General features: G+C 45.2%; 2 protein-coding genes across 2 annotated transcripts; one reads left to right on the top strand and one right to left on the bottom strand.

Moving 5' to 3' along the window:
* Positions 1-14,102: 14,102 nt before the first annotated feature.
* On the top strand, positions 14,103-33,738 carry LOC130357558 (ecto-ADP-ribosyltransferase 5-like). The gene is made up of 7 exons (XM_056560257.1): positions 14,103-14,187; positions 25,069-25,141; positions 25,252-25,361; positions 27,787-28,504; positions 28,891-28,923; positions 29,579-29,645; positions 31,174-33,738. The coding sequence occupies exons 2-6, from the start codon at positions 25,081-25,083 to the stop codon at positions 29,638-29,640; spliced, it is 984 nt and encodes a 327-aa protein (XP_056416232.1). The 5' UTR covers positions 14,103-14,187; positions 25,069-25,080; the 3' UTR covers positions 29,641-29,645; positions 31,174-33,738.
* A 25,276-nt stretch (positions 33,739-59,014) lies between these two features.
* Positions 59,015-131,744, bottom strand: LOC130357557 (ecto-ADP-ribosyltransferase 5-like). Its single transcript, XM_056560256.1, has 5 exons — positions 131,544-131,744; positions 112,169-112,252; positions 77,516-78,221; positions 65,942-65,986; positions 59,015-59,309 (listed from the first exon to the last, which is right to left on the bottom strand). The coding sequence occupies exons 1-5, from the start codon at positions 131,736-131,738 to the stop codon at positions 59,236-59,238; spliced, it is 1,104 nt and encodes a 367-aa protein (XP_056416231.1). The 5' UTR covers positions 131,739-131,744; the 3' UTR covers positions 59,015-59,235.
* Positions 131,745-144,179: the final 12,435 nt, after the last annotated feature.

Here is a 144,179-nt window from a genome sequence, read left to right as displayed (position 1 = left end):
TACCGCTATCTAGAGACTTCACCGCTACCTAGAGACTTCACCGCTATCTAGAGACTTCAATGCTATCTAGAGACATACTGCTATCTACAGACTTTACTGCTATCTAGAGACTTCCTCTGTTATCGATAGACTTTACTGCTATCTAGATACTTTACTGCTATCGACAGACTTTACCGCTATCTAGAGACTTCACTGCTATCTAGCGAGTTCACTGCTATCTACAGACTCCACTGCTATCTGGAGACTTCAATACTATCTAGAGACTTCCCTGCTATCTAGAGACTTTACCACTAACTAGAGACTGTACCACTGTCTATAGACTTTACTACTATCTAGAGACTTTAGCGCTATCTAGAGACTTTACTGCTATCTAGAGACTTTACTGCTATCTAGAGACATCAATGCTATCTAGAGACTTCACTGCTATCTAGAGACTTCCCTGCTATCTAGAGACTTTACCACTAACTAGAGACTGTACCACTGTCTATAGACTTTACTACTATCTAGAGACTTTATCACTATCTAGAGACTTTACTGCTATCTAGAGACTTTACTGCTATCTAGAGACATCACCGCTATCTAGAGACTTCACTGCTATCTAGAGACTTCCCTGCTATCTAGAGACTTTACCACTAACTAGAGACTGTACCACTGTCTATAGACTTTACTACTATCTAGAGACTTTACCGCTATCTAGAGACTTCACTGCTATCTAGAGACTTCACTGCTATCTAGAGACTTTACTGCTATCTAGAGACATCACCGCTATCTAGAGACTTCACTGCTATCTGGATACTTCACTGCTATCTAGAGACTTTACCGCTATCTAGAGACGTCACTGCTATCTAGAGACTTTACTGCTAACAAAGCAACTTAAAGGGTGCTGTGACCAATTTCCAAGCATCCACCTAAAAGATAATAGGGGGCATTAATCATTCCAATTGTGGCAAAAACTATCCAAAAGTCAGCCGATCGTGGCAGGTATTGGCTCATCGGGGGAACGGCTTGGGACATGGATAGACCACTATCTGCAGCCTTTAACCAAAATGACTTCTACATACTGTATTTATGGGATAATAAACAAGTAATTAATAAAGAGGAAAAATAATCTTGGGACACAAACTGGGGCTAGGCAACCTGTTACAGGGTGGGTCTTTATTCAGCTATCCCACACAATTTAGGAATCACATGCCTAAGATGGTTTGATAGTGGGGGTCCCTCAGCTGGGGACCCCAGCGATCTCTCCTGCAGCACCACGTGTCATCTGCTGTATGGAGCGAAGTTCACTCCGTGCCTGATGACTCACGATACTGGAACCGAAGGATCGTGACATAACGGCCCCGCCCCCTCGTGACATCATGACCCCGCCCCCTCGTGATGTCAATGTCCTGCCCCCTCAATGCAAATCTATGGAAGGGGGCGTGATCAGACATCTTATCCCCTATCCAAAGGCTTCTAGGGGCAGAGTACCCCTTTAAAGAATTCATTATCCAGTTTCTTTTGATTTAATGGTGTATACAACTTATAGGTTAAAGGGAATCTCTGCTGCTACCTGCAGCACCCGGCATTCAGAATTTTTGTTTCTAGATGCTGGGTGCGGGAAGTGGTGGCCGCGACGTCACACCACCATGCCCCCTCCCATAGACATGAATGGAGGGGGCGTGGCGTGACTTCATGGCAACTGTCGGCTCGCACCCAGCATTTAAAAACAAAAATTCTGAACGCAGGGTGCTGCAGGTAGCAGCAGATAGCCCCTTTACGGTAGCTAGCTTGGGGAGGGGGGGGGACTCTCCCCATCCCTTGCAAATATCTATACGCCATATTGGAAAACTATTTAAATGTTCACTCCCAAGAACCCGATCTTCGAGTACACACAATGGCTGGGTCGTTGACAACCATTGTGTGGAAAGAAGGACAGGACAAGTTTCAGGAATTTTTGACCTACATTAATGAGAATTATATGCAGTTACAATTTTGGTGGGGAGTCCGTTCCACTTCTAGACATAGTGATCAGACACATGCAACACTGTGTAGGAATTATACCCTTCTATAGGACACCCGCGATCTCGGCTGCGGCACCCCAGACATCCATTGCAACTTTGGTAATGCGGAGGCTCATGACGTCACAGTCACACCCCGCTCGTAACGTCACGGCCATGCCCCCTCAGTGCAAGTCTATGGGAGGGGGCGTGACTGCCGTCACGCCCCCTCCCATAGACTTGCACTGAGGGGGCATGGCCGTGACGTCACGAGCCTCCGGTGCTGAACCCGACTCTCTAAACGAACGCCGGGTGCAGCACGGAGATCGCGGAGGTCCCCAGTGGTGGGAACCCCACGATCAGACATCTTATCCCCTATGCTTTATATAGGGGATAAGATGTCTAGGGGCGGAGTACCTCTTTAAATGACTGTAGTTGAGCTGGAGTTGCTTGGAGCTAATCCTGTGTCATCTGCTACCTATCAGGAAGGTTTCTCTCTGATCACCTGCCTATATAAGCTATGAGCAGTGATCAGTTCATTGTCTTTGAAAGGTTATACTGTAGCAGACACCTCCTGCTTACTGTATACCTGCTTATTTATTGATCTTTGGCTTTTCCCTTGACTCTTCTCTTGCTCTGCATTCCTGTACTCCGCTATCTCCTGGGACCAACCTCGGCTAGACTGACATTGATTTGACTGTGTGTGTGTCTTAGTGTATTTCTGTAAGTTTGTGTGTCTCCAGCTGTTCCCCCGACTCCTACTGTTTTAGTATTTTATTATTTTGACAACGCTGCCCCAGCACTTAGCAGAGAAGTTTGTTATCGTGGTTGTCGATCTAGGACCGATAGGTAATAGGTAGGGACAGTGGCTGTGAGTTAGGGCTTCATGGTTCCCTGCCCATACGTGACGTTTTCATAGATGAAAGTTAAAAAAAATGACATAAACGTCTTAGCATGAGACACTATCCAAAGTCTGTTTTGAATGATCAGAAAATGCTTAGAGTGTCGGGTGTAGCACCAGAGGCTTGTGATGTAATGGCCGTGCCCCCTCAATGCAAGTCTATGGGAGAGGATGTGACTGTCGTCATGCCCCCTCCCATAGACTTGCATTGAGGGGGCGCGGCCATTACATCACAAGCCTCCGCCCCACATCGCCAGTCATCCGGATGTGTGAAGTGCCGCAGCCGAGATCGCGGGGGTCCCCAGCGGCAGACCCCACGATCAGACATCTTATCCCCGATCCTTTAGATAGGGGATAAGATGTCTAAGGGTGGAGTACCCCTTTAATATAAACAGGAATTTAATGGTACATGAGAAGTTTGATTCTAACACCATCACAAGGTCCACAAACAATAAAGTGAAATGTATTACTCCGTACAGTTGGCAATTTCACAAAATCAAAAAATGATTGCTCAATAATCTCCTTATCCTAAAAACAGATATGGAATTCACGCAGATTGTTGAACAAGTCATTCAAGTTGTAGCCAAAAGGCACCTACTTTGTTTATTTAAATTTATTATATTTATTTTTTTCCACTTTGTTCACATTTCGTGGCTCCATGTGATTGTGTTAGTTGTGTTTTCTCCATTTATTTCTATGCATTTTACATGTTGTTTTTGAATTTATATTTTTAGTTATATGTTCTATGTGTATGTTACATTTATCCTTGTTCCCCTGCTGATATTTAGTTTTATACATTTTTGCACCTTATATTTACATGTAATAGTATTGTGTTTATGGAGTTTTTTATGTTAAGGTGCTTACATGAATAGGGTGTACAGGGGGTTAATGTGCGGCTTTCCATGAACCTGCAGGATATGACGTCATGTGATCTTTTCTATAATGTTTTAAGTCAGCTGCAGGGCTCAGATTGCCAGATCTATGATTAATGTTGCTTAGACCGAAATGCGTCAGATCCTGTGTGCCCGGTACCTGTTGGTGGTGGATAATGTGTTTATGCTATTTTACAATAAAAGTCAAGTTTTACCAGGACTTTGCAGCTGGACCTTCTTCATTCTGGTCTCTGTACCTGCAACCATGAGTACAAGTCTTCTCAAGTATCTTTAGCCCTTTTTGGTAGAGAAAAGTGAGTCTTCACCGCTATCTAGAGACTTCACCGCTATCTAGAGACTTCACCGCTATCTAGAGACTCCCTCTGTTATCTAGAGACTTTACCGCTATCTAGAGAGTTCACTGCTATCTAGAGACTTCACTGCTATCTAGAGACCACCGCTATCTAGAGACTTCACCGCTATCTAGATACTTCACCGCTATCTAGAGACTTCCTCTGTTATCTAAAGACTTACTCTGCTATCTAGAGACTTCGTCTGCTATCTAGAGACTTCACTGATAACTAAAGACTTCACTGATAACTAGAGACTTTAGTACTATCTAGAGACTTTACTTCTATCTAGAGACTTCACTGACATCTAGAGACTTTAGTACTATCTAGAGACTTCACCGCCATCTACAGACGTCACTACTAACAAAGAATCTTAAAGGGTGCTGTGACCAATTTCCAAACATCCACCCAAAAAGTCTATGGGGGGCATTTATCATTCCAATTGTGGTGAAAACAATCCAAAAGTTGGATTCTTTTTGATCAAGTAAGGCCCTTGCGCACAAATTATCTATCTTTTTTATTTTCGCCACACTTGGGCAGAGCTTGAGGAAGGGGCGTGACTTCATATGAAAGGAGAGGGGCTGCCCCCGTTTGCCTAAATTTCACACAGTTTAGGCTTGTTAGCAAACCGGGAATTGAATATGTCACAAATATCAGTGAAGTCTACCCCAGGATGAAGGACAACCACCTCTTGTGCAAACCCAAAGTATAAAGGCTGCACGGGTCCACAGGGGGATATACAGGTACAGGTCTACAGGGGGATATACAGGTACAGATATACAGGTACAGGTCTACAGGGGGATATACAGGTACGGGTCCACAGGGGGATATACAGGTACAGGTCTACAGGGGGATATACAGGTACAGATATACAGGTACAGGTCTACAGGGGGATATACAGGTACGGGTCCACAGGGGGATATACAGGTACGGGTCCACAGGGGGATATACAGGTACAGGTCTACAGGGGGATATACAGGTACAGATATACAGGTACAGGTCTACAGGGGGATATACAGGTACGGGTCCACAGGGGGATATACAAGTACAGGTCTACAGGGGGATATACAGGTACAGATATACAGGTACAGGTCTACAGGGGGATATACAGGTACGGGTCCACAGGGGGATATACAGGTACAGGTCTACAGGGGCATATACAGTGGGGATCAAAAGTTTGGGCACCCCAGGTAACAATTAGTTTTAATGTGCATAAAGAAGCCAAGGAAAGATAGAAAAATCTCCAAAAGGCATCAAATTACAGATTAGACATTCTTATAATATGTCACCAAAAGTTACATTTTATTTCCATCATTTACACTTTCAAAATAACAGAAAACAAAAAAATGGCGTCTGCAAAAGTTTGGGCACCCTGCAGAATTTATAGCATGCACTGCCCCCTTTACAAAGCTGAGACCTGCCAGTGTCATGGATTGTTCTCAATCATCATCTGGGAAGACCAGGTGATGTCAATCTCAAAGGTTTTAAATGCCCAGACTCATCTGACCTTGCCCCAACAATCAGCACCACGGGTTCTTCTAAGCAGTTGTCTAGAAATCTGAAACTGAAAATAGTTGACACTCACAAAGCTGGAGAAGGCTATAAGAAGATAGCAAAACGTTTTCAGATGTCAATATCCTCTGTTCAGAATGTAATTAAGAAATGGCAGTCATCAGGAACAGTGGAAGTTAAAGCAAGATCTGGAAGACCAAGAAAAATATCAGACGGAGCAGCTCGCAGGGTTGTGAAAACAATTCAAAACCCACGTTTGACTGCACAATCCCTCCAGAAAGATCTGGCAGACACTGGAGTTGTGGTACACTATTCCACTATAAAGAGATACTTGTACAAATATGGTCTTCATGGAAGAGTCATCAGAAGAAAACCTCTTCTACGTCCTCACCACAAAAATCAGCGTTTGAACTTTGCAAATGAACATATAGACAGCCTGATGCATTTTGGAAACAAGTTCTGTGGACCGATGAGGTTAAAATTGAACTTTTTGGCCAGAATGAGCAAAGGTATGTTTCATATCTATCTTATATCTGTGTATCTCATATATATCTACTGTATCTATCTCATATTTATCCATCTATCTGATATCTATCTATCTCATTTCTATCTATCTCATATCTATCTATCTGATCTCTATTTATTTATCTATCTCTTATCTATCTATCTCATCTCTATCTATCTATCTCATATCTATCTCATATCTATATCTATATATCTCATATCTATCTATCTATCTCATATCTATCTATCTCATATCTATCTCATATCTATCTCATATCTATCTCATATCTATCTCATATCTCATATCTATCTATCTCATATCTATCTATCTATCTCATATCTATCTATCTCATATCTATCTCATATCTATCTCATTTCTATCTATCTATCTCATCTCTATCTATCTATTTATCTCATATCTATCTATGTATCTATCTCATATCTATCTCATATCTATCTCAAATCTATCTCATATCTATTTATCTCATATCTATCTCATATCTATTTATCTCATATCTATCTCATATCTATCTATCTCATATCTATCTATCCCATATATATCTATCTCATATCTATCTCATATCTATCTCATATCTATCTCAAATCTATCTCATATCTATCTATCTCATATCTATCTCATATCTATCTATCTATCTATCTATCTCATATCTATCTATCTATCTATCTCATCTCATATCTATCTCATATCTATCTATCTCATCTCTATCTATCTCATCTCTATCTATCTCATCTCTATCTATCTATTTATCTCATATCTATCTATGTATCTATCTCATATCTATCTCATATCTATCTCATATCTATCTCATATCTATCTATCTCATATCTATCTCATATCTATTTATCTCATATCTATCTATCTCATATCTATCTATCTCATATCTATCTCATATCTATCTATCTCATATATATCTCATATCTATCTATCTATCTATCTAAACAAAAAACAAAAAACGTGGTCTCAAATGGCTGGAGGTGCTCTACCCCACATGCGGTTGTGCATTTATACTGGGGGAGCAGATCCTGCCCTTGTAGTCCGTTGCTAGGGGCGATCCCCAGCCTAAAATGCATACAATGGAGGATGCCTGCAGCGGACTACAAGTTCCACAATAGAATCCTACACCAGATAGACGGTGCGGATGTGTAACAATTAGAATACAATACAGGAATATGGGTCACTACTGTGGTAGATGTAACAATACATTGGCTAATCCCTCAACACTGATGTAACATTGAGACATTCGCCAGTATATCCTTATATGAAGGACACACCAGAGCCCGCACACCAACGCCAAGGTTTCTCAAATGGCGCGGGACCTAACGCTAACCTACCTGTGCGTGATAAGCAAAACAGGGGCCAGTGGGCAATTACGGCAGCATTCTATCTATCTCATATCTATCTATCTCATATCTATCTATTATGTCTATCTCATATCTTTATAATGTTACAAGCCATGTTTCGGCCAACTGTAACATTTTTGGTGATGCAATAAAAGCCATTACTTTTCATCACTAACCTGGAGTGCTGCTGTGTATCCGTATGCTGTATCAAGAGGGGCCATTGACCAAAGACTGACCACAGCGTGCACCCATCTCCTGACTACTTTGAGTGCTGCTCCACCTGCTTGCTGTAGATAGATAGAAAGATATGAGATAGGTAGATAGATTGATAGATAGATATGAGATAGATATGATATAGATAGATAGATAGGAGATAGATAGATAGGAGATAGATATGAGATAGATAGATATGAAATAGATAGATAGATATGAGATAGATAGATAGATAGATATGAGATAGATAGATATGAAATAGATAGATAGATAGATAGATAGATATGAGATAGATAGATAGATAGATAGATATGAGATAGATAGATATAAAATAGATAGATAGCAGCAACAGGAGAATACAGCAGCACACTGCTAGCAAAAAGATACTGATAAAACATGAAACGCTATACAGCTATAATGAAAAAATGAAAAAGTGAGGTACTTAGCTCACAATTTGGTGGCCAAATAGCTTGGACCATCCCACCACGATAAGGTGACCTCATTGGGACAGACCCTACACTGTGAATATGCCTCTGGTAATCAGTTTAACAGGTATTGCAAGGTCTGAGACGTCCAGCACCTTCAATAGATAGATAGATAGATAGATAGATAGGATATTCCAAAGAAAGTGCAGTGGCACTCAAATGGTGAAAAAAGGTGAATTATTTATTCATCTTGAATGTGCAATAAAGGCGACATTTCGGCTGACTGACTCAGCCATTATCAAGCCAGGCCAGATTTACGTAAATCATGCATTGCTTGTGTCACATGACCCAGTGGGCGGTCTATAAATACCCACCTGTATCACTATTATTCACTTGAAAAAGCCAGTGTGAGACTGGTGAAACGTTGTCTATGCACATGATGGAATAAAAACCACCTTCTTTGCTACCTGTGGAGTGCTGCATCATATTTGCTTTGTCTGGATTAAGGAACCGGCGGACCCAGGTTCCAGATATGCGGGCACCCCGAATTTCTTCTTTACTCTGGATATTGGTAGTGCCGTTTTTATTTGATTTAGATAGATAGATAGATAGATAGATAGATATGAGATAGATAGATGTGTGATGTCCCAGTACGGGATATAGTCCCGTGCAGTACTTGGGCCCTGTCAGGTTGAGTCCCTCTGTGTCCTAGGGGCCATCCTGCAGTGTCTCCCCCATAGTGTTATACTGTATGTATTAGGTATAAAGGACCTTTGAGTTTGTCACATGATAATGTGTTCACATGATGTGTTTGTTACCCAGAGAGCACCAGCTAACCAGGTGACCTGCAGCTTGACCTATGGCTTTTGTCTCAGCCCCGCTTTATAAGAGAGGCAGCCATTACAATCTCTCTTGTGATTCACTTTCTGCTGAGGTCAAGTCCAGTCCAGACGTCTCAGGGTCAGTGTCCAGCACATCTGGAGGCTTCAAGCCTAAATTACAGCCACAAGTCAGTAAGTCATCTCTGTCTGCTGTCACTACCTACAGTCAAGTCTATTATAGTCAGCGTGGTTGTGCTAAAGTCTGTCAGAGTGACTACAAGTCCCAGCAAGCTGCAAGGTCCCCTGTGTTACTGGTCACCTCTCTGGGATCCTGGCCGAGCTGTAAAGACTACTACCATCTGTCTACCTCAGTAAAGCTACCGTTAACCCTGACCTGGTCTAGGACTATTATTACCCTGCCTAACTAGGACTAGCGGAGCTACTTTAAGGTGGTTACTGGCTTCACAAACATTTAGGGGTTAATAACATCTGCCCCATACACCTCATCGCACCCCATCATGGCTCACCACAAAACGTTGGTGTCACAAACAGGATACGGGTGTGTGCCTTAACCATAAAGTCCTCCCCCCCTCTGAATCTGAATTGTGTCCAGGAAAAATCGCATGCCGATGCAAAAAAGGTTTGCGCCAGAAAATTGTACAGGACTGTCCTTATTGTAAAGAGTTACCAGCAGGCGCTAATAAAGTAGAGGGGGAGGTGAAGGAAAGACTCTTAACGGCCATTGCAGAGTGTGTAAAGTCAAAAAAGTCAGTACCTGAAGGGGTTAAACAGAGTCCGGTGCTTCCCGTGCGCGAGTGGCCGCAGCTCCGCCCCGTCAGTCCCCAGTGGTGACACCTCTTCAGTGTGCGAACAGGAACTAAATGTCCGCCCCGTGTTGCACAGGGGAAGAATTTACCAACCGGACTAAACAAGAAGTTCCCCAGGTGCAGCCATATTGAAGGTACCGGCAGCTGCGTCCAGCTCTGTGCTATACCGACAGCGCAGACTCTGCATAAACCAAAGATCTTCCGCAACAAGTCTCCAGCACCGGTAGCAGCTAGCATTACCCCTTAGTGCCCAAGAAGTCCCTGGGTACTCTCTGCATAGTGGGGGGAGCACCACTCGGAGGGTTCCTGGTAATCAAAATTTAAACCGCTGCAGTCTATTGCCAAGCATCTTAATTGGCCAGCGCACCCAAATCATCTTAAAGGGACGACGCACTCAAATCTTCTTAAAGAGACAGCGCACTCAAGGACCTATAGAAGATGTCCACACCGGGTTCTCCAGATCAACCTGGCCATATAGCCTCTTCATCACCAGCAGCGGAAACAGTGGTCGGGATGCTGACGGTCCTGCTTGCAGTTCATGTCAACAATGTGGGTGTCCAGGCATCAGCACCAGTGTTTTGGGGGAATCCTGTCCTTCTTATCTCACTTCTCCCTGAGTTATTTCAGGGAGATTTAGAGCTTATTTGTCTTTTACTCTCTCCCTCCTAATCAACAGGTCCCGCTGCTCACAGGACAACTACAAGGACCAGTACTTGAGGAAGTCCGCACCTGGCCCGCATCCGAGAAGGCGAAGGTAGAGCAGATCTTCGAGGGGTTGTACCAGGTATTTGAGTCACATTCTACGTCAGAAATAGACCTCCGGTTGTATGAGAGATGGCAAAAGCCAGGTAAGACTCTGAAAGCGTATGCCGTAGCCCTACAGAATGCCCTAGAGACTGTGCTAAAGATAGATGGTATCTCTCCCGATCAGGGTAACAAAGCACTCATGGACAAGTAAATGGGACAAAGCTCAGTTGTTATTGATGGGGCTCACAATAAATGGGACAAAGCTCAGATGTTAGCCGTACAAAACCCTAGTCCGCCCTTTCCTGCTTTTAAGAGACTGGCTATTCAGGTCATAGAGCCCGGGACTGAGTCTGAAGAAAGTTATGCCCCTGTCTCAGAGCCCCTGGGAGTGGCAGCCAGCCCCATACCATCACCACCGGCTCCCACCCCAGTGTCCAATACCCTACCAGCCTCCACAGCCTCAGAGTTTCAGAGTGTCAAACAGGACCTTGAACAATTGACTGGACATTGAAAAGTACAATGTTGGGATTCAAACGGATTTCCCTGTGGTCACAGACCGGCCCTCAGGAAAATAGACATCAGTTCCGAACCCAGAACAATCTAAGTCAGGACTCTCACTTTATGTCGCCTCCTGCCCCTATGTAAAAGTCATCATAGAAGGAGTACCATTGGAGGCTTTAATAGATACGGGATCACAAGTGTCCAACTATATCTAAAGATGTTTTTTACAAGTATTGGAATGCTAATTTGTTGTGTGAGCCTGACCATGTCGATTTTGGGGTAGTAGCAGGTAATGGGAAACCAAAACCCAGACATGGATATTGGGAGCCCACCATCCAGTTGGGGAAACACGTACTCAGGGGACAGGGAGTGATTGTAACTGATGTGTCTGATAAGGGGTCTGCAGAGTTCATATTGGGGATGAATATCATGAGACACTGCTTCACTGACATCGTAGACTCTTTGCATGCCTCTCTCCCCTACATGTCTCCCTCAGGCCAGCAGGCTGCACAGCACCACTTAGAGGTTCTTCAAGCAGAGCAGAAGTTTGCCAATCAGCGAGGAGAAGTTTGCAAAGTCCGGATTTAAGATATCAGGTCAGTGACCTTACAACCCAACACAGAGACAGTCCTGCAAGTCCTGGAGTGAGAAACAATGACTACCAAGCCCTGCCAGAGCCTATACAATTAGAAGATCATTCTCTTGTTCAAGCGGCAAGAAGTCTTGCTACCGTTACCAATGGGAGAGTTCCAAAATCGTGATTATCGGCCGATAATATCGGCCATACCGATCCCTACTAATGTGTACTATAGGATACCTCGCAGCTAATGAAGCTTGCAAATGGTACTAATATCGTCCTATGTTTACTCCACATGCACTAAAAATGAGTGCAAAACAATTTGCTACTGATCTAAATAAAGTGCATGATATCCAGTTTTTCTTATGTGTATCTATTGCAATTGAGTTTTTCTGCCTTACCAATAGGATCTAGTCAGGCATGATGTAGCCATTCATGGCCGTTTATTCAAATAGGTGCCATGGTGGATTCTTTGTGTGTGTTTTGCTCATATTCTCTGATGTTTGATAATTTTCTTGTAGGGGTTGTCCTGAACCAAACGGGAGAAGCAACATTTCACCCCATCACCAACATCATGTAGAATCTACAGTAAAGTCATAGTACACATAAGTCCTTAGTCATAAGTACACATAAAGTGATGTACACATGTTTCATGTACAGTAAGACTGTAGCACTCACAACCACACAGTCCATAAAATGTCGTATGTCTCAAATGTGATGTTTCTTGTGTCCTCGTGCTCAGGATACTTTGCTGGCCCGAAGGTATTCCTGTTACTCACCAAAGCACGCTACATAAAGTCAAAGGTAACAGAATGTCAAATGTTATAAGAAAATGTCTAGCACAAGAATAACTAGTGTTCTGGGGAGAAGTGTGTAATGCCAAGGGACCCCAGTAGCCAAGGCATTGGGCAGAGAGCCTCCGGCAACCCAATCCACCAGTGTCATGTCTAGTATTGTATAAAGTGTTATATGTATAGTCGTCAAATGTAATATGTACAGTCAACTGTCATAATATACATAGTCGGATGTCATAATATGCATAGTCAACTGTCATAGTATACATAGTCATAATCCATAAGTCGTGATATACCATAGTCATAGGTATGTTGTTATTCTCCGTTGAATGCAAAAATCTACCAGAGCATGTATGGACATTTATACAAATACTCTATTGCTTTATCTGTTTTCGTTAAACAACAGCCTGGAAATGGATTACGGTTACAATGCCCCAGGACTGCATTCGGCCCCAAGGCCGGTTCGTGCCTCAAGCCCAACAGGACTTTCACCAAGGGCGACTTCTGTTAAGTAGGGGGGTTTGTGATGTCCCAGTATGGGATATAGTCCCGTACAGTATTTAAGCCCTATCAGGTTGAGTCCCTCTGTGTCCTAGGGGCTCTCCTGCAGCGTCTCCACCATAGTGTTATACTGTATGTATTAGATACAAAAGACCTTTAAGGACCTTTGAGTTGGTCACATGATAAAGTGGTCACATGTTCAATTCCCTTGTTTGTTACCCAGAGAGCCCCAGCTAACCAGGTGACCTGCAGCTTGACCTATGTGCTTCTGGCTCAGTCCCCCTTTATAAGAGGGGCAGCCATTACAATCTCTCTCTTAGATCCTGAGGCACAGTAAAGACCAGACGTCTTAGAGCCAGTGTCCAGCTCATCTGGAGGCCTCAAGCCTAACCTACAGCTGTCCTATAGTCTGTCAAAGTCACTATAAGTCCCAGCAAGCTGCGAGGCCCTTCTGTGTTACTGGCGACCTCTATGGGATCCTGGCCGAGCTGTAAAGACAATTTCCATCTGTCTACCTCAGTAAAGCTAATGTTAACCCTAACCTGGTCTTGGACTTTTATTGCCCTGCCTAACCTTGGGATAGCGGTGTTACCATTCGGGTGGTTACCGGGAAAACCACGCCCTGGTGTCACAAACATTTAGGGGTTAATAACACCTGCCTCTGGGCTACATCATCTGCCCCATACACCTCATTGGACCCCCGTGGCTCACTACAGAGAGATAGATAGATATGAGATATATAGATAGATATGAGATAGATATGAGAGAGATAGATATGAGATAGATATGAGATAGATAGATAGATATGAGATAGATAGATAGCTATGAGATAGATAGATAGATAGATAGATAGATATGAGATAGATAGATATGAGATAGATAGATAGATAGATAGATATGAGATAGATAGATATGAGATAGATAGATAGATAGATAGATATGAGATATATAGATAGATATGAGATATATAGATAGATATGAGATAGATATGAGATATATAGATAGATATGAGATAGATAGATAGATAGATAGATATGAGATAGATAGATATGAGATATATAGATAGATATGAGATAGATATGAGATAGATAGATAGATAGATATGAGATAGATTCTGTATATCCAGCTCATTGCACACGGTGACTTCAGCCTCAGGAGGTTAAAGGGTTAACAAGAAGTTACAGTAACTGTCGCCAAAACTCCGCTTCCTCTGAGCTGTAAAACCGGAAGAGAGAAACTTCTACAAGACGAGACTGGAAAGACTCAAAAGAGACACCTCAGGAGCCGCACACCCAGGGGAGGTGAAGGGGCATCTGACTGTAAGAGGAGGGGGGCATCTGACTGTAAGAGGAGGGGGACATCTGACTGTAAGAGGAGGGGGCATCTGACTGTAAGAGGAGGGGACATCTGACTGTAAGAGGAGGGGGGCATCTGACTGTAAGAGGAGGGGGGCATCTGACTGTAAGAGGAGGGGGGCATCTGACTGTAAGAGGAGGGGGCATCTGACTGTAAGAGGAGGGGCATCTGACTGTAAGAGGAGGGGGCATCTGACTGTAAGAGGAGGGGGGCATCTGACTGTAAGAGGAGGGGCATCTGACTGTAAGAGGAGGGGGCATCTGACTGTAAGAGGAGGGGGGCATCTGACTGTAAGAGGAGGGGCATCTGACTGTAAGAGGAGGGGGCATCTGACTGTAAGAGGAGGGGGGCATCTGACTGTAAGAGGAGGGGACATCTGACTGTAAGAGGAGGGGGCATCTGACTGTAAGAGGAGGGGGCATCTGACTGTAAGAGGAGGGGACATCTGACTGTAAGAGGAGGGGGCATCTGACTGTAAGAGGAGGGGACATCTGACTGTAAGAGAAGGGGGGCATCTGACTGTAAGAGGAGGGGGGCATCTGATTGTAAGAGGAGGGGTCATCTGATTGTAAGAGGAGGGGGAATCTGATTGTAAGAGGAGGGGGGCATCTGACTGTAAGAGGAGGGGCATCTGACTGTAAGAGGAGGGGGGCATCTGACTGTAAGAGGAGGGGGCATCTGATTGTAAGAGGAGGGGGCATCTGACTGTAAAAGGAGGGGGCATCTGACTGTAAGAGGAGGGGGCCATCTGACTGTAAGAGGAGGGGGCATCTGACTGTAAGAGGAGTGGGCATCTGACTGTAAGAGGAGGGGGGCATCTGACTGTAAGAGGAGGGGGGCATCTGATTGTAAGAGGAGGGGGCATCTGACTGTAAGAGGAGGGGGCATCTGACTGTAAGAGGAGGGGGGCATCTGATTGTAAGAGGAGGGGGCATCTGACTGTAAGAGGAGGGGGCATCTGACTGTAAGAGGAGGGGGGCATCTGACTGTAAGAGGAGGGGGCATCTGACTGTAAGAGGAGGGGGCATCTGACTGTAAGAGGAGGGGACATCTGACTGTAAGAGAAGGGGGGCATCTGACTGTAAGAGGAGGGGGGCATCTGATTGTAAGAGGAGGGGGAATCTGACTGTAAGAGGAGGGGGCATCTGACTGTAAGAGGAGGGGGGCATCTGACTGTAAGAGGAGGGGGCATCTGACTGCAAGAGGAGGGGTGCATCTGACTGTAAGAGGAGGGGGGCATCTGATTGTAAGAGGAGGGGGCATCTGACTGTAAGAGGAGGGGGCATCTGACTGTAAGAGGAGGGGGCATCTGACTGTAAGAGGAGGGGGGCATCTGACTGTAAGAGGAGGGGACATCTGACTGTAAGAGGAGGGGGACATCTGACTGTAAGAGGAGGGGGACATCTGACTGTAAGAGGAGGGGTCATCTTACTGTAAGAGGAGGGGGCATCTGACTGTAAGAGGAGGGGGGCATCTGACTGTAAGAGGAGGGGGCATCTGATTGTAAGAGGAGGGGGCATCTGACTGTAAGAGGAGGGGGCATCTGACTGTAAGAGGAGGGGGGCATCTGACTGTAAGAGGAGGGGGCATCTGACTGTAAGAGGAGGGGGCATCTGACTGTAAGAGGAGGGGGGCATCTGACTGTAAGAGGAGGGGGGCATCTGACTATAAGAGGAGGGGGGCATCTGACTGTAAGAGGAGAGGGCATCTGATTGTAAGAGGAGGGGGCATCTGACTGTAAGAGGAGGGGGCATCTGACTGTAAGAGGAGGGGGGCATCTGATTGTAAGAGGAGGGGGCATCTGACTGTAAGAAGAGGGGGCATCTGACTGTAAGAGGAGGGGGCATCTGACTGTAAGAGGAGGGGGCATCTGACTGTAAGAGGAGGGGGGCATCTGATTGTAAGAGGAGGGGGCATCTGACTGTAAGAGAAGGGGGGCATCTGACTGTAAGAGGAGGGGACATCTGACTGTAAAAGGAGGGGGCATCTGACTGTAAGAGGAGGGGCATCTGACTGTAAGAGGAGGGGGCATCTGACTGTAAGAGGAGGGGGACATCTGACTGTAAGAGGAGGGGGGCATCTGACTGTAAGAGGAGGGGGACATCTGACTGTAAGAGGAGGGGCATCTGACTGTAAGAGGAGGGGACATCTGACTGTAAGAGGAGGGGGACATCTGACTGTAAGAGGAGGGGGACATCTGACTGTAAGAGGAGGGGTCATCTGACTGTAAGAGGAGGGGGACATCTGACTGTAAGAGGAGGGGGACATCTGACTGTAAGAGGAGGGGACATCTGACTGTAAGAGGAGGAGGGGGGCATATGACTGTAAGAGGAGGGGGGCATCTGACTGTAAGAGGAGGGGGCATCTGACTGTAAGAGGAGGGGGGCATCTGACTGTAAGAGGAGGGGAACATCTGACTGTAAAAGGAGGGGTACATCTGACTGTAAGAGGAGGGGGGCATCTGACTGTAAGAGGAGGGGGGCATCTGACTATAAGAGGAGGAGGGGGTTTCTGACTGTAAGAGGAGGGGGCATCTGACTGTAAGAGGAGGGGGGCATCTGACTGTAAGAGGAGGGGCATCTGACTGTAAGAGGAGGGGGGCATCTGACTGTAAGAGGAGGGGCATCTGACTGTAAGAGGAGGGGACATCTCACTGTAAGAGGAGGGGTTCATCTGACTGTAAGAGGAGGGGCATCTGACTGTAAGAGGAGGGGGGCATTTGACTGTAAGAGGACGGGGGCATCTGACTGTAAGAGGAGGAGGGGGTTTCTGACTGTAAGAGGAGGGGACATCTGACTGTAAGAGGAGGGGGGACATCTGACTGTAAGAGGAGGGGGGCATCTGACTGTAAGAGGAGGGGGCATCTGACTGTAAGAGGAGGGGGGCATCTGACTGTAAGAGGAGGGGGGGGCATCTGACTGTAAGAGGAGGGGCATCTGACTATAAGAGGAGGGGGGCATCTGACTGTAAGAGGAGGGGGACATCTGATTGTAAGAGGAGGGGACATCTGACTGTAAGAGGAGGGGGCACCTGACTGTAAGAGGAGGGGGGCATCTGACTGTAAGAGGAGGGGGCATCTGACTGTAAGAGGAGGGGGCATCTGACTGTAAGAGGAGGGGGGCACCTGACTGTAAGAGGAGGGGGCATCTGACTGTAAGAGGAGGGGGGCATCTGACTGTTAGAGGAGGGGCATCTGACTGTAAGAGGAGGGGGGCATCTGACTGTAAGAGGAGGGGACATCTGACTGTAAAAGGAGGGGTACATCTGACTGTAAGAGGAAGGGCATCTGACTGTAAGAGGAGGGGGGCATCTGACTGTAAGAGGAGGGGGACATCTGACTGTAAGAGGAGGGGGGCATCTGACTGTAAGAGGAGGAGGGGGTTTCTGACTGTAAGAGGAGGGGACATCTGACTGTAAGAGGAGGGGGCATCTGACTGTAAGAGGAGGGGGGCATCTGACTGTAAGAGGAGGGGACATCTGACTGTAAGAGGAGGGGGCATCTGACTGTAAGAGGAGGGGGGCATCTGACTGTAAGAGGAGGGGGCAAATGACTGTAAGAGGAGGGGCATCTGACTGTAAGAGGAGGGGACATCTGACTGTAAGAGGAGGGGGACATCTGACTGTAAGAGGAGGGGGGCATCTGACTGTAAGAGGAGGGGGCATCTGACTGTAAGAGGAGGGGACATCTGACTGTAAGAGGAGGGGGGCATCTGACTGTAAGAGGAGGGGGCATCTGACTGTAAGAGGAGGGGGACATCTGACTGTAAGAGGAGGGGACATCTGACTGTAAGAGGAGGGGGGCATCTGACTGTAAGAGGAGGGGGGCATCTGACTGTAAGAGGAGGGGACATCTGACTGTAAGAGGAGGGGACATCTGACTGTAAGAGGAGGGGACATCTGACTGTAAGAGGAGGGGGGACATCTGACTGTAAGAGGAGGGGTACATCTGACTGTAAGAGGAGGGGACATCTAACTGTAAGAGGAGGGGGACATCTGACTGTAAGAGGAGGGGGACATCTGACTGTAAGAGGAGGAGGGGGGCATCTGACTGTAAGAGGAGGGGGGCATCTGACTGTAAGAGGAGGGGGCATCTGACTGTAAGAGGAGTGGGCATCTGACTGTAAGAGGAGGGGGGCATCTGACTGTAAGAGGAGGGGGGCATCTGATTGTAAGAGGAGGGGAACATCTGACTGTAAAAGGAGGGGCATCTGACTGTAAGAGGAGGGGAGCATCTGACTGTATGAGGAGGGGGTCATCTGACTGTAAGAGGAGGGGGGCATCTGACTGTAAGAGGAGGGGGGCATCTGACTGTAAGAGGAGGGGAACATCTGACTGTAAGAGGAGGGGAACATCTGACTGTAAAAGGAGGGGCATCTGACTGTAAGAGGAGGGGGGCATCTGACTGTATGAGGAGGGGGTCATCTGACTGTAAGAGGAGGGGGTCATCTGATTGTAAGAGGAGGAGGGGGGCATCTGACTGTAAGAGGAGGGGGGCATCTGACTGTAAGAGGAGGGGGCATCTGACTGTAAGAGGAGGGGAACATCTGACTGTAAGAGGAGGGGAACATCTGACTGTAAAAGGAGGGGCATCTGACTGTAAGAGGAGGGGGGCATCTGACTGTAAGAGGAGGGGGGCATCTGACTGTAAGAGGAGGAGGGGGTTTCTGACTGTAAGAGGAGGGGGCATCTGACTGTAAGAGGAGGGGGGCACCTGACTGTAAGAGGAGGGGGGCACCTGACTGTTAGAGGAGGGGCATCTGACTGTAAGAGGAGGGGGGCATCTGACTGTAAGAGGAGGGGCATCTGACTGTAAGAGGAGGGGACATCTGACTGTAAGAGGAGGGGTACATCTGACTGTAAGAGGAGGGGCATCTGACTGTAAGAGGAGGCGGGCATCTGACTGTAAGAGGAGGGGGGCATCTGACTGTAAGAGGAGGAGGGGGTTTCTGACTGTAAGAGGAGGGGACATCTGACTGTAAGAGGAGGGGGCATCTGACTGTAAGAGGAGGGGACATCTGACTGTAAGAGGAGGGGGCATCTGACTGTAAGAGGAGGGGACATCTGACTGTAAGAGGAGGGGGGCATCTGACTGTAAGAGGAGGGGGACATCTGACTGTAAGAGGAGGGGGCATCTGACTGTAAGAGGAGGGGGGCATCTGACTGTAAGAGGAGGGGGACATCTGACTGTAAGAGGAGGGGGCATCTGACTGTAAGAGGAGGGGGCATCTGACTGTAAGAGGAGGGGGCATCTGACTGTAAGAGGAGGGGGGCATCTGACTGTAAGAGGAGGGGACATCTGACTGTAAGAGGAGGGGGGCATCTGACTGTAAGAGGAGGGGGGCATCTGACTGTAAGAGGAGGGGACATCTGACTGTAAGAGGAGGGGGGCATCTGACTGCAAGAGGAGGGGGGCATCTGACTGTAAGAGGAGGGGGGCATCTGACTGTAAGAGGAGGGGGGCATCTGACTGTAAGAGGAGGGGGCATCTGACTGTAAGAGGAGGGGTGCCAGGGTTGTAATGTAGATTGAATAACACCCCTCATGTATATACACATATCCTGTCATCACATGAAACCACAACAACAAGTACACATAAAGAACACCGCACACCGACATACAACTGCACTGGATAATAAGAGGGATCCTAACTGACCACAACTAACCTGAAGGACATGTACAGAACTAACAACACACCCAACACATCATTAATGCTTCCATATATACAGAGCAGTATTATAGTAGTTATATTCTTGTATATAGGAGCAGTATTATAGTAGTTATATTCTTGTATATAGGAACAGTATTATAGTAGTTATATTCTTGTATATAGGAGCAGTATTATAGTAGTTATATTCATGTATATAGGAGCAGTATTATAGTAGTTATATTCTTGTATATAGGAGGCAGTATTATAGTAGTTATATTCTTGTATATAGGAGCAGTATTATAGTAGTTATATTCTTGTATATAGGAGCAGTATTATAGTAGTTATATTCTTGTATATAGGAGCAGTATTATAGTAGTTATATTCTTGTATATAGGAGCAGTATTATAGTAGATATATTCTTGTATATAGGAGCAGTATTATAGTAGTTATAATCTTGTATATAGGAGCAGTATTATAGTAGATATATTCTTGTATATAGGAGGCAGTATTATAGTAGTTATATTCTTGTATATAGGAGCAGTATTATAGTAGATATATTCTTGTATATAGGAGCAGTATTATAGTAGTTATATTCTTGTATATAGGAGCAGTATTATAGTAGTTATATTCTTGTATAAAGGAGGCAGTATTATAGTAGTTATATTCTTGTATATAGGAGCAGTATTATAGTAGTTATATTCTTGTATATAGGAGCAGTATTATAGTAGATGTTACGCCGAGCGCTCCGGGTCCCCGTTCCTCCCCGGAGCGCTCGCCTCATCCTCGTTGCTGCAGCGCCCCGGTCAGATCCACTGACCGGGTGCGCTGCGGTACCGCCTCCAGCCGGGATGCGATTCACGATGCGGGTGGCGCCCGCTCGCGATGCGCACCCCGGTCCCCGTACCTGACTCGCTCTCCGTCGGTCCTGTCCCGGCGCGCGCGACCCCGCTCCCTAGGGCGCGCGCGCGCCGGGTCTCTGCGATTTAAAGGGCCAGTGCACCAATGTTGGTGCCTGGCCCAATCTTCCCAATTAGCTTAATTAGTTTCCACCTGTGCACTCCCTACTTATACCTCACCTCCCTTGCACTCCCTGGCCGGATCTTGTTGCCCTTGTGCCTAGTGAAAGCATTCCCTTGTTTGTTCCTAGCCCGTGTTCCAGACCTCCTGCCGTTGCCCCTGACTACGAACCTTGCCGCCTGCCCCCGACCTTCTGCTTCTGATACGACCTGGTCACTACCGCCGCAGCAAGACCATCCCGCTTTGCGGCGGGCTCTGGTGAAAACCAGTAGTGACTAAGAACCGGTCCACTAGCACGGTCCACGCCAATCCCTCTCTGGCACAGAGGATCCCCCTCCTGCCAGCCGGCATCGTGACAGTAGATCCGGCCATGGATCCCGCTGAAGATCCTACACTGGTCGCCCAGCTAGCCCTAAAGATCGCCCAACGAGATCACCAGCTGACCTCCGTGACACTGCATCTTCAGTCACAGATACAGCAGCTTCAGTCACAACTTCAGTCACAGCTACAGCTGCAACAACCATCTCCTCCGCCGGCTCCTGCAACTCCTCCGCAGCAACCGGCCGCTCCTAACCCCTGCTTGTCCCTGCCGGACAAATTTGATGGGGACTCTAGACTCTGCCGTGGTCTCCTTTCTGGAAAGGCCATGGATTCCGCTGAAGATCCTACACTGGTCGCCCAGCTAGCCTTAAAGATCGCCCAACGAGATCAACAGCTGGCATACTTGACCTTCGTGACACTGCATCTTCAGTCACAGATACAGCAGCTGCAGCCGCAGATACAGCAACTTCAGTCACAGCTACAGCTGCAACAACCATCACCTCCGCCGGCTCCTGCAACTCCTCCGCAGCAACCGGCCGCTCCTAACCCCTGCTTGTCCCTGCCGGACAAATTTGATGGGGACCGCAATGATCCTGCCACAGCCACAGTCCAGCCCTTCTTCGCTGAGGTCCGTGGTGTCTTCGAGGAGCCTTCCCGAGCTTCTTCTGCCGAGACTGCCCTGCTGAACCTGGCCCAGGGTGTTTCTTCCGTTGGCGAGTACGCCATTCAGTTCCGTGCTCTTGCTTCCGAGTTGTCCTGGAATAACGAGGCCCTCTGCGCGACCTTTAAAAAAGGCCTATCCAGCAACATTAAAGATGTTCTGGCCGCACGAGAGACTCCTGCTGACCTACATGAACTTATTCATCTTGCCACCCGCATTGACATGCGTTCTTCCGGATGGCGTCTGGAGCTCCGCCTGGATATGGACTTTGTTCGCACAAGGCGTTTTTTCTCCCCGGCTCCTCTCTCCTCTGGTCCTCTGCAATCCGTTCCTGTGCTTCCCGCCGCGGAGGCTATGCAAGTTGACCGGTCTCGCTTGACACCTCAAGAGAGGACACAACGCCGCATGGAGAATCTTTGCCTGTACTATGCCGGTACCGAACACTTCCTGAAGGATTGTCCTATCCGTCCTCCCCGCCTGGAAAGACGTACGCTGACTCCGCACAAAGGTGACACAGTCCTTGATGTCAACTCTGCTTCTCCACGCCTTACTGTGCCTGTGCGGATATCTGCCTCTACCTTCTCCTTCTCTACTATGGCCTTCTTGGATTCCGGATCTGCAGGAAAATTTTTTTTGGCCTCTCTTATCAACAGGTTCTACGTCCCTGTGACCAGTCTCGCCAGACCCCTCTACATCTATTGTTTTAACAATGAAAGATTGGACTGTCTCGTGCGTTTCCGCACAGAACCCCTCCTAATTTGCATCGGACCTCATCACGGAAAAATTGAGTTTTTTTTCCTCAGGTTCTTTGGCCCCAAGAAGAGGGGGAGACCTAAGGGGGGGGGTACTGTTACGCCGAGCGCTCCGGGTCCCCGTTCCTCCCCGGAGCGCTCGCCTCATCCTCGTTGCTGCAGCGCCCCGGTCAGATCCACTGACCGGGTGCGCTGCGGTACCGCCTCCAGCCGGGATGCGATTCGCGATGCGGGTGGCGCCCGCTCGCGATGCGCACCCCGGTCCCCGTACCTGACTCGCTCTCCGTCGGTCCTGTCCCGGCGCGCGCGACCCCGCTCCCTAGGGCGCGCGCGCGCCAGGTCTCTGCGATTTAAAGGGCCAGTGCACCAATGTTGGTGCCTGGCCCAATCTTCCCAATTAGCTTAATTAGTTTCCACCTGTGCACTCCCTACTTATACCTCACCTCCCTTGCACTCCCTGGCCGGATCTTGTTGCCCTTGTGCCTAGTGAAAGCGTTCCCTTGTTTGTTCCTAGCCCGTGTTCCAGACCTCCTGCCGTTGCCCCTGACTACGAACCTTGCCGCCTGCCCCCGACCTTCTGCTACGTCCGACCTTGCCTCTGTCTATTCCCTTGTACCACGCCTATCTTCAGCAGTCAGAGAGGTTGAGCCGTTGCTAGTGGATACGACCTGGTCACTACCGCCGCAGCAAGACCATCCCGCTTTGCGGCGGGCTCTGGTGAACACCAGTAGTGACTTAGAACCGGTCCACTAGCACGGTCCACGCCAATCCCTCTCTGGCACAGAGGATCCACCTCCTGCCAGCCGAATCGTGACAGTAGATATATTCTTGTATATAGGAGCAGTATTATAGTAGTTATAATCTTGTATATAGGAGCAGTATTATAGTAGATATATTCTTGTATATAGGAGGCAGTATTATAGTAGTTATATTCTTGTATATAGGAGCAGTATTATAGTAGATATATTCTTGTATATAGGAGCAGTATTATAGTAGTTATATTCTTGTATATAGGAGCAGTATTATAGTAGTTATATTCTTGTATATAGGAGCAGTATTATAGTAGTTATATTCCTGTATATAGGAGGCAGTATTATAGTAGTTATATTCTTGTATATAGGAGCAGTATTATAGTAGTTATATTCTTGTATATAAGAGCAGTATTATAGTAGTTATATTCTTATATATAGGAGCAGTATTATAGTAGTTATATTCTTGTATATAGGAGCAGTATTATAGTAGTTATATTCTTGTATATAGGAGGCAGTATTATAGTAGTTATATTCTTGTATATAGGAGCAGTATTATAGTAGTTATATTCTTGTATATAGGAGCAGTATTATAGTAGTTATATTCTTGTATATAGGAGCAGTATTATAGTAGTTATATTCTTGTATATAGGAGCAGTATTATAGTAGTTATATTCTTGTATATAGGAGCAGTATTATAGTAGATATATTCTTGTATATAGGAGCAGTATTATAGTAGTTATATTCTTGTATATAGGAGCAGTATTATAGTAGTTATATTCTTGTATATAGGAGCAGTATTATAGTAGTTATATTCCTGTATATAGGAGGCAGTATTATAGTAGTTATATTCTTGTATATAGGAGCAGTATTATAGTAGTTATATTCTTGTATATAAGAGCAGTATTATAGTAGTTATATTCTTATATATAGGAGCAGTATTATAGTAGTTATATTCTTGTATATAGGAGCAGTATTATAGTAGTTATATTCTTGTATATAGGAGGCAGTATTATAGTAGTTATATTCTTGTATATAGGAGCAGTATTATAGTAGTTATATTCTTGTATATAGGAGCAGTATTATAGTAGATATATTCTTATATATAGGAGCAGTATTATAGTAGATATATTCTTATATATAAGAGCAGTATTATAGTAGTTATATTCTTGTATATAAGAGCAGTATTATAGTAGTTATATTCTTATATATAGGGTGCAGTATTATAGAAGTTATATTCTTGTATATAGGAGCAGTATTATAGTAGTTATATTCTTGTATCTAGGAGCAGTATTATAGTAGTTATATTCTTGTATATAGGAGCAGTATTATAGTAGTTATATGCTTATATAGGGTGCAGTATTATAGTAGTTATATTCTTGTATATAGGGGGCAGTATTATAGTAGTTATATTCTTGTATCTAGGAGCAGTATTATAGTAGTTATATTCTTGTATATAGGAGCAGTATTATAGTAGTTATATTCTTGTATATAAGAGCAGTATTATAGTAGTTATATTCTTATATATAGGGTGCAGTATTATAGTAGTTATATTCTAGAAGATATTATTATAGTAATAGTATTAGATTTTACAGGATATAAGGTACTGTAGTAACATGATGATGGTCTATCCTGTCCTTTGTAGTGATCCCTATAACATTTTTATTTCATGTATCTAGAGATATAACACAATGATCCTTCTGTTTGTCACTTCCATCTCTTTGTGTCTGGACTTGGCCGGGATCTCTACAGGTAAGACCAAGGATGTTCCCAGGTTTTATTACTGTATATATGGACTCACATGCTGAATGTTATCAGACCCGTTGTTTTATATACAGGAATCCTCTGATCTTCTCTCATAGACTCCTCTGTAGATGATAAAGTGCAGATATCTGGTAAAACCAACTGGAAGAAGAACAAGAAAACTGCAGGAACAAAAATGGCCGCTGAACAGTTCAGCTTCCTGCCCTCGGTAAGGAGAATTTCTGGTCTATAAGGGTCTAGTCATGTGGTCTTAGTCCAGTCCCAGAATACACCAGGGCTGGTGCAGTAGAAATCAGCTGTAGAGGAGTCCATGGTTCTTGATTGTTAGATTTTATTCTATGGCCATATATAACCAATCATCCATTTGGGCAGGTAGACGTCATGGCGTCCTCTATCTGATGCAGTAAGAGATACTATTACCTGGTATCATTGTTTATTAGAAATCTGTTATCAGGCAGGGATGAGTGATCCATACTATGACTTCCCTTTATGCTCAGCCTCTCCTCTTCATGCTGTGGCCAATAATCTAGATGCTATGGCCTCCATTCTCCATGCTATGGCCTCCATTCTCTATGCTATGGCCTCCATTCTCTATGCTATGGCCTCCATTCTCTATGCTATGGCCTCCATTCTCCATGCTATGGCCTTCACTCTCCATGCTATGGCCTTCACTCTCCATGCTATGGCCTTCACTCTCCATGCTATGGCCTTCACTCTCCATGCTATGGCCTCCACTCTCCATGCTATGGCCTCCATTCTCCATGCTATGGCCTCCATTCTCCATGCTATGGCCTCCATTCTCTATGCTATGGCCTCCATTCTCCATGCTATGGCCTCCATTCTCCATGCTATGGCCTTCATTCTCCATGCTATGGCCTCCATTCTCCATACTATGGTCTTCACTCTCCATGCTATGGCCTCCATTCTCCATGCTATGGCCTCCATTCTCCATGCTATGGCCTCCACTCTCCATACTATGGCCTCCACTCTCCATACTATGGCCTCCACTCTCCATGCTATGGCCTCCATTCTCCATGCTATGGCCTCCATTCTCCATGCTATGGCCTCCATTCTCCATGCTATGGCCTTCATTCTCCATGCTATGGCCTCCATTCTCCATACTATGGCCTTCACTCTCCATGCTATGGCCTTCACTCTCCATGCTATGGCCTCCACTCTCCATGCTATGGCCTCCACTCTCCATGCTATGGCCTCCATTCTCCATGCTATGGCCTTCACTCTCCATGCTATGGCCTCAATTTTCCATACTATGGCCTTCATTCTCTATGCTATGGTCTTCAATCTCATACTATGGGCTCCAATCTCCATGCTATGGCCTCCAATCTCCATACTATGGCCTCCACTCTCCATGCTATGGCCTTCACTCTGCATGCTATGGCCTCTACCCTCCATACTGTGGCCTCCAATCTCCATGCTATGGCCTCTACTCTCCATACTATGGCCTCCAATCTCCATGCTATGGCCTCCAATCTCCATACTATGGCCTCCACTCTCCATGCTATGGCCTCCACTCTCCATGCTATGGCCTCTACCCTCCATACTGTGGCCTCCACTATCCATGATATGGTCTTCACTCTCCATGCTATGGTCTTCACTGTCCATGCTATGGCCTCTACTCTCCATACTATGGCCTCCACTCTCCATGCTATGGCCTATACTCTCCATACAATGGTCTTCACTCTCCATGCTGTGGCCTCCACTCTCATTGCTATGGCCTCCACTCTCCATACTATGGCCTCCACTCTCCATACTATGGCATCCACTCTCCATGCTTTGGCCTCTACTCTTCATACTATTGCCCCACTCGCCATATTATGGCCCCTACTCTTCATGCTATGGCCTCCATTCTCCATACTATGGCCTTCACTCTCCATACTATGGCCTCCACTCTCCATACTATGGCCTCCACTCTCCATACTATGGCCTCTACTCTCCATGCTATGGCCTCTACTCTCCATGCTATGGCCTCTACCCTCCATGCTATGGTCTCTACTCTCCATGCTGTGGCCTCTACTCTCCATGCTGTGGCCTCCACTCTCCATGCTATGGTCTTCACTCTCCATGCTCGGACTTCAACTACATGTCCTGGCTCCACACTGCAGCCTGCTTGGGCAGAATATATATTCGACAAATGATTCTTATCTGCCAACACATTCTATGTTTCACACTAAATGCTATTGCTTTTACTCACCAAACTATGACCCAATGTTTATGCTATGGTCTCTACTCTACGCAATGATATGGCCTCCTTTTTTCATGCTGTGGCCTCCACTCTCCATACTATGGTCTTCACTCTTCATACTATGGTCTTTACACTCCATGCCGTGGCCTCCACTCTCCATACTATGGTCTTCACTCTCCATGCTATGGTCTTCACTCTCTATGCTATGGCCTTCACTCTCCATGCCGTGGCCTCCACTCTCCTTACTATGATCTTCACTCTCCATACTATGGTCTTCACATTCCATGCTATGGTCTTCACTCTCCATGCTGTGCCCTCCACTCTCCATACTATGGTCTTCACTCTCCATGCTGTGGCCTCCAGTCTCCATGCTATAACCATATGTCCCTGATTCTCTCCTAATAATTTTTTTTCTTGTTACTCATTTTAGATGAAGTGTGAGCATCAGATATTGGACTTTAATCCCAACTCTTTCGATGACCAGTACATCGGATGCTCCAAACAATATGAGGCCGATCTCATGCCAACAATTTTAACCTGGGAGAAAGCCTTCAACTCGGCCTTTGGTTTGGCGTGGGACCAAGCTGCGGTGAAGTGGAAGAAGGTGAAGTCCACCGTGCGTCTTCCTAGTGAATTTCGGGATGAGTTTGGGATAGCCATCATCGTCTACACCACAGACTGGCCCGAGAGCAGCCCAATCTATAAAGAGCTCAATGGGAATGTGACCTTAGCCGGACGGTCCAGGAAACGCTATATGGAGAGCTTCCACTATAAGGCTTTGCACTTCTACCTGACCCGAGCCCTACAGGTGTTGAGGAAGAACTCAAAAAGACTAACACAGACCTACAAAGTCTTTAGGGGCACAGATAAGTCTCTGCAGGTGTCCGAGGAGATGGACCTGAGGTTTGGTAGATTCACCTCTTCTTCTCGGAATATAGAAGTAGCCAAAGAATATTCTGGAGGACTGTTCTTCGAGATGACAACCTGCTTTGGAGTGGACATCCACAGACTATCCTTTTTCCCCAAAGAGCAGGAAGTATTGATTCCGGTGGCTGAGAAATTCCGATATGTTGAGTTAAGAGGGAACATTTATGTCTTGGAAAGCACATGTGAACTATGCAGTTACTTCAATTGTACTTTACTGGGAGGTAAGTGTCTATCAAAAGAAGAGATAAGTGTCCATGCATAGAGGAGGTAATAATTTAAGTATATTAACTAGAAGGCCACCATTTGGTAGATCCCCCACTGTCCTTGGCCCCAGGTGATGACTGTGCTGACTATGACCCCTTGGCCACTTGGCAAGTAATGAACCAAATCCTGGTCATCCTCTGCCATGTTGGTGCTTCTACTGTTCTCTATGGTTGCCTCATGCCCGGCGCTGCTTAGTGGTCACATGGTCAACACCAAAAATAAACATCACAAGCTGGTGAATATGACCAGCGGGTCAGATGGAGACCAGATCAGACTCTGAAATCTTCTGCCCAATATCTCTGTCACTGGCTCAAATAAGGGAATCTTAAATTTTGTCTTTCAGACGAGAAGCGAGATTTCCCCATGTGCAGCTCAGGTAAGAAACGCTTCTTCTTTATTACAGATAAAATGTGCGCAAGAGGGTGGAAACCTGAGGAATACCTACTAATATGGGGGCATGAAAGGAGAAAAGAGCTATGAGGGGAAGGGGGCCCCCAGAATTACTACAGGGGTGAGAAACTGATGAGGGGAAAGGGCACCCCAGAAATAATACAGTAATGAGAGGTGGATTGGAGGAGGGATCACATGACCATAAGGACATAGGTCATTCCACACAACCTATCATGGGCAGTAGGTAGTGCCCCCTTGGCAGGTAGTGTCCACCCAGGTAGATAGTGCCACTCAGGTAGATAGTGCCCCCTGTAAATAGTAGCTCCCAGGAAGATAGTGCCTCTTGTAGATAGTGTCCCCTGAAGAGTAGTCAGGACCGTTGCTACAGGACAGGCAAACCAAGCAATTGCTTGGGGCCCCGAGCTGGCTCGGGGCCCTGAGCAGAGCCGGTGCTTGTCCTGCTGGGCCGTCCTCCTGCCCCTATCCCGGTTCGGCAGCTCACCCTGTCGGCCGGCCGGACCAGCAGTGCGAGAGCCTGGAGCGGGGCGGGAGGCAGAGACTAAAGCCCCTCCTGTCCTATAGCATGGTGGAGCGGGAGCTGTCAGCTGTCCCGCCCCACCATTCTTTCATTTTTCTCACAGGCTGCCGGCGCCTGGAGATCACGTCCCCGCGGCTCACACTGCAAGAACGGAGCAGTGTGTGAGAAAGGTGAGAGCTGCTCGGGCGCTATGGAACAGGGGAATTATTACAGGGGGAAAGGCATTATATGTGTGGGGCACAGGACATGGGGCATTATATGTGGGGGGCACAGGACAGGGGGTATTATATGTGTGGGGCACAGGACATGGGGCATTATATGTGGGGGCACAGGACAGGGGGTATTATATGTGGGGGGCACAGGACAGGGGGTATTATATGTGTGGGGCACAGGACATGGGGCATTATATGTGGGGGGCACAGGACAGGGGGTATTATATGTGTGGGGCAAAGGACATGGGGCATTATATGTGTGGGGCACAGGACATGGGGCATTATATGTGGGGGGCACAGGACAGGGGGTATTATATGTGGGGGGCACAGGACAGGGGGTATTATATGTGAGGAGCACATGGCAGGGTGGCATTATATGTGAGGGGCACATGACAGGGGGTATTATATGTGAGGGCCACATGGCAGGGTGGCATTATATGTGAGGGGCACATGACAGGGGGTATTATATGTGAGGGCCACATGGCAGGGTGGCATTATATGTGAGGGGCACATGACAGGGGGTATTATATGTGAGGGCCACATGGCAGGGTGGCATTATATGTGAGGGGCACATGACAGGGGGTATAATATGTGAGGGCCACATGGCAGGGTGGCATTATATGTGAGAGGCACATGACAGGGGGTATTATATGTGAGGGTCACATGGCAGGGTGGCATTATATGTGAGGGGCACAGGACAGGGGGTATTATATGTGAGGGCCACATGGCAGGGTGGCATTATATGTGAGGGGCACATGACAGCCCCCCCCCCCCGTCATGTGCCCATATAATGCCCCCCTGACATGTGCCCCTGACTTATAATGCCCCCTTGTCATGTGCCCCTCACATATAATGCCCCCCTTGTCATGTGCCCCTCACATATAATGCCCCCTGACATGTGCCCCTCACTTATAATAACTCCTGTCCTGTGCCCCTCACAGATAATGCCCCATGTGGGGAGGGGGGGCCTCCATGTCTATTTTGCTTGGGGCCCCCAAATTCCTTCAAACGGCCCTGAGAGTAGTCCCTCATATAGGGAATAATGTCCCCACCTCACCTTTCTGCCGATCCTGCGCTGAGTCCGGGCTCTCTGTAGCCTCCGGTGTGGCATAGGACTTCTCTGGCAGGTCATGTGATGAAATGACATCATCCTGCGGCCTCAGCGCAAGTCTACGCTCCTGTGTGTACAAAACGTGCGCTATCTGCATAATGTACGTACAGAAGCAGAAGAGCACAGTATAAACAGCGGTCTACTGCCTCTGTGCTGGGGCTGCTGCAGGGGTCCGGGGCCTGTGGTACTGGTTGTACCCCCTGATGGCGGCCCTGCCCATCTCTACTATGGAGTTGTGGTTTGGACCTATCAGTCAGACACCAGCGTGGATTTTGGCTGCAGTTTCCTGACACCTTTCCGTGACTTGTTGTAATAACCAGTTACGTATGTTACGGTCATATTTGTATTTGTTCATTTGTGTTGTTTCCTTTGCAGTTCCATGAAGCTCTGATCCTCCAATATGATCCATCTTATTGCTATGAGGAGGATTAACCTGACCTGAGACGTCAGTACAGGGGACGCTCCGTCCAATCCTGCCGTGTGGATCCAAAAGAGAAGAAGAAAATAGAAGAATAAATGTAAACCATTCCGATAAATGAAACTGGAAGTGATCCCCTCCACCCCCGACCCCCCCTCCCCCGCAGTAGAGTATGCAGGGACATGTCTGAACTGCTGGGGGTTCTGGTTTACAGCCTTTTGTACAAAAAAAACAAATCATATCTTAACCCCTTAAGGACCGGGGTTTTTTCCGTTTTTGCATTTTCGTTTTTTGCTCCTTGCCTTTAAAAAATCATAACTCTTTCAATTTTGCACCTAAAAATCCATATGATGGCTTATTTTGTGCGCCACCAATTCTACTTTGTAATGACATCAGTCATTTTGCCCAAAAATCTACGGTGAAACAGAAAAAAAATCATTGTGCGACAAAATTGAAAAAAAACAGCCGTTTTGTAACTTTTGGGGGTTTCCGTTTCCACGTAGTACATTTTTCGGTAAACATTACACCTTATCTTTATTCTGTAGGTCCATACGATTAAAATGATCCCCTACTTATATAGGTTTAATTTTGTCGGACTTCTGGAAAAAATCATAACTACATGCAGGAAAATTAATATGTTTAAAATTGTCATCTTCTTACCATTATAACTTTTTTATTTTTCCGTGTATGGGGCGGTATGAGGGCTCATTTTTTGCGCCGTGATCTGAAGTTTTTAGCGGTATCATTTTTGCATTGATAGGACTTATTGATCGCTTTTTATTCATTTTTAAATTATATAAAAAGTGACCAAAAATGCACTATTTTGGACTTTGGAATTTTTTTGCGCGTACGCCATTGACCGTGCGGTTTAACTAATGATATATTTTTATAATTCGGAAATTTCCGCACGCGGAGTTACCATATATGTTTATTTTTATTTACACTGTGTTTTTTTTATGGGAAAAGGGGGGTGATTCAAACTTTTAATAGAGGAGGAGTTAAATGATATTCATTCACATTTTTTTTGCAGTGTTATAGGTCCCATAGGGACCTATAACACTGCACACACTGATAATTGTTATCCCATAGGGACCTATAACACTGCACACACTGATCTCTTATACTGATCATTGTTATCCCATAGGGAACTATAACACTGCACACACTGATCTCTTATACTGATCATTGTTATCCCATAGGGACCTATAACACTGCACACACTGATCTATTACATTGATCAGTGGTTTCTCATAGGAAACCAGTGATCGACGATTCTGCCGCATGACTGTTCATGCCTGGATCTCAGGCACTGAGCAGTCATTCGGCGATCGGACAGCGAGGAGGCAGGTAGGGGCCCTCCCGCTGTCCTGTAAGCTGTACGGGATGCCGCAATTTCGCCGCGGCTATCCCCAACAGCCCACTGAATTAATCAGCAGCTTTCACTTTAGGTTTTAGCTGCGTGGCTCAGCTCTGAGCGCGCGGCTAAAGGGTTAATAGCGCGCGGCGCCGCGATCGGCGCTTCGCACTATTAGCGGCGGGTCCCGGCTTCACTATGACGCCGGGCCCGCCGTGATATGATGCGGGGTTACTGTGTAACCCCGCGTTATATCAGGAGAGCAGGACCAAGGACGTACCGGTACATCCTTGGTCCTTAAGGGGTTAAAGGGGTACTCCGGCCCTGAGACATCTTATCCCCTATCCATCCAAAGGATAGGGGATAAGATGTCTCACCGCGGGGGTCCTGCCGCTGGGGACCCCCGCAATCTTGTATTCGCCACCCACACTGTTATGATTCGGCAGGCTGGAGGTGGATCTTCTGTGTCAGCGAGGGATTGGCGTGGACCGTGTCGGTGGACCGGTTCTAAATTGCTACTGGTATTCACCAGAGCCCGCCGCAAAGCGGGATGGTCTTGCTGCGGCGGTAGCAACCAGGTCGTATCCACCGGCAACGGCTCAACAACCTCGCTGACTGCTGAGAAGGCGTGGGACAGAAGGACTAGGCAGAGGCAAGGTCAGACGTAGCAGAAGGTCGGGGCAGGCGGCAAGGTTCGTAGTCAAGGGTAACGGCAGAAGGTCTGGTAACACTGGTAAGGCAATCACAGAAAAGGCTTTCACTAGGCACGAGGGCAACAAGATCCGGCAATGCTGGGAAGGGGAAGTGAGGTTATAAAGGCGTGGAGCAGGTGGGAGCTAATTACACTGATTGGGCCAGGCACCAATTAGTGGTGCACTGGCCCTTTAAATCTTAGAGAGCTGGTGCGCGCGCCCTAGAGAGCGGAGCCGCGCGCGCCAGGACGTGACAGCCGGGGACGGGACAGGTAAGTAGATTGGGATGCGATCCGCGAGCGGGCGCGTCCTGCTATGCGAATCGCATCCCCGCCGGCAGTGTCAGTGCAGCGCTCCCGGTCAGCGGGTCTGACCGGTGGTGCTGCAGAGAGGAGAACGCCGTGACCGCTCCTGGGAGTAGCAGGGACCCGGAGCGCTTGGTGTAACACACCTGTTTGAGCTGTACGCCGTGCTGCCAGCTCACAAACTGCTGAGTGCCGACCACGGGGCCAGAGTATCGTGACGTCACACCTCCACCCCTGTGTGATGTCCGCCCCCGCTATGCAAGTCTATGGGAGGAGGTGTGACGGCCGTCACGCCTCGTCCCATAGACTTGCATAGCGGGGGTCGTCCCATAGACTTGCATAGCGGGGGTGACGTCACACGGGGGCGGAGTTGTGACGTCACGATACTCCGGCCCGGTGGTCGCCACCCAGCTGTTTGTGAGCTGGCACCGCAGCGTACAGCTCAAACAGGTGGGTGGTGAATACAAGATTGCGGGGGTCCCCAGTGGCGCGACTCCCGCGGTGAGACATCTTATCCCCTATCCTTTGGATTGGGGATAAGATGTCTCAGTCCCTGAGTACCCCTTTAAAGATACCACCCAGGTAGTGACAATGGTCAAAACAATTCCGTGGACAGAACACCATATTATGGCCACTCTCGATGTATCCTCCTTGTATACAGTGATACGCCCCAAACTATGCCTGAAAGCAGTTAGAAGATTTTTGGAAGAGGGCCAGAATAGACCCGAACAGGTGGACTATATACAAGCAATCCACTTTATTTTAACACACAATTATTTTTATTTTGAGTGTGATTTTTATTTACAGCAGACCGGTACCGCCATGGGCACGAAGTTTTCGCCAAGTTACACCAACCTCTTTATGGCATCATGGGAAAAGGACACCATCATTCACAAACTCGGCACAGACCTGGTGCTATGGTGGAGGTATATCGATGACATTTTTTTTGATTTGTTGAGTTAGAATCCTTTATTCACGGTTTGAACATTAATGATCACAACTTTAAGGGGTACTCCACTATTCAGGGGGCGGGGCTATGATGTCACGAGCTCCCAGCACCGGCTCCAGCGTTCGGAACAGTTTGTGACAGCCGTCACGCCCCCTCCCATAGACTTGCATTGAGGGGGCAGGGCGGGATGTCATGAGGGGGTGGGCTATGATGTCATGAGCTCCCGGAGCCGGCTCCAGCATTCGGAACAGTTTGTTCCAAATGCTGAGCAGTGAAGTACCTCTTTAAATCCCCATATTTTTCTATATGTATAGGTAAGAGATAGGACAGCTCTAGATAGGATATTTCTCTTATCACACATAGAATGTGAACATTACCCTATTGAAGATCAGGTTACATTTGTCTTTCAGCTTATAGGTGTATGGATGGTTATAAATCCATCCCATTCATTCAATGACAAACTAATTGTAAACACTATCGGGGACATTTATCATCGTTGCTTTGGTAAGCAAGTTCTGTAGTCATTTTTTCTTGCAATTTTTTTGCTTATGTATGACATATTTATCATACTATCACAGGGGGTTGATAAATTTGGCTTACATGAGCAAAAACCAAGAAATCACTTTTAAATACCATTTTTTTAGCACACATAAGCAAAAGCCAAATAATGACTACAGAACACCACTGTGCAGCTTTGAAAAAAAATGTGCATATATATATATATATATATATATATATATCACGCAAGAAAACATCCGGCACTCACGAAGTTGCAGATAAAACTTATAAATAGCTTTATTCACACGCTGTAAGGCAGGACACAATCTGACGCGTTTCGCACGCTCGGGTGCTTAGTCTACGACTAAGCACCTGACAGTGTGAAATGCGTCAGTGTGTCCTGCCTTACAGCGTGTGAATAAGGCTATTTATAAGTTTTATCTGCAACTTCCTGAGTGCCGGACGTTTTCTTGCGTGACTTCTACTGAGCCGGGAGCGGTACCGGTGTCCGCAGCACGAGGACGTGCAGTAAACGCAGGAGTGGTGAGCAGCCTTATCTTGTCTGCATATATATATATATATGTGTGTGTGTGTGTGTTTATTACATTTTTTTTAACACTGTTTTTTCTCCCTAATTGTACTTACTCATTTTACTTTTTTTTGTTACTTCTTCTACAGATCCGTGTATCCTGTGGACTCCTTCGGATTCGGTGGACTACTTCGACGACCAGCGTTTTTCTTTGCTTGATGTTAATAAAATGGTTAACAAGGGCTTGTGGGGGAGTGTTTTTTTGTAATACATTTTTTTTTAAACCTGTTGTGTTTTTTTTTATTTTTTTTACTTACTGGACAGGCTTAGTAGTGCAAGCTGTCTTACAGACGGAGTCCATTACTAAGCGTTAGCCACAAAAACAGCTAGCGCTAACCCCCAATTATTACCCCGGTACCCAACACCACAGGGGTGCTGGGAAGAGCCGGTACCAACAGGCCCGGAGTGTCAAAAATGGCGCTCCTGGGCCTAGGTGGTAACAGGCTGGCGTTATTTAGGCTGGGGAGGGCCAGTAACAATGGTCCTTGCCCACCCTGGTAACGTCAGGCTGTTACTGTTTGGTTGGTATTTGGCTGAGAATAAAAATAGGGGCGACCCTATGTGTTTTTTTTTATATTTAATCATTTATTTAAAAAAAAAATGCATAGGGTACCGCCATTTTTGACGCTCCAGGCCTGTTGGTACCAGCTCTTCCCGGCACCCCTGTGGTGTTGGGTACCGGGGTAATAATTGGGGGTTAGCGCTAGCTGTTTTTGTGGCTAACGCTAAGCCCAGCTTAGTAATGGACTCCGTCTATAAGACAGTTTCCACTACTAAGCCTGTCAAGTAAAGTAAGGAAAAAACACAACAGGTTTAAAAAAAAATTTATTACAAAAAAACACTCCCCCACAAGCCCTCGTTAACCATTTTATTAAAATCAAACAAAGAAAAATGCTGGTCATCGAAGTAGTCCACCGAATCCGAAGGAGTCCACAGGATACACGGATCTGAAATGAGAAAAAAAAATAAAAAATGGGTTAGTACATTTATTATCACCTGCTCGCACATCTCCAGCCCCGCACGACTACAACTCCCAGCATGCCCTTACAGTAAGGACATGCTGGGAGTTGTAGTCCTGCAAAGGTAGCCCGGGCACACACACACAGAGAGTTACACACAGTCACACACACACAGTCACACACACACTCACACACACACAGTCACACACAGACAGAGACATAGAGACAGACTCTCCGGGCGCCCTGCGAGTGACGTCACTGACGGAGGGACGTCAGGCCGGCACAACCGAAGACGTGGGAGCGGAGGCCGGCGCAACCGAAGACGTGGGAGCGGAGGCTGGGCACAGTGCAGGTGAAGGCCCTGGGGGGGGGTTAGTAGAGGGGTGCTGGTGGGGGTGGAGGCCGGGAACAGTGCAGGTGAAGGCCGGGGGGAGGGGTTACGGACGGGCACAGCGCAGGTGAAGGCCGGTGGGGGGGGTATGCTGACGGACCCCCCCCCCCCCCCGACAGACTCCTATATCCCCTAATCATGTCACTGTTCCGGTCGGGTCCTGTGATTGGCTGCTCTGCTGGTCCTGGCCAATCACAGGACCCAGCGGGAAATGTGAAATGACAGCAGGGGATTTAGGAGTCTGCGGCGCCGGTATATGTAAGGAGCCCGGGCTGACATTACATTACAGTGCTGCCGCCCGGGCTCCTCATACGGCCTCCCTGCTTCCCTCACTTATGGGGACACTGATATACATCCCCCCCCTTGTCCCCCGCCCGCGCCGCTCAGCTCCCGCTGCTACAAGACTACAACTCCCAGCGTGTCCTCACTGTAAGGGCATGCTGGGACTTGTAGTCTTGCAACAGTTAGCAGACATATGGGAGTTGTGTGGCGCTGGCAGGTGAGAGGGGGGGGGGGGATGTAAATCACTGCAGTGTCCCGGTAGCGCAGTGAGGGTAGCGGGGAGAAAGTATGTCGGTGCCCGGGCGGCAGTAGCTTTTCCTGCTCCATGCTGGAGCTGGAGTAAATTTAGTCAATTTTTACGGCCGTTGCGACATTCTATTGCGCAGCTGCGACTGTCGCAGTTAATAAATACCTGACTAAAGCAAATCCATTTTGAAAAATTAACTACGTAAGCAAGTTTGAATTTTCTTGCTTTTCTTGTTCTTCACGCAAATTGTCGCACGAAAACACACGTAGTCGCAGTTGCGACAATTTTGCGACAATTATAGTAAAGAAAACCTGACTATAAGTGATAATAAATCCATTGCGTATATTAGATGTAACTTTATTAATTAGAATAAGATGGGGACCGGCTATTGTATCAATCTAACGTGCACTGTCTTATCTACTGAAGAAGGGGTCGTGAACACTTGTGCTGAGCGCGAATATTTGAAATGCTAATTTTTACAGCGAATATCTGCACTTTACAATTTCATGAATATTTACAATATCGTGATATATATTCGTAATGTCGAATATTAGTTTTTTTCATGTTCATTTTTATGCTAATTTTTTATGCGAATATCGGCACTTCCAGACTGGACAATGACCCCACCCTTCTTTCAGGTGAAAGATATAATTGTATAAATATGCGCCCTATGCGAATTTCATTACGGATTTTCACAAGAAAAAAAAATGAACATAGCGAATATGCTATTTTTGCAAACATAGGATGAATATTCGTCCATATCGCAAATTCGAATATGGTCCCTGCCAATCATCACTAGTGAACACTACAATATGTAACCTGAAACGCGTTTAGTTAACTGAGATGTTTTTCCACCAAAAAAAGCAAAAAATAGTATAAATCTATAAAAAAAAGAGAGTACTCAGTCCTCAGTCTCCCACCTGTTCAAACAGGTATGTGGCGGAGGAAAGGATTCACTAGACAATAGTCCTGTCTAGTATAGTCTAGGGAATCCTTTCCTCCACCACATACCTGTTTGAACAGGTGGGAGACTGAGGACTGAGTACTCTCTCTTTTTTTTTATAGATTTGTAAATTACTTCTATTAAAAAATCTTAATCCTTCCTGGACTTATTAGCTGCTGAATACTACAGAGGAAATTATTTTCTTTTTGGAACACAGAGCTCTCTGCTGACATCACGAGCACAGTGCTCTCTGCTGACCTCTGCTGTCCATTTTAGGAACTGTCCAGAGCAGCATATGTTTGCTATGGGGATTTTCTCCTACTCTGGACTGTTCTTAAAATGGACAGAGGTGTCAGCAGAGAGCACTGTGGTCATGATGTCAGCAGAGAGCACTGTGTTCCAAAAAGAAAATAATTTCCTCTGTAGTATTCAGCAGCTAATAAGTCCTGGAAGGATTAAGATTTTTTTAATAGAAGTACTTTACAAATCTGTTTAACTTTCTGGCACCAGTTGATTTAAAAAATAAAAAAAAAAGTTTTCCACCAGAGTACCCCTTTAAGAGCCTTCATTCATCCATGAGCTTCCACAACAGGTGTAGCTGAAGTCCGCCCTAGTCCTCCGACGTCATTGGCTATCTGCACTGGAACGCCGCGCGAGTAGCATCTCGCTCCTGCCGGAGCAGCGGCGCATGTCATTCTGCCAGCGAATGGCTCAGAACATCAGGCACGGTAACAGCGTCCACCGCCAACTGTATCCTACAGAGACGCTGTATCGGCTGCTTCATGACAACAGCGCAGCCAAAGGAAACAGCCGCATTACATCTATCGGGTCCGTCGCAGCACGGGGCCCGCGGCTGTCTGTGTGCACATTGGGTGAGACGGAACCTTTCTATAAGAACTGTATCTGACTGGATGTAAATATTTCCTTTATGAGCATTTGAGGGACAAGGACCGGACAGTTATTATCCCCCAAACCCATTCGTAGTGCCGCATCACCAGCTGCCGGTCTGCGCAACATTATACCATCTATTGCGCATGTTTTCTGTAATGTGGGAGCTCGGCCTTTATACCATATATCGTCTACCAGTCACATTATTATTAACAGCGTTATACCTCATCAATTTCCCACCACCAGTAGTAAACTATTGTTATTTGTTATTAGTGCCTGCATTATTAATGATTTCATGTTTTTATCTAATAACTTTTAATAAACGATGATATGACATTGAAGCACGGTCTCCTTATATTAAATTTTACACATTATGCCCCATTTCTAACGGTGGAGTCCTTGAGGTTTGGTTGTCCTTTTGTATATATTTATCCTAATTTATACTTTCGGGTATCGGTAATTAACCATATTAACCTCAGACTTTTTAGCTTTGAGCTGCAAACAATTTTGGTTTATTGTACAGGTTCTGGTTTGGCTGATAATCCCTAGTCATGTTCCTCCACAGAGATGTAGATCCATCTGACCAGGTCATGTTTCTCCATAGAGATCTGGATCCATCTGACCAGGCCATGTTTCTCTATAGAGATCTGGATCCATCTGACCAGGCCATGTTTCCCTATAGAGATCTGGATCCATCTGACCAGGACATGTTTCTCTATAGAGATCTGGATCCATCTGACCAGGCCATGTTTCCCTATAGAGATCTGGATCCATCTGACCAGGCCATGTTTCTCTATAGAGATCTGGATCCATCTGACCAGGACATGTTCCTCCACAGAGATCTGGATCCATCTGACCAGGCCATGTTTCTCTATAGAGATCTGGATCCATCTGACCAGGCCATGTTTCTCTATAGAGATCTGGATCCATCTGACCAGGCCATGTTTCTCTATAGAGATCTAGATCATCTGACCAGGACATGTTTCTCTATAGAGATCTGGATCCATCTGACCAGGACATGTTTCTCTATAGAGATCTAGATCCATCTGACCAGGTCATGTTTCTCTATAGAGATCTGGATCCATCTGACCAGGACATGTTTCTCTAAAGAGATCTGGATCCATCTGACCAGGTCATGTTCCTCTACAGTGATAAGGATCCATCTGACCAGGACATGTTCCTCCAGAGAGATCTGGATCCATCTGACCAGGCCATGTTTCTCTATAGAGATCTGGATCATCTGACCAGGCCATGTTTCTCTATAGAGATCTGGATCCATCTGACCAGGCCATGTTTCTCTATAGAGATCTGGATCCATCTGACCAGGACATGTTTCTCTATAGATCTGGATCCATCTGACTAGGCCATATTTCTCTATAGAGATGTGGATCCATCTGACCAGGCCATGTTTCTCTATAGAGATCTGGACCCATCTGACCAGGCCATGTTTCTCTATAGAGATCTGGATCCATCTGACTAGGCCATATTTCTCTATAGAGATGTGGATCCATCTGACCAGGACATGTTTCTCTATAGAGATCTGGATCATCTGACCAGGCCATGTTTCTCTATAGAGATCTGGATCCATCTGACCAGGCCATGTTTCTCTATAGAGATCTGGATCCATCTGACCAGGACATGTTTCTCTATAGAGATCTGGATCCATCTGACCAGGACATGTTTCTCTATAGATCTGGATCCATCTGACCAGGTCATGTTTCCCCATAGAGATCTGGATCCATCTGACCAGGTCATGTTTCTCTATAGAGATCTGGATTCATCTGACCAGGCCATGTTTCTCTATAGAGATCTGGATCCATCTGACCAGTACATGTTTCTCTATAGAGATCTGGATCCATCTGACCAGGCCATGTTTCTCTATAGAGATCTGGATCCATCTGACCAGGCCATGTTTCTCTATAGAGATCTGGATCCATCTGATCAGGCCATGTTTCTCTATAGAGATCTGGATCCATTTGACCAGGCCATGTTTCTCTATAGAGATCTGGATCCATCTGACCAGGCCATGTTTCTCTATAGAGATCTGGATCCATCTGACCAGACCATGTTTCTCTATAGAGATCTGGATCCATCTGACCAGGACATGTTTCTCTATAGAGATCTAGATCATCTGACCAGGCCATGTTTCTCTATAGATCTGGATCCATCTGACCAGGCCATGTTTCTCTATAGAGATCTGGATCCATCTGACCAGGCCATGTTTCTCTATAGATCTGGATCCATCTGACCAGGCCATGTTTCTCTATAGAGATCTGGATCCATCTGACCAAGCCATGTTTCTCTATAGATCTGGATCCATCTGACCAGTCCATGTTTCTCTATAGAGATCTGGATCCATCTGACCCGGTCATGTTTCTCTATAGAGATCTGGATCCATCTAACCAGGTCATGTTTCTCTATAGAGATCTGGATCCATCTAACCAGGTCATGTTTCTCTATATAGATCTGGATCCATCTGATCAGGACATGTTTCTCCATAGAGATCTGGATCCATCTGATCAGGACATGTTTCTCCATAGATCTGGATCATCTGACCAAACCATGTTTCTCTATAGAGATCTGGATCCATCTGACCAGGACATGTTTCTCTATAGAGATCTGGATCCATTTGACCAGACCATGTTTCTCTATAGAGATCTGGATCCATCTGACCAGGCCATGTTTCTCTATAGAGATCTGGATCCATCTGACCAGGACATGATTCTCTATATAGATCTGGATCCATCTGACCAGGACATGTTTCTCTATAGAGATCTGGATCCATCTGACCAGGCCATGTCTCTCTATAGAGATCTGGATCCATGTGACCAGGCCATGTTTCTTTATAGAGATCTGGATCCATCTGACCAGACCATGTTTCTCTATAGAGACCTGGATCCATCTGACCAGGACATGTTTCTCTATAGAGATCTGGATCCATCTGACCAGGACATGTTTCTCTATAGAGATCTGGATCCATCTGACCAGGCCATGTTTCTCTATAGAGATCTGGATCCATCTGACCAGGCCATGTTTCTCTATAGAGATCTGGATCCATCTGACCAGGCCATGTTTCTCTATAGAGATCTGGATCCATCTGACCAGGTCATGTTTCTCTATAGAGATCTGGATCCATCTGACAGGACATGTTTCTCTATAGAGATCTAGATCATCTGACCAGGCAATGTTTCTCTATAGATCTGGATCCATCTGACCAGGTCATGTTTCTCTATAGAGATCTGGATCTATCTGACCAGGACATGTTTCTCTATAGAGATCTGGATCCATCTGAACAGGCCATGTTTCTCTATAGAGTTCTGGATCCATCTGACCAGGACATGTTTCTCTATAGAGATCTGGATCCATCTAACCAGGTCATGTTTCTCTATATAGATCTGGATCCATCTGATCAGGACATGTTTCTCCATAGAGATCTGGATCCATCTGATCAGGACATGTTTCTCCATAGATCTGGATCATCTGACCAAACCATGTTTCTCTATAGAGATCTGGATCCATCTGACCAGGACATGTTTCTCTATAGAGATCTGGATCCATTTGACCAGACCATGTTTCTCTATAGAGATCTGGATCCATCTGACCAGGCCATGTTTCTCTATAGAGATCTGGATCCATCTGACCAGGACATGATTCTCTATATAGATCTGGATCCATCTGACCAGGACATGTTTCTCTATAGAGATCTGGATCCATCTGACCAGGCCATGTCTCTCTATAGACATCTGGATCCATCTGACCAGGCCATGTTTCTCTATAGAGACCTGGATCCATCTGACCAGGACATGTTTCTCTATAGAGATCTGGATCCATCTGACCAGGACATGTTTCTCTATAGAGATCTGGAACCATCTGACCAGGCTATGTTTCTCTATAGAGATCTGGATCCATCTGACCAGGCCATGTTTCTCTATAGAGATCTGGATCCATCTGACCAGGCCATGTTTCTCTATAGAGATCTGGATCCATCTGACCAGGTCATGTTTCTCTATAGAGATCTGGATCCATCTGACAGGACATGTTTCTCTATAGAGATCTAGATCATCTGACCAGGCCATGTTTATCTATAGATCTGGATCCATCTGACCAGGCCATGTTTCTCTATAGAGATCTGGATCTATCTGACCAGGACATGTTTCTCTATAGAGATCTGGATCCATCTGACCAGGACATGTTTCTCTATAGAGATCTGGATCCATCTGACCAGGTCATGTTTCTCTATAGATCTGGATCCATCTGATCAGGCCATGTTTCTCTATAGAGATCTGGATCCATCTGACCAGGTCATGTTTCTCCTCATAGATCTGTATCCATCTGACCAGGTCATGTTTCTCTATAGAGAGCTGGATCCATCTGACCGAGCCATGTTTCTCTATAGAGATTTGGATCTTCTGACCAGGCCATGTTTCTTTATAGAGATCTGGATCCATCTGACCAGGCAATGTTTCTCTATAGAGATCTGGATCCATCTGACCAAACCATGTTTCTCTATAGAGATCTGGATCCATCTGACCAGGTCATGTTTCTCTATAGAGATCTGGATCCATCTGACCAGGACATGTTTCTCTATAGAGATCTGGATCAATTTGACCAGGCCATGTTTCTCTATAGAGATCTGGATCCATCTGAACAGGCCATGTTTCTCTATAGAGATCTGGATCCATCTAACCAGGTCATGTTTCTCTATAGAGATCTGGATCCATCTGACCAGGACATGTTTCTCCACAGAGATCTGGATCCATCTGACCAGGACATGTTTCTCCACAGAGATCTGGATTCATCTGACAAGGCCATGTTTCTCTATAGAGGTCTGGATCCATCTGACCAGGCCATGTTTCTCTATAGATCTGGGTCCATCTGACCAGGCCATGGTTCTCTATAGAGATCTGGATCCATCTGACCAGGCCATGTTTCTCTATAGAGATCTGGATCCATCTGACCCAGTCATGTTTCTCTATAGAGATCTGGATCCATCTGACCAGGTCATGTTTCTCTATAGAGATCTGGATCCATCTGACCAGACCATGTTTCTCCATAGAGATCTGGATCCATCTGATCAGGACATGTTTCTCCATAGATCTGGATCATCTGACCAGGACATGTTTCTCTATAGAGATCTGGATCCATGTGACCAGACCATGTTTCTCCATAGATCTGGATTCATCTGACCAGGACATGTTTCTCTATAGAGATCTGGATCCATCTGACCAGGCCATGTTTCTCTATAGAGATCTGGATCCATCTGACCAGGACATGATTCTCTATATAGATCTGGATCCATCTGACCAGGACATGTTTCTCTATAGAGATCTGGATCCATCTGACCAGGCCATGTCTCTCTATAGAGATCTGGATCCATCTGACCAGGCCATGTTTCTCTATAGAGACCTGGATCCATCTGACCAGTACATGTTTCTCTATAGAGATCTGGATCCATCTGACCAGGCCATATTTCTCTATAGAGATCTGGATCCATCTGACCAGGACATGTTTCTCTATAGAGATCTGGATCCATCTGACCAGGTCATGTTTCTCTATAGAGATCTGGATCCATCTGACCAGGACATGTTTCTCTATAGAGATCTGGATCCATCTGACCAGGCCATATTTCTCTATAGAGATCTGGATCCATCTGACCAGGCCATGTTTCTCTAAAGAGATCTGGATCCATCTGACCAGGCCATGTTTCTCTATAGAGATCTGGATCCATCTGACCAGGCCATGTTTCTCTAAAGAGATCTGGATCCATCTGACCAGGCCATGTTTCTCTATAGAGATCTGGATCCATCTGACCAGGCCATGTTTCTCTATAGAGATCTGGATCCATCTGACCAGGTCATGTTTCTCTATAGAGATCTGGATCCATCTGACCAGGACATGTTTCTCTATAGAGATCTGGATCCATCTGGCCAGGTCATGTTTCTCTATAGAGATCTGGGTCCATCTGACCAGGACATGTTTCTCTATAGAGATCTGGATCCATCTGACCAGGACATGTTTCTCCATAGATCTGGATCCATCTGATCAGGCCTCGGTGTATGTAGCTGGAGCTGCTATAGGTTCTGGTTCAGATGATAATCCCTACTACATCCAAGAGGTGGCGATAGAGAGTAAACTCTTGACATAGATGTAAAACAGTTATAGATGGAAGATTCACTAATCTATGAACTTATGAACAAGTGACACCTAGTGGGAAAGTGGTGTAACTGCAGTATGATATAAAGTGCTACTCAAAAGCTTTTTATGATAATCTGTCAGTGTCACGAGGACCAGGTACAAGCACCTTACCATCCTGAGTGTCAGTATCACGAGGACCAGGTACAAGCACCTTACCATCCTGAGTGTCAGTATCACGAGGACCAGGTACAAGCACCTTACCATCCTGAGTGTCAGTATCACGAGGACCAGGTACAAGCAACTTACCATCCTGAGTGTCAGTGTCACGAGGACCAGGTACAAGCACCTTACCATCCTGAGTGTCAGTGTCACGAGGACCAGGTGCATGCACCTTACCATCCTGAGTGTCAGTATCACAAGGACCAGGTACAAGCACCTTACCATCCTGAGTGTCAGTGTCACGAGGACCAGGTACAAGCACCTTACCATCCTGAGTGTCAGTGTCACGTGGACCAGGTACAAGCACCTTACCATCCTGAGTGTCAGTGTCACGAGGGCCAGGTACAAGCACCTTACCATCCTGAGTGTCAGTGTCACGAGGACCAGGTACAAGCACCTTACCATCCTGAGTGTCAGTGTCACGAGGACCAGGTACAAGCACCTTACCATCCTGAGTGTCAGTGTCACGAGGACCAGGTACAAGCACCTTACCACCCTGAGTGTCAATATCATGAGGACCAGGTACAAGCACCTTACCATCCTTAGTGTCAGTATCACGAGGACCAGGTACAAGCACCTTACCATCCTGAGTGTCAGTATCACGAGGACCAGGTACAAGCACCTTATCATCCTGAGTGTCAGTATCACGAGGACCCGATACAAGCACCTTACCATCCTGAGTGTCAGTGTCATGAGGACCAGGTACAAGCACCTTACCATCCTGAGTGTCAGCATCACGAGAACCAGGTACAAGCACCTTACCATCCTGAGTGTCAGTGTCCCGAGGACCAGGTACAAGCAACTTACCATCCTGAGTGTCAGTATCACAAGGACCCGATACAAGCACCTTACCATGCTGAGTGTCAGTATCACGAGGACCAGGTACAAGCACCTTACCATCCTGAATGTCAGTATCACGAGGACCAGGTACAAGCACCTTACCATCCTGAGTGTCAGTGTCACGAGGACCAGGTACAAGAACCTTACCATCCTGAGTGTCAGTGTCACGAGGACCAGGTACAAGCACCTTACCATCCTAAGTGTCAGTGTCACGAGGACCAGGTACAAGCACCTTACCATCCTGAGTGTCAGTATCATGAGGACCAGGTACAAGTACCTTACCATCCTGAGTGTCAGCATCACGAGGACCAGGTACAAGCACCTTACCATCCTGAGTGTCAGTGTCAGAACATCACCGTTCTTGTAGGTACAAGTTCACCACAGATTTTATGGTTGAACGCAGGAGGTTGGGGATGTCCATGAATCCTCCTGATAGTAGCTGCTCCTGGGGCCACATTACTGGGTGCCAGAGGTAGAGAATCTGCAACCACCCGCTCATATGGATAGTGACTATACTGTTATACTACTCTCATATGGATAGTGACTATACTGTTATATTACTCTCATATGGATAGTGACTATACTGTTATACTACTCTCATATGGATAGTGACTATACCGCCATACTACTCTCATATGGATAGTGACTATACTGTTATATTACTCTCATATGGATAGTGACTATACTGTTATACTACTCTCATATGGATAGTGACTATACTGTTATATTACTCTCATATGGATAGTGATTATACTGTTATACTACTCTCATATGGATATTGACTATACCACCATACTACTCTCATAAGGATAGTGACTATACTGTTATATTACTCTCATATGGATAGTGACTATATTGTTATACTACTCTCATATGGATAGTTACTATACTGTTATATTACTCTCATATGGATAGTGACTATACTGTTATATTACTCTCATATGGATAGTGACTATACTGTTATACTACTCTCATATGGATAGTGACTATACTGTCATTCTACTCTCATATGGATAGTGACTATACTGTTATACTACTCTCATATGGATAGTGACTATACTGTTATACTACTCTCATATGGATAGTGACTATACTGTTATACTACTCTCATATGGATAGTGACTATAGTGTTATACTACTCTCATATGGATAGTGACTATACTATTATACTACTCTCATATGGATAGTGACTATACTGTTATACTACTCTCATATGGACAGTGACTATACTGTTATACTACTCTCATATGGATAGTGACCATACTGTTATACTACTCTCATATGGATAGTGATTATACTGTTATACTACTCTCATATGGATAGTGACTATACTGTTATACTACTCTCATATGGATAGTGACTATACTGTTATACTACTCTCATATGGATAGTGACTATAGTGTTATACTACTCTCATATGGATAGTGACTATACTGTTATACTACTCTCATATGGACAGTGACTATACTGTTATACTACTCTCATATGGATAGTGACCATACTGTTATACTACTCTCATATGGATAGTGATTATACTGTTATACTACTCTCATATGGATAGTGACTATACTGTTATACTACTCTCATATGGATAGTGACTATACTGTCATTCTACTCTCATATGGATAGTGACTATACTGTTATACTACTCTCATATGGATAGTGACTATACTGTCATTCTACTCTCATATGGATAGTGACTATACTGTTATACTACTCTCATATGGATAGTGACTATACTGTTATACTACTCTCATATGGATAGTGACTATACTGTTATACTACTCTCATATGGATAGTGATTATACTGTCATTCTACTCTCATATGGATAGTGATTATACTGTTATACTACTCTCATATGGATAGTGACTATACTGTTATACTACTCTCATATGGATAGTGACTATACTGTTATATTACTCTCATATGGATAGTGACTATACTATTATACTACTCTCATATGGATAGTGACTATACCGCCATACTACTCTCATATGGATAGTGATTATACTGTTATACTACTCTCATATGGATAGTGATTATACTGTTATACTACTCTCATATGGATAGTGACTATACTGTTATACTACTCTCATATGGATAGTGACTATACTGTTATACTACTCTCATATGGATAGTGACTATACTGTTATACTACTCTCATATGGATAGTGACTATACCGCCATACTACTGTCATATGGATAGTGATTATACTGTTATACTACTCTCATATGGATAGTGACTATACTGTTATACTACTCTCATATGGATAGTGACTATACTGTTATACTACTCTCATATGGATAGTTACTATACTGTTATACTACTCTCATATGGATAGTGATTATACTGTTATATTACTCTGATATGGATAGTGACTATACTGTTATACTACTCTCATATGGATAGTGACTATACTGTTATACTACTCTCATATGGATAGTGACTATACCGCCATACTACTCTCATATGGATAGTGACTATACTGTTATATTACTCTCATATGGATAGTGACTATACTGTTATACTACTCTCATATGGATAGTGACTATACTGTTATATTACTCTGATATGGATAGTGACTATACTGTTATACTACTCTCATATGGATAGTGACAATACTGTTATACTACTCTCATATGGATAGTGACTATACTGTTATATTACTCTCATATGGATAGTGACTATACTGTTATACTACTCTCATATGGATAGTGACAATACTGTTATACTACTCTCATATGGATAGTGATTATACTGTTATACTACTCTCATATGGATAGTGACTATACTGTTATACTACTCTCATATGGATAGTGACTATACTGTTATATTACTCTCATATGGACAGTGACTATACTGTTATACTACTCTCATATGGATAGTGACTATACTGTTATACTACTCTCATATGGATAGTGACTATACTGTTATACTACTCTCATATGGATAGTGACTATACTGTTATACTACTCTCATATGGATAGTGACTATACTGTTATACTACTCTCATATGGATAGAGACTATACTGTTATACTACTCTCATATGGATAGAGACTATACTGTTATACTACTCTCATATGGATAGTGACTATACTGTTATACTACTCTCATATGGATAGTGACTATATTGTTATATTACTCTCATATGGATAGTGACTATACTGTTATACTACTCTCATATGGATAGTGACAATACTGTTATACTACTCTCATATGGATAGTGATTATACTGTTATACTACTCTCATATGGATAGTGACTATACTGTTATACTACTCTCATATGGATAGTGACTATACTGTTATATTACTCTCATATGGATAGTGACTATACTGTTATACTACTCTCATATGGATAGTGACTATACTGTTATACTACTCTCATATGGATAGTGATTATACTGTTATACTACTCTCATATGGATAGTGATTATACTGTTATACTACTCTCATATGGATAGTGACTATACCGCCATACTACTCTCATATGGATAGTGACTATACTGTTATACTACTCTCATATGGATAGTGACTATACTGTTATACTACTCTCATATGGATAGTGACTATACTGTTATACTACTCTCATATGGATAGTGACTATACTGTTATACTACTCATATATGGATAGTGACTATACTGTTATACTACTCTCATATGGATAGTGATTATACTGTTATACTACTCATATATGGATAGTGACTATACTGTTATACTACTCTCATATGGATAGTGACTATACTGTTATATTACTCTCATATGGATAGTGACTATACTGTTATATTACTCTCATATGGATAGTGACTATACTGTTATACTACTCTCATATGGATAGTGACTATACTGTTATACTACTCTCATATGGATAGTGACTATACTGTTATACTACTCTCATATGGATAGTGATTATACTGTTATACTACTCTCATATGGATAGTGACTATACTGTTATACTACTCATATATGGATAGTGACTATACTGTTATACTACTCTCATATGGATAGTGACTATACTGTTATACTACTCTCATATGGATAGTGACTATACTGTTATATTACTCTCATATGGATAGTGATTATACTGTTATACTACTCTCATATGGATAGTGACTATACTGTTATACTACTCTCATATGGATAGTGATTATACTGTTATATTACTCTCATATGGATAGTGAACTATACTGTTATACTACTCTCATATGGATAGTGATTATACTGTTATACTACTCTCATATGGATAGTGACTATACCGCCATACTACTCTCATATGGATAGTGACTATACTGTTATACTACTCTCATATGGATAGTGACTATACTGTTATACTACTCTCATATGGATAGAGACTATACTGTTATACTACTCTCATATGGATAGAGACTATACTGTTATACTACTCTCATATGGATAGTGACTATACTGTTATACTACTCTCATATGGATAGTGACTATACTGTTATACTACTCTCATATGGACAGTGACTATACTGTTATACTACTCTCATATGGATAGTGATTATACTGTTATACTACTCATATATGGATAGTGACTATACTGTTATACTACTCTCATATGGATAGTGATTATACTGTTATACTACTCTCATATGGATAGTGATTATACTGTTATATTACTCTCATATGGATAGTGACTATACTGTTATACTACTCTCATATGGATAGTGACTATACTGTTATATTACTCTCATATGGATAGTGATTATACTGTTATACTACTCTCATATGGATAGTGACTATACTGTTATACTACTCATATATGGATAGTGACTATACTGTTATACTACTCTCATATGGATAGTGATTATACTGTTATACTACTCTCATATGGATAGTGATTATACTGTTATACTACTCTCATATGGATAGTGACTATACTGTTATACTACTCTCATATGGATAGTGATTATACTGTTATACTACTCTCATATGGATAGTGATTATACTGTTATACTACTCTCATATGGATAGTGACTATACTGTTATACTACTCTCATATGGATAGTGACTATACTGTTATACTACTCTCATATGGATAGTGATTATACTGTTATACTACTCTCATATGGATATTGACTATACTGTTATACTACTCTCATATGGATAGTGATTATACTGTTATACTACTCTCATATGGATAGTGACTATACTGTTATACTACTCTCATATGGATAGTGACTATACTGTTATATTACTCTCATATGGATAGTGATTATACTGTTATACTACTCTCATATGGATAGTGACTATACTGTTATATTACTCTCATATGGATAGTGACTATACTGTTATACTACTCTCATATGGATAGTGACTATACTGTTATACTACTCTCATATGGATAGTGACTATACTGTTATACTACTCATATATGGATAGTGACTATACTGTTATACTACTCTCATATGGATAGTGATTATACTGTTATACTACTCTCATATGGATAGTGATTATACTGTTATACTACTCTCATATGGATAGTGACTATACTGTTATACTACTCTCATATGGATAGTGACTATACTGTTATATTACTCTCATATGGATAGTGATTATACTGTTATACTACTCTCATATGGATAGTGACTATACTGTTATACTACTCTCATATGGATAGTGACTATACTGTTATACTACTCTCATATGGATAGTGACTATACTGTTATACTACTCTCATATGGATAGTGATTATACTGTTATACTACTCTCATATGGATATTGACTATACTGTTATACTACTCTCATATGGATAGTGACTATACTGTTATACTACTCTCATATGGATAGTGATTATACTGTTATATTACTCTCATATGGATAGTGAACTATACTGTTATACTACTCTCATATGGATAGTGATTATACTGTTATACTACTCTCATATGGATAGTGACTATACTGTTATACTACTCTCATATGGATAGTGACTATACCGCCATACTACTCTCATATGGATAGTGACTATACTGTTATACTACTCTCATATGGATAGTGATTATACTGTTATACTACTCTCATATGGATAGTGATTATACTGTTATATTACTCTCATATGGATAGTGACTATACTGTTATACTACTCTCATATGGATAGTGACTATACTGTTATACTACTCTCATATGGATAGTGACTATACTGTTATACTACTCTCATATGGATAGTGATTATACTGTTATACTACACTCATATGGATAGTGACTATACCGCCATACTACTCTCATATGGATAGTGACTATACTGTCATACTACTCTCATATGGATAGTGATTATACTGTTATACTACTCTCATATGGATAGTGATTATACTGTTATACTACTCTCATATGGATAGTGACTATACTGTCATACTACTCTCATATGGATAGTGACTATACTGTTATACTACTCTCATATGGATAGTGATTATACTGTTATACTACACTCATATGGATAGTGACTATACCGCCATACTACTCTCATATGGATAGTGACTATACTGTTATACTACTCTCATATGGATAGTGATTATACTGTTATACTACTCTCATATGGATAGTGACTATACTGTTATACTACTCTCATATGGATAGTGACTATACCGCCATACTACTCTCATATGGATAGTGACTATACTGTTATACTACTCTCATATGGATAGTGATTATACTGTTATACTACTCTCATATGGATAGTGATTATACTGTTATATTACTCTCATATGGATAGTGACTATACTGTTATACTACTCTCATATGGATAGTGACTATACTGTTATACTACTCTCATATGGATAGTGACTATACTGTTATACTACTCTCATATGGATAGTGATTATACTGTTATACTACACTCATATGGATAGTGACTATACCGCCATACTACTCTCATATGGATAGTGACTATACTGTCATACTACTCTCATATGGATAGTGATTATACTGTTATACTACTCTCATATGGATAGTGATTATACTGTTATACTACTCTCATATGGATAGTGACTATACTGTCATACTACTCTCATATGGATAGTGACTATACTGTTATACTACTCTCATATGGATAGTGATTATACTGTTATACTACACTCATATGGATAGTGACTATACCGCCATACTACTCTCATATGGATAGTGACTATACTGTTATACTACTCTCATATGGATAGTGACCTTAGGAGCTGGTTCTCTACTGTAAGAGCTGTGAATCTGTAGAACAGTCACCTATAGAGCTGGTTCTTTACTGTTACAGCTATGAATGTGTTTAATAGTCACCTCAGGAGCTGGTTCTTACAACAACTCGTCCGTGTTTGACCTGAAGGGTTAATCTTTTCTAGGTTCTGGCTCGGTTGCTGTGACTACACTCTAGCCAATCGGTGGCTGTGGTTCGCTGACCATTGCTGTGTTGTACCTGCTGCGACCCACCTGTATAGCAGTCATATAAACCTTCAGAAGGAGATGTGTGGAGAAGACACTTCATCAGGTCCTGTGTCTGGCATCACCGTCCAAGTGGTGGTCATGGAGGTCACATGGGCGCACAGGTACTCACCTCATACCTTGACTCTGAAGCCCCCCGCACAGAGATAGGCAGGGACCGTCTTTGTGGTTGTGGATCCATTACTTTGACAGAAGGTGCGGGCGAGTTCAGAACTTCACCTTGTCCCTGCTCTATGTGACAGTTCTTTACAGTAAAAGCTGTGAACCTGTGCAATAGTCACCTCATGAGCTGGTTCTTTACTGTAAGAGCTGTGAATCTGTGGAACAGCCATTCCAGGACCTGTTTTTTTTATTGTAATCAGTGGTATAGTCCCCTCTGCATCTGGTTCTCTACTGTAAGGGTGACAAATCTGTGCTATAGTCCCCTCTGCATCTGGTTCTCTACTGTAAGGGTGACACATCTGTGCTATAGTCCCCTCTGCATCTGGTTCTCTACTGTAAGGGTGACAAATCTGTGCTATAGTCCCCTCTGCATCTGGTTCTCTACTGTAAGGGTGACACATCTGTGCTATAGTCCCCTCTGCATCTGGTTCTCTACTGTAAGGGTGACACATCTGTGCTATAGTCCCCTCTGCATCTGGTTCTCTACTGTAAGGGTGACACATCTGTGCTATAGTCCCCTCTGCATCTGGTTCTCTACTGTAAGGGTGATACATCTGTGCTATATGCCCCTCAGCATCTGGTTCTCTACTGTAAGGGTGATACATCTGTGCTATAGTCCCCTCAGCATCTGGTTCTCCACTGTAAGGGTGATAAATCTGTGCTATAGTCCCCTCAGCATCTGGTTCTCCACTGTAATGGTGATACATCTATGCTACAATATCCTCAGTTTCTTGTTCTCCACTGTAAGGGTGATACATCTGTGCTACAATATCCTCAGTTTCTGGTTCTCCACTGTAAGGGTGATACATCTGTGCTACAATATCCTCAGTTTCTGGTTCTCCACTGTAAGGGTGATACATCTGTGCTACAATATCCTCAGTGTCTGGTTCTCCACTGTAAGGGTGATAGATCTGTGCTACAATATCCTCAGTGTCTGGTTCTCCACTGTAAGGGTGATACATCTGTGCTACAATATCCTCAGTGTCTGGTTCTCCACTGTAAGGGTGATACATCTGTGCTACAATATCCTCAGTGTCTGGTTCTCCACTGTAAGGGTGATACATCTGTGCTATAGTCACCTCAGATGCTAGTTCTTTACTTTAAAAGCAGTCGACCTGTGGAAAAGGTTCCCATTAGTTCCTTATGAATGAGTTTGCCCTATTGATGTAGAGTAAAGTGTCCATACTTCTCCCTTCATCCACATTATATAACCTGGATAAGACACCAGGAGATCAGTGCTCAGTATGGAGGTCCCAGCAGCCACCGCTGCTCCTCAGGGGCCTCAGACTGGGACAGTAATAACTAATGTCTTGCAGAGTCGGGAGCTGTGTGAACCAACAACCCAGCAGCACATTGTACCGTAGGGGACACTAATCTCCTCAGAACTGTACATCCATCTATATGTACAGACTCACACACACAACCCCACAACACAAAAATAATCTTTATTACACAAGTAAAGGCAACGCTATAAAACACCGGTCATGTGACACTGCGACAAGCCATTATATCGTACAATGTGTCTTTTGTGAAGCGCAGGGCGGCATATAATACAGAGGGTCTTGTGAGGGGCGGGGGGCTTCTATATAAACCCCAAAGAACAAACATTTTATAGCATAATGGCGCAACAATAATCACTGATCTCTGATTACAAACTACACAACACATGATCAGGATGAGGCACTTCAGGCTTGATGTTTGCTTTCTTATCCGGTCTCCTCGTGGCAATTGAATTTCATAGCCATCTCGTCTTTTGCCAAGGAGCAGTATTATAGCAGTTATATTCTTGTATATAGGAGCAGTATTATAGTAGTTATATTCTTGTATATAGGAGGCAGTATTATAGCAGTTATATTCTTGTATATAGGAGCAGTATTATAGTAGTTATATTCTTGTATATAGGGAGCAGTATTATAGTAGTTATATTCTTGTATATAGGAGCAGTATTATAGTAGTTATATTCTTGTATATAGGAGCAGTATTATAGTAGTTATATTCTTGTATATAGGAGCAGTATTATAGTAGTTATATTCCTGTATATAGGAGGCAGTATTATAGTAGCTATATTCTTGTATATAGGAGCAGTATTATAGTAGTTATATTCTTGTATATAGGAGCAGTATTATAGTAGTTATATTCTTGTATATAGGAGCAGTATTATAGCAGTTATATTCTTGTATATAGGAGCAGTATTATAGCAGTTATATTCTTGTATATAGGAGCAGTATTATAGTAGTTATATTCTTGTATATAGGAGGCAGTATTATAGTAGTTATATTCTTGTATATAGGAGCAGTATTATAGTAGTTATATTCTTGTATATAGGAGCAGTATTATAGCAGTTATATTCTTGTATATAGGAGCAGTATTATAGTAGTTATATTCTTGTATATAGGAGCAGTATTATAGTAGTTATATTCTTGTATATAGGAGCAGTATTATAGTAGTTATATTCTTGTATATAGGAGCAGTATTATAGTAGTTATATTCTTGTATATAGGAGCAGTATTATAGCAGTTATATTCTTGTATATAGGAGCAGTATTATAGTAGTTATATTCTTGTATATAGGAGCAGTATTATAGTAGTTATATTCTTGTATATAGGAGACAGTATTATAGTAGTTATATTCTTGTATATAGGAGACATTATTATAGTAGTTATATTATTGTATATAGGGGGCAGTATTTTAGTAGTTATATTCTTGTATATAGGAGGCAGTATTATAGTAGTTATATTCTTGTATATAGGAGGCAGCATTTTAGTAGTTATATTCTTGTATATAGGAGCAGTATTATAGTAGTTATATTCTTGTATATAGGGGGCAGTATTATAGTAGATATATTCTTGTATATAGGAGCAGTATTATAGCAGTTATATTCTTGTATATAGGAGCAGTATTATAGTAGGTATATTCTTGTATATAGGAGCAGTATTATAGTAGTTATATTCTTGTATATATAGGGGCAGTATTATAGTAGTTATATTCTTGTATATAGGAGGCACTATTATAGTAGTTATATTCTTGTATATAGGAGGCATTATTATAGTAGTTATATAATTGTATATAGGGGGCAGTATTATAGTAGTTATATTCTTGTATATAGGGGGCAGTATTATAGTAGTTATATTCTTGTATATAGGAGGCAGTATTATAGTAGTTATATTCTTGTATATAGGAGGCAGTATTATAGTAGTTATATTCTTGTATATAGGAGCAGTATTATAGTAGTTATAGTCTTGTATATAGGAGCAGTATTATAGTAGTTATAGTCTTGTATATAGGAGCAGTATTATAGTAGTTATATTCTTGTATATAGGAGGCACTATTATAGTAGTTATATTCTTGTATATAGGAGGCATTATTATAGTAGTTATATAATTGTATATAGGGGGCAGTATTATAGTAGTTATATTCTTGTATATAGGAGGCAGTATTATAGTAGTTATATTCTTGTATATAGGAGCAGTATTATAGTAGTTATATTCTTGTATATAGGGGGCAGTATTATAGCAGTTATATTCTTGTATATAGGAGCAGTATTATAGTAGTTATATTCTTGTATATAGGGAGCAGTATTATAGTAGTTATATTCCTGTATATAGGAGCAGTATTATAGTAGATATATTCTTGTATATAGGAGACAGTATTATAGTAGTTATATTCTTGTATATAGGAGACATTATTATAGTAGTTATATTATTGTATATAGGGGGCAGTATTTTAGTAGTTATATTCTTGTATATAGGAGGCAGTATTATAGTAGTTATATTCTTGTATATAGGAGGCAGCATTTTAGTAGTTATATTCTTGTATATAGGAGCAGTATTATAGTAGTTATATTCTTGTATATAGGGGGCAGTATTATAGTAGATATATTCTTGTATATAGGAGCAGTATTATAGCAGTTATATTCTTGTATATAGGAGCAGTATTATAGTAGGTATATTCTTGTATATAGGAGCAGTATTATAGTAGTTATATTCTTGTATATATAGGGGCAGTATTATAGTAGTTATATTCTTGTATATAGGAGGCAGTATTATAGTAGTTATATTCTTGTATATAGGAGGCACTATTATAGTAGTAATATTCTTGTATATAGGAGGCATTATTATAGTAGTTATATAATTGTATATAGGGGGCAGTATTATAGTAGTTATATTCTTGTATATAGGGGGCAGTATTATAGTAGTTATATTCTTGTATATAGGAGGCAGTATTATAGTAGTTATATTCTTGTATATAGGAGGCAGTATTATAGTAGTTATATTCTTGTATATAGGAGCAGTATTATAGTAGTTATATTCTTGTATATAGGGGGCAGTATTATAGCAGTTATATTCTTGTATATAGGAGCAGTATTATAGTAGTTATATTCTTGTATATAGGGAGCAGTATTATAGTAGTTATATTCCTGTATATAGGAGCAGTATTATAGTAGATATATTCTTGTATATAGGGGGCAGTATTATAGTAGTTATATTCTTGTATATAGGAGCAGTATTATAGTAGTTATATTCTTGTATATAGGGGCAGTATTATAGTAGTTATATTCTTGTATATAGGGGCAGTATTATAGTAGTTATATTCTTGTATATAGGGGCAGTATTATAGTAGTTATATTCTTGTATATAGGGAGCAGTATTATAGCAGTTATATTCGTGTATATAGGAGCAGTATTATAGTAGTTATATTCTTGTATATAGGAGCAGTATTATAGTAGTTATATTCTTGTATATAGGGAGCAGTATTATAGTAGTTACATTCCTGTATATAGGAGCAGTATTATAGTAGATATATTCTTGTATATAGGGGGCAGTATTATAGTAGTTATATTCTTGTATATAGGAGCAGTATTATAGTAGTTATATTCTTGTATATAGGGAGCAGTATTATAGCAGTTATATTCGTGTATATAGGAGCAGTATTATAGAGTACAGAACATGTAATACCTCCCTGTACTGTAGGGGGGATGGTACCAGACAGGACACGTTTCACAGATCTGGACTGTCCGTACATTGTACGTTGTGTCTGCTTTTTAGTTACAATGGTCCAGAATAGACTATTGTATGTTGAATATATTGTTTGTTGTCACCATTCATGTGTATATAGGCTTCTTGAATTAGAAAATGTGACTCAGAAGATTAACCACAATGACAAGAACAACGGTGACCAGAGGAGATGGAGCCGTACATCCTGCGGAAGGAAGCTGCAGAGATAAGTATATGATAGGACACAGGTGTCCGCACAGAGAAAACCACAGCCATGTCACCGTCTGTAACACGCATGACCTCCTCCATGACAGCACAGTCCTCTCCTTATATACTCTGTGCTGTTGGGGGCCCTGCTTCTTCCACTATGTGACCCCCAGTATATGACCCCTCTCCTTATATACTCTGCACTGTTGGGGGCCCTGCTTCTTCCACTATATGACCCCCAGTATATGACCCCCTCTCCTTATATACTCTGTGCTGTTGGGGGCCGTGCTTCTTCCACTATGTGACCCCCAGTCTATGTCCTCTCTCCTTATATACTCTGTGCTGTTGGGGGCCCTGCTTCTTCCACTATGTGACCCCCAGTATATGACCCCTCTCCTTATATACTCTGTGCTGTTGGGGGCCCTGCTTCTTCCACTATATGACCCCCAGTCTATGTCCTCTCTCCTTATATACTCTGTGCTGTTGGGGGGCCCTGCTTCTTCCACTATGTGACCCCCAGTATATGACCCCTCTCCTTATATACTCTGTGCTGTTGGGGGGCCCTGCTTCTTCCACTATATGACCCCCAGTCTATGTTCTCTCTCCTTATATACTCTGTGCTGTTGGGGGCCCTGCTTCTTCCACTATGTGACCCCCAGTCTATGACCCCTCTCCTTATATACTCTGTTCTGTTGGGGGCCCTGCTTCTTCCACTATATGACCCCCAGTCTATGACCCCTCTCCTTATATACTCTGTGCTGTTGGGGGCCCTGCTTCTTCCACTATGTGACCCCCAGTCTATGTCCTCTCTCCTTATATACTCTGTGCTGTTGGGGGCCCTGCTTCTTCCACTATGTGACCCCCAGTCTATGACCCCTCTCCTTATATACTCTGTACTGTTGGGGGCCCTGCTTCTTCCACTATATGACCCCCAGTCTATGTCCTCTCTCCTTATATACTCTGTGCTGTTGGGGTCCCTGCTTCTTCCACTATATGACCCCCAGTCTATGTCCTCTCTCCTTATATACTCTGTGCTGTTGGGGGCCCTGCGTCTTCCACTATGTGACCCCCAGTCTAAGACCCCTCTCCTTATATACTCTTTGCTGTTGGGGGCCCTGCTTCTTCCACTTTGTGACCCCCAGTCTATGACCCCTCTCCTTTTATACTCTGTGCTGTTGGGAGCCCTGCTTCTTCCACTATGTGACCCCCAGTCTATGACCCCTCTCCTTATATACTCTGTGCTGTTGGGGGCCCTGCTTCTTCCACTATGCGACCCCCAGTCTAAGACCCCTCTCCTTATATACTCTTTGCTGTTGGGGGCCCTGCTTCTTCCACTTTGTGACCCCCAGTCTATGACCCCTCTCCTTTTATACTCTGTGCTGTTGGGGGCCCTGCTTCTTCCACTATGTGACCCCCAGTCTATGACCCCTCTCCTTATATACTCTTTGCTGTTGGGGGCCCTGCTTCTTCCACTTTGTGACCCCCAGTCTATGACCCCTCTCCTTTTATACTCTGTACTGTTGGGGGCCCTGCTTCTTCCACTATGTGACCCCCAGTCTATGACCCCTCTCCTTATATACTCTGTACTGTTGGGGGCCCTGGTTCTTCCACTATATGACCCAAAGTCTATGTCCTCTCTCCATATATACTCTGTGCTGTTGGGGGCCCTGTATCTTCCACTATGTGACCCCCAGTCTATGACCCCTCTCCTTATATACTCTGTGCTGTTGGGGGCCCTGCTTCTTCCACTATGCGACCCCCAGTCTATGACCCCTCTCCTTATATACTCTGTACTGTTGGGGGCCCTGCTTCTTCCACTATGTGACTCCCAGTCTATGACCCCTCTCCTTATATACTCTGTTCTGTTGGGGGCCCTGCTTCTTCCAGTATGTGACCCCCAGTCTATGACCCCTCTCCTTATATACTCTGTGCTGTTGGGGGCCCTGCTTCTTCCACTATGTGACCCCCAGTCTATGACCCCTCTCCTTATATACTCTGTGCTGTTGGGGGCCCTGCTTCTTCCACTATGTGACCCCCAGTCTATGACCCCTCTCCTTAAATACTCTTTGCTGTTGGGGGCCCTGCTTCTTCCACTTTGTGACCTCCAGTCTATGACCCCTCTCCTTATATACTCTGCTTCTTCCACTATGTGACCCACAGTCTATGACCCCTCTCCTTATATACTCTTCACTGTTGGGGGCCCTGCTTCTTCCACTATATGACCCCCAGTCTATGTCCTCTCTACTTATATACTCTGCACTATTGGGGGCCCTGCTTCTTCCACTATGTGACCCCCAGTATATGACCCCTCTCCTTATATACTCTGTGCTGTTGGGGGCCCTGCTTCTTCCACTATATGACTCCGAGTCTATGACCCCTCTCCTTAAATACTCTGTGCTGGTGAAGAACCCTGCTTCTTCCACTATGTGACCCCCAGTCTATGACCCCTCTCCTTTTCTACTCTGTGCTGTTGGGGGCCCTGCTTCTTCCACTTTGTGACCCCCAGTCTATGACCCCTCTCCTTATATACTCTGTGCTGTTGGGGGGCCCTGCTTCTTCCACTATGTGACCCACAGTCTATGACCCCTCTCCTTATATACTCTGTGCTGTTGGGGGCTCTACTTCTCCCACTATGTGACCCCCATTCTATGACCCCTCTCCTTATATACTCTGCGCTGTTGGGGTCCCTGCTTCTTCCACTATATGACCCCCAGTCTATGTCCTCTCTACTTATATACTCTGCACTGTTGGGGGCCCTGCTTCTTCCACTATGTGACCCCCAGTCTATGACCCCTCTCCTTATCTACTCTGTGCTGTTGGGGGCCCTGCTTCTTTCACTATGTGACCTCCCCCAGTCTATGACCCCTCTCCTTATATACTCTGTGCTGTTGGGGGCCCTGCTTCTTCCACTATATGACTCCTAGTCTATGACCCCTCTCCTTATATTCTCTGTGCTGTTGGGGGCCCTGCTTCTTTCACTATATGACCCCCAGTCTATGTCCTCTCTACTTATATACTCTGCACTGTTGGGGGCCCTGCTTCTTCCACTATGTGACCCCCAGTCTATGACCCCTCTCCTTATCTACTCTGTGCTGTTGGGGGCCCTGCTTCTTCCACTATATGACTCCCAGTCTATGACCCATCTCCTTATATACTCTGCGCTGTTGGGGTCCCTGCTTCTTTCACTATATGAACCCCAGTCTATGTCCTCTCTAGTTATATACTCGGTACTGTTGGGGGCCCTGCTTTTTCCACTTTGTGACCCCCAGTCTATGACCACTCTTCTTATCTACTCTGTGCTGTTGGGGGCCCTGCTTCTTTCACTATGTGACCCCCAGTCTATGACCCATCTCCTTATATACTCTGTGCTGTTGGGGGCCCTGCTCCTTCCATCAGTCTATGACCCCTCTCCTTATATACTCTGTGCTGTTGGGGGCCCTGCTTCTTCCACTATATGACTCCCAGTCTATGACCCCTCTCCTTATACTGGGGGTCACATAGTGGAAGAAGCAGGGCCCCCAACAGCACAGAGAATATAAGGAGAGGGGTCATAGACTGGGAGTCATATAGTGGAAGAAGCAGGGCCCCCAACAGTGCAGAGTATATAAGTAGAGAGGACATATACTGGGGGTCACATAGTGGAAGAAGCAGGGCCCCCAACAGCACAGAGAATACATGTCCTCTCTACTTATATACTCTGCACTGTTGGGGGCCCTGCTTCTTCCACTATGTGACCCCCAGTCTATGACCACTCTCCTTATCTACTCTGTGCTGTTGGGGGCCCTGCTTCTTTCACTATGTGACCCCCCCAGTCTATGACCCCTCTCCTTATATACTCTGTGCTGTTGGGGGCCCTGCTTCTTCCACTATATGACTCCCAGTCTATGACCCCTCTCCTTATATTCTCTGTGCTGATGGGGGCCCTGCTTCTTCCACTATATGACTCCCAGTCTATGACCCCTCTCCTTATATACTCTGCGCTGTTGGGGTCCCTGCTTCTTTCACTATATGACCCCCAGTCTATGTCCTCTCTACTTATATACTCTGCACTGTTGGGGGCCCTGCTTCTTCCACTATGTGACCCCCAGTCTATGACCCCTCTCCTTATCTACTCTGTGCTGTTGGAAGCCCTGCTTCTTTCATTATGTGACCCCCAGTCTATGACCCATCTCCTTATATACTCTGTGCTGTTGGGGGCCATGCTCCTTCCACCACTCTATGACCCCTCTCCATATATACTCTGTGCTGTTGGGGGCCCTGCTTCTTCCACTATATGACTCCCAGTCTATGACCCCTCTCCTTATATTCTCTGTGCTGTTGGAGGCCCTGCTTCTTCCATTATGTGACCCCCAGTATATGACCCCTCTCCTTATATACTCTGTGCTGTTGGGGGCCCTGCTTCTTCCACTATGTGACCCCCAGTATACGACCCCTCCCCTTATATACTCTGTGCTGTTGGGGGCCCTGCTTCTTCCACTATGTGACCCCCAGTCTAAGACCCCTCTCCTTAAATACTCTTTGCTGTTGGGGGCCCTGCTTCTTCCACTTTGTGACCCCCAGTCTATGACCCCTCTCCTTATATACTCTGTGCGGTTGGGGGCCCTGCTTCTTCCACTATATGACCCCCAGTATATGACCTCTCTCCTTATATACTCTGTTCTGTTGGGGGCCCTGCTTCTTCCACTATGTGACCCCCAGTCTATGACCCCTCTCCTTATATACTCAGTGCTGTTGGGGGCCCTGCTTCTTCCACTCTGTGACCCGCAGTCTATGACCCCTCTCCTTAAATACTCTGTGCTGTTGGGGGCCCTGCTTCTTCCACTATGTGACCTCCAGTATATGACCCCTCTCTTTATATACTCTGTGCTGTTGGGGGCCCTGCTTCTTCCACTATGTGACCCCCAGTATATGACCCCTCTCCTTATATACTCTGTGCTGTTGGGGGCCCTGCTTCTTCCACTATGTGACCCCCAGTCTATGACCCCTCTCCTTAAATACTCTGTGCTGTTGGGGCCCCTGCTTCTTCCACTATGTGACCCCCAGTCTATGACCTCTCTCCTTATATACTCTGAGCTGTTGGGGGCTCTGCTTCTTCCACTATATGACCCCCAGTATATGACCCCCTCTCCTTATATACTCTGTGCTGTTGGGGGCCCTGCTTCTTCCACTATGTGACTCCCAGTCTATGACCCCTCTCCTTATATTCTCTGTGCTGTTGGGGGCCCTGCTTCTTCCACTATGTGACCCCCAGTCTGTGACCCCTCTCCTTATATACTCAGTGCTGTTGGGGGCCCTGCTTCTTCCACTATGTGACCCCCAGTCTATGACTGTGACCCGCAGTCTATGACCCTTCTCCTTAAATACTCTTTGCTGTTGGGGGCCCTGCTTCTTCCACTATGTGACCCCCAGTCTATGACCCCTCTCCTTATATACTCTATACTGTTGGGGGCCCTGCTTCTTCCACTATGTGACCCCCAGTCTATGACCGCTTTCCTTATATACTCTGTGCTGTTGGGGGCCCTGCTTTTTCCACTATGTGACCCCCAGTCTATGACCGCTCTCCTTATATACTCTGTGCTGTTGGGGGCCCTGCTTTTTCCACTATGTGACTCCCAGTCTTTGACCCTCTCCTTATATACTCTGTGCTGTTGGGGGCCCTGCTTCTTCCACTATATCACTCCTAGTCTATGACCCCTCTCCTTATATTCTCAGTGCTGTTGGGGGCCCTGCTTCTTCCACTATGTGACCCCCAGTCTATGACCCCTCTCCTTATATACTCTGTGCTGTTGGGGGCCCTGCTTCTTCCACTTTGTGACCCCCAGTCTATGACCCGTCTCCTTATATACTCTGTGCTGTTGGGGGCCCTGCTTCTTTCACTATGTGACCCCCAGTCTATGACCCCTCTCCTTATATACTCTGTGCTGTTGGGGGCCCTGCTTCTTTCACTATGTGACCCCCAGTCTATGACCCCTCTCCTTATATACTCTGTGCTGTTGGGGGCCCTGCTTCTTCCACTATGTGACCCCCAGTATATGACCCCTCTCCTTATATACTCTGTGCTGTTGGGAGAACTGCTTCTTTCACTATGTGACCCCCAGTCTATGACCCCTCTCTTTATATACTCTGTGCTGTTGGGGGCCCTGCTTCTTTCACAATGTGACCCCCAGTCTGTGACCCCTCTCCTTATATACTCTGTGCTGTTGGGGGCCCTGCTTCTTCCACTATGTGATCCCCAGTCTATGACCCCTCTCCTTATATACTCTGTGCTGTTGGGGGACCTGCTTCTTCCACTATGTGACCCCCAGTATATGACCCCTCTAATTATATACTCTGTGCTGTTGGGGGCCCTGCTTCTTCCACTATGTGATCCCCGGTCTGTGACCCCTCTCCTTATATACTCTGAGCTGTTGGGGGACCTGCTTCTTCCATAATGTGACTTCCAGTCTATGACCCCTCTCCTTATATACTCTGTGCTCTTGGGGGCCCTGCTTCTTCCACTATGTGACCCCCAGTCTGTGACCCCTCTCCTTATATACTCTGTGCTGTAGCCCTCCCTCCCATTATATCAGTGGATGTCATTGCTGCTCATGTCATTGTCCCCTCTTATTATTATTAGGGCACAGTTCTCACCTGCAGCAGTCACACAGTCCTGGATAGACAGCGCTGAACTCTCCCCTGAATAAATAAAAGCAGATAACATTTGTACATGATGTATAAAATCAGCCTCAACATTAAAGCCCCTTTCCTAATGTTGTGTCTTCTCTCATGTTATGACTCCCGAGGCCCGGACCCTATAGTCCTGTAATGTCACCTCCGGGACCCGGAACCCATAGCCCTGTGATGTGTCCCTCTGAGGCCTGGACCCTGTAACCCTGTGATGTGTCCCTCTGAGGCCTGGACCCTGTAGCCCTGTGATGTGTCCCTCTGAGGCCTGGACCCTGTAGCCCTGTGATGTGTCCCTCTGAGGCCTGGACCCTGTAGCTCTGTGATGTGTTCCTCTGAGGCCTGGACCCTGTAACCCTGTGATGTGTCCCTCTGAGGCCTGGACCCTGTAGCCCTGTGATGTGTCCCTCTGAGGCCTGGACCCTGTAGCCCTGTGATGTGTCCCTCTGAGGCCTGGACCCTGTAGCCCTGTGATGTGTCCCTCTGAGGCCTGGACCCTGTAGCCCTGTGATGTGTCCCTCTGAGGCCTGGACCCTGTAACCCTGTGATGTGTCCCTCTGAGGCTTGGACCCTGTAGCCCTGTGATGTGTCCCTCTGAGGCCTGGACCCTGTAGCCCTGTGATGTGTCCCTCTGAGGCCTGGACCCCGTAGCCCTGTGATGTGTCCCTCTGAGGCCTGGACCCTGTAGCCCTGTGATGTGTCCCTCTGAGGCCTGGACCCTGTAGCCCTGTGATGTGTCCCTCTGAGGCCTGGCCCCGTAGCCCTGTGATGTGTCCCTCTGAGGCCTGGACCCTGTAGCCCTGTGATGTGTCCCTCTGAGGCTTGGACCCTGTAGCCCTGTGATGTGTCCCTCTGAGGCCTGGACCCCGTAGCCCTGTGATGTGTCCCTCTGAGGCCTGGACCCTGTAGCCCTGTGATGTGTCCCTCTGAGGCCTGGACTCTGTAGCCCTGTGATGTGTCCCTCTGAGGCCTGGACTCTGTAGCCCTGTGATGTGTCCCTCTGAGGCCTGGACCCTGTAGCCCTGTGATGTGTCCCTCTGAGGCCTGGACCCTGTAGCCCTGTGATGTGTCCCTCTGAGGCCTGGACCCCGTAGCCCTGTGATGTGTCCCTCTGAGGCCTGGACCCTGTAGCCCTGTGATGTGTCCCTCTGAGGCCTGGACCCTGTAGCCCTGTGATGTGTCCCTCTGAGGCCTGGACCCCGTAGCCCTGTGATGTGTCCCTCTGAGGCCTGGACCGTGTAGCTCTGTCATGTGTCCCTCTGAGGCCTGGACCCTGTAGCCCTGTGATGTGTCCCTCTGAGGCCTGGACCCTGTAGCTCTGTGATGTGTCCCTCTGAGGCCTGGACCCTGTAGCCCTGTGATGTGTCCCTCTGAGGCCTGGACCCTGTAGCCCTGTGATGTGTCCCTCTGAGGCCTGGACCCTGTAGCCCTGTGATGTGTCCCTCTGAGGCCTGGACCCTGTAGCCCTGCGATGTGTCCCTCTGAGGCCTGGACCCTGTAGCCCTGTGATGTGTCCCTCTGAGGCCTGGACCCTGTAGCCCTGTGATGTGTCCCTCTGAGGCCTGGACCCTGTAGTCCTGTGATGTGTCCCTCTGAGGCCTGGACCCTGTTGCCCTGTGATGTGTCCCTCTGAGGCCTGGACCCCGTAGCCCTGTGATGTGTCCCTCTGAGGCCTGGACCCTGTAGTCCTGTGATGTGTCCCTCTGAGGCCTGGACCCCGTAGCCCTGTGATGTGTCCCTCTGAGGCCTGGACCCTGTAGCCCTGTGATGTGTCCCTCTGAGGCCTGGACCCCGTAGCCCTGTGATGTGTCCCTCTGAGGCCTGGACCCTGTAGCCCTGTGATGTGTCCCTCTGAGGCCTGGACCCCGTAGCCCTGTGATGTGTCCCTCTGAGGCCTGGACCCTGTAGTCCTGTGATGTGTCCCTCTGAGGCCTGGACCCCGTAGCCCTGTGATGTGTCCCTCTGAGGCCTGGACCCTGTAGCCCTGTGATGTGTCCCTCTGAGGCCTGGACCCCGTAGCCCTGTGATGTGTCCCTCTGAGGCCTGGACCCTGTAGCCCTGTGATGTGTCCCTCTGAGGCCTGGACCCTGTAGCCCTGTGATGTGTCCCTCTGAGGCCTGGACCTTGTAGCCCTTTGATGTGTCCCTCTGAGGCCTGGACCCTGTAGCCCTGTGATGTGTCCCTCTGAGGCCTGGACCCCGTAGCCCTGTGATGTGTCCCTCTGAGGCCTGGACCCTGTAGCCCTGTGATGTGTCCCTCTGAGGCCTGGACCCTGTAGCTCTGTGATGTGTCCCTCTGAGGCCTGGACCCTGTAGCCCTGTGATGTGTCCCTCTGAGGCCTGGACCCTGTAGCCCTGTGATGTGTCCCTCTGAGGCCTGGACCCCGTAGCCCTTTGATGTGTCCCTCTGAGGCCTGGTCCCCGTAGCCCTGTGATGTGTCCCTCTGAGGCCTGGACCCTGTAGCCCTGTGATGTGTCCCTCTGAGGCCTGGACACTGTAGCCCTGTGATGTGTCCCTCTGAGGCCTGGACCCCGTAGCCCTGTGATGTGTCCCTCTGAGGCCTGGACCCCGTAGCCCTGTGATGTGTCCCTCTGAGGCCTGGACCCTGTAGCCCTGTGATGTGTCCCTCTGAGGCCTGGACCCTGTAGTCCTGTGATGTGTCCCTCTGAGGCCTGGACCCTGTAGCCCTGTCATGTGTCCCTCTGAGGCCTGGACCCTGTAGCCCTGTGATGTGTCCCTCTGAGGCCTGGACCTTGTAGCCCTGTGATGTGTCCCTCTGAGGCCTGGACCCTGTAGCCCTGTGATGTGTCCCTCTGAGGCCTGGACCCCGTAGCCCTGTGATGTGTCCCTCTGAGGCCTGGACCCTGTAGCCCTGTGATGTGTCCCTCTGAGGCCTGGACCCTGTAGCTCTGTGATGTGTCCCTCTGAGGCCTGGACCCTGTAGCCCTGTGATGTGTCCCTCTGAGGCCTGGACCCTGTAGCTCTGTGATGTGTCCCTCTGAGGCCTGGACCCTGTAGCCCTGTGATGTGTCCCTCTGAGACCTGGACCTTGTAGCCCTGTGATGTGTCCCTCTGAGGCCTGGACCCCGTAGCCCTGTGATGTGTCCCTCTGAGGCCTGGACCCTGTAGCCCTGTGATGTGTCCCTCTGAGGCCTGGACCCTGTAGCCCTGTGATGTGTCCCTCTGAGGCCTGGACCCTGTAGCTCTGTGATGTGTCCCTCTGAGGCCTGGACCCTGTAGCCCTGTGATGTGTCCCTATGAGGCCTGGACCCTGTAGCCCTGTGATGTGTCCCTCTGAGGCCTGGACCCTGTAGCCCTGTGATGTGTCCCTCTGAGGCCTGGACCCTGTAGCCCTGTGATGTGTCCCTCTGAGGCCTGGACCGTGTAGCCCTGTGATGTGTCCCTCTGAGGCCTGGACCCTGTAGCCCTGTGATGTGTCCCTCTGAGGCCTGGACACTGTAGCCCTGTGATGTGTCCCTCTGAGGCCTGGTCCCTGTAGCCCTGTGATGTGTCCCTCTGAGGCCTGGACCCTGTAGTCCTGTGATGTGTCCCTCTGAAGCCTGGACCCTGTAGCCCTGTGATGTGTCCCTCTGAGGCCTGGACCCTGTAGCCCTGTGATGTGTCCCTCTGAGGCCTGGACCCTGTAGCACTGTGATGTGTCCCTCTGAGGCCTGGACCCTGTAGCCCTGTGATGTGTCCCTCTGAGGCCTGGACCCTGTAGCCCTGTGATGTGTCCCTCTGAGGCCCGGACCCTGTAGCCCTGTGATGTGTCCCTCTGAGGCCTGGACCCCGTAGCCCTGTGATGAGTCCCTCTGAGGCCTGGTCCCTGTAGCTCTGTGATGTGTCCCTCTGAGGCCTGGACCCTGTAACCCTGTGATGTGTCCCTCTGAGGCCTGGACCCTGTAGCCCTGTGATGTGTACCTCTGAGGCCTGGACCCTGTAACCCTGTGATGTGTCCCTTTGAGGGGCCTCCATGGATGGGACTTGCTTCTCCAGTACATCCCACAGATGATTGATCGGATAAGATCTGGGGAAGCTGGATAACACCCTAAAGCTACACTTAAAGGGGTACTCCATTGGAAAACTATTTTTTTCATATTGACTGGACCAAGAAAGTTAAACAGATTTGTAAATTATTACTATTAAAAAATCTTAATCCTTCCAGTACTTATCAGCTGCTGTATGCTCCACATGAAGTTGTGTAGTTCTTTCCAATCTGACCACAGTGCTCTCTGCTGACACCTCTGTCCATGTCAGGAACTGCCCAGAGCAGGAAGAAATCCCCATAGCACACCTCTCCTGCTCTGGACAGTTCCTGACATTGACAGAGGTGTCAGCAGAGAGCACTGTGGTCAGACAGAAAAGAACTATACATGGTCCTCTGGAGGATACAGCAGCTGATAAGTACTGGAAGGATTAAGATTTTTATATAAACGTCATTTACAAATCTGTTTAACTTTGTGGCACCAGTTGATAAGAAAAAAATAGTTTTCCACTGGAGTACCCCTTGAAAACATTTTTCAGGAATGAGAAATATGGAAAAGAGATTAAAGTGGTACTTCGGTGGAAAACATTTTTTTTTTTTTTTAAATCAACTGGTGCCAGAAAGTTAAACAGATTTGTAAATTACTTTAAAAAAAACTTATTAAAAAATATTGACCCTTCCAGTACTTTTTAGCAGCTGTATGCTACAGAGGAAATTCTTTTCTTTTTGAATTTCTTTTTTGTCTTTTGCACAGTGCTCTCTGCTGACACCTCTGTCAGTATCAGGAACTGTCCAGAGCAGGAGAAAATCCTCATAGCAAACCTACAGACAGAGGTGTCAGCAGAGAGCACTGTGCACAAGACAAAAAATAATTTCCTCCATAGCATACAGCTTGTTACGCCTAGCGCTCCGGGTCCCCGCTCCTCCCCGGAGCGCTCACGGCGTCTCTTTCCCTGCAGCTCCCCGGTCAGTCCCGCTGACCGGGAGCGCTGCTCTCTCATGGCCGTTGGGGATGCGATTCGCACAGCGGGACGCGCCCGCTCGCGAATCGCATCCCAGGTCACTTACCCGTTCCCGTCTCCTGCGGTCATGTGCTGGCGCGCGCGGCTCCGCTCTCTAGGGCGCGCGCGCGCCAGCTCCCTGAGACTTAAAGGGCCAGTGCACCAATGATTGGTGCCTGGCCCAATTAGCTTAATTGGTTCCCACCTGTTCCCTGCTTATATCTAGTCTCCTCCCTTGCACTCCCTTGCCGGATCTTGTTGCCTTAGTGCCAGTGAAAGCGTTCTTTGTGTGTTTATACCCTGTGTACCAGTACCTTTGCTGTCTCCCTTGACTACGAACCTTGCCGCCTGCCCCCGACCTTCTGCTACGTCCGACCTTGCTACTGCCTACTCCCTTGTACCTCGCCTATCTTCTGTATCTTCAGCAGCCAGAGAGGTGAGCCGTTGCTAGTGGATACGACCTGGTCACTACCGCCGCAGCAAGACCATCCCGCTTTGCGGCGGGCTCTGGTGAAAACCTGTAGTGTCTTAGAACCGGTCCACTAGCACGGTCCTCGCTATCCCTCTCTGGCACAGAGGATCCACCTCCTGCCAGCCGGCATCGTGACAGTAGATCCGGCCATGGATCCCGCTGAGGTTCCCCTGCCAGTTGCCTCTGATATCACCACGGTGGTCGCCCAGCAAGCCCGACAGATCGCCCATCTAACCCACCAGATGTCAGAAATGTCCACCATTGTGCACCAACTTCAGTCGCAACTTCACCAGCAATCATCTCCTCCGCCAGCTCCTGCACCCCTTCCGCAGCGAGTGGCCACTCCTAGCCTCCGCCTGTCTTTGCCGGACAAATTTAATGGGGACTCTAAGTTTTGTCGTGGCTTCCTTTCGCAATGTTCTCTGCACTTGGAGATGATGTCGGACCTGTTTCCTACTGAAAGGTCTAAGGTGGCTTTCGTAGTCAGCCTTCTGTCTGGAAAAGCCCTGTCATGGGCCACACCGCTCTGGGACCGCAATGACCCCGTCACTGCCTCTGTTCACTCCTTCTTCTCGGAAATTCGAAGTGTCTTTGAGGAACCTGCCCGAGCCTCTTCTGCTGAGACTGCCCTGCTGAACCTGGTCCAGGGTAATTCCTCCGTTGGCGAGTACGCCATACAATTCCGTACTCTTGCTTCTGAACTTTCCTGGAATAATGAGGCTCTCTGCGCGACCTTTAAAAAAGGCCTATCCAGCAACATTAAAGATGTTCTGGCCGCACGAGAGACTCCTGCTAGCCTGCATGAACTCATTCATCTAGCCACTCGCATTGACATGCGTTTTTCTGAGAGGCATCAAGAGCTCCGCCAGGAAAAAGACTTAGATCTCTGGCCACCTCTCCCACAGTCTCCACTGCAATCTGCGCCTAGGCCTCCCGCCGAGGAGGCCATGCAAGTGGATCGGTCTCGCCTGACCCTGGAAGAGAGGAATCGCCGTAAGGAAGAGAATCTTTGTTTGTACTGTGCCAGTACTGAACATTTTCTGGTGGATTGCCCAATCCGTCCTCCACGTCTGGGAAACGCACGCTCGCACTCAGCTCTCGTGGGTGTGGCGTCTCTTGATGCCAAGTCGGCTTCTCCACGTCTCACGGTACCTGTTCGGATTTCCACTTCAGCCAGCTCTCCCCTCTCAGCCGTGGCCTGCCTGGACTCTGGAGCTTCTGGGAATTTTATTCGGGACTCCTTTGTGAATAAATTCCGTATTCCGGTGACCCGTCTTGTCAAGCCACTCCACATTTCCGCGGTCAACGGAGCCAGGTTGGACTGTACCATACGTTTCCGCACGGAGCCCCTTCTTATGAGCATCGGATCTCACCACGAGAGGATTGAACTTTTGGTCCTCCCCAATTGCACCTCGGAAATTCTCCTTGGACTTCCCTGGCTTCAACTTCATTCCCCAACCCTGGATTGGTCCACTGGGGAGATCAAGAGTTGGGGGTCCTCTTGTTCCAAGAACTGTCTAAAACCGGTTCCCAGTAACCCTTGCCGTAACTCTGTGGTTCCTCCTGTATCTGGTCCCCCTAAGGTCATTAAGGACTCTGCCTGCCACAGGAAATGCCCCTCCCCCCCTCCCAGTTCCATCAGGCAAGCTTCTGTGTCCCCTCATGGCCCTCGTCCTGGTGTCACACTGCCCCGTGCCAGGTCCCGCCCTCTGCCCTCTCTCCCCATTCCTACTCCTGCGGTTCTGCCTGCCGTTGAGGAATCCCTCCATCCTTTCCCGGTGTCCTCATCCCAGGGGAGGCAGTTACCCGATAAAGAGAAGGGGAGACCTAAGGGGGGGGGTACTGTTACGCCTAGCGCTCCGGGTCCCCGCTCCTCCCCGGAGCGCTCACGGCGTCTCTTTCCCTGCAGCTCCCCGGTCAGTCCCGCTGACCGGGAGCGCTGCTCTCTCATGGCCGTTGGGGATGCGATTCGCACAGCGGGACGCGCCCGCTCGCGAATCGCATCCCAGGTCACTTACCCGTTCCCGTCTCCTGCGGTCATGTGCTGGCGCGCGCGGCTCCGCTCTCTAGGGCGCGCGCGCGCCAGCTCCCTGAGACTTAAAGGGCCAGTGCACCAATGATTGGTGCCTGGCCCAATTAGCTTAATTGGTTCCCACCTGTTCCCTGCTTATATCTAGTCTCCTCCCTTGCACTCCCTTGCCGGATCTTGTTGCCTTAGTGCCAGTGAAAGCGTTCTTTGTGTGTTTATACCCTGTGTACCAGTACCTTTGCTGTCTCCCTTGACTACGAACCTTGCCGCCTGCCCCCGACCTTCTGCTACGTCCGACCTTGCTACTGCCTACTCCCTTGTACCTCGCCTATCTTCTGTATCTTCAGCAGCCAGAGAGGTGAGCCGTTGCTAGTGGATACGACCTGGTCACTACCGCCGCAGCAAGACCATCCCGCTTTGCGGCGGGCTCTGGTGAAAACCTGTAGTGTCTTAGAACCGGTCCACTAGCACGGTCCTCGCTATCCCTCTCTGGCACAGAGGATCCACCTCCTGCCAGCCGGCATCGTGACACAGCTGCTAAAAAGTACTGGAAGGGTGAAGATTTTTTAATAGAAGTCATTTACAAATCTGTTTAACTTTCTGGCACCAGTTCATTTAAAAAAAAAAAATTCTACCTTTAAGGAGGTGACTCAATCTCCAGATTCCCCAGATCTCATTCGATCTAACACCTATGGGATATCCTGGAGAAACAAGTCCATCCATGGAGGCCGCACTTCACAAGCCACATCTTGGTGCCCACCTTCAATGGTCTTATTATTTTGTTGGCATTGGGGGGGGATGATGTCTACACCAGTGGTTCTTAACCTTTTTTGCGACTGTACCCCCAAAGGGTGACAGTATGTCCGTGGGCACCCCTCGCGTGAAACTTATGCGTCAGGGGTACCCGTGGATAAAATAAGTCATAAAAGTACTTAATTTCATAATGGCGTGTGCTTACCTTTCTAATGTGATACTTAATCCCCTTGTGCCATTATTCCCCCCTGCCTCTGATCCCCTTGTGCCATTATTCCCCCCTGCCTCTGATCCCCTTGTGCCATTATTCCCCCCTGCCTCTGATCCCCTTGTGCCATTATTCCCCCCTCCCTCTGATCCCCTTGTGCCATTATTCCCCCCTCCCTCTGATCCCCTTGTGCCATTATTCCCGCCTCCCTCTGATCCCCTTGTGCCATTATTCCCCCCTGCCTCTGATCCCCTTGTGCCATTATTCCCCCCTCCCTCTGATCCCCTTGTGCCATTATTCCCCCCTCTCTCTGATCCCCTTGTGCCATTATTCCCCCCTGCCTCTGATCCCCTTGTGCCATTATTCCCCCCTCCCTCTGATCCCCTTGTGCCATTATTCCCCCCTCCCTCTGATCCCCTTGTGCCATTATTCCCGCCTCCCTCTGATCCCCTTGTGCCATTATTCCCCCCTGCCTCTGATCCCCTTGTGCCATTATTCCCCCTCCCTCTGATCCCCTTGTGCCATTATTCCCCCCTCTCTCTGATCCCCTTTTGCACCATTACCTCCCCTCCATCTTAATCCCCTTGTGCCATTATCCCCCCCCCCCCCCCCCCGATCCCCCTGGGCCAATATATGAGATACATACAATCACACCCTCCCATACTGCGGTGTTACACTTAGTTTATACTTACCAGGCCTGTGTCTATCCTGTTTGGCAGGAGTAGGAAGGCCGCGTGATGTCCTTCTGCGTTGTGCTGGCACCTCCGCGCAACGTCAGGGACGGCAGCCACTGCAGCTCACGTAAAGTGGCCACAGCTTCGGCCGCGGTACAATATAGTGAGCTGCCGCGGTGACCAATCCCCGCTCTGCGCTGACAAATACGGTCAATGCATGGCCGGTGTTTGTCAGCGAATTGCCGTACCCCCACCTAACCCTTGGCGTACCCATAGGGGTGCACGTACCCCTGGTTGAGAAACCCTGGTCTACATAAAATTTGGTAGATAATTTTACTGTTTTGTCTGATCGGTTGACACAACAATGTAAGAAAAAAACATTTCATGGAAGAATCAATCTCTCATAAAAAAAGTTTCGGAAACTTCCACGCCCCCTCCATTCATGTCTATGGGACGGGGCGTGACGGCCATCACGCCCCCTTCCATAGACATGAATGGAGGGGGCGTGGCGTAACGTCACGTCCCCAGTCCCGGAAACCCGGAAGTTTCCAAAACTGGAGATTCAGCACACGCATAGAATGTGTAAAAAATGTAAAAGCGGCAAAACCCTTGGAGCCCTCTGAAAGTTATTGTCAGCAGATGCAATGATCTCTTAAGAGTATGCTCTCATAGGGCTCATTCCCCTGTATACCCCCAAAACTGAAATAATGATGATGTTACATGTTATATCCTCATCATGTGACATTCCATCATCCCGGACGAGCCCCCACAATTTAGGAATGGTGGAGTGAAACAAGTAAAAAGAGGCTGTATGGATGCTCTACTGGATTCCTAAACTTCCCATACTTTACTTTAAAGGACAAGTATCATGAATGAAAACTTGAAAAAAAATCTGAAGGATAGGGGATAAGTTTTAGATCTCGGGGGTCCGAGCAATTGGGACCCCCACGATTTTCTGTTTGGAGCTCCAGGCCTCTAGCACAGGAGCGCGACACGACCCCCGCCCAAAGCGGGAGCTGCCACACCCCCTCCATAAAGCTCTATGGAAGAGCCGAAGATTGCTAAACGACTCTCCCATAGAGCTATATGGAGGGGGCGTGGCGGCTACCGCTTCAGGCGGGGGTCGTGACGCGCTCCTGTTTTCATTCATGATACTTGTCCTTTAAGTGTCTTGTGCTTTGTTGTATAGTGGATATTTTATAAGTAAATAATTCTTTAAAGGGTTGAACTTTAAGTGTCACTGTCACTTTAAAACACTTTTGTCCTGTCATACAGTAATGTGAAAAATATTTTGATCGGTTGAGGTCAGGGTGTTCAGACCCCCACCAATCACTAGATAAAGCTGGGAGAAACACCACATGACTGAGCACTTCACTCCCTGGTTCACTGCTCTCCCTGACTCTATGTAAATGATGGGCTTCAATATAAGTTTATGGAGCCTGTATTACGTAAAAAGTTGGGGAGCCAGAGAGCTCTATCTAGATATGAAAGAATTACTAAATAACAAAGCCCAAGTCACTTTTAGCAAAACATATGAACTTAGGGAACCTAGTAGAGAATATATACAATCCCTTTCTCCCTGTTCCACTCTACCATTCCAAAAACTTGGGGGCTCGTTCGGGATCACGGCACATTAGATGATGACAATATTAATCTATTACTGTGGGGTCTGGAGACCCGGGCCTCATCCGATTAAAACTTTTGACATGTCTGTAGAAAAGTCAGTAGGAATCTGTGAGTGAATCCTTATAACAAGTGTCCATTCTTCCTGCCCACCCCCATAGGGGAGATGAAGAATGACCTGGTGCCTGTTACAATCAAAGGGTTTTCCTAATTTTGGATTTGAGTGACGACTCTGATTTAGCCTTACACTTCCTGGACCAGGGTAGGGGGGTGAAAGTGTAAGGAGTTAAAGGGGTACTTTGCCCCTAGACATCTTATCCCCTATCTAAAGGATAGGGGATAAGTTGCCTGATCGCAGGGGTCCCGCTGCTGGGGACCCCCGCGATCTCCGTGCTGCACTCTGCATTCGTTTAGAGTATCAGGTTCAGCGCCGGAGACTCATGACATCGCGGCCACGCCCCGCTAGTGCCGTCACGGCCACGCCCCTTCTCCCATAGACTTCCATTGAGGGGGCATGGCCCTGATGGCACAAGCGGGGCGTGATGTCACGAGCCTCCGCCCCACATCGCCACTCATCAGGCACAGAGCACAGTTCGCTCTGTGCACCAGATGTCTGGGATGCCACAGCCAAGATGGTGGGGGGCCCACGCGATCAGACATCGTATCCCCTATCCTTTAGATAGGGGATAAGATGTTTAGGGGAGGAGTACCCCTTTAAGTGTCAATGCATAGCCCGATGGATCTTCTGAACAAGCTCTGGAAAAACCTTTCCAAGGGTTAATAAGGCAGTACCTACCTTTAATATAAGCACAGTTAATGTTGCTGCAATACATCCCTGTAGTCTTCAGTTTGAAGCGACCCTCCTCTTTTGTCGGGGAGAGACTGAACACCTCGTATCCCGGGACCAGAACCTCTCTTTCTGCCTCATATTGGGAAAACTTTTCTATATTGACCCCGCGGTATTTGTCTATAACTATTAAAGAGTCATTGCCCATAATGGCCGCGTTCTCCTCATCTAAGGATGTAAAGAAGAAGTAGCCAAACTTGATGTAGGTGTTTACAGGGACCTGGATGTCATGGTCAATCCCACCGTAGACTGTGTATTCACCGTACAGCTCAGTCTTTCGTAGGAGCTGGAGAGCGGTGGTGAGATAAAAGTGGAGCCATTTGAAGCCGAAATCATCCATATAGCTGTTGTGGGACTTTCCTGCTCGTTTCACGGCATTGTTAAACTCTCCTCTTATGAAACCCGTGTAGGTAAGCAAAGCGATCCCGTGGTTGTCTTCAAACCCTGGAGGAAGTTTGTCATTTAGGTGGCTCTTCCTCTCGGTCCATGCGGCCATGCCATCTTTACAGGCCCTCTTCAATTTCCTATTTTTTCCAATTTCAATGTTAAGAACATTATCTTTTTCCAGTTTTTGCTCCATTTCCTGTCTGCACCCCAAATATTGGTCATCGAAGGCTTGCCTTGCGAGGTCTAAAGATTCAGTCTCAAAATCTTCCTAAAAAAAACAAACAAACAAATGGAAAAGTATAAAGTAAAAGAAAAAAACTTTATGAATCTGCACAATGAAGAAGAGAAACCACAGCCGGAAAATGTAAAAATGAGACAATGGGGGAGGAGGAGCAAACACAGTGAAGGTAATGCATACAGGTAAGATCCTTTTAGTTGGCTTGGAACTTCATTGGTACCATAGAATGTCTACAACCTGTGGCTGTCAGATATTGGGAGTTGTAGTTTCACAACAGCTTGGAAGGCCAGATTGGAGAGTGCTATAGATGAAGCTATGGGGCCATTGGGGGAAGGAAAACGGCAGATTTTCCCTACTTGAGTTCAGTATGAGTCTACCTCCCAACATTTTAGGAAAGCAAAGAGGAAATGGCCTAGAGGGCACACCAAGCAAACCAAGTAAGGCTGCATTCACATCACGATTTCTCCAATTTCTCCATCCGACCTGAGTACACGATTTTTATAACTTAAAATCGTATGAAATTGTATATAAAGTCGGATCCATTGACCTCCATTAAAAAATCGGATCCATTACACACATCCGATTTGATCCGCATCCGATTTCACACGATTTTTGTTCAGGTCTGAAATCGTTGTCAACCCCGATTTCAGACCCGAACAAAAATCGTGTGAAATCGGATGCGGATCAAATCGGATGTGTAATGGATCCGATTTTTTAATGGAGGTCAATGGATCCGACTTTATATACAATTTCATACGATTTTAAGTTATAAAAATCGTGTACTCAGGTCGGATGGAGAAATCGTGATGTGAATGCAGCCTTAAAAAAAAAGACTGTATTAAGCCATGCCCCCAACCACACCCAATCCCCACCATGGCATACCCAGCCTCCTCCTTCACAAAGAGGTTCTCCAGGCTCTATAGTAAATTGTGTAGGACCAATACCTTTGTCCATGTAGTGTACAGCAAAAAATGAAAAAGAAGGTGTAAATAGGGGCAATCAATATAGACACATGTTCCCACACCCCCAAAAGAAGCTGCCCTAGCAGCAAAATGTTTTTGTGTATCATGCCTACTTAGGTGGTGGAGCCTTATGTCAGGGGTGATGTGTACAAGTGTAGAGCCTTATGTCAGGGGTGATGGTGTCCATGTGTAGAGCCTTATGTCAGGGGTGATGGTGTACAAGTGTAGAGCCTTATGTCAGGGGTGATGGTGTACAAGTGTAAAGCCTTATGTCAGGGGTGATGGTGTACAAGTGTAGGGCCTTATGTCAGGGGTGATGGTGTACAAGTGTAGAGCCTTATGTCAGGGGTGATGGTGTCCGTGTGTAGAGCCTTATGTCAGGGGTGATGGTGTACAAGTGTAGGGCCTTATGTCAGGGGTGATGGTGTCCATGTGTAGAGCCTTATGTCAGGGGTGATGGTGTACAAGTGTAGGGCCTTATGTCAGGAGTGATGGTGTCCATGTGTAGAGCCTTATGTCAGGGGTGATGGTGTACAAATGTAGAGTCTTATGTCAGGGGTGATGGTGTACAAGTGTAGAGCCTTATGTCAGGGGTGATGGTGTCCATGTGTAGAGCCTTATGTCAGGGGTGATGGTGTACAAGTGTAGGGCCTTATGTCAGGGGTGATGGTGTCCATGTGTAGAGCCTTATGTCAGGGGTGATGGTGTACAAGTGTAGAGCCTTATGTCAGGGGTGATGTGCACAAGTGTAGAGCCTTATGTCAGGGGTGATGGTGTACAAGTGTAGGACCTTATGTCAGGGGTGATGTGTACAAGTGTAGAGCCTTATGTCAGGGGTGATGGTGTACAAGTGTAGAGCCTTATGTCAGGGGTGATGGTGTACAAGTGTAGAGCCTTATGTAAGGGGGGATGCTGTACAAGTGTAGGACCTTATGTCAGGGGTGATGGTGTCCATGTGTAGAGCCTTATGTCAGGGGTGATGTGTATAAGTGTAGAGCCTTATGTCAGGGGTGATGGTGTCCATGTGTAGAGCCTTATGTCAGGGGTGATGGTGTACAAGTGTAGGGCCTTATGTCAGGGGTGATGGTGTACAAGTGCAGAGCCTTATGTCAAGGGTGATGGTGTCCATGTGTAGAGCCTTATGTCAGGGGTGATGGTGTACAAGTGTAGGGCCTTATGTCAGGGGTGATGGTGTACAAGTGTAGGACCTTATGTCAGGGGTGATGGTGCCCATGTGTAGAGCCTTATGTCAGGGGTGATGGTGTACAAGTGTAGAGCCTTATGTCAGGGGTGATGGTGTACAAGTGTAGAGCCTTATGTCAGGGGTGATGGTGTACAAGTGTAGAGTCTTATGTCAGTGGTGATGGTGTACAAGTGTAGAGTCTTATGTCAGGGGTGATGGTGTACAAGTGTAGAGCCTTATGTCAGGGGTGATGGTGTACACATGTAGAGCCTTATGTCAGGGGTGATGGTGTACAAGTGTAGAGTCTTATGTCAGGGGTGATGTGTACAAGTGTAGAGTCTTATGTCAGAGGTGATGATGTACAAGTGTAGAGTCTTATGTCAGGGGTGATGGTGTACAAGTGTAAAGCCTTATGTCAGGGGTGATGGTGTACAAGTGTAGAGCCTTATTTCAGGGGTGATGGTGTACAAGTGTAAAGCCTTATGTCAGGGGTGATGGTGTACAAGTGTAGAGCCTTATGTCAGGGGTGATGGTGTACAAGTGTAGAGTCTTATGTCAGGGGTGATGGTGTACACGTGTAGAGCCTTATGTCAGGGGTGATGGTGTACAAGTGTAGAGTCTTATGTCAGTGGTGATGGTGTACAAGTGTAGAGCCTTATGTCAGGGGTGATGGTGTACAAGTGTAGAGCCTTATGTCAGGGGGGATGGTGTACAAGTGTAGAGCCTTATGTCAGGGGTGATGGTGTACAAGTGTAGAGCCTTATGTCAGGGGTGTTGGTGTACAAGTGTAGAGCCTTTTGTCAGGGGTGATGGTGTACAAGTGTAGAGCCTTATGTCAGGGGTGATGGTGTACAAGTGTAGAGCCTTATGTCAGGGGTGATGGTGTACAAGTGTAGAGTCTTATGTCAGGGGTGATGGTGTACAAGTGTAGAGTCTTATGTCAGGGGTGATGTGTACAAGTGTAGAGCCTTATGTCAGGGGTGATGGTGTACAAGTGTAGAGCCTTATGTCAGGGGTGATGGTGTACAAGTGTAGAGCCTTATGTCAGGGGTGATGGTGTACAAGTGTAGGGCCTTATGTCAGGGGTGATGGTGTACAAGTGTAGAGTGTTATGTCAGGGGTGATGGTGTAGAAGTGTAGAGCCTTATGTCAGGGTGATGGTGTACAAGTGTAGAGCCTTATGTCAGGGGTGATGGTGTACAAGTGTAGAGCCTTATGTCAGGGGTGATGGTGTACAAGTGTAGAGCCTTATGTCAGGGGTGATGGTGTACAAGTGTAGAGTCTTATGTCAGGGGTGATGGTGTACAAGTGTAGAGTCTTATGTCAGGGGTGATGGTGTACAAGTGTAGAGTCTTATGTCAGGGGTGATGTGTACAAGTGTAGAGCCTTATGTCAGGGGTGATGGTGTACAAGTGTAGAGCCTTATGTCAGGAGTGATGGTGTACAAGTGTAGGGCCTTATGTCAGGGGTGATGGTGTACAAGTGTAGAGTCTTATGTCAGGGGTGATGGTGTACAAGTGTAGAGCCTTATGTCAGGGTGATGGTGTACAAGTGTAGAGCCTTATGTCAGGGGTGATGGTGTACAAGTGTAGAGCCTTATGTCAGGGGTGATGGTGTACAAGTGTAGAGCCTTATGTCAGGGGTAATGGTGTACAAGTGTAGAGTCTTATGTCAGGGGTGATGGTGTACAAGTGTAGAGCCTTATGTCAGGGGTGATGGTGTACAAGTGTAGAGCCTTATGTCAGGGGTGATGGTGTACAAGTGTAGAGTCTTATGTCAGGGGTGATGGTGTACAAGTGTAGAGCCTTATGTCAGGGGTGATGGTGTACAAGTGTAGAGCCTTATGTCAGGGGTGATGGTGTACAAGTGTAGTTCCCTATGTCAGGGGTGATGGTGTACAAGTGTAGAGCCTTATGTCAGGGGTGATGGTGTACAAGTGTAGAGCCTTATGTCAGGGGTGATGGTGTACAAGTGTAGAGCCTTATGTCAGAGGTGATGGTGTACAAGTGTAGAGCCTTATGTCAGGGGTGATGGTGTACAAGTGTAGAGCCTTATGTCAGGGGTGATGGTGTACAAGTGTAGAGCCTTATGTCAGGGGTGATGGTGTACAAGTGTAGAGCCTTATGTCAGGGGTGATGGTGTACAAGTGTAGGGCCTTATGTCAGGGGTGATGGTGTACAAGTGTAGAGTCTTATGTCAGGGGTGATGGTGTACAAGTGTAGAGCCTTATGTCAGGGTGATGGCGTACAAGTGTAGAGCCTTATGTCAGGGGTGATGGTGTACAAGTGTAGAGCCTTATGTCAGGGGTGATGGTGTACAAGTGTAGAGCCTTATGTCAGGGGTGATGGTGTACAAGTGTAGAGCCTTATGTCAGGGGTGATGGTGTACAAGTGTAGAGCCTTATGTCAGGGGTGATGGTGTACAAGTGTAGAGCCTTATGTCAGGGGTGATGGTGTACAAGTGTAGAGCCTTATGTCAGGGTGATGGTGTACAAGTGTAGAGCCTTATGTCAGGGTGATGGTGTACAAGTGTAGAGCCTTATGTCAGGGGTGATGGTGTACAAGTGTAGAGCCTTATGTCAGGGGTGATGGTGTACAAGTGTAGAGCCTTATGTCAGGGTGATGGTGTACAAGTGTAGAGCCTTATGTCAGGGGTGATGGTGTACAAGTGTAGAGCCTTATGTCAGGGGTGATGGTGTACAAGTGTAGAGCCTTATGTCAGGGGTGATGGTGTACAAGTGTAGGGCCTTATGTCAGGGGTGATGGTGTACAAGTGTAGAGTCTTATGTCAGGGGTGATGGTGTACAAGTGTAGAGCCTTATGTCAGGGGTGATGGTGTACAAGTGTAGAGCCTTATGTCAGGGGTGATGGTGTACAAGTGTAAAGCCTTATGTCAGGGGTGATGGTGTACAAGTGTAGAGCCTTATGTCAGGGGTGATGGTGTACAAGTGTAGAGTCTTATGTCAGGGGTGATGGTGTACACGTGTAGGGCCTTATGTCAGGGGTGATGGTGTACAAGTGTAGAGTCTTATGTCAGTGGTGATGGTGTACAAGTGTAGAGCCTTATGTCAGGGGGGATGGTGTACAAGTGTAGAGCCTTATGTCAGGGGTGATGGTGTACAAGTGTAGAGCCTTGTGTCAGGGGTGATGTGTACACGTGTAGAGCCTTATGTCAGGGGTGATGCTGTACAAGTGTAGAGGCTTATGTCAGGGGTGATGGTGTACAAGTGTAGAGCCTTATGTCAGTGGTGATGGTGTACAAGTGTAGAGCCTTATGTCAGGGGTGATGGTGTACAAGTGTAGAGCCTTATGTCAGGGGTGATGGTGTACAAGTGTAGAGCCTTATGTCAGTGGTGATGGTGTACAAGTGTAGAGCCTTATGTCAGGGGTGATGGTGTACAAGTGTAGAGCCTTATGTCAGGGGTGATGGTGTACAAGTGTAGAGCCTTATGTCAGGGGTGATGGTGTACAAGTGTAGGGCCTTATGTCAGGGGTGATGGTGTACAAGTGTAGAGTCTTATGTCAGGGGTGATGGTGTACAAGTGTAGAGCCTTATGTCAGGGGTGATGGTGTACAAGTGTAGAGCCTTATGTCAGGGGTGATGGTGTACAAGTGTATGTACAAGTGTAGAGCCTTATGTCAGGGGTGATGGTGTACAAGTGTAGGGCCTTATGTCAGGGGTGATGGTGTACAAGTGTAGAGTCTTATGTCAGGGGTGATGGTGTACAAGTGTAGAGCCTTATGTCAGGGGTGATGGTGTACAAGTGTAGGGCCTTATGTCAGGGGTGATGGTGTACAAGTGTAGAGTCTTATGTCAGGGGTGATGGTGTACAAGTGTAGAGCCTTATGTCAGGGGTGATGGTGTACAAGTGTAGAGCCTTATGTCAGGGGTGATGGTGTACAAGTGTAGAGTCTTATGTCAGGGGTGATGGTGTACAAGTGTAGAGTCTTATGTCAGGGGTGATGGTGTACAAGTGTAGAGCCTTATGTCAGGGGTGATGGTGTACAAGTGTAGAGCCTTATGTCAGGGGTGATGGTGTACAAGTGTAGAGTCTTATGTCAGGGGTGATGGTCTACAAGTGTAGAGCCTTATGTCAGGGGTGATGGTGTACAAGTGTAGGGCCTTATGTCAGGGGTGATGGTGTACAAGTGTAGAGCCTTATGTCAGGGGTGATGGTGTACAAGTGTAGAGTCTTATGTCAGGGGTGATGGTGTACAAGTGTAGAGCCTTATGTCAGGGGTGATGGTGTACAAGTGTAGAGTCTTATGTCAGGGGTGATGGTGTACAAGTGTAGAGCCTTATGTCAGGGGTGATGGTGTACAAGTGTAGAGTCTTATGTCAGGGGTGATGGTGTACAAGTGTAGAGCCTTATGTCAGGGGTGATGGTGTACAAGTGTAGAGTCTTATGTCAGGGGTGATGGTGTACAAGTGTAGAGCCTTATGTCAGGGGTGATGGTGTACAAGTGTAGAGCCTTATGTCAGGGGTGATGGTGTATAAGTGTAGAGCCTTATGTCAGGGGTGATGGTGTACAAGTGTAGAGCCTTATGTCAGGGGTGATGGTGTACAAGTGTAGAGTCTTATGTCAGGGGTGATGGTGTACAAGTGTAGAGCCTTATGTCAGGGGTGATGGTGTACAAGTGTAGAGCCTTATGTCAGGGGTGATGGTGTACAAGTGTAGAGTCTTATGTCAGGGGTGATGGTCTACAAGTGTAGAGCCTTATGTCAGGGGTGATGGTGTACAAGTGTAGGGCCTTATGTCAGGGGTGATGGTGTACAAGTGTAGAGCCTTATGTCAGGGGTGATGGTGTACAAGTGTAGAGTCTTATGTCAGGGGTGATGGTGTACAAGTGTAGAGCCTTATGTCAGGGGTGATGGTGTACAAGTGTAGAGTCTTATGTCAGGGGTGATGGTGTACAAGTGTAGAGCCTTATGTCAGGGGTGATGGTGTACAAGTGTAGAGTCTTATGTCAGGGGTGATGGTGTACAAGTGTAGAGCCTTATGTCAGGGGTGATGGTGTACAAGTGTAGAGTCTTATGTCAGGGGTGATGGTGTACAAGTGTAGAGCCTTATGTCAGGGGTGATGGTGTACAAGTGTAGAGCCTTATGTCAGGGGTGATGGTGTATAAGTGTAGAGCCTTATGTCAGGGGTGATGGTGTACAAGAGTTCATCTTCTCACTTTCCAGCAATTCTGTCAAGTTTTTGACAGTATCCTCCAGGGACAGCAGTTGTCCTCTCATCTGCTCATTGAGGGAGATTTATCAAAACCTGTGCAGAGGAAAAGTTCAGATCGCTTCTTTCATTTTTAACAAGGCCTCTGAAAAATGAAGGAAGCGATCTGATTGGTTGCTATGGGCAACTGGGCAACTTTTCCTCTGCACAGATTTTGATAAATCTCCCCCATTGTCTTTATTCAGCGGCGCCATCTTGGACACTTTCTGCTCATAGACTTTTAGCTGAGCCTCTTGGTCAGAGAGCTGAGTACCCAGTGAATCCAAGGCAGCTGCGTGAGACTTGATGAGCATTTCGTTCTGCACCTTGTGAGCCATTAACACTTTCTCCAGCTCTTCCATGGCTACCAACCTAGCCTTGTGATCACTTTGTAGAGCCAGATGTGCCGCACACAGGACATTCACTTCCTCCTTGAATGAGATCTGCTTGTCCAGACTCTCCAATTCTTTCTCCTCTGTCAGGTGATGAACTACTTCTTCCTTTTGTGACAATTTAGCAGAAACCATCTGTAAGGTTTCTTCAAGGTTCTGGATCTGCTCCCTTTTTTTTACCAAGACCAGCTCGTTTTTTCCGAGATCTCTTACTTACAGCGGTCTCCTTACTCTCGCTGCTGGACCTTGTGACATTCTCTTGTCCTCTGACAGTCACCTGTGCTTGGCCTGTCTCTTCCTTCAAGCCAACTCATTCAGACTCTTCTACACCTTTAGGAGTAGTCTCCCCCTTTTCAAGGGTCTTGGCCACTCGGGCTTCAGGGTAGTTCCCGGACAGTCTCTCTGGACTGTCTCTGTGCTCACTGGCAGACTTCTCTTTCACTTCAACACAGTCTCTCCGCTGCCCAGCAGAAAGGTCTAGGGCTCCTGGGTCTGCAACATCTGGTCCAGTGGTTCGACCTTCCTGGTCACGATCCATCTCTGGTCCAGACGTGACATCTCCTTCACTCAGGACTCTGTCTGTGACAGTAAGCGCAGCACCCAGCTCCACATGTACTCTCTTCAGTACTTCTGCATTATCCACAGACATCTCTGTAGATTATTTTCCGGTCACCTCTTCCAGATGACCGCGCAATTTCAACCCCCCTTTTGGCTCATCTTTATTCACAAGGTTCAGCATAGCTTCCTCTTTTCCAGTCTCATTCACTTCTTCCAGATGACCGCGCAACTCTAGCCCCACCTTGGGCTCATCTTCAGCTGGTGGATGGAACCCATGTTCCTGTACCTGATCCGTTTCTGGTTTCACTGAAGATTCTGTTTCAGTCAGAGGCACACTTGTCACTTGAGTCGCTGGATCCTCTTGGACTTGACTCACGGTCTGGTCTTCAGCTCCCCCAGCAGTCTGGCAGACCCCTATCTGACTTATATCTAGTGACTGCTGACACTCCCCGTCCTCAGCCTCTGCTGACACTCCCCATCCTCAGCCTCTGCTGACACTCCCCGTCCTCAGCCTCTGCTGACACTCGCCGTCCTCAGCCTCTGCTGACACTCGCCATCCTCAGCCTCTGCTGACACTCCCTATCCTCAGCCTCTGCTGACACTCCCCATCCTCAGCCTCTGCTGACACTCCCCATCCTCAGCCTCTGCTGACGCTCCCCATCCTCAGCCTCTGCTGACACTCCCCGTCCTCAGCCTCTGCTGACACTCCCCGTCCTCAGCCTCTGCTGACACCCCCCGTCCTCAGCCTCTGCTGACACCCCCCATCCTCAGCCTCTGCTGACACTCCCCATCCTCAGCCTCTGCTGACACTCCCCAGCCTCAGCCTCCGCTGACACTCCCCAGCCTCAGCCTCTGCTGACACTCCCCATCCTCAGCCTCCGCTGACACTCCCCAGCCTCAGCCTCCGCTGACACTCCCCGTCCTCAGCCTCCGCTGACACTCCCCGTCCTCAGCCTCCGCTGACATTCCCGTCCTCAGCCTCTGCTGACACTCCCCGTCCTCAGCCTCCGCTGACACTACCCGTCCTCAGCCTCCGCTGACACTCCCCATCCTCAGCCTCTGCTGACACTCCCCATCCTCAGCCTCTGCTGACACTTCCCAGCCTCAGCCTCTGCTGACACTTCCCGTCCTCAGCCTCTGCTGACGCTCCCCGTCCTCAGCCTCTGCTGACGCTCCCTATCCTCAGCCTCTGCTGACACTCCCCGTCCTCAGCCTCTGCTGACGCTCCCCGTCCTCAGCCTCTGCTGACACTCCCCGTTCTCAGCCTCTGCTGACACTCCCCGTCCTCAGCCTCTGCTGACACCCCCCATCCTCAGCCTCTGCTGACACTCGCCATCCTCAGCCTCTGCTGACACTCCCCATCCTCAGCCTCTGCTGACACTCCCCAGCCTCAGCCTCTGCTGACACTCCCCAGCCTCAGCCTCTGCTGACGCTCCCCGTCCTCAGCCTCTGCTGACACTCCCCGTCCTCAGCCTCTGCTGACACTCCCCGTCCTCAGCCTCTGCTGACACTCCCCGTCCTCAGCCTCTGCTGACACTCCCCGTCCTCAGCCTCTGCTGACACCCCCCGTCCTCAGCCTCTGCTGACACCCCCCATCCTCAGCCTCTGCTGACACTCCCCATCCTCAGCCTCTGCTGACACTCCCCAGCCTCAGCCTCTGCTGACACTCCCCAGCCTCAGCCTCTGCTGACACTCCCCATCCTCAGCCTCTGCTGACACTCCCCATCCTCAGCCTCTGCTGACACTCCCCAGCCTCAGCCTCTGCTGACACTCCCCGTCCTCAGCCTCTGCTGACACCACTCCCCATCCTCAGCCTCTGCTGACACTCCCCATCCTCAGCCTCTGCTGACACTCCCCATCCTCAGCCTCTGCTGACACTCCCCATCCTCAGCCTCTGCTGACACTCCCCAGCCTCAGCCTCTGCTGACACTCCCCATCCTCAGCCTCTGCTGACACTCCCCATCCTCAGCCTCTGCTGACACTCCCCATCCTCAGCCTCCGCTGACACTCCCCGTCCTCAGCCTCCGCTGACACTCCCCATCCTCAGCCTCCGCTGACACTCCCCAGCCTCAGCCTCTGCTGACACTCCCCGTCCTCAGCCTATGCTGACACTCCCCGTCCTCAGCCTCTGCTGACACTCCCCAGCCTCAGGCTCTGGGGACACCCCCCGTCCTCAGCCTCTGCTGACACTCCCCAGCCTCAGCCTCCGCTGACACTCCCCGTCCTCAGCCTCCGCTGACACTCCCCGTCCTCAGCCTCTGCTGACATTCCCGTCCTCAGCCTCTGCTGACACTCCCCGTCCTCAGCCTCTGCTGACACTCCCCGGCCTCAGCCTCTGCTGACACTCCCCAGCCTCAGGCTCTGCTGACATTCCCTGTCCTCAGCCTCTGCTTACACTCCCCGTCCTCAGCCTCTGCTGACACTCCCCGTCCTCAGCCTCTGCTGACACTCCCCTTCCTCAGCCTCTGCTGACACTCCCCATCCTCAGCCTCTGCTGACACTCCCCATCCTCAGCCTCTGCTGACACTCCCCATCCTCAGCCTCTGCTGACACTCCCCATCCTCAGCCTCTGCTGACACTCCCCATCCTCAGCCTCTGCTGACACTCCCCGTCCTCAGCCTCTGCTGACACTCCCCGTCCTCAGCCTCTGCTGACACTCCCCATCCTCAGCCTCTGCTGACACTCCCCAGCCTCAGGCTCTGGGGACACCCCCCGTCCTCAGCCTCTGCTGACACTCCCCAGCCTCAGCCTCTGCTGACACTCCCCGTCCTCAGCCTCTGCTGACACTCCCCATTCTCAGCCTCTGCTGAGTAACTCTCCACTAGTGTGTGGTGCAAGTCAAGTGTTGTGAGCCTATCAGATGTACCCGCTCTAGTCACCTGACAGTCTTCCCATAATTGCTGAAAAAATGGAAAATCCATCCCCAGTACTACATCATACTCCAAGGAGGGCTCTATTACAACCTTGTGACCTATAGTACCATAGGGGGTAATACAGACATTAACCGTTTTATAACCCCCAAATAGCGGCTTGTATAGACACTATAGCGGGGTCCGGCTTGTATAGACATTATAGCGGGGTCCGGCTTGTATAGACACTATAGCGGGGTCCGGCTTGTTTAGACACTATAGTGGGGTCCGGCCTGTATAGACATTATAGCGGGGTCCGGCTTGTATAGACACTATAGCGGGGTCCGGCTTGTATATACACTATAGCGGGGTCCGGCTTGTATAGACACTATAGCGGGGTCCGGCTTGTATAGACACTATAGCGGGGTCCGGCTTGTATAGACACTATAGCGGGGTCCGGCTTGTATATACACTATAGCGGGGTCCGGCTTGTATAGACACTATAGCGGGGTCCGGCTTGTATAGACACTATAGCGGGGTCCGGCTTGTATAGACACTATAGCGGGGTCCGGCTTGTATAGACACTATAGCGGGGTCCGGCTTGTATAGACACTATAGCGGGGTCCGGCTTGTATAGACATTATAGCGGGGTCCGGCTTGTATATACACTATAGCGGGGTCCGGCTTGTATAGACACTATAGCGGGGTCCGGCTTGTATAGACACTATAGCGGGGTCCGGCTTGTATATACACTATAGCGGGGTCCGGCTTGTATAGACACTATAGCGGGGTCCGGCTTGTATATACACTATAGCGGGGTCCGGCTTGTATAGACACTATAGCGGGGTCCGGCTTGTATAGACACTATAGCGGGGTCTGGCTTGTATAGACACTATAGCGGGGTCCGGCTTGTATAGATACTATAGTGGGGTCCGGCTTTCTGCTGCTGGATTTTACCAGACTTATCACACATTTTGGATCTAACAAAACCGTCATCTTTTTACCTTCTATTTCCAGCTCACACAGCTTTTCTTTTGTCCTGTCAGAGGTGGGAATAGAACTCTTTACATTAACATAAGTTGTTTAACAAAAACATTATCAGATTGCACATGTTCAGAATGTACAGGACAGTTCATAGCACTAGGACCTAACTCATGTGTTTTGTTACATTTTCTCCCAGTCCTGCATTCAACATTTTCTGTTCACCAGATTTTTTTTATCCGATCTGCACAGTGTGAACAGTCCCATCAGTCTTCATGAGGGGGTCCTCACCCTCACATGATTTTGCAACTGGACATAGGTTGGTACCACCTTGAACACTGTTCACACAGTCAACTTGGGAAACACCACCCTCCGACTCAGCATTTTTATGCACAGTCCCATCATTCTTATGTACAGTCCCATCATTCTTATGTACAGTCCCATCATTCTTATGTACAGTCCCATCATTCTTATGTACAGTCCCATCATTCTTATGTACAGTCCCATCATTCTTATGTACAGTCCCATCATTCTTATATACAGTCCCATCATTCTTATGTACAGTCCCATCATTCTTATGTACAGTCCCATCATTCTTATGTACAGTCCCATCATTCTTATGCACAGTCCCATCATTCTTATGTACAGTCCCATCATTCTTATGTACAGTCCCATCATTCTTATGTACAGTCCCATCATTCTTATATACAGTCCCATCATTCTTATGTACAGTCCCATCATTTTTATGTACAGTCCCATCATTTTTATGCACAGTCCCATCATTCTTATGCACAGTCCCATCATTTTTATGCACAGTCCCATCATTCTTATGTACAGTCTCATAGTCTCTAAACATGGCCTCCATAACCCCCTGGAACAGTCTTACCAGAATCTCTTGCCGTCCAATCAGTTAAGGGCTGGCGCTGGACACCTCTCACCAGCTTCTCCGCTGCAGAACATCGCTCCACTTGCTCTTTAACCTCCTTAGCGGTTATCCTGAGCGTGACTCGGGGTTCATTTTCCCTGCCAGGATCAGTAACCCTGAGTAACGCTCGGGGTAGAATTGCAGAGTTGCCAGCCGGGCTGCACGATATGTCGCAAAAGCAATCACACCGCGATTTTTGCTTTTTGCGATATAGCGATGCGGCCCCCCGGGAAAACATGCGATTATCTGCTCGGGACGGCTCCTGTGGCGGGGACCGGACAGAGCAGGTAAAGACAAATACTAAAAGCCAGTCAACCAGGGGGCCTCTAGATGTTGCAAAACTACAACTCTCAGCGGCTGTCCGGGCATGCTGGGTGTAGTAGTTTCACAACAGCTGGAGGCACCCTGGTAGAAAAACAATGAGCTAAGTGTAAAAGGCCACCGGCAAAATAAGAAAACCTTCTGCTCACCTAGTCCCGGTCCCTGCAGATGCCGTTCCCCTCCGTGCGCTCTGGTCCCTGCTCTCTTCTTTATTCATCTTACAGGACCTTTCCCTTTTCAGCCAATCACAGTGGTGTAAAGCCTGTGATTGGCTGAAGGGGAAAGGGCTTGTTCTGCAGCAAATACACTAGGTATGAAATGTGCCGGCAAATATAGTGTGTTCTGCTGCAGGACAAGAAGGTGACGGGGGGGGGGGATGTGACAAGGGGGGGGGATGTGACATGGAGGGGGGAATGTGATAAGGGGGGGAATGTGATAAGGGGGGGGGGATGTGACAAAGGGGGGGGAGAATGTGACAAGGGGGGGGGAGAATGTGACAAGGGGGGGGGAGAATGTGACAGGGGGGGGAATGTGACAAGGGGGAGGGGAATGTGACAGGGGGGGGAATGTGACGGGGGGGGGGATGTGACAGGGGGGGGAATGTGACAAGGGGGAGGAGAATGTGACAAGGGGGGGGGAATGTGACAAGGGGGAGGAGAATGTGACAAGGGGGGGGGAATGTGACAAGGGGGAGGAGAATGTGACAAGGGGGGGGGAATGTGACAAGGGGGAGGAGAATGTGATAAGGGGGAGGGAAATGTGAGGGGGGGGGAGATGTGGAATTTCAATGCAAAAAATTGTACCGCTTTTGGTACATTTTTCCACACATAATCATACCGCCAGGGAGGTTAAAGGGGTACTCCGGTGCTTACACATCTTATCCCCTATCCAAAGGATAGGGGATAAGATGCCTGATCGTGGGAGTCCCGCCGCTGGGGACCCCCGTGATGTTGCATGCGGCACCCCGTTTGTAATCAGTGCCCGGAGCGTGTTCGCTCCGGGACTGATTATTGGCGACTACAGGGCGGGCGGCGTGTGATGTCACAACTCCGCCCCCGTGTGACATCACGCTCCACCCCATAGCTATCACGCCCCCTCCTGTAGGCTTGCATTGAGGGGCGGAGCGTGACATCACACGGGGGCGGAGTTGTGAACATGCTCCGGGGACTGATTACAAACGGGGTGCCACGTGCAAGATCATGGGGGTCCCCAGCGGCAGGACTCCTGCGATCAGGCATCTTATCCCCTATCCTTTGGATAGGGGATAAGATGTGTAAGCACCGGAGGACCCCTTTAAGTAGCTCTGCAGCTTTAAATCCAGCCTCCCTGTTAGGCTGCAGTGCACACTGTAGTCTTGCAGCTTGGATTACTCCCACTTGAGTCAGGATCTCTGTCTTGACTTTCTCATAGTCCCGTAAGATCTTTGGATCCAGTTCACAATGAAATTTTTGGGCCTCTCCTCCAATTAATCCAAACACCAAGGTTCCCCCGTGTGTTTTGGGCCGCGCCTCATGCATAGCCATCCTTTCAAACTCTGTGAAGGTTGTTTCCTCTTGCGCTGATGCCGTCTGCAACACAACACTTATCAGGACATCCATCTTGTAACACAGTACAGTCCTCTGCCGAAATGTCAGCCGCTTGCCAACAAAAATTTTCCGTTGCCCCAGCAACGCCTTTATACACAGTCTCAAAACTTCCTTTGCACTCTGCAGGTGGCCCGTCCACCTGTCTCCTTACTTGAGAAAGAGTGCCCACTCGCTTGATGCCATCTGTTGCCCCTAGCAACAACTTCCCCACAGGCTCAGTCCTGCTCTTGTACACCACAGCTGGGCCCATCCCACTGTCTCCTCTTTGAGAAAGAGTGCACCCTGGCACCATGCACGGTAGTTTTCTCTTGGCAACAATTTCACTGCCACTCGACCACTGGTTGTTCCTAGCAATGTATCTGCCCGCATCCGACAACAATTGTAAGGATTCCTCCTTGGGGATTAGCTCCGGGATCGTCCTGGTCACCTGCCACGGGACACGTTTCCTCGCAATAACTCGCCAGATAACCGTTCTGCATACAAGTCTGGCACCTCGCCAGCTTTATTTCCACAGGTTGCAGATAAAACCAAACATAACTCAGGAACAAACCAAAGTCCTAGACCGTCTGGTCACTGACTACACATGTAAGCATGCCCTGACTACTATCTGGTGAGCTACCCTCAGCCAGTATAACACATGTGCCCCTGCAACCTGTTTTACTCACAGTTCACACTGTCACTTGGGGCCACTCACAGATTCCAGCTGTGTGCTTCCTCAACAGGACCCGTGTGTCTCCCCCTACAGCGACATGCTGTTTCCCAGGGAGAGCCCCAACTATTCTGTTTCCTTTCCTTTTAAACACAATTCCCCTTTCTGATACCTCATTAATCAGGCCACAGGTGGAGGATTCTCTATGTCAGGGGTGATGTGTACAAGGGTAGAGCCTTATGTCAGGGGTGATGGTGTACAAGTGTAGAGCCTTATGTCAGGGGTGATGTGTACAAGTGTAGAGTCTTATGTCAGGGGTGATGGTGTACAAGTGTAGGGCCTTATGTCAGGGGTGATGATGTACAAGTGTAGAGTCTTATGTCAGGGGTGATGATGTACAAGTGTAGAGCCTTATGTCAGGGGTGATGGTGTACAAGTGTAGAGCCTTATGTCAGGGGTGATGGTGTCCATGTGTAGAGCCTTATGTCAGGGGTGATGGTGTACAAGTGTAGAGCCTTATGTCAGGGGTGATGGTGTCCATGTGTAGAGCCTTATGTCAGGGGTGATGGTGTACACGTGTAGAGACTTATGTCAGGGGTGATGGTGTACAAGTGTAGAGCCTTATGTCAGGGGTGATGTGTACAAGTGTAGAGTCTTATGTCAGGGGTGATGGTGTACAAGTGTAGAGTCTTATGTCAGGGGTGATGATGTACAAGTGTAGAGCCTTATGTCAGGGGTGATGGTGTACAAGTGTAGAGCCTTATGTCAGGGGTGATGGTGTCCATGTGTAGAGCCTTATGTCAGGGGTGATGGTGTACAAGTGTAGAGCCTTATGTCAGGGGTGATGGTGTCCATGTGTAGAGCCTTATGTCAGGGGTGATGGTGTACACGTGTAGAGACTTATGTCAGGGGTGATGGTGTACAAGTGTAGAGCCTTATGTCAGGGGTGATGTGTACAAGTGTAGAGTCTTATGTCAGGGGTGATGGTGTACAAGTGTAGAGCCTTATGTCAGGGGTGATGATGTACAAGTGTAGAGTCTTATGTCAGGGGTGATGATGTACAAGTGTAGAGCCTTATGTCAGGGGTGATGGTGTACAAGTGTAGAGCCTTAGGTCAGGGGTGATGGTGTCCATGTGTAGAGCCTTATGTCAGGGGTGATGGTGTACAAGTGTAGAGCCTTATGTCAGGGGTGATGGTGTCCATGTGTAGAGCCTTATGTCAGGGGTGATGGTGTACACGTGTAGAGCCTTATGTCAGGGGTGATGGTGTACAAGTGTAGAGCCTTATGTCAGGGGTGATGGTGTACAAGTGTAGAGCCTTATGTCAGGGGTGATGATGTACAAGTGTAGAGTCTTATGTCAGGGGTGATGGTGTACAAGTGTAGAGCCTTATGTCAGGGGTGATGGTGCACAAGTGTAGGACCTTATGTCAGGGGTGATGGTGTACAAGTGTAGAGCCTTATGTCAGGGGTGATGGTATCCATGTGTAGAGCCTTATGTCAGGGGTGATGGTGTACAAGTGTAGAGCCTTATGTCAGGGGTGATGGTGTCCATGTGTAGAGCCTTATGTCAGGGGTGATGGTGTACACGTGTAGAGCCTTATGTCAGGGGTGATGGTGTACAAGTGTAGGGCCTTATGTCAGGGGTGATGGTGTACAAGTGTAGGGCCTTATGTCAGGGGTGATGGTGTACAAGTGTAGGACCTTATGTCAGGGGTGATGATGTACAAGTGTAGAGTCTTATGTCAGGGGTGATGGTGTACAAGTGTAGAGCCTTATGTCAGGGGTGATGGTGTACAAGTGTAGAGCCTTATGTCAGGGGTGATGGTGTACAAGTGTAGAGCCTTATGTCAGGGGTGATGGTGTACAAGTGTAGAGCCTTATGTCAGGGGTGATGGTGTACAAGGGTAGAGCCTTATGTCAGGGGTGATGGTGTACAAGTGTAGAGCCTTATGTCAGGGGTGATGGTGTACAAGTGTAGAGCCTTATGTCAGGGGTGATGGTGTACAAGTGTAGAGCCTTATGTCAGGGGTGATGGTGTACACGTGTAGAGCCTTATGTCAGGGGTGATGGTGTACAAGTGTAGAGCCTTATGTCAAGGGTGATGGTGTACACGTGTAGAGCCTTATGTCAGGGGTGTTGGCTTAAAAGTGTAGGGCCTTATGTCAGGGGTGATGGTGTACAAGTGTAGAGCCTTATGTCAGGGGTGATGGTGTACAAGTGTAAAGCCTTATGTCAGGGGTGATGGTGTACAAGTGTAGAGCCTTATGTCAGGGGTGATGTGTACAAGTGTAGAGCCTTATGTCAGTGGTGATGTGTACAAGTGTAGAGCCTTATGTCAGGGGTGATGGTGTACAAGTGTAGAGCCTTATGTCAGGGGTGATGTGTACAAGTGTAGAGCCTTATGTCAGGGGTGATGGTGTACACGTGTAGAGCCTTATGTCAGGGGTGATGGTGTACACGTGTAGAGCCTTATGTCAGGGGTGATGTGTACAAGTGTAGAGCCTTATGTCAGGGGTGATGGTGTACAAGTGTAGAGCCTTATGTCAGGGGTGATGGTGTACAAGTGTAGGACCTTATGTCAGGGATGATGGTGTACAAGTGTAGAGCCTTATGTCAGGGGTGATGGTGTACAAGTGTAGAGCCTTATGTCAGGGGTGATGGTGTACAAGTGTAGAGCCTTATGTCAGGGGTGATGGTGTACAAGTGTAGGACCTTATGTCAGGGGTGATGGTGTACAAGTGTAGAGCCTTATGTCAGGGGTGATGTGTACAAGTGTAGAGCCTTATGTCAGGGGTGATGGTGTACAAGTGTAGGACCTTATATCAGGGGTGATGTGTACAAGTGTAGAGCCTTATGTCAGGGGTGATGTGTACAAGGGTAGAGCCTTATGTCAGGGGTGATAGTGTACAAGTGTAGAGCCTTATGTCAGGGGTGTTGGCTTACAAGTGTAGGGCCTTATGTCAGGGGTGATGGTGTACAAGTGTAGAGCCTTATGTCGGGGTGATGGTGTACAAGTGTAGAGCCTTATGTCAGGGGTGATGGTGTACAAGTGTAGAGCCTTATGTCAGGGGTGATGGTGTACAAGTGTAGAGCCTTATGTCAGGGGTGATGTGTACAAGTGTAGAGCCTTATGTCAGGGGTGATGTGTACAAGTGTAGAGCCTTATGTCAGGGGTGATGGTGTACAAGTGTAGAGCCTTATGTCAGGGGTGATGTGTACAAGTGTAGAGCCTTATGTCAGGGGTGATGGTGTACACGTGTAAAGCCTTATGTCAGGGGTGATGGTGTACAAGTGTAGAGCCTTATGTCAGGGGTGATGGTGTACAAGTGTAGGACCTTATGTCAGGGATGATGGTGTACAAGTGTAGAGCCTTATGTCAGGGGTGATGGTGTACAAGTGTAGAGCCTTATGTCAGGGGTGATGGTGTACAAGTGTAGAGCCTTATGTCAGGGGTGATGGTGTACAAGTGTAGGACCTTATGTCAGGGGTGATGGTGTACAAGTGTAGAGCCTTATGTCAGGGGTGATGTGTACAAGTGTAGAGCCTTATGTCAGGGGTGATGGTGTACAAGTGTAGGACCTTATATCAGGGGTGATGTGTACAAGTGTAGAGCCTTATGTCAGGGGTGATGTGTACAAGTGTAGAGCCTTATGTCAGGGGTGATGGTGTACAAGTGTAGGACCTTATATCAGGGGTGATGTGTACAAGTGTAGAGCCTTATGTCAGGAGTGATGTGTACAAGGGTAGAGCCTTATGTCAGGGGTGATAGTGTACAAGTGTAGAGCCTTATGTCAGGGGTGTTGGCTTACAAGTGTAGGGCCTTATGTCAGGGGTGATGGTGTACAAGTGTAGAGCCTTATGTCGGGGTGATGGTGTACAAGTGTAGAGCCTTATGTCAGGGATGATGGTGTACAAGTGTAGAGCCTTATGTCAGGGGTGATGGTGTACAAGTGTAGAGCCTTATGTCAGGGGTGATGTGTACAAGTGTAGAGCCTTATGTCAGGGGTGATGTGTACAAGTGTAGAGCCTTATGTCAGGGGTGATGGTGTACAAGTGTAGAGCCTTATGTCAGGGGTGATGTGTACAAGTGTAGAGCCTTATGTCAGGGGTGATGGTGTACACGTGTAAAGCCTTATGTCAGGGGTGATGGTGTACAAGTGTAGAGCCTTATGTCAGGGGTGATGGTGTACAAGTGTAGAGCCTTATGTCAGGGGTGATGGTGTACAAGTGTAGGACCTTATGTCAGGGGTGATGGTGTACAAGTGTAGAGCCTTATGTCAGGGGTGATGGTGTACAAGTGTAGAGCCTTATGTCAGGGGTGATGGTGTACACGTGTAGAGCCTTATGTCAGGGGTGATGGTGTACACGTGTAAAGCCTTATGTCAGGGGTGATGGTGTACAAGTGTAGAGCCTTATGTCAGGGGTGATGGTGTACAAGTGTAGGACCTTATGTCAGGGGTGATGGTGTACAAGTGTAGAGCCTTATGTCAGGGGTGATGTGTACAAGGGTAGAGCCTTATGTCAGGGGTGATGGTGTACAAGTGTAGGACCTTATGTCAGGGGTGATGTGTACAAGGGTAGAGCCTTATGTCAGGGGTGATAGTGTACACGTGTAGAGCCTTATGTCAGGGGTTATGGTGTACAAGTGTAGAGCCTTATGTCAGGGGTGATGGTGTACAAGTGTAGAGCCTTATGTCAGGGGTGATGGTGTACAAGTGTAGGACCTTATGTCAGGGGTGATGGTGTACAAGTGTAGAGCCTTATGTCAGGGGTGATGGTGTACAAGTGTAGAGCCTTATGTCAGGGGTGATGGTGTACAAGTGTAGAGCCTTATGTCAGGGGTGATGGTGTACAAGTGTAGAGCCTTATGTCAGGGGTGATGGTGTACAAGTGTAGAGCCTTATGTCAGGGGTGATGTGTACAAGTGTAGAGCCTTATGTCAGGGGTGATGGTGTACAAGTGTAGGACCTTATATCAGGGGTGATGTGTACAAGTGTAGAGCCTTATGTCAGGGGTGATGTGTACAAGGGTAGAGCCTTATGTCAGGGGTGATAGTGTACACGTGTAGAGCCTTATGTCAGGGGTGTTGGCTTACAAGTGTAGGGCCTTATGTCAGGGGTGATGGTGTACAAGTGTAGAGCCTTATGTCAGGGGTGATGGTGTACAAGTGTAGAGCCTTATGTCAGGGGTGATGGTGTACAAGTGTAGAGCCTTATGTCAGGGGTGATGGTGTACAAGTGTAGAGCCTTATGTCAGGGGTGATGTGTACAAGTGTAGAGCCTTATGTCAGGGGTGATGTGTACAAGTGTAGAGCCTTATGTCAGGGGTGATGGTGTACAAGTGTAGAGCCTTATGTCAGGGGTGATGTGTACAAGTGTAGAGCCTTATGTCAGGGGTGATGGTGTACACGTGTAGAGCCTTATGTCAGGGGTGATGGTGTACAAGTGTAGAGCCTTATGTCAGGGGTGATGGTGTACAAGTGTAGAGCCTTATGTCAGGGGTGATGGTGTACAAGTGTAGGACCTTATGTCAGGGGTGATGGTGTACAAGTGTAGAGCCTTATGTCAGGGGTGATGGTGTACAAGTGTAGAGCCTTATGTCAGGGGTGATGGTGTACAAGTGTAAAGCCTTATGTCAGGGGTGATGGTGTACAAGTGTAGAGCCTTATGTCAGGGGTGATGGTGTACAAGTGTAGAGCCTTATGTCAGGGGTGATGGTGTACACGTGTAGAGCCTTATGTCAGGGGTGATGGTGTACACGTGTAAAGCCTTATGTCAGGGGTGATGGTGTACAAGTGTAGAGCCTTATGTCAGGGGTGATGGTGTACAAGTGTAGGACCTTATGTCAGGGGTGATGGTGTACAAGTGTAGAGCCTTATGTCAGGGGTGATGTGTACAAGGGTAGAGCCTTATGTCAGGGGTGATGGTGTACAAGTGTAGGACCTTATGTCAGGGGTGATGGTGTACACGTGTAGAGACTTATGTCAGGGGTTATGGTGTACAAGTGTAGAGCCTTATGTCAGGGTTGATGGTGTACAGGTGTAGAGCCTTATGTCAGGGGTGATGGTGTACAAGGGTAGAGCCTTATGTCAGGGGTGATGGTGTACAGGTTTAGAGCCTTATGTCAGGGGTGATGGTGTACAAGTGTAGAGTCTTATGTCAGGGGTGATGGTGTACAAGGTAGAGCCTTATGTCAGGGGTGATGGTGTACAGGTATAGAGCCTTATGTCAGGGTTGATGGTGTACAGGTGTAGAGCCTTATGTCAGGGGTGATGGTGTACAAGGGTAGAGCCTTATGTCAGGGGTGATGGTGTACAGGTATAGAGCCTTATGTCAGGGGTGATGGTGTACAAGTGTAGAGTCTTATGTCAGGGGTGATGTGTACAAGGGTAGAGTCTTATGTCAGGGGTGATGGTGTACAAGGGTAGAGCCTTATGTCAGGGGTGATGGTGTACAGGTATAGAGCCTTATGTCAGGGGTGATGGTGTACAAGTGTAGGACCTTATGTCAGGGGTGATGGTGTACAAGTGTAGAGCCTTATGTCAGGGGTGATGTGTACAAGGGTAGAGCCTTATGTCAGGGGTGATGGTGTACAAGTGTAGGACCTTATGTCAGGGGTGATGTGTACAAGGGTAGAGCCTTATGTCAGGGGTGATAGTGTACACGTGTAGAGCCTTATGTCAGGGGTTATGGTGTACAAGTGTAGAGCCTTATGTCAGGGGTGATAGTGTACACGTGTAGAGCCTTATGTCAGGGGTTATGGTGTACAAGTGTAGAGCCTTATGTCAGGGTTGATGGTGTACAGGTGTAGAGCCTTATGTCAGGGGTGATGGTGTACAAGGGTAGAGCCTTATGTCAGGGGTGATGGTGTACAGGTTTAGAGCCTTATGTCAGGGGTGATGGTGTACAAGTGTAGAGTCTTATGTCAGGGGTTATGTGTACAAGGTAGAGTCTTATGTCAGGGGTGATGGTGTACAAGGGTAGAGCCTTATGTCAGGGGTGATGGTGTACAGGTATAGAGCCTTATGTCAGGGTTGATGGTGTACAGGTGTAGAGCCTTATGTCAGGGGTGATGGTGTACAAGGGTAGAGCCTTATGTCAGGGGTGATGGTGTACAGGTTTAGAGCCTTATGTCAGGGGTGATGGTGTACAAGTGTAGAGTCTTATGTCAGGGGTGATGGTGTACAAGGTAGAGTCTTATGTCAGGGGTGATGGTGTACAAGGGTAGAGCCTTATGTCAGGGGTGATGGTGTACAGGTATAGAGCCTTATGTCAGGGTTGATGGTGTACAGGTGTAGAGCCTTATGTCAGGGGTGATGGTGTACAAGGGTAGAGCCTTATGTCAGGGGTGATGGTGTACAGGTATAGAGCCTTATGTCAGGGGTGATGGTGTAAAAGTGTAGAGTCTTATGTCAGGGGTGATGTGTACAAGGGTAGAGTCTTATGTCAGGGGTGATGGTGTACAAGGGTAGAGCCTTATGTCAGGGGTGATGGTGTACAGGTATAGAGCCTTATGTCAGGGGTGATGGTGTACAAGTGTAGGACCTTATGTCAGGGGTGATGGTGTACAAGTGTAGAGCCTTATGTCAGGGGTGATGTGTACAAGGGTAGAGCCTTATGTCAGGGGTGATGGTGTACAAGTGTAGGACCTTATGTCAGGGGTGATGTGTACAAGGGTAGAGCCTTATGTCAGGGGTGATGGTGTACACGTGTAGAGCCTTATGTCAGGGGTGATGGTGTACACGTGTAAAGCCTTATGTCAGGGGTGATGGTGTACAAGTGTAGAGCCTTATGTCAGGGGTGATGGTGTACAAGTGTAGGACCTTATGTCAGGGGTGATGGTGTACACGTGTAGAGCCTTATGTCAGGGGTGATGGTGTACACGTGTAAAGCCTTATGTCAGGGGTGATGGTGTACAAGTGTAGAGCCTTATGTCAGGGGTGATGGTGTACAAGTGTAGGACCTTATGTCAGGGGTGATGGTGTACAAGTGTAGAGCCTTATGTCAGGGGTGATGTGTACAAGGGTAGAGCCTTATGTCAGGGGTGATGGTGTACAAGTGTAGGACCTTATGTCAGGGGTGATGTGTACAAGGGTAGAGCCTTATGTCAGGGGTGATAGTGTACACGTGTAGAGCCTTATGTCAGGGGTTATGGTGTACAAGTGTAGAGCCTTATGTCAGGGGTGATGGTGTACAAGTGTAGAGCCTTATGTCAGGGGTGATGGTGTACAAGTGTAGGACCTTATGTCAGGGGTGATGGTGTACAAGTGTAGAGCCTTATGTCAGGGGTGATGGTGTACAAGTGTAGAGCCTTATGTCAGGGGTGATGGTGTACAAGTGTAGAGCCTTATGTCAGGGGTGATGGTGTACAAGTGTAGAGCCTTATGTCAGGGGTGATGGTGTACAAGTGTAGAGCCTTATGTCAGGGGTGATGTGTACAAGTGTAGAGCCTTATGTCAGGGGTGATGGTGTACAAGTGTAGGACCTTATATCAGGGGTGATGTGTACAAGTGTAGAGCCTTATGTCAGGGGTGATGTGTACAAGGGTAGAGCCTTATGTCAGGGGTGATAGTGTACACGTGTAGAGCCTTATGTCAGGGGTGTTGGCTTACAAGTGTAGGGCCTTATGTCAGGGGTGATGGTGTACAAGTGTAGAGCCTTATGTCAGGGGTGATGGTGTACAAGTGTAGAGCCTTATGTCAGGGGTGATGGTGTACAAGTGTAGAGCCTTATGTCAGGGGTGATGGTGTACAAGTGTAGAGCCTTATGTCAGGGGTGATGTGTACAAGTGTAGAGCCTTATGTCAGGGGTGATGTGTACAAGTGTAGAGCCTTATGTCAGGGGTGATGGTGTACAAGTGTAGAGCCTTATGTCAGGGGTGATGTGTACAAGTGTAGAGCCTTATGTCAGGGGTGATGGTGTACACGTGTAGAGCCTTATGTCAGGGGTGATGGTGTACAAGTGTAGAGCCTTATGTCAGGGGTGATGGTGTACAAGTGTAGAGCCTTATGTCAGGGGTGATGGTGTACAAGTGTAGGACCTTATGTCAGGGGTGATGGTGTACAAGTGTAGAGCCTTATGTCAGGGGTGATGGTGTACAAGTGTAGAGCCTTATGTCAGGGGTGATGGTGTACAAGTGTAAAGCCTTATGTCAGGGGTGATGGTGTACAAGTGTAGAGCCTTATGTCAGGGGTGATGGTGTACAAGTGTAGAGCCTTATGTCAGGGGTGATGGTGTACACGTGTAGAGCCTTATGTCAGGGGTGATGGTGTACACGTGTAAAGCCTTATGTCAGGGGTGATGGTGTACAAGTGTAGAGCCTTATGTCAGGGGTGATGGTGTACAAGTGTAGGACCTTATGTCAGGGGTGATGGTGTACAAGTGTAGAGCCTTATGTCAGGGGTGATGTGTACAAGGGTAGAGCCTTATGTCAGGGGTGATGGTGTACAAGTGTAGGACCTTATGTCAGGGGTGATGTGTACAAGGGTAGAGCCTTATGTCAGGGGTGATAGTGTACACGTGTAGAGCCTTATGTCAGGGGTTATGGTGTACAAGTGTAGAGCCTTATGTCAGGGTTGATGGTGTACAGGTGTAGAGCCTTATGTCAGGGGTGATGGTGTACAAGGGTAGAGCCTTATGTCAGGGGTGATGGTGTACAGGTTTAGAGCCTTATGTCAGGGGTGATGGTGTACAAGTGTAGAGTCTTATGTCAGGGGTGATGGTGTACAAGGTAGAGCCTTATGTCAGGGGTGATGGTGTACAGGTATAGAGCCTTATGTCAGGGTTGATGGTGTACAGGTGTAGAGCCTTATGTCAGGGGTGATGGTGTACAAGGGTAGAGCCTTATGTCAGGGGTGATGGTGTACAGGTATAGAGCCTTATGTCAGGGGTGATGGTGTACAAGTGTAGAGTCTTATGTCAGGGGTGATGTGTACAAGGGTAGAGTCTTATGTCAGGGGTGATGGTGTACAAGGGTAGAGCCTTATGTCAGGGGTGATGGTGTACAGGTATAGAGCCTTATGTCAGGGGTGATGGTGTACAAGTGTAGGACCTTATGTCAGGGGTGATGGTGTACAAGTGTAGAGCCTTATGTCAGGGGTGATGTGTACAAGGGTAGAGCCTTATGTCAGGGGTGATGGTGTACAAGTGTAGGACCTTATGTCAGGGGTGATGTGTACAAGGGTAGAGCCTTATGTCAGGGGTGATAGTGTACACGTGTAGAGCCTTATGTCAGGGGTTATGGTGTACAAGTGTAGAGCCTTATGTCAGGGGTGATAGTGTACACGTGTAGAGCCTTATGTCAGGGGTTATGGTGTACAAGTGTAGAGCCTTATGTCAGGGTTGATGGTGTACAGGTGTAGAGCCTTATGTCAGGGGTGATGGTGTACAAGGGTAGAGCCTTATGTCAGGGGTGATGGTGTACAGGTTTAGAGCCTTATGTCAGGGGTGATGGTGTACAAGTGTAGAGTCTTATGTCAGGGGTGATGTGTACAAGGTAGAGTCTTATGTCAGGGGTGATGGTGTACAAGGGTAGAGCCTTATGTCAGGGGTGATGGTGTACAGGTATAGAGCCTTATGTCAGGGTTGATGGTGTACAGGTGTAGAGCCTTATGTCAGGGGTGATGGTGTACAAGGGTAGAGCCTTATGTCAGGGGTGATGGTGTACAGGTTTAGAGCCTTGTGTCAGGGGTGATGGTGTACAAGTGTAGAGTCTTATGTCAGGGGTGATGGTGTACAAGGTAGAGTCTTATGTCAGGGGTGATGGTGTACAAGGGTAGAGCCTTATGTCAGGGGTGATGGTGTACAGGTATAGAGCCTTATGTCAGGGTTGATGGTGTACAGGTGTAGAGCCTTATGTCAGGGGTGATGGTGTACAAGGGTAGAGCCTTATGTCAGGGGTGATGGTGTACAGGTATAGAGCCTTATGTCAGGGGTGATGGTGTAAAAGTGTAGAGTCTTATGTCAGGGGTGATGTGTACAAGGGTAGAGTCTTATGTCAGGGGTGATGGTGTACAAGGGTAGAGCCTTATGTCAGGGGTGATGGTGTACAGGTATAGAGCCTTATGTCAGGGGTGATGGTGTACAAGTGTAGGACCTTATGTCAGGGGTGATGGTGTACAAGTGTAGAGCCTTATGTCAGGGGTGATGTGTACAAGGGTAGAGCCTTATGTCAGGGGTGATGGTGTACAAGTGTAGGACCTTATGTCAGGGGTGATGTGTACAAGGGTAGAGCCTTATGTCAGGGGTGATAGTGTACACGTGTAGAGCCTTATGTCAGGGGTTATGGTGTACAAGTGTAGAGCCTTATGTCAGGGGTGATAGTGTACACGTGTAGAGCCTTATGTCAGGGGTTATGGTGTACAAGTGTAGAGCCTTATGTCAGGGTTGATGGTGTACAGGTGTAGAGCCTTATGTCAGGGGTGATGGTGTACAAGGGTAGAGCCTTATGTCAGGGGTGATGGTGTACAGGTTTAGAGCCTTATGTCAGGGGTGATGGTGTACAAGTGTAGAGTCTTATGTCAGGGGTGATGTGTACAAGGTAGAGTCTTATGTCAGGGGTGATGGTGTACAAGGGTAGAGCCTTATGTCAGGGGTGATGGTGTACAGGTATAGAGCCTTATGTCAGGGTTGATGGTGTACAGGTGTAGAGCCTTATGTCAGGGGTGATGGTGTACAAGTGTAGGACCTTATGTCAGGGGTGATGGTGTACAAGTGTAGAGCCTTATGTCAGGGGTGATGGTGTACAAGTGTAGAGCCTTATGTCAGGGGTGATGGTGTACACGTGTAGAGCCTTATGTCAGGGGTGATGGTGTACACGTGTAAAGCCTTATGTCAGGGGTGATGGTGTGCAAGTGTAGAGCCTTATGTCAGGGGTGATGGTGTACAAGTGTAGGACCTTATGTCAGGGGTGATGGTGTACAAGTGTAGAGCCTTATGTCAGGGGTGATGTGTACAAGGGTAGAGCCTTATGTCAGGGGTGATGGTGTACAAGTGTAGGACCTTATGTCAGGGGTGATGTGTACAAGGGTAGAGCCTTATGTCAGGGGTGATAGTGTACACGTGTAGAGCCTTATGTCAGGGTTGATGGTGTACACGTGTAGAGCCTTATGTCAGGGGTGATGTGTACAAGGGTAGAGTTTTATGTCAGGGGTGATGTGTACAAGTGTAGAGCCTTATGTCAGGGGTGATGGTGTACAAGTGTAGAGTCTTATGTCAGGGGTGATGTGTACAAGTGTAGAGCCTTATGTCAGGGGTGATGGTGTACAAGTGTAGAGCCTTATGTCAGGGGTGATGGTGTACAAGTGTAGAGCCTTATGTCAGGGGTGATGTGTACAAGTGTAGAGTCTTATGTCAGGGGTGATGGTGTACAAGGGTAGAGCCTTATGTCAGGGGTGATGGTGTACAGGTTTAGAGCCTTATGTCAGGGGTGATGGTGTACAAGTGTAGAGTCTTATGTCAGGGGTGATGTGTACAAGGTAGAGTCTTATGTCAGGGGTGATGGTGTACAAGGGTAGAGCCTTATGTCAGGGGTGATGGTGTACAGGTATAGAGCCTTATGTCAGGGGTGATGGTGTACAAGTGTAGAGTCTTATGTCAGGGGTGATGTGTACAAGGGTAGAGTCTTATGTCAGGGGTGATGGTGTACAAGGGTAGAGCCTTATGTCAGGGGTGATGGTGTACACGTGTAGAGCCTTATGTCAGGGTTGATGGTGTACACGTGTAGAGCCTTATGTCAGGGGTGATGTGTACAAGTGTAGAGTTTTATGTCAGGGGTGATGTGTACAAGTGTAGAGCCTTATGTCAGGGGTGATGGTGTACAAGTGTAGAGCCTTATGTCAGGGGTGATGTGTACAAGTGTAGAGCCTTATGTCAGGGGTGATGTGTACAAGTGTAGAGCCTTATGTCAGGGGTGATGGTGTACAAGTGTAGAGTCTTATGTCAGGGGTGATGTGTACAAGTGTAGAGCCTTATGTCAGGGGTGATGTGTACAAGTGTAGAGTCTTATGTCAGGGGTGATGGTGTACAAGTGTAGAGTCTCATGTCAGGGGTGATGGTGTACAAGGGTAGAGCCTTATGTCAGGGGTGATGGTGTACAGGTATAGAGCCTTATGTCAGGGGTGATGGTGTACAAATGTAGAGTCTTATGTCAGGGGTGATGTGTACAAGGGTAGAGTCTTATGTCAGGGGTGATGGTGTACAAGGGTAGAGCCTTATGTCAGGGGTGATGGTGTACAGGTATAGAGCCTTATGTCAGGGGTGATGGTGTACAAGTGTAGAGTCTTATGTCAGGGGTGATGTGTACAAGGGTAGAGCCTTATGTCAGGGGTGATGGTGTACAAGTGTAGAGTCTTATGTCAGGGGTGATGTGTACAAGGGTAGAGTTTTATGTCAGGGGTGATGTGTACAAGGGTAGAGCCTTATGTCAGGGGTGATGGTGTACAAGTGTAGAGCCTTATGTCAGGGGTGATGTGTACACGTGTAGAGCCTAATGTCAGGGGTGTTGGCTTACAAGTGTAGAGCCTTATGTCAGGGGTGATGTGTACACGTGTAGAGCCTTATGTCAGGGGTGTTGGCTTACAAGTGTAGAGTCTTATGTCAGGGGTGATGTGTACACGTGTAGAGCCTTATGTCAGGGGGGATGTGTACAAGTGTAGGGCCTTATGTCAGGGTTGATGTGTACAAGTGTAGAGCCTTATGTCAGGGGTGATGGTGTACACGTGTAGAGCCTTATGTCAGGGTTGATGTGTACAAGTGTAGAGCCTTATGTCAGGGGTGATGCTGTACAAGTGTAGGGCCTTATGTCAGGGTTGATGTGTACAAGTGTAGAGCCTTATGTCAGGGGTGATGCTGTACAAGTGTAGGGCCTTATGTCAGGGTTGATGTGTACAAGTGTAGAGCCTTATGTCAGGGGTGATTGTGTCCATGTGTAGAGCCTTATGTCAGGGGTGTTGGCTTACAAGTGTAGAGCCTTATGTCAGGGGTGATGGTGTACACATGTAGAGCCTTATGTCAGGGGTGTTGGCTTACAAGTGTAGAGCCTTATGTCAGGGGTGATTGTGTCCATGTGTAGAGCCTTATGTCAGGGGTGTTGGCTTACAAGTATGTCCTTGGTAATACATTCACATAATATTCTGGTCACATGACATCACGCCATTCCCTACAGTTATCGGAAAACACCATGAGGATGAGGCTGACACAACCGATGCGTTTTTTACAAGAAGTATAAGAAATGAAGAAGTGGAGCGGCCCAGGAGACTCCTGATACAAGAAGAAGTGTGACCCCCCCTGTCAGGAATCGGGAAGCTCTATACTGAACAATAAGATATTTTTATATAAGAGTGTGATATTGTAATATGTTTTGTGTTGTTTCCCCAGAATATGACTCACGGGGCCCGGATCACATTGAGGGCCCTCACCCTCAATCTTTACTTCCTCTTATTTGCTGCCATCTGGATCGGTTCTCTGTAGGCACCGGCTGGGGGGGTCACTGGTCTCTAATTCTGTTTTTACTGAAAATATATTTTTGGCAAAGAAGGATTAAAGGGGTATTCCACCCCTAGACATCTTATCCCCTGTCCAAAGGATAGGGGATAAGATGTCTGATCCCTGCCACTGGGGACCCCCGCGATCTCCCTGCTGCACCCCACGTTAGTTTAGAGCATCGGGTGCAGCGCCAGAGGCTCGTGATGTCATGGCCACGCCCCCTCAATGCAAGTCTATGGGAGGGGGCGTGACGCAGTCACGCCCCTTCCCATAGACTTGCATTGAGGGGGCGTGGTCGTGACATCACAAGCCTCCGTCCCGCATCGCTAGTCATCCGACACATTGTGTGCTCCATGCACCGGATGTCTGGGGTGCTGCAGTCGAGATCGCGGGGGTCCCATCTGTGGAAACCCCTATGATCAGACATCTTATCCCCTATCCTTTGGATAAGGGATAAGAGGTCTAGGGGAAGAGTACCTCTTAAAGAGGTGGAAGGATCCCAGCAGGCCGGGCAGTGACTCCTATAGACACCCAAGATATTACATCACAAGGTACCCAAGAACATTGGGTCGTCCAGATAACGTCATCCAGTAAATAAACAGGATATTTAGGTGGACCCCCAGGTACATAGTAACTCAGCACAATAATGCTGCCTTAGTCACGTGATACTCCCTAAGCCTATAGCTGTGGGAGAAGTACCTAGTCCAGCCCCCTGTCCCAGGAAAAGGGGTGGACCCAAACCACCAGAACCAGTTAGTTCTAGTCTGGCTCTGGCCAGTCTGCACACCTCCTAGCCCCGATATTGTTAGGCATACTTATACCTAGGCCAAAGTGTTATTTCTAGGTAGAATCCTGTCCACGCTGTGAGGATAAAGTGCTTCAAGTTTCAGCTCCAAGAAGGAGTTTTGTCTTAGACAGAGGAGAGTGAGGCTGTAAAAGGGCCCCTCTGCATACACTAATCTCTTCAGTGACCCATGGTTGGATTTAGTGCTTGGTGACTGTCACGTCATTGTTCATCTCTCCATGTATCGTGCAACAAACAAAGAGTTAGTGAGTAAAAGTTCAGGTATTGCACCACGGTGAGCCAACCTGTGAGATGCTCATCAGTAGAATTGCGAAATGGAGAGTACAAAAATAGGGGGTTCTTGAGAGCGCTACTGTGTGCAGAGGAAAATGAAGTTCAGCGTACGCCAACAGTTACACAGGATTAGCTTTTATTTTAAAAGGAGTCAAATAGATACAGGACAACGTGTTTCGACGCACACTTGCGCCTTCGTCAGGTCCACAAAAATTAAGATCTGTAGTCCTGGCAGGTTTTCCTGTGTCAAAGCCACTGAGAAGGATGACCCTGAAGATTCTGATTTCTGATCAATATGTTAATACTTATATGCCATTGCTAATGCTGCAGAAAAACATTATCTTCCTTATGAGACATATCAGCTTGCTATTTGCTTGTAACTAAGATGAGGACATTGGGATGAGACCAGAAGAAGCAAGATAAGAAGAGGTTGGAAGTTGGAAGACAAAATATTTGAAAAAATATAGACTGTGCAGAAGGACAGAGAAATCCTGAATTTTCTGGTAGAATAGTGAGAGGGCAACACAAGTGAACTATGGCCAAGAAAGAAATTAATGCTTAAATATGCTAATATATATACAGATGCAATACTCAAATAACCAATCAAAATATAATATGATGATTTTGACATGATAACTAACCTCCCCTTTTTGTCAAATGTAAAAACCAATGTACTTCCGTGTAATAAACAGAACTCTTACCACTCTGTGGGACAGCTCCTGAGCTTCCTTCTTAGTAAGAGTTTTATACCAACCTTTTTGTCTGGTGTATATTTCTTGTGTGGACACTCAGCAGTATACAGCGGCAGTCTCGAACATTTTAAGGCCTAAACAGCAGCTAACCTTAACACCACTACACAGGAAAACCTGCCAGGACTAAATGAAACGCGTTGTCCTGTATTCATTTGACTCCTTTTTAAATAAAAGCTAGTCCTGTTTAACTGTTGGCGTAAGCTAAACTTCATTTACCTCTGCACACAGTAGCGCTCTCAAGAACCCCCTATTTTTGTACTCTCCATTTCGCTATTTCTCCACCGTACCCTCCGAGACTACAGACAAAAAGGGATTAGAGCAGCAGACTGTTTACCACCCTTCCTCCACACCCCCAGACCACACAGCACGAGTTATACTAGCCTTATTGTACACCCACAAAAGGTCAGTACGACACCTTGGGTGTTGGTGGTGGGTATTTACAGTGCTCATTTATCTCTTTCAAATACTACACTGCACCCGGAGTATTGAGACGTCATGACTCCGCCCCCGTGTGACCTCACCCCCCGCTATGAAAGTCTATGGTAGGGGGCATGGCGGCCGTCACTCCACCTCCTATAGACTTGCATCGCGGGGCGGGGGGTGACGTCACATGGGGGGCGGAGTCGTGACATCACGATACTCCGCCCCCGTGGTCGGCACCCCGCAGTTTGTGAGCTGGCAGCGCGGCGTGCAGCTCAAAAAGGTGGGGGCCGAATGCAAGATTGCGGCGGGACCCCCGCGGTCAGATATTTGGATAGGGGATAAGGAGTCTTAGGGCTGGAGTACCCCTCTAAGTCTAAGTTTTTGTTTTATACGCCAGCAGCCTGGAGATAACATTAAAACATGTTCTACAGTGGAGGACCCCTTTAACCTTCACTCCTTCACTTTTAAGACAAGGCCCGGTCTTCCATGACGTTGGTCAATCCGGGTCTGTAGATGAGCACTAATGTAGCAGATTCCCATTCATTTAAAGGGGTACTCTGGTGAAAAACCATTTTATTTTTTATTTTTTTTATTCAACTGGTGCCAGAAAGTTAAACAGATTTGTAAATTACTTCTATTAAAAAATCTTAATCCTTCCAGTACTTATCAGCTGCTGTTATGATCCACAGGAAGTTCTCTTATTTTTTAAGTTCTTTCCTGTCTGATCACAGTGCTCTCTGCTGACACCTCTGTCCATGTCAAGAACTGTCCAGAGCAGGAGAAAATCTCTATAGCAAACCTATCCTGCTCTGGGGAGTTCCTGGCATGGACAGAGGTGTCAGCAGAGAGCACTGTGGTCAGACTGGAAAGAACTACACAACTTCCTCTGTAGTATACAGCAGCTGATAAGTACTGGAAGGATTAAGATTTTTATATAGAAGTAATTTACAAATCTGCATATTTTTCTGGCACCAGTTGATTTAAAAAAAAATTGTTTTTCACCGGAGTACCCCTTTAAAAAGCCTTTTCGGGCTGGGCCTCAAATATGTGACCCTGTAAATGAATCATTGTCGGCCGCACATCTCCTGTTTATACATGGAAATGGGCACAATAAGGATCCGTTGAGCCGAAGAACAAACATTTACTTCTGTCGGCCATTCACAATTATCCTACGGATGATCATTTGCCCCATTATGGGCCGGGTAGAGGGGTCTTTATGGGAAATGTCATCCTACCTGGTCACTCCCAGCATTTCCTGCTCTTCCGGTCAGATTGCACCATCCGGAGGTGGTCAGGAAAGCTGAAAGCAGCTGAAGCGGGGAAGTTATCCGATTTGTGTAACTCCCTTTGACTTTAATGGTAGTCGTGCAAACGGTGAAGCCCTGCTGTTTAGATAACTCCTGACGTTACATGAACAGAGTCGCCCGCGTTGCTATGATGTTTGCACAACTCCCTTTAAAGTCAATGGGAGTTACACAAATTTTTTATCTTCCCCGCTCCGTCTGCTTTCAGCTTTCCTGACCACCTCCGGCGACTACAAACTGTTCAGAGGTGACCAGGTGGGACAACACCTATTAATATCCAGTCAGGCAGCATGAAGAGTCCGGCACTGAAGAACCTACCTGAGATGTCACCATCATGACGAAGGCGAAGAGGACGGTCACACTTCCCACCCAATGGCTCATCCTGAAGACGGAACAAGAGACCTGATAGAATAACAAGGTAAAATCATCAACAACGACCATGGAAAGTCATAACTATAACTAACACCATTCAAAGGATTATCAAACACATGGGCCCTGTTATATCTGATGTAAGACTAAGGGCCCCATAAAAGAAGAAGACCCTCAAATAAGGTCAATATACAACATTCCTAGAATGGAGAAGAGAGCTGTACGGACCACAGTGACCTCTGTGACCACAATGGCCTCTATGACCACTGTGACCTCTATAACCACTGTGACCACAAAGACCTCTATGACCACAATGACCTCTATGACCTCTATGACCACAATGACCACTGTGACCTCTATGAACACTATGACCAGACTTTGTCCTGTTGACCTTGCCAGGACTTTGGACACTGGCTTGAGTGGAAAAAAATTCCAAATATGTAAATAACATTGAGGCGTACAGCTCTGGTAGTCACAATAATCTGTCTACCGACTCAGAGAAGACCCCTGTGTGCAGCGACCACTCTCCTGTATACCCTGGAGATGGCTGAGGTGACTCCGCTCAAGCTGTCCTTGCCATGACGGTCACCATGTATGAATCCACCCATTATTGGCTCCATACTGCCTCTACAATGGTGGAGGATCTATGGCTCTCATCTCCTTTCTGTTGAATCGAGAGTTTTCTTTCCCATGCAGTCTAGATTATTTGGGTTGTGCGCCCATCCACTTGTGCCCTCTATCCTCTGTCATTGGTTCCCACCATCCTTTGATTTGCCGTGTTGAAATGCCAACCATCATATGAGGGATCTCCTTGAGGGTCTTGACAGAATGAAACACTCTATTAGGGTCCGTTCACCCGCTAGTAACTAGCAGCAGGTTTCCCGCTGCGGGATACCAGCTGCGAGTTCAGGTACCATTCATATGAATGGGTCCGCAGACAGTCTGCAAATTTGACACTACTGTGGACTGTCTGTGGACCCATTTAAATCAATGGTAGGGTAACTCGCAGCAGGATTCCCACAGCGGGAAACCCGCTACTAGTAATAGCGCGTGAACGCACCCTTAGGGAGTCTGGTCATCTCATGTCAACAGCAGCTCCTGCTGGGATGTCCCCATATGTAGGGCTGGCATTAGGGTTATGGGGGCAAACTGTGCAATAACCCAGAACCCCATCCCAAAGGCATGGCATATATGTCCCTGGATATCATCTTCTGACCTCCCATTCTTACCTGATCACTGGATGGACTTTATCACAATTTCTGTGGTTGGGTTTGTCCACCCGATCTTAAAGGGGTACTCCGCCCCTAGACATCTTACCAATTATACAAAGGATAGGGGATAAGATGTCTGATCGGGGGGGGGGCACCACTGGGGACCCCGTGATCTCGGCTGCGGCACTCCATACATCCGGTGCACAGAGCGAACTTTGCTCCATGCTGGATGACTGGCGATGCGGGACAGAGGCTCGTGACGTCACGGCCATGTCCGCTCAATGCAAGTCTATGGGAGGGGGAATGACGGCCGTCACGCCCACTCCCATAGACTTGCATTGAGTGGGTGTGGCCGTGACGTCACGAGCGGGGCACGTCCGTGGTGTCGCAAGCCTCCGGGGTTGAACCTGATGCTCTAAACGAACGCCGTGTGCAGCAGGGAGATCGCAGGGGGCCCCAGCAGCAGGACCCCAGCAATCAGGCATCTTATCCACTTATGTGCAGGGGCGGAGCACCCCTTTAAAGGTTGACCACAGGTCTCCTATGGGATTGAAATCTGGGGGGGGGGGGGGGTTCCCAGCCATGGATCCAAAATTTCAATGTTTAGTTCACCGAGCCCCTTAGTTATTCCTTCTGCCCGGTGACACGGTGGACTCCATCATGCTGGGAAAAGCCTTGTCCATCCTCACATTTCTCCTGGATGGATGGAAGAAGTTTCTCTTGGAGGATTAGATACCATTCTTTATTTTTGACTATATTTATAGGTCCAGTCCTCAGGACGAGAAGACACATGATGGTCTCAGGAGGCTTTACCATTGGGTGACACAGGACTCCTGCAGTCCTACTCTGTACAGGTAGTCCCATGGGACCCACCATCTCTATGGAATGACTTTCTCTCTACACTGAATATCTCCTGCCCCTCAGGATATCTCCCACCTTCTAGAGGCTTTCTATCCCTCTGTTGTGTCTTTCTAGTACAAGAGGCTTTCTACGGCCAGGCTACAAAATGACCACTAGATGGCAGTAAAAGATATTGGTCGCAGGAGTAAGATTTCTCCTTAAGGAGAACACCATAACGGTGTGTGGAGATTGATAGGCCATTAAAGGGGTACTCCACTGGCCATCGTTCAAACTAAATGTTCTGAACGCTGTGTGTGTTCGCGCTGCGGGGGTCGGCCACGCCCTGTTAGTGACATCATGGCCATGCCCCCTCTATGCAAGTCTATGGAAGGGGGCGTGACGGCCGTCACGCCCCCTCCCATAGACTTGCATAGAGGGGGCTTGACCATGACGTCACGAGAGGCACGTGTCCAACCCCCCGCAGCACGAACACAGCGTGGGTCAAAGGGGTAAGATTTCTCCTTGAGGAGAACACCACAAAAATGGCCCTGATTTACTAAGAGTCTTGCATAATTTTCCTTGTGGGTTTTAATTCCCTACAATTTTTTTTACGGTATTTACTAAGGTTTCCCTACATTTTGCTTTTTTTTTTTTTTTACACCTGCTCTGATCCACGGGGTTTTCCTCAGCTCAAATCCACCACATTTTCTGTGGAAACCTTAGTATATATGTTCTGTGGAGAGAAAGAAAAAGGAGACCGACGAACGGCGCCTTGTGCATTACCCAAAAAGAAGAGAGGAAAGGAGCTCCCTGTGGAGTAAAGCCAACACGAGGGGGGGGGGAGGAGGAAAACTAAAATATTGGTACTCACCCTGAGGACATATACAACTATGCTGACTGCATGTGATTTTAAGGATCACAATCCCGTTGTCTGCCGCCTTCCTGGGGAATATGTGGAATAAAATAGGACTTCAGAGAGAAACCAGGATTTTTGGCGCTGACCATAGAGAAGGTATCGGAGCCCAGGTAAGAGAATGAGGTTTAGTAGCAACGCGTTTCACCGCGCTTGCGCGGCTTCATCAGGCTGAACACACGGGAGTTGTACCAGGGTTATATGCCCACACGGGATTAACCCATGAAGTGCATAATTAAAATATATTACAAACCATAACAAATGGACAATATAAAATGTATAAATAACAATAATAATCATACATATACATTTATAACACTTAGCACTGATCATAGTAAAATATTAATTACAACCGTAAATATCAGAGAACATGCAAATAAAACAAGAATAATAATAAATCCAATAACCGCATGGTGTGGGTTAGGTGATAAATCTAGACGGAGAATAAGGTTCCAACAGGGCGAATCCAATTTAACCAGATGATTTATAAAGTGAGCTGAATGGTTTGTACAGGGAACATCAGACGGGGGGAAAAACTTATAGGAGTCAACAAGAGAACATAAAGAGGCCAGAAAAACGCACAGTATGAACAGGTTCCCGAAAAACAAAATTCATCATCAACCTGTATATCCAAATTTAACCAGAGGGTATAAAAATAATAATAATAATATATACGGTTTGGATAAGAATCATCAAATAGGGACAAGTAATATATTAAATATAGATAAAAATATTACAAAAAATATATAATGAAAATGATTAATAAAGTCAACGAGTATTTTCAATTGTCTCATTCAAACCGTTCGGAAATAAAGTCGCTAAATTATGAATCCAAAAAACTCTCCGGTTAATTAAACATTGGAACCTATTTGAAGAACCTGTAGGAACCGATTCCAAAATGATCAAATTGAAAGACTCTATGCAGCTATTGTGTTTTAATAAAAAAATGTTTAGAAATCCTGTGCAGCATAGTCCCATGTCTGATATTCCATCTGTGACGATTCCTACGTGACCGAACTGTTTGTACAGCGCGTCCCACGTATTGTAAACCGCACGGACAAGACAGTAGATATATGGCAGAATTGGTGTCGCGGGTGAGATGACCTTTGGCGGTCACGTAGGAATCGTCACAGATGGAATATCAGACATGGGACTATGCTGCACAGGATTTCTAAACATTTTTTTATTAAAACACAATAGCTACATAGATTCTTTAAATTTGATCATTTTGGAATCGGTTCCTACAGGTTCTTCAAACAGGTTCCAATGTTTAATTAACCGGGAGAGTTTTTTGGATTCATAATTTAGCGACTTTATTTCCGAACGGTTTGAATGAGACAATTGAAAATACTCGTTGACTTTATTAATCGTTTTCATTATATATTTTTTGTAATATTTTTATCTATATTTAATATATTACTTGTCCCTATTTGATGATTCTTATCCAAACCGTACAGATTATTATTATTATTTTTATACCCTCTGGTTAAATTTGGTTATACAGGTTGATGATGAATTTTGTTTTTCGGGAACCTGTTCATACTGTGCGTTTTTCTGGCCTCTTTATGTTCTCTTGTTGACTCCTATAAGTTTTTCCCCCCGTCTGATGTTCCCTGTACAAACCATTCAGCTCACTTTATAAATCATCTGGTTATATTGGATTCGCCCTGTTGGAACCTTATTCTCCGTCTAGATTTATCACCTAACCCACACCATGCGGTTATTGGATTTATTATTATTTTTGTTTTATTTGCATGTTCTCTGATATTTATGGTTGTAATTAATATTTTACTATGATCAGTGCTAAGTGTTATAAATGTATATGTATGATTATTATTGTTATTTATAAATTTTATATTGTCCATTTGTTATGGTTTGTAATATATTTTAATTATGCACTTCATGGGTGAAGCCTGATGAAGCAGCGCAAGCGCGGTGAAACGCGTTGCTAATAAACCTCATTGTCTTACCTGGGCTCCGATACCTTCTCTATGGTCAGCGCCGAAAATCTTGGTTTCTCTCTGAAGTCCTGTTTTATTCCTCGTGTATTACCCAGGGATAAAAGAGTGGTGAGTGGGGGGCCACCCTGCGGAGCTTATAGATGGTGGTTCACCTGATGGTAGTAATCAATGCGCATGTAACCCACAAATGGGGTGCTAGAAGTCCGAGCCGCTGCTGAGCCAGAGGGTCGCAGGAGAAGACTGAGTCGTCCTGGAGTCGATAATGGAAGTAGGCAGGAAAATGACCCCTGAAGTAGGCGCTGCTAACTCTTAGTAGGAAGGATGAGGCAAAGCCAGAAATACTGGAGAAGTCCTCAGCAGGACATTTTATTGTACAGAAAATAAAAAAACGGATAAGATGACGCGTTTCGGGAGGATCCCTCCCTTCCTCAGATCAGGATGACATGATAGCAGTATTGACAGGTTTATATGGCCCAAAATGGGCGCCAAAAACAAGAGGGAGGAGTATACAGAGAACAAGTAAAAACATGGTATAATGTACAAAACACTGGTAAAACATACTACATGTATAGGGCATGTATAAAAACACATATTTATTAACCCCTAACCCCTTAAGGACTCAGGGTTTTTCCGTTTTTGCACTTTCGTTTTTTACTCCTTACCTTTTAAAAATCATAACCCTTTCAATTTTGCACCTAAAATTCCATATGATGCTTATTTTTTGCGCCACTAATTCTACTTTGCAGGGACATCAGTCATTTTACCCAAAAATCTACGGCGAAACGGAAAAAAAATAATTGTGTGACGAAATTGAAGAAAAAACGCCATTTTGTAACTTTTGGGGGCTTCCGTTTCTACGCAGTGCATTTTTCGGTAAAAATGACACCTTATCATTATTCTGTAGGTCCATACGATTAAAATGATCCCCGACTTATATAGGTTTGATTTTGTCGGACTTCTGGAAAAAATCATAACTACATGCAGGAAAATTTATATGTTTAAAAATGTCATCTTCTGACCCCTATAACTTTTTTATTTTTGCGTGTACGGGCCGGTATGAGGACTCATTTTTGGCACCGTGATCTGAAGTTTTTATCGGTACCATTTTTGTATTGATAGATCTTTATTTTGGACTTTGGAATTTTTTTTGCGTGTACGCCATTGACCATGCGGTTTAATTAATGATATATTTTTATAGTTCGGACATTTACCACATATGTTTATATTTATTTACATGTTTTTTTTTTTTATGGGAAAAGGGGGGTGATTTGAACTTTTATTAAGGAAAGGGTTAAATCCCATTTATTAACTTTTTTTTTTACACTTTTTTTTCGCAGTGTTATAGCTCCCATAGGGACCTATAACACTGCACACACTGATCATTGTTATCCCATAAGAGACTATAACACTGCACACACTGATCTCTTATACTGATCATTGTTATCCCATAGGAGACTTTAACACTGCACACACTGATCTCTTATACTGATCATTGTTATCCCATAGGGACCTATAACACTGCACACACTGATCTCTTATACTGATCATTATTATCCCATAGGGACCTATAACACTGCACACACTGATCTCTTATACTGATCATTATTATCCCATAGGGACCTATAACACTGCACACACTGATCTTTTATACTGATCATTGTTATCCCATAGGGACCTATAACACTGCACACACTGATCATTGTTATCCCATAAGAGACTATAACACTGCACACACTGATCTCTTATACTGATCATTGTTATCCCATAGGAGACTTTAACACTGCACACACTGATCTCTTATACTGATCATTGTTATCCCATAGGGACCTATAACACTGCACACACTGATCTCTTATACTGATCATTATTATCCCATAGGGACCTATAACACTGCACACACTGATCTCTTATACTGATCATTGTTATCCCATAGGGACCTATAACACTGCACACACTGATCTCTTATACTGATCATTATTATCCCATAGGGTCTATAACACTGCACACACTGATCTCTTATACTGATCATTGTTATCCCATAGGAGACTATACCACTGCACACACTGATCTCTTATACTGATCATTGTTATCCCATAGGAGACTATAACACTGCACACACTGATCTCTTATACTGATCATTGTTATCCCATAGGGACCTATAACACTGCACACACTGATATCTTATACTGATCATTATTATCCCATAGGGTCTATAACACTGCACACACTGATCTCTTATACTGATCATTGTTATCCCATAGGAGACTATAACACTGCACACACTGATCTCTTATACTGATCATTGTTATCCCATAGGAGACTATAACACTGCACACACTGATCTCTTATACTGATCATTATTATCCCATAGGGACCTATAACACTGCACACACTGATCTCTTATACTGATCATTGTTATCCCATAAGGACCTATAACACTGCACACGCTGATTGCCAGCACTGTTCACTGCAAAGCAATAGCTTTGCAATGATCAGCGTTATCGGAGGTCGATTGCTCAAGCCTTAATCTCAGGCTTGGAGCAATCAGTCGCCGAGGGGACACGCTGGAGGCAGGTAAGAGCACCTCCGCTCGTGGCCCAGCTGATCGGGACACCACATTTTCACTGCGGTGGTCCCGATCAGCCCCGCTGAGCAGCCGGGCAGCTTTCACTTTCGGTTTAGACGCGGCGTTCAACTTCAACGCCGCGTCTAAAGGGTTAACCCCTTAAGGACTCAGCCCATTTTGGCCTTAAGGACTCAGACAATTTAATTTTTACGTTTTCATTTTTTCCTCCTCGCCTTCTAAAAATCATAACTCTTTTATATTTTTCATCCACAGACTAGTATGAGGGCTTGTTTTTTGCGCGACCAGTTGTCCTTTGTAATGACATCACTCATTATATCATACAATGTATGGCGCAACCAAAAAAACACTATTTTTGTGGGGAAATTAAAACGAAAAACGCAATTTTGCTAATTTTGGAAGGTTTTGTTTTCACGCCGTACAATTTATGGTAAAAATGACGTGTGTTCTTTATTCTGAGGGTCAATACGATTAAAATGATACCCATTATTAGATACTTTTATATTATTGTTGCGCTTAAAAAAAATCGCAAACTTTTTAACCAAATTAGTACGTTTATAATCCCTTTATTTTGATGACCTCTAACTTTTTTATTTTTTCGTATAAGTGGCGGTATGGGGGCTCATTTTTTGCGCCATGATCTGTACTTTTTTTTGATACTACATTTGCATATAAAAAACTTTTAATACACTTTTTATAATTTTTTTTTAATAAAATGTATTAAAAAAGTAGGAATTTTGGACTTTTTAATTTTTTTTTCGTTCACGCCGTTCACCGTACGGGATCATTAACATTTTATTTTAATAGTTTGGACATTTACGCACGCGGCGATACCAAATATGTCTATAAAAAAATGTTTTTTACGCTTTTTGGGGGTAAAATAGGAAAAAACGGACGTTTTACTTTTTTATTGGGGGAGGGGATTTTTCACTTTTTTTTTACTTTTACATTTTTTTACATTTTTTTTTACACTTGAATAGTCCCCATAGGGGACTATTCATAGCAATACCATGATTGCTAATACTGATCTGTTCTATGTATAGGACATAGAACAGATCAGTATTTTCGGTCATCTCCTGCTCTGGTCTGCTCGATCACAGACCAGAGCAGGAGACGCCGGGAGCCGCACGGAGGAAGGAGAGGGGACCTCCGTGCGGCGTTATGAATGATAGGATCCCCGCAGCAGCGCTGCGGGCGATCCGATCGTTCATTTAAATCGCGAACTCCCGCAGATGCCGGGATCTGTATTGATCCCGGCACCTGAGGGGTTAATGGCGGACGCCCGCGAGATCGCGGGCGTCGGCCATTGCCGGCGGGTCCCTGGCTGCGATCAGCAGCCGGGATCAGCCGCGCATGACACGGGCATCGCTCCGATGCCCGCGGTTATGCTTAGGACGTAAATGTACGTCCTGGTGCGTTAAGTACCACCGCACCAGGACGTACATTTACGTCCTGCGTCCTTAAGGGGTTAATAGCGCGCGGCACTATTAGCCCAGGGTCCCGGCATCAGATACATGCCAGGCACCGACCCGATATGACGCGGGGTCACAAAGTATTCAGCAGCTAATAAGTACAGGAAGGATTCATTTTTTTAATAGAAGTAATTTACAAATATGTTTAACTTTCTGCCACCAGTTGATTTAAAAGAAAAAAGGTTTTCACCGGAGTACCCCTTTAACAAAATAATTGAATGCTCCCTCTAACTATACACTGGCCCACATCCCCCCCGTGGGGTTTTTTGCATTTTGTCTCTTGAATAATTAATATATCCTTTTGTAGTATTATTATTATTACTATCTACTACCGTATATACTCGAGTATAAGCCGAGTTTTTCAGCACAATTTTTCGTGCTGAAAACACCCCCCTCGGCTTATACTCGAGTGAACTCTCCTCCCGCAGTGGTCTTCAACCTACGGACCTCCAGATGTTCCAAAACTACAACTCTCAGCATGCCCGGACAGCCATCGGCTGTCCGGGCATGCTGGGAGTTGTAGTTTTGAAACATCTGGAGGTCCGTAGGTTGAAGACCACTGCCCAGGCCTTCGTCATCATCCAGCCCCCCCTCTCCCCTTTAGATTTGTACTCACCTCCGCTCGGCGGAGGGACCGTCCGGTGGGGAGGGATAGTCGTTCCGGGCTGTCCATCTTCACCGGGTGAGCCTCTTCTCCGCGCCTGGCCCCGGAATAATGACGTTGCCTTGACGACGACGCACAGGGACGTTCATGAGCAACATCCCTGTGCGTCGTCGTCAAGGCAACGTCATTATTTCGGGGCTGGGCGCGGAGAAGAGGCCCACCCGATGAAGATGGACAGCCCGGAACGACTATCCCTCCCCACCGGACGGTCCCTGCAGCACAGATGGCCCGGACCAGCTCACCCGAACGTCCCGCCGAGCGGAGGTGAGTACGGGGGGAGGGGGGGCTGGATGACGACGAAGGCCCGGGCAGTGGTGATGAAGGGGGGATGATGACAGGCGGTGATGATGAAGGGGGGGATGATGACAGGCGGTGATGATGAAGGGGGGATGATGACAGGCGGTGATGATGAAGGGGGGGATGATGACAGACGGTGATGATGAAGGGGGGATGATGACAGGCGGTGATGATGAAGGGGGGATGATGACAGGTGGTGATGATGAAGGGGGGATGATGACAGGTGGTGATGATGAAGGGGGGATGATGACAGACGGTGATGATGAAGGGGGGATGATGACAGGTGGTGATGATGAAGGGGGGATGATGACAGGTGGTGATGATGAAGGGGGGGATGATGACAGACGGTGATGATGAAGGGGGAATGATGACAGGTGGTGATGATGAAGGGGGGATGATGACAGGCGGTGATGATGAAGGGGGGGATGATGACAGACGGTGATGATGAAGGGGGGATGATGACAGGCGGTGATGATGAAGGGGGGATGATGACAGGTGATGATGAAGGGGGGATGATGACAGGTGATGATGAAGGGGAGATGATGACAGGTGATGATGAAGGGGGGATGATGACAGGCAGTGATGAAGAAGGGGGGATGATGACAGGCGGTGATGATGAAGGGGGGGATGATGACAGGCGGTGATGATGAAGGGGGGGATGATGACAGGCGGTGATGATGAAGGGGGGATGATGACAGGCAGTGATGATGAAGGGGGGGATGATGACAGACGGTGATGATGAAGGGGGAATGATGACAGGTGGTGATGATGAAGGGGGGATGATGACAGGTGGTGATGATGAAGGGGGGATGATGACAGACGGTGATGATGAAGGGGGGATGATGACAGGTGATGATGATGATGGGGGTGTTAATGACGGGGGTCTGGATGATGACATGGGGGGGATGATGTATTTCCCACCCTAGGCTTATAGTCAAGTCAATAACTTTTCCTGGGTTTTTGGGGTGAAATTAGGGGCCTCAGCTTATATTCGGGTGGGCTTATACTCGAGTATATACGGTACTCATGATTTATTATGGAAAATGTTTTCATATTCATACATCTTATATTTATATCTTTTTTTTATAATACTACTTTTTACCATACCATCATAGGTATTTGATCCTTCCATTTTTATAATACTTTTTAATAATATGTTATTATTTTAATAATAATTTCTGCTTCTATTTCTAACACTCGATGTAGTCACTGTTTATAATGTATTTCTATCATTTATTACCGACAGTCACTGATTTTGTGTATTTATTCATTTTTTATCACCAATTATAATGTATTCGATTATTATTTATTACCGGTATACCCAAGTAGACATCTCTTATATTATGGCCTTATCCTTACTTTTACATTCTGCATTACACACTGCGTGCTATATACCACCACACCTCTCTGCTGCATATATATCTTTATATTATTTGCCCTACTAGAGTTATAACGGGTCGGTCCCGGCAGTAACTGAAGCCAGAACAAGGGGTTAATAGTGGGCGGCAGCGATCGCGGTGCCGCGTGCTATTAACCCTTTCGACACAGCCTTCAAAGTTGAACTCCGCGTCTAAAACGAAAGTAAAACCTTCCCGGCTGCTCAGTTGGGCTGATGAGGACCACCGCAGGGAAAATGCGGTGTCCCGATCAGCTGGGACACGAGCGGAGGTCCTCTTACCTTCCTCCGGCACGTCCAATCGGCGATTGATTGCTCCAAGCTTGAGATTCAGGATTGAGCAATCGACCGCCGATAACGCTGATCAATGCAAAGCTATGGCTTTGCAGTGATCAGTGCTGGCAATCAATATATGCAATTATAGCCCCCTGTGGGATAACAATGATCAGTATAAAAGATCAGTGTATGCAATGTTATAGTCTCCTATGGGATACCAATGATCAGTGCAAACGATCATTGTGTACAGTGTTATAATCTCCTATGGGATAACAATGATCAGTGTAAGAGATCAGTGTGTGCAGTGTTATAGTCTACTATGGGATAACAATGATCATTGTAAATCATCAGTGCGTGCAGTGTTATAGTCTCCTATGGGATAACAATGATCAGTATAAGAGACCAGTGTGTACATTGTTATAGTCTCCTATGGGATAACAATGATCAGTGTAAAATATCAGTGTGTGCAGTGTTATAGTCTCCTATGGGATACCAATGATCAGTGTAAGAGATCAGTGTGTGCAATGTTTTAGTCTTCTATGGGATAACAATGATCAGTATAAGAGATCAGTGTGTGCAGTGTTATAGTCTCCTATGGGATAACAATGATCAGTGTAAAATAGCAGTGTGTGCAGTGTTGCAGTCTCCTATGGGATAACAATGATCAGTGTAAAAGATCAGTGTGTGCAGTGTTATAGTCTCCTATGGGATACCAATGATCAGTGTAAGAGATCAGTGTGTGCAGTGTTTTAGTCTTCTATGGGATAACAATGATCAGTATAAGAGATCAGTGAGTGCAGTGTTACAGTCTCCTATGGGATAACAATGATCAGTGTAAAAAATCAGTGTGTGCAGTGTTATAGTCTCCTATGGGATACCAATGATCAGTGTAAGAGATCAGTGTGTGCAGTGTTATAGTCCCCTATGAGATAATAATGATCAGTATAAGGTATCACTGTGTGCAGTGTTATAGTCTCCAATGGGATAACAATGATCAGTATAGGAGATCAGTGTGTGCAGTGTTATAGGTCCCTATGGGATAACAATAATCAGTATATGAGATCAGTGTGTGTAGTGTTATAGTCTCCTATGGGATAACAATGATCAGTATAAGAGATCAGTGTGTGCAGTGTTATAGTCTCCTATGGGATAATAATGATCAGTATAAGAGATCAGTGTGTGCAGTGTTATAGTCTCCTATGGGATAACAATGATCAGTATAAGAGATCAGTGTGTGCAGTGTTATAGTCTCCTATGGGATAACAATGATCAGTGTGTGCAGTGTTATAGTCTCCTATGGGATAATAATGATCAGTGTAAAAGATCAGTGTGTGCAGTGTTATAGTCTCTTATGGGATAACAATGATCAGTATAAGAGATCAGTGTGTGCAGTGTTATAGGTCCCTATGGGATAATAATGATCAGTATAAGAGATCAGTGTGTGCAGTGTTATAGTCTCCTATGGGATAATAATGATCAGTATAAGAGATCAGTGTGTGCAGTGTTATAGGTCCCTATGGGATAATAATGATCAGTATAGGAGATCAGTGTGTGCAGTGTTATAGGTCCCTATGGGATAATAATGATCAGTATAAGAGATCAGTGTGTGCAGTGTTATAGTCTCCTATGGGATAACAATGATCAGCATAAGAGATCAGTGTGTGCAGTGTTATAGGTCCCTATGGGATAACAATAATCAGTATATGAGATCAGGGTGTGCAGTGTTATAGGTCCCTATGGGATAACAATGATCAGTATAAGAGATCAGTTTGTGCAGTGTTATAGTCTCCTATGGGATAACAATGATCAGTATAAGAGATCAGTGTGTGCAGCGTTATAGTCTCCTATGGGATAACAATGATCAGTATAAGAGATCAGTGTATGCAGTTTTATAGTTTCCTATGGGATAATAATGATCAGTATAAGAGATCAGTGTGTGCAGTGTTAAAGTCTCCTATGGGATAATAATGATCAGTATAAGAGATCAGTGTGTGCAGTGTTATAGGTCCCTATGGGATAACAATAATCAGTATATGAGATCAGTGTGTGTAGTGTTATAGTCTCCTATGGGATAACAACGATCAGTATAAGAGATCAGTTTGTGCAGTGTTATAGTCTCCTATGGGATAACAATGATCAGTATAAGAGATCAGTGTGTGCAGTGTTATAGTTTCCTATGGGATAATAATGATCAGTATAAGAGATCAGTGTGTGCAGTGTTATAGTCTCCTATGGGATAATAATGATCAGTATAAGAGATCAGTGTGTGCAGTCTTATAGATCCCTATGGGATAATAATGATCAGTATAAGAGATCAGTGTGTGCAGTGTTATAGGTCCCTATGGGATAACAATGATCAGTATAAGAGATCAGTGTGTGCAGTGTTATAGCCCCCTATGGTATAACAATGATCAGTATAAGAGATCAGTGTGTGCAGTTTTATAGTTCCCTATGGGATAATAATGAACAGTATAAGAGATCAGTGTGTGCAGTGTTATAGTCTCCTATGGTATAACAATGATCAGTGTAAAAGATCAGTGTGTGTGCAGTGTTAAAGTCTCCTATGGGATACCAATGATCAGTGTAAGAGATCAGTGTGTGCAGTGTTTTAGTCTTCTATGGGATAACAATAATCAGTATAAGAGATCAGTGTGTGCAGTGTTAGTCTCCTATGGGATAACAATGACCAGTATAAGAGATCAGTGTGTGCAGTGTTATAGTCTCCTATGGGATAACAATGATCAGTGTAACAGATCAGTGTGTGCAGTGTTATAGTCTCCTATGGGATAACAATGATCAGTATAAGAGATCGGTGTGTGCAGTATTATATTCTCTTATGGGATAACAATGATCAGTGTGTGCAGTGTTATAGTCTCCTATGTGATAACAATGATCAGTATAAGAGATCGGTGTGTGCAGTATTATATTCTCCTATGGGAGCTATAACAGTGCAAAAAAAGTGTAAAAAAAAAAGTTAATAAATGTGATGTAACCCTTTCCCTAATAAAAAATCAAATCACCCCCCTTTTCCCATTAAAAAAAAAAAAAAACATGTAAATAAATATAAACATATGTGGTATCGCCGCGTGCGGAAATGTCCGAACTATAAAAAAAAAAGTCCAAAATAGTGTATTTTTGGTCACTTTTTATATCATGAAGAAATGAAGACTTCCCCATTATAAGGACAGGTGACAGTGCCTCTATATAAAGACTTCCCCATTATAAGGACAGGTGACAGTGCCTCTATATAAAGACTTCCCCATTATAAGGACAGGTGACAGCGCCTCTATATAAAGACTTCCCCATTATAAGGACTGGTGACAGTGCCTCTATATAAAGACTTACCCATTATAAGGACAGGTGACAGCGCCTCTATATAAAGACTTCCCCATTATAAGGACAGGTGACAGTGCCTCTATATAAAGACTTCCCCATTATAAGGACTGGTGACAGTGCCTCTATATAAAGACTTCCCCATTATAAGGACAGGTGACAGTGCCTCTATATAAAGACTTCCCCATTATAAGGACAGGTGACAGTGCCTCTATATAAAGACTTCCCCATTATAAGGACAGGTGACAGTGCCTCTATATAAAGACTTCCCCATTATAGGACAGGTGACAGTGCCTCTATATAAAGACTTCCCCATTATAAGGACAGGTGACAGTGCCTCTATATAAAGACTGCCCCATTATAAGGACAGATGACAGTGCCTCTATATAAAGACTTCCCCATTATAAGGACTGGTGACAGTGCCTCTATATAAAGACTTCCCCATTATAAGGACAGGTGACAGTGCCTCTATATAAAGACTTCCCCATTATAAGGACTGGTGACAGTGCCTCTATATAAAGACTTCCTCATTATAAGGACAGGTGACAGTGCCTCCATATAAAGACTTCCCCATTATAAGGACAGGTGACAGTGCCTCTATATAAAGACTTCCTCATTATAAGGACAGGGGACAGTGCCTCTATATAAAGACTTCCCCATTATAAGGACAGGTGACAGTGCCTCTATATAAAGACTTCCTCATTATAAGGACAGGTGACAGTGCCTCTATATAAAGACTTCCCCATTATAAGGACAGGTGACAGTGCCTCTATATAAAGACTTCCCCATTATAAGGACAGGGGACAGTGCCTCTATATAAAGACTTCCTCATTATAAGGACAGGGGACAGTGCCTCTATATAAAGACTTCCCCATTATAAGGACAGGTGACAGTGCCTCTATATAAAGACTTCCTCATTATAAGGACAGGTGACAGTGCCTCTATATAAAGACTTCCCCATTATAAGGACTGGTGACAGTGCCTCTATATAAAGACTTCCTCATTATAAGGACAGGTGACAGTGCCTCTATATAAAGACTTCCCCATTATAAGGACAGGTGACAGTGCCTCTATATAAAGACTTCCTCATTATAAGGACAGGTGACAGTGCCTCTATATAAAGACTTCCCCATTATAAGGACAGGTGACAGTGCCTCTATATAAAGACTTCCCCATTATAAGGACAGGTGACAGTGCCTCTATATAAAGACTTCCCCATTATAAGGACTGGTGACAGTGCCTCTATATAAAGACTTCCCCATTATAAGGACTGGTGACAGTGCCTCTATATAAAGACTTCCCCATTATAAGGACAGGTGACAGTGCCTCTATATAAAGACTTCCCCATTATAAGGACAGGTGACAGTGCCTCTATATAAAGACTTCCCCATTATAAGGACAGGTGACAGTGCCTCTATATAAATACTTCCCCATTATAAGGACAGGAGACAGTGCCTCTATATAAAGACTTCCCCTTTTATCAGAATTACTGAGCTGTATCCCCATGTGTTGTGTCGGAGTTCCTCTTATGACAGCGGCGGTGTACCAGACCGGAGGGGTTATTGAGGGTACAGACCGGGGCAGTGACTGTGGAGGTGACTGTGCTTCTTTTTATTGTATACAGAGAAGTATTCTAAAGGGTTAATACCTGCCTTAATGTATCAGATGATTGATGTAATGAAAGTCTCCCAACCAATGGCTGCAGGAGAAGTCCCTATCCCAGGGAAAGAGGTGGACCCAAGGATGTTAGTCAGAAGTGACATCTCCAGGCCCTGCTGGACATATATATATATACACCTAGACCACACGTGTCATCTCTAGGTGAAATCCTGTCTACAATCAAGTCACTAAACCTGTGTCTATCTACGCTGTGAGGATAAAGTGCTCAAGGTCTTCATCTCCAGACCATGTGGTTACTGCCTGCACTTATAAGTCATCGAGTTCCCTCAGATAATCGGCGCCACCAGAAATGTCTGAACTATTTATAATGTTATTGGTCTAACATGGCAAACACCATAATCCATTCATTTGTATGACAGTGCCGGAAATGTCCGAATGCATTGCCATAGGGCGGCTAATGTCTATGTATCTATCTATTTTATATCTATATATCGCATATCTATTTATCTATCTCATATTTATCTATCTATCTCATATCTATCTCATATCTATCTATCTCATATCTATCTCATATCTATCTATCTATCTATCTCATATCTATCTATCTATCTCATATCTATCTCATATCTATCTATCTCATATCTATCTATCTATCTATCTCATATCTATCTCATATCTATCTATCTATCTCATATCTATCTATCTATCTATCTCATATCTATCTATCTATCTATCTCATATCTATCTATCTATCTATCTATCTATCTATCTATCTCATATCTAGCTATCTATCTATCTATCTATCTATCTATCTATCTATCTATCTATCTATCTCATATCTATCTATCTATCTCATATCTATCTATCTATCTATCTATCTCATATCTATCTCATATCTATCTATCTATCTATCTATCTATCTCATATCTATCTCATATCTATCTCATATCTATCTATCTATCTATCTATCTATCTCATATCTATCTCATATCTATCTATCTCATATCTATCTATTTTATATCTATCTATCTCATATCTATCTTAGGGGGGATTAAACTGTCAGAGTCACTGGTAGAGAAGGATCTGGGGGACTTGTAGATCACAGACTACAGAATAGCACAATGTCAGGCTGCTGCTTCCAAAGCCGGCAGGATATTGTCATGTATCAAAAGAGGCATGGACTCAAGGGACAGGGACATAATACTCCCCCTTTATAAAGCATTGGTACAGTCTATAGTGTATAATACTCCCCCTTTATAAAGCATTGGTACAGTCTATAGTGTATAATACTCCCCCTTTATAAAGCATTGGTACAGTCTATAGTGTATAATACTCCCCCTTTATAAAGCATTGGTACAGTCTATAGTGTATGACACTCCCCCTTTATAAAGCATTGGTACAGTCTATAGTGTATAACACTCCCCCTTTATAAAGCATTGGTACAGTCTATAGTGTATAATACTCCCCCTATATAAAGCATTGGTACAGTCTATAGTGTATAATACTCCCCCTTTATAAAGCATTGGTACAGTCTATAGTGTATAATACTCCCCCTTTATAAAGCATTGGTACAGTCTATAGTGTATAATACTCCCCCTTTATAAAGCATTGGTACAGTCTATAGTGTATAATACTCCCCCTTTATAAAGCATTGGTACGGCCTCACCTGAAATATGCTGCTCAGTTTTGGGCACCAGTCCATAAAAGGGACACTGCGGAGTTGGAAAGGGTGCAGAGACGCGCGACTAAACTAATATGGGGCCTGGAACATCTTAGCTATGAGGAGCGATTAAAGGAGTTACAATTGTTTAGTCTTGAGAAGAGACATATAAGGGGGGATATGATAAACGTATATAAGTATATAAATGGCCCATACAAAAAATATGGAGAAAAACTGTTCCAGGTTAAACCCCCCCAAAGGACGAGGGGGCACTCCCTCCGTCTGGAGAAGAAAAAGTTTAGTCTAAAGGGGCGGCACGCCTTCTTTACCGTGAGGACTGTGAATTTATGGAACAGTCTACCTCAGGAACTGGTCACAGCAGGAACAATTAACAGCTTTAAAACAGGGTTAGATACATTCCTGGAACAAAATAACATTAATGCTTATGAAGAAATATAAAATCTCATCCCTTCCCCAATATCGCGCCGCACCCCTACCCTTCAATTCCCTGGTTGGACTTGATGGACGTCTGTATTTTTTCAACCGTACTATGTAACTATCTATCTCATATCTATCTATCTATCTATCGCATATTTATTTATCTCATATCTATCTCATATCTATCTATCTCTGTCATATCTATCTATCTCTGTCATATCCATCTATCTATCTCATATATATTTATCTCATGTCTATCTATCTCATGTCTATCTATCTCATATCTATCTATCTATCTATCTCATATCTATTTATCTATTTCATATCTATCTATCTCTATCTATCTACCTCATATCTATCTATCTATCTCATATCTATTTATCTATTTCATATTTATCTATCTCTATCTATCTATCTCATATCTATCTATCTCATATCTATCTCATCTATCTATCTCATATCTATCTATCTCATATCTATCTGTCTCATATCTATCTATCTATCTCATATATATCTATCTATCTATCTCATATCTATCTATCTATCTATCTCATATCTATCTATCTATCTATCTATCTCATATCTGTCTCATATCTATCTATCTCATATCTATCTTCTCTATTATCTATAGTACACAGCAGTATATATCCAGCACTTACAGATGCAGTAGACTCGGTATACGGTGACTTCCTCCCTGTAGTCTCGCTCTGATCGTTCTCTTCAGTTCTGATGTGACTTTTATAAACCACAATGTGAAGACTCATCGGGTCACAGCCCCGAACATCCTCATAACTAATTATATAACCAACATCCCCATAACCAATCATATAACCAACAACCCCATAACCAATCATATAACCAACATCCCCATAACCAATCATATAACCAACATCCCCATAACCAATCATATAACAAACAACCCCATAACCAATCATATAACCAACATCCCCATAACCAATCATATAACCAACATCCCCATAACCAATCATATAACAAACAACCCCATAACCAATCATATAACCAACATCCCCATAACCAATCATATAACCAACAACCCCATAACCAATTATATAACCAACAACCACATAACCAATCAATCATATAACCAACAACCACATAACCAATCATATAACCAACATCCCCATAACCAATCATATAACCAACATCCCCATAACCAATAATATAACCAACAACCCCATAACCAATCATATAACCAACAACCCCATAACCAATCATATAACCAACAACCCCATAACCAATTATATAACCAACAACCCCATAACCAATCATATAACCAACAACCCCATAACCAATTATATAACCAACAACCCCATAACCAATCATATAACCAACAACCACATAACCAATCATATAACCAACAACCCCATAACCAATTATATAACCAACAACCCCATAACCAATCATATAACACACAACCCCATAACCAATCATATAACCAACAACCCCGTAACCAATCATATAACCAATCATATAACCAACAACCCCATAACCAATCATATAACCAACATCCCTATAACCAATCATATAACCAACAACCCCATAACCAATCATATAACCAACATCCCCATAACCAATCATATAACCAACAACCCCATAACCAATCATATAACCAACAACCCCATAACCAATCATATAACCAACATCCCCATAACCAATCATATAACCAACAACCCCATAACCAATCATATAACCAACAACCCCATAACCAATCATATAACCAACAACCCTATAACCAATCATATAACCAACACCCCCATAACCAATCATATAATCAACATCCCCATAACCAATCATATAACCAACAACCCCATAACCAATCATATAACCAACAATCACATAACCAATCATATAACCAATCATATAACCAACATCCCCATAACCAATCATATAACCAACAACCCTATAACCAATCAATCATATAACCAACAACCCCATAACCAATCATATAACCAACAACCCCATAACCAATCAATCATATAACCAACAACCCCATAACCAATCATATAACCAACATCCCCATAACCAATTATATAACCAACATCCCCATAACCAATCATATAACCAACAACCCTATAACCAATCAATCATATAACCAACAACCCCATAACCAATCATATAACCAACATCCACATAACCAATCATATAACCAACATCCCCATAACCAATTATATAACCAACATCCCCATAACCAATCATATAACCAACAACCCTATAACCAATCAATCATATAACCAACAACCCCATAACCAATCATATGACCAACAACCCCATAACCAATCATATAACCAACATCCACATAACCAATCATATAACCAACATCCCCATAACCAATTATATAACCAACATCCCCATAACCAATCATATAACCAACAACCCTATAACCAATCAATCATATAACCAACAACCCCATAACCAATTATATAACCAATAATATAAACAACAACCCCATAACCAATAATATAACCAACAACCCCATAACCAATTATATAACCAACAACCCCATAACCATTCATATATACAATCATATAACCAATCATATAACCAACAACCCCATAACCAATCATATAACCAACAACCCCATAACCAATCAAATAACCAATCATATAACCAACAACCCCATAACCAATTATATAACCAACAACCCCATAACCAATTATATAACCAACAACCCCATAACCATTCATATAACCAATCATATAACCAACAACCCCATAACCAATCATATAACCAACAACCCCATAACCAATCATATAACCAACAACCCCATAACCAATCATATAACCAACAACCCCATAACCAATCATATAACCAATCATATAACCAACAACCCCATAACCAATCATATAACCAACATCCCCATAACCAATCATATAACCAACAACCCTATAACAAATCATATAACCAACAACCCCATAACCAATCATATAACCAACAACCCCATAACCAATCATATAACCAACAACCCCATAACCAATCATATAACCAACAACCCTATAACCAATCATATAACCAACAACCCCATAACCAATCATATAACCAACAACCCCATAACCAATCATATAACCAACAACCCTATCACCAATCAATCATATAACCAACAACCCCATAACCAATTATATAACCAATAATATAACCAACAACCACATAACCAATCATATAACCAACAACCCCATAACCAATCATATAACCAACAACCCCATAACCAATCATATAACCAACAACCCTATAACCAATCATATAACCAACAACCCCATAACCAATCATATAACCAACAACCACATAACCAATCATATAACCAACAACCACATAACCAATTATATAACCAACAGCCCCATAACCAATTATATAACCAACAACCCCATAACCAATTATATAACCAACAACCCCATAACCAATCATATAACCAATCATATAACCAACAACCCCATAACCAATCATATAACCAACAACCCCATAACCAATCATATAACCAACAACCCCATAACCCATCATATAACCAACAACCCCATAACCAATCAATCATATAACCAACAACCCTATAACCAATCATATAACCAACAACCACATAACCAATTATATAACCAACAACCCTATAACCAATCATATAACCAACATCCCCATAACCAATCATATAACCAACAACCCCATAACCAATCATATAACCAACAATGCCATAACCAATCATATAACCAACAACCCCATAACCAATCATATAACCAACAACCCCATAACCAATCAAATAACCAACATCCACATAACCAATCATATAACCAACAACACAATAACCAATCAATCATATAACCAACAACCACATAACCAATTATATAACCAACAACCCTATAACCAATCATATAACCAATCAATCATATAACCAACAACCACATAACCAATCAATCATATAACCAACAACCCCATAACCAATCATATAACCAACAACCCCATAACCAATCATATAACCAACCAATCATATAACCAACAACCCCATAACCAATCATATAACCAACAACCACATAACCAATCATATAACCAACATCCCCATAACCAATCATATAACCAACAACCCCATAACCAATTATATAACCAACAACCCCATAACCAATCATATAACCAACAACCCTATAACCAATCATATAACCAATCATATAACCAACAACCCTATAACCAATCATATAACCAACAACCCCATAACCAATCATATAACCAACAACCCTATAACCAATCATATAACCAATCATATAACCAAAAACCCCATAACCAATCATATAACCAACAACCCTATCCCATATCTATCTATCTCATATCTATCTGTCTCATATCTATCTATCTCATATCTATCTATCTATCTATCTATCTATCTATCTATCTCATTTCTATCTATCTATCTATCTCATATCTATCTATCTATTTCATATCTATCTATCTATCTATCTCATATCTATCTATCTATCTATCTCATATCTATCTATTTCATATCTATCTATCTATCTATCTATCTCATATCTATCTATCTATCTATCTATCTATCTCATATCTATCTATCTATCTATCTATCTATTTCATATCTATCTATCTATCTATCTATCTCATATCTATCTCCTCTATTATCTATAGTACACAGCAGTATGTATCCAGCACTTACAGATGCAGTAGACTCGGTATACGGTGACTTCCTCCCTGTAGTCTCGCTCTGATCGCTCTCCTCAGTTCTGATGTGACTTTTATAAACCACAATGTGAAGACTCATCGGGTCACAGCCCCGAACATCCTCATAACCAATTATATAACCAACATCCCCATAACCAATCATATAACCAACATCCCCATAACCAATCATATAACAAACAACCCCATAACCAATCATATAACCAACAACCCCATAACCAATCATATAACCAACAACCCCATAACCAATCATATAACCAACAACCACATAACCAATCATATAACCAACAACCCCATAACCAATCATATAACCAATAACCCCATAACCAATCATATAACCAAAACCCCCATAACCAATCATATAACCAACAACCCCATAACCAATCATATAACCAACAACCCCATAACCAATCATATAACCAACAACCCCATAACCAATCATATAACCAACAACCCCATAACCAATCATATAACCAACAACCCCATAACCAATCATATAACCAACAACCCCATAACCAATCATATAACCAACATCCCCATAACCAATCATATAACCAACAACACCATAACCAATCATATAACCAACAACCCCATAACCAATCATATAACCAACAACCCCATAACCAATCATATAACCAACAACCCCATAACCAATCATATAACCAACATCCCCATAACCAATCATATAACCAACAACCCCATAACCAATCATATAACCAACAACCCCATAACCAATTATATAACCAACATCCCCATAACCAATCATATAACCAACAACCACATAACCAATCATATAACCAACAACCCCATAACCAATCATATAACCAACAACCCCATAACCAATCATATAACCAACAACCCCATAACCAATCATATAACCAACAACCACATAACCAATCATATAACCAACAACCCCATAACCAATTATATAACCAACAACCCCATAACCAATCAATCATATAACCAACAACCCCATAACCAATCATATAACCAACAACCCCATAACCAATCATATAACCAATCATATAACCAACAACCCCATAACCAATCATATAACCAACATCCCTATAACCAATCATATAACCAACATCCCCATAACCAATCATATAACCAACAACCACATAACCAATTATATAACCAATCATATAACCAATCATATAACCAACAACCCCATAACCAATCATATAACCAACAACCACATAACCAATTATATAACCAATCATATAACCAATCATATAACCGACAACCCCATAACCAATCATATAACCAACAACCCCATAACCAATCAATCATATAACCAACATCCCTATAACCAATCATATAACCAACATCCCCATAACCAATCATATAACCAACAACCCCATAACCAATCATATAACCAATCATATAACCAACAACCCCATAACCAATCATATAACCAACATCCCTATAACCAATCATATAACCAACAACCCCATAACCAATCATATAACCAACATCCCCATAACCAATCATATAACCAACAACCCCATAACCAATCAATCATATAACCAACAACCCCATAACCAATCATATAACGAACATCACCATAACCAATCATATAACCAACATCCCCATAACCAATCATATAACCAACAACCCCATAACCAATCATATAACCAACAACCCCATAACCAATCATATAACCAACAACCCCATAACCAATCATATAACCAACAACCCCATAACCAATCATATAACCAACAACCCCCATAACCAATCATATAACCAACAACCCCATAACCAATCATATAACCAACAACCCCATTAACCAATCATATAACCAACATCCCCATAACCAATCATATAACCAACAACACCATAACCAATCATATAACCAACAACCCCATAACCAATCATATAACCAACAACCCCATAACCAATCATATAACCAACAACCCCATAACCAATCATATAACCAACATCCCCATAACCAATCATATAACCAACAACCCCATAACCAATCATATAACCAACAACCCCATAACCAATCATATAACCAACAACCCTATCCCATATCTATCTATCTCATATCTATCTGTCTCATATCTATCTATCTTTCTATCTATCTATCTATCTCATATCTATCTATCTCATATCTATCTATCTCATATCTATCTATCTCATATCTATCTATCTATCTATCTATCTATCTCATATCTATCTATCTATCTCATATCTATCTATCTATCTATCTATTTCATATCTATCTATCTATCTATCTATCTCATATCTATCTATCTATCTATCTATCTCATATCTATCTATCTATTTCATATCTATCTATCTCATATCTATCTATCTATCTATCTATCTCATATCTATCTATCTATCTATCTATTTCATATCTATCTATCTATCTATCTATCTATCTCATATCTATCTCCTCTATTATCTATAGTACACAGCAGTATGTATCCAGCACTTACAGATGCAGTAGACTCGGTATACGGTGACTTCCTCCCTGTAGTCTCGCTCTGATCGTTCTCTTCAGTTCTGATGTGACTTTTATAAACCACAATGTGAAGACTCATCGGGTCACAGCCCCGAACATCCTCATAACCAATCATATAACCAACATCCCCATAACCAATCATATAACGAACATCCCATAACCAATCATATAACCAACAACCCCATAACCAATCATATAACCAACAACCCCATAACCAATCATATAACCAACATCCCTATAACCAATCATATAACCAATCATATAACCAACAACCACATAACCAATCATATAACCAACAACCCATAACCAATCATATAACCAACAACCCATAACCAATCATATAACCAACATCCCCATAACCAATCATATAACAAACAACCCCATAACCAATCATATAACCAACAACCCCATAACCAATCATATAACCAACAACCCATAACCAATCATATAACCAACAACCACATAACCAATCATATAACCAACAACCCATAACCAATCATATAACCAACAACCCCATAACCAATCATATAACCAAAACCCCCATAACCAATCATATAACCAACAACCCCATAACCAATCATATAACCAACAACCCCATAACCAATCATATAACCAACAACCCATAACCAATCATATAACCAACAACCCCATAACCAATCATATAACCAACAACCCCATAACCAATCATATAACCAACAACCCCATAACCAATCATATAACCAACATCCCCATAACCAATCATATAACCAACAAACCATAACCAATCATATAACCAACAACCCCATAACCAATCATATAACCAACAACCCCATAACCAATCATATAACCAACAACCCATAACCAATCATATAACCAACATCCCCATAACCAATCATATAACCAACAACCCCATAACCAATCATATAACCAACAACCCCATAACCAATCATATAACCAACATCCCCATAACCAATCATATAACCAACAACCACATAACCAATCATATAACCAACAACCCCATAACCAATCATATAACCAACAACCCCATAATCAATCATATAACCAACAACCCCATAACCAATCATATAACCAACAACCACATAACCAATCATATAACCAACAACCCCATAACCAATTATATAACCAACAACCCCATAACCAATCAATCATATAACCAACAACCCCATAACCAATCATATAACCAACAACCCCATAACCAATCATATAACCAATCATATAACCAACAACCCCATAACCAATCATATAACCAACATCCCTATAACCAATCATATAACCAACATCCCCATAACCAATCATATAACCAACAACCACATAACCAATTATATAACCAATCATATAACCAATCATATAACCAACAACCCCATAACCAATCATATAACCAACAACCCCATAACCAATCATATAACCAACAACCCCATAACCAATCATATAACCAATCATATAACCAACAACCCATAACCAATCATATAACCAACATCCCTATAACCAATCATATAACCAACAACCCATAACCAATCATATAACCAACATCCCCATAACCAATCATATAACCAACAACCCCATAACCAATCATATAACCAACATCCCCATAACCAATCATATAACCAACAACCCCATAACCAATCATATAACGAACATCACCATAACCAATCATATAACCAACATCCCCATAACCAATCATATAACCAACAACCCATAACCAATCATATAACCAACAACCCCATAACCAATCATATAACCAACATCCCCATGACTAATCAAATAACAAACAACCCCATAACCAATTATATAACCAACAACCCCATAACCAATCAATCATATAACCAACAACCCCATAACCAATCATATAACCAACAACCCCATAACCAATCATATAACCAATCATATAACCAACAACCCCATAACCAATCATATAACCAACATCCCTATAACCAATCATATAACCAACATCCCCATAACCAATCATATAACCAACAACCACATAACCAATCATATAACCAATCATATAACCAATCATATAACCAACAACCCCATAACCAATCATATAACCAACAACCCCATAACCAATCATATAACCAACAACCCCATAACCAATCATATAACCAATCATATAACCAACAACCCCATAACCAATCATATAACCAACATCCCTATAACCAATCATATAACCAACAACCCCATAACCAATCATATAACCAACATCCCCATAACCAATCATATAACCAACAACCCCATAACCAATCATATAACCAACAACCCCATAACCAATCATATAACCAACATCCCCATAACCAATCAATCATATAACCAACATCCCTATAACCAATCATATAACCAACAACCCATAACCAATCATATAACCAACATCCCCATAACCAATCATATAACCAACAACCACATAACCAATTATATAACCAATCATATAACCAATCATTATAACCAACAACCCCATAACCAATCATATAACCAACAACCCCATAACCAATCATATAACCAACAACCCCATAACCAATCATATAACCAATCATATAACCAACAACCCCATAACCAATCATATAACCAACATCCCTATAACCAATCATATAACCAACAACCCCATAACCAATCATATAACCCAACATCCCCATAACCAATCATATAACCAACAACCCCATAACCAATCATATAACCAACAACCCCATAACCAATCATATAACCAACATCCCCATAACCAATCATATAACCAACAACCCCATAACCAATCATATAACCAACATCCCCATAACCAATCATATAACCAATCATATAACCAACATCCCCATAACCATCATATAACCAACAACCCCATAACCAATCATATAACCAACAACCCCATAACCAATCATATAACCAACATCCCCATAACCAATCATATAACCAACATCCCCATAACCAATCATATAACCAACAACCCCATAACCAATCATATAACCAACATCCCCATAACCAATTATATAACCAACATCCCCATAACCAATCATATAACCAACATCCCCATAACCAATCATATAACCAACAACCCCATAACCAATCATATAACCAACAACCCCATAACCAATCATATAACCAACAACCCCATAACCAATCATATAACCAACATCCCCATAACCAATCATATAACCAACAACCCCATAACAAATTATACAACCAACATCCCCATAACCAATCATATAACCAATCATATAACCAATCATATAACCAACATCCCCATAACCAATCATATAACCAACATCCTCATAACCAATCATATAACCAACAACCACATAACCAATCATATAACCAACAACCCCATAACCAATCATATAACCAACATCCCCATAACCAATCATATAACCAACAACCCCATAACCAATCATATAACCAACATCCCATAACCAATCATATAACCAATCATATAACCAACATCCCCATAACCAATCATATAACCAACAACCCCATAACCAATCATATAACCAACAACCCCATAACCAATCATATAACCAACAACCCCATAACCAATCATATAACCAAAACCCCCATAACCAATCATATAACCAACAACCCCATAACCAATCATATAACCAACAACCCCATAACCAATCATATAACCAACAACCCCATAACCAATCATATAACCAACAACCCCATAACCAATCATATAACCAACAACCCCATAACCAATCATATAACCAACAACCCCATAACCAATCATATAACCAACATCCCCATAACCAATCATATAACCAACAACCCCATAACCAATCATATAACCAACAACCCCATAACCAATCATATAACCAACAACCCCATAACCAATCATATAACCAACAACCCCATAACCAATCATATAACCAACATCCCCATAACCAATCATATAACCAACAACCCCATAACCAATCATATAACCAACAACCCCATAACCAATCATATAACCAACATCCCCATAACCAATCATATAACCAACAACCACATAACCAATCATATAACCAACAACCCCATAACCAATCATATAACCAACAACCCCATAACCAATCATATAACCAACAACCCCATAACCAATCATATAACCAACAACCACATAACCAATCATATAACCAACAACCCCATAACCAATTATATAACCAACAACCCCATAACCAATCAATCATATAACCAACAACCCCATAACCAATCATATAACCAACAACCCCATAACCAATCATATAACCAATCATATAACCAACAACCCCATAACCAATCATATAACCAACATCCCTATAACCAATCATATAACCAACATCCCCATAACCAATCATATAACCAACAACCACATAACCAATTATATAACCAATCATATAACCAATCATATAACCAACAACCCCATAACCAATCATATAACCAACAACCCCATAACCAATCATATAACCAACAACCCCATAACCAATCATATAACCAATCATATAACCAACAACCCCATAACCAATCATATAACCAACATCCCTATAACCAATCATATAACCAACAACCCATAACCAATCATATAAACAACATCCCCATAACCAATCATATAACCAACAACCCCATAACCAATCATATAACCAACATCCCCATAACCAATCATATAACCAACAACCCCATAACCAATCATATAACGAACATCACCATAACCAATCATATAACCAACATCCCCATAACCAATCATATAACCAACAACCCCATAACCAATCATATAACCAACAACCCATAACCAATCATATAACCAACATCCCCATGACTAATCAAATAACAAACAACCCCATAACCAATTATATAACCAACAACCCCATAACCAATCAATCATATAACCAACAACCCCATAACCAATCATATAACCAACAACCCCATAACCAATCATATAACCAATCATATAACCAACAACCCCATAACCAATCATATAACCAACATCCCTATAACCAATCATATAACCAACATCCCCATAACCAATCATATAACCAACAACCACATAACCAATTATATAACCAATCATATAACCAATCATATAACCAACAACCCCATAACCAATCATATAACCAACAACCCCATAACCAATCATATAACCAACAACCCCATAACCAATCATATAACCAATCATATAACCAACAACCCCATAACCAATCATATAACCAACATCCCTATAACCAATCATATAACCAACAACCCCATAACCAATCATATAACCAACATCCCCATAACCAATCATATAACCAACAACCCCATAACCAATCATATAACCAACAACCTCATAACCAATCATATAACCAACATCCCCATAACCAATCAATCATATAACCAACATCCCTATAACCAATCATATAACCAACAACCCCATAACCAATCATATAACCAACATCCCCATAACCAATCATATAACCAACAACCACATAACCAATTATATAACCAATCATATAACCAACAACCCCATAACCAATCATATAACCAACAACCCCATAACCAATCATATAACCAACAACCCCATAACCAATCATATAACCAATCATATAATCAACAACCCCATAACCAATCATATAACCAACATCCCTATAACCAATCATATAACCAACAACCCCATAACCAATCATATAACCAACATCCCCATAACCAATCATATAACCAACAACCCCATAACCAATCATATAACCAACAACCCCATAACCAATCATATAACCAACAACCCCATAACCAATCATATAACCAACAACCACATAACCAATTATATAACCAATCATATAACCAATCATATAACCAACAACCCCATAACCAATCATATAACCAACAACCCCATAACCAATCATATAACCAACAACCCCATAACCAATCATATAACCAATCATATAACCAACAACCCCATAACCAATCATATAACCAACATCCCTATAACCAATCATATAACCAACAACCCCATAACCAATCATATAACCAACAACCCCATAACCAATCATATAACCAACAACCCCATAACCAATCATATAACCAACAACCACATAACCAATCATATAACCAACAACCCCATAACCAATTATATAACCAACAACCCCATAACCAATCAATCATATAACCAACAACCCCATAACCAATCATATAACCAACAACCCCATAACCAATCATATAACCAATCATATAACCA

Source organism: Hyla sarda, chromosome 2 (genome assembly GCF_029499605.1).
Source record: "Hyla sarda isolate aHylSar1 chromosome 2, aHylSar1.hap1, whole genome shotgun sequence".
Lineage (NCBI taxonomy): Eukaryota > Metazoa > Chordata > Amphibia > Anura > Hylidae > Hyla > Hyla sarda.
This window is presented reverse-complemented; position numbering and strand designations above follow the sequence as displayed.

Coding starts and splice junctions, on each gene's coding strand:
- LOC130357557 (XM_056560256.1), bottom strand. CDS start 131,738: ATGATTGGTTATGGGGTTGTTGGTTATATGATTGGTTATGGGGATGTT. Junction 78,222..112,168: donor TCATGATGGTGACATCTCAG/GTAGGTTCTTCA, acceptor TGTTTTTTTTAG/GAAGATTTTGAGACTGAATC. Junction 65,987..77,515: donor TAACTGTGCTTATATTAAAG/GTAGGTACTGCC, acceptor TTATTTATTCAG/GGGAGAGTTCAGCGCTGTCT.
- LOC130357558 (XM_056560257.1), top strand. CDS start 25,081: ATGATCCTTCTGTTTGTCACTTCCATCTCTTTGTGTCTGGACTTGGCC. Junction 25,362..27,786: donor AGTTCAGCTTCCTGCCCTCG/GTAAGGAGAATT, acceptor TACTCATTTTAG/ATGAAGTGTGAGCATCAGAT. Junction 28,924..29,578: donor TTTCCCCATGTGCAGCTCAG/GTAAGAAACGCT, acceptor TTTTTCTCACAG/GCTGCCGGCGCCTGGAGATC.